The sequence below is a fragment of the Rhinolophus hipposideros genome, assembly GCF_964194185.1.
Source record: "Rhinolophus hipposideros genome assembly, chromosome: 2".
Lineage (NCBI taxonomy): Eukaryota > Metazoa > Chordata > Mammalia > Chiroptera > Rhinolophidae > Rhinolophus > Rhinolophus hipposideros.
Genome location: NC_138048.1, coordinates 59,171,902 through 59,316,080, shown reverse-complemented (window position 1 = coordinate 59,316,080; position 144,179 = coordinate 59,171,902). Strand labels below are relative to the sequence as shown.

The following is a 144,179-nucleotide window of genomic DNA, read 5'->3' as shown; positions in this document are numbered from 1 at the left end:
AGCATCTTCTGTAGCTCACAGAGGTGAACACACCTCGCATCCTGCCCATTTACAAACCTTCCAGCCTGATGCTCTTCCTGTACCTCTGTTGCACCGAGCCAGAGCAAGGTAGGTTCTTCCACATTGCCTAGCTCTCTGCTCATGCAGGTCCACAGAGGAGTCTGGACAAGCCACCAAAACTCCCTGCCACCACTGGACAAGAGGAAAGCCAGCCTGCACCTCCAGTGGGCCCAAAGCATTCCATCTCTGCAAATTCATCTAGCCAGACACACCAGCCTTAAACCTCAACTTCAGTTCTTAGGCCCCCTCTAGGGCAGAGACTCTAATGGTGGGCTATAGAACGGTGGGGATGTCAGGAAACAATCTGGGGTGTGAATGGGAGAGTTTCTGTTTCCCACGCCAGATAATAATAAACACAGGGTCATCTGACAGCGAAACATAAGTCAAATTGCCTAGGCCACAGCTATGCCTGAGGGAATGGGCCCAGCAAATGCATTCCCCCAACAGGGTGGCCTCATGCACCGAGGAAGCGGAAGGTGTTGGGGGACAGGTGCTAGTGCATGCTTCCCCTCAGTCATCACCTCTCCTGAATGGAGACAGCCCTACTGTCACCTGGAAGATCCACATCCAAAGATCTGCCTTATCTGCCCCTTCCTCACCATCCCCAGAATCTAGGACAACTATAGAGTCTACTACGGGGCATTTTCACAAAGGATGGCAGTACCATGTGTGCTAGTAGTGGTTCCACAGCTCACACAGTGCTGCAGAACACACAAGAATATATTCTCCAAGCCCCAAACCAAGAAACATACACACACAGCACCATCATCTTGCAATGAATTCAACAGGTCTTCCCAGGAAATAAATTTAGGCAACACTGAGACCCACAGCTTTCAATCGACAGATAGACAGAAGCACAGAGGTCACACATTTGTTTGTGTATCTCTACCACACCCCAGCCCACCCATGCCTGCCCCCAGGTCTTCATGTTGCACCTTTAAACCTATTTTATGAAGTCATATAATTTAAATTCTATAAATTATTCTAAAAGTCATATAATTCTAAAAGTCGTATAATTTCAAATTCTAGACCAGCACTGTTCAATAGAAATTTCTGTGAACATGTTCTGTACCTGCACAGTTCGATACAGTAACCACTAGCCCCATATGGCTACTAAGCACTTGATATTTGGCTGGTGAAACTGAGGAAGTGAATTTTTAATTTTAATTAATTTAAATTTCAATAGTCACATATGGCTAGTGACTAACATATTGGATAATGCTGCTCTGAATAATTTCAGCTAAGCAGATTCTAGCTTTACCAGAGTGAAAACTGAGCCTTTCAGAATTTTGAGAGCATGCTCTCCAGGGGCAAAGGGAAAGGTACCAGGAAACGTGCTGTTTTCATTGCTCAGGCTTCCCCTTGGTCATTGTCTCCCCTGAATGGAAACACACAGCCCAATGGTCACCTGGAAGATCCCGCAACTGGATGAAGACACTGTGAATAGTGATTGAAGATGTATTGGGGGGGAGGGGAGAGACACTGCCTGTTCCAAAGGATACCAGGACAGGATGGCCGGAAGCAGCTGAAGATAAGCTTGAGAATGAGGCAAGGGCAAGACTGGACTTAATGGGGCATGGGGGGTCCTAATGGGGTGGAATATGGGCTATGGAAATGAAGCAAGGGGAGGGATAGAGGTGGAGATGGAGGAAGTGCAGGGAGAAGATCCCTTCCTGTGGGTTTAGTACCCTTCTCCCCTACCCCAATCACTGTAAATTTTAATGGAAGGACCTTTAAGCATCTCCTAGAACAAACCTCTCATTCTGCAGAGTAGTAAACTGAGGTCCAGAGAGGTAACTGCGTTGTACAGCGTCATCTATAGAATCTGTACCAGAATCAGGACCAGAATCCGATGGCTTCCCTACTTTTACCCCCATGCACCCTCCGCGCACTCCCAACCAGCTCCACTAAAAGAAAGCAGAGCCTCGGAAGGAGAGCTGCAGGTAGACAACGAGCAGGCAGAGGGAGGCCCAGAAGAGGCACCAGCGAAGAGAGAAAAAGTTGTAGCCCGAGCCCTCCTGGGCCCTTGTCTTGGAGGCCCCAGAGGTGTAGGTCGTCGCCTCGTCCTCCAGCAGCTTCTCGCTGGGCTTCCAGTGCACGATGCCCTCCTGGCAGGCCTCACAGAACTCGCCGCGGTGCGGTCCGCTGTCCGGGCGGCTGGCCACGTGGATGCGGTACTGGCCGCCATCCTCCCCGTAGCACTGCTCGCGCAGGCTGGTGATGAGGTTGTCCACCAGGCTTTCAATGTTCTCCTCCAGCATGCTCGACTCGTCCAGCCGCGCGGTGCCGCACTCATAGCACAGCTGCTTGAAGACTCGCATGCGCACAGAGCCCATTCTGTGGGCGCGGTCCAGGTGCATGTGGAAGAGGATGACCACGTGGGCTGACTGCCAGGTGTGCCAGCACCAGGAGCAGTGAAACCTGCAGGGTTAGGGGAGAGGGATGGAGAAGGTGGGCCTCCTTCCCAGCGCAGCCTGCCCTGGAGGAATCCTAAAAGGAAGGGCCCTCTATGCTTGGGCAAGTAGGTAGAAGCAGTGCTTACTGCCCCCTGGGTTTTTTAGTGCTCCAGCTGGTCAGCTTCACCTCCTCCTGGTAAGCTCCCATGGGGCCTGGAGCAGCATCCTCAGGAGCCTGGCACAGGAGTTGTCTGGTTGCCGGCTGTGCTCTCCAGTCTGCCTCCTACGGGGCCCTCCTGTGGTCGCAGCTCTCCACAAACCTAATGCACTCAGGACATGCACTGGAACGCTAAACAGTGGTCACTCCCCCAATTTGGTCTGATTTCTCCTCTGCAAAATACAGGGAGATGATATCCCTGTAAGGGACACTTCTGCTCAGTAAGGGTACTTCTGCGCAGACCTCCCATGACTCTGGTAAGGGGTCTGGCCAGCATATCACGCACGCTCAGGCATCCTGCCTGCTCTGGGGAGAAGAGAAGATGTTTCTCACTATGCCAGGCACAGACCACCAAGAATTCACCCGATGGATGAGTGATGGGCCAGCAGGGGGAAGACTACAGAGTTTGGCTCCTGCACCTTCAGAAAAATCACTCTCTTGTCCCTTGACAAATCATCCCCAGAGCCCACTCCACCCTGCAGTCGAGCCTGAAAAGGTGGACCCTGCTCTGCCTCTCCCTCCACACATGCACATGTACGTCTTACCATACACACAGGCCACCTTGTCTAACCTGGGCCCCCTACAGTCCCAGTCTCAGGGGACATGGAGGGAAGTGGACTGGGACTCATCTAGCCTAGCGCCCCTCCCTCAGCACCCACCCAGTGCTTGTACACCTTCAATAATAAGGCACTCATTACCTACAGGGTAGTTCCTTCCATTCCTGAGATGAACCTCTTACAAGCCTCTGTTATAGAGGTTTTACAGGCAATCAAGTACTCACTGGGCTGAGTCTGCCCTCACTATTGACTCTCTCTGGCCCTGAAAGATCCCTGATGATGAACTCAGTTCAATCCAACAGACACTACCAAGCACAAAACAGCCCAGGTTGTGGGGGAGAGATGAGGCCACGCCTGCCCCTGAACCCTGGAGCCCACAGACAACATGAGCACAGATCAGCACCCAGGAAAACCCAAGGTAGCGTTGGCAGGAAGAGCAGCCTGACTGGTCCTGAGCCAGAAGAACCCTCACACTGCTGACCAGAGCTGCAGGCATCAGGTTTCACATGTCCTGAGCTTAGAGGTAGAGTGAGCCTAGGCACAGAGTAAGCACAGAGCAACTGTTCTCCAGCCCTGCTTGTGGCCAGCTGGGAGCCACAGGTCACTAGCCAGCATAGGGCCAGCTGAGCCCTAAGGCAAGAGAAACCGTGAGTACGAGGAGCTCAGCCCCTATACTCCCAGGCCCTTGTGCCTAAGTTTCCAGCTTGTAGCACTCCTCCACCAGGCAACTCAAGAACTTCATGTTTTCAGCCTCCTCCTTCCACACTTTTTAAAATTAAGTCAATCCAGGGTTGTTTCCTCCCCCTCAATCCAGACCTCAGATCTTAAATGCCAAAATACCAGACCTCGCAGGAGGGGATCTTAAGGATCATCAACTTTTATTTTACTGAGACAAAATAGAAGCACTGATGGAAAGTGAGCTCTCCGTATATACAGTTAGTCAGAGACAAAGCCAGGACCCAGCAGGTAACAGGTTTCTAACAGGTATCTCTTGAATTGAGTTGAATTGAAATAAACCAACCTACCTCTGCCTCTCTGTCTTTTGTCCCAAAGAAAGGTTCACTCTAACATGTACAGGTCTTGAGGCAAGAATACAAATGGACGCTCCCCACCCATAGCCTGCCTCTTCTGTTCCTATCTTCAGCACCTTGCTGCGCCATGAGGGGCTTCACATACAAGTATGTGTGAACAACCCAGTCTGTGTGTCCACACCCCCAGAACAGAGCCACTTGTTGGCTTCCCCAGGTAGCCAGCCTAGGGATACTGTCTGATCTTGAAGTAATGGACCCAGAGAAGAGGATTGCATGGACCCTGGAGATAAGCTTGAGGCAGCTTGGGCAGGGAATTCTGTGGTCCCAATCCCAAATCATGGTCTAGAAGAGGGAGAGACATGTGGGCTTCTGATGGACGTTCCTCTTGGCCTTAGGACTCCTTGCACTATGGGAGACATGCAGCTCCTATAAAGTATGGGACACTGGGCCCTATAGACCTAAGGGAAATACTACCCAAAGTTAAATCTTTTTGTCAGAGACCCACAGATAGTAGAGCTGGAAGGAGCTTGACTTATCATCTAAAGACAATACCCTGGTTTTGCAAATGTGAAAACCGAGACCCAGAGAGGGAAAAGGACTTGCCCAAGTGCACAGAATTAGTTAGCTATAGAGCCAGTTTCTAGAACATAGCAGGCAGACAGTAAATGTTTTTGTATTCAAATCAAATCGGTTTGAGTTGACTGGACAGACCGAGGACCAGCGCACAGGCCCTGGTCCTTAGGCTCAGGCTTTCCCTAGTAGACCTCATGGCATGCACCCTTTAGTTCCCGCCACTCTTTAAAAGATTGTGAAACTAAGAAAACATTTATAATGTCAGAGATTACAGGGGCATTGAAGATATTACAGCTCTTCATTTATCATGGAAAACCAAGACCCAAGGAAAAAAAGACAACTTGCTAAGGTCGCCCAGGGAATCAGCGGTACAGCTGGGATTAGAAAGTTCTTCTCTGCCCCCTACCCGGAGCTGACACCAGGATGGAGCTCCCCAAATCTCTCTGCCTCCCCTTGAAGGTGCCCAGGGCTGTGCTCCAGGGGCTGCCTGCAGAGCCCTTCCTCCCCAGACCTCTCACCTGCCTGAGGCGTGCTGCTCCAGGTACTGCTTCCAGCCAGGGGCCAGCTCATGGAGCTTGAGGTTTGGATCTATGATGAGTTCCCAGCTGTCAGCTGGCTTTGCCACCTCCATCTTCTCATAAAACACTTTTTTCCACTCGCAAGTGGTCAGGCTGGTAGACATGGCCCTATTGGCAACAGTGGAAGTTTGAGCCCCACCTGAGCGAGAACACAGAAGGAGCCCAGGTAGGTGCAGAGCAGTTCAGTCTCTGCAGTCTGGAAATTCTTGATAGGACCAGGAGCAAACAGGACCCAGAAACCTCCTTTTTCACCCTGGAGTCTGTTACCATGGCAGCTGGGCAGGGTGCCAAGAGCTAGCCAGGGCTGAGGATGAAGGAAGTCCCAAGGTAGAGTTCCTGGGCCCTGAGCTGGGCTTGGGAGGCAGGGCTGGGTAGTGACACTAAGTGAAGTGAGCAGGGTGGGAGGCTCAGCCTGTCCTCTAGGGACCTTTATGGGCCTCCAAGAGACAAAGACGATTCAGTGGCCCTGCTTCACCCTATTGCTTTTCCAGGCATTCTCCACATCCTGTGCCATGGTAACTGTGTTACCCTAGGGAGCCAAAGAGAAGCAGGGAGGGGGAGATGCAGAGCCTGCTGCTCACACTCCGCCTGATATGCTGGAACCATTGTTTACCACGTGCCAGGCACTAGCTGCTACACCTGTGCTGGTCACGGTGGGGATTAGATCCCCCTTCATCCAGATCAGGAGGAAACTGAGGTTTACACAGCTCTAGGTGGCTCATTCCAGACTTGGATGTAGGCCTTCCAAAACCAAGAGCAGTTGTTCATTTATTGTAGTACTGTTGAGCTCCTAACACATAAGGACAGAGAGCAGTAAGTGGTCCTTTTGCTCTGGGAGCTCTCAGGCCAGTTAGTGAGATAGAATGTCATTTAACCTGCTGTGAAAAGCATAGTAGTAATATTTTCGATTCATAGAGTCATAGAATTGTTAAAACTCATATTTGGTTTCTGGTCCCAGGCCACACTAAAGCAGCTGCTGGAGGAACAAGTTCGTTCTGTGTTGTAGGGTCTTGCAGCCTCAGCTGCTGCTGAAAGAGGCCAGGCAATAGGGTATCCACAGTTTGAGATGCTCAATTTAAATACGTTAGGTACGATGAGGGAATTGGACTCCAAATTTGCATAATCCAAATGAAAGCACGGTCACCAGAGTGAAGGAGGCGGCCTCCCCAGGGAAAAGCCCAGGCGATTGGGCAGCTTACTCCAATTCATCTCCACTATCTATGTGGCCATAGAATCCAGTCAGTTCCCTCAGTGCACTTTGGTCCTCTCACTTGCACAGGGGACGCTGTGCTAGATAGCAGCTAAAGCCTCCTCCAGCTAAGATCATTGTATGGGTCTTTAACCTGGAACTTGATCCCTAGGCATGGGGAAGCGCAGAGAGAGGAAGAGTGTGTAGAACTGCAAAGGGTTGCTGGGAACCAGAAGGGCGGTTTCCAGTGTGGAGTTCCAGATTTGGTGCTCGTCTCCAAGTGGTTTTGGCATGGGCTGAGGTCAGGGACAACACTTGGATTTCCTCTGGGAATGGGGACGTGTCCTACCCTAGCTTAGTGCTAAACTCCTAAGAAAGGACAAAACTATGTCTTAGAGACTTTGACCAAGAGTTTTAGAAGGGACCTTTTATTTTTAAAAATCTGATTTCTTCACCGAATCCTCTATCTGTTAGCCTAACTCTTGACATTGAATTTAGAACATCTAAAGTTCAGAAATGAGAAATGACTTGGCCAAGGCCTCAGGACTGGGCTGCTTATGCCCCACTGGGGGAGCTTTCAGCAGTCAGCTACCAGCACAGATCAGATGAGGGGACCCATGAGTTCCCAGGAATGGAATGAATTGAGGAGCTTATGGCCCAGCCTAGAGGTATATTACAGGAGTGAATCTCTAAGAAATAGTGTTCCATTGCACTCAGAACAAATTGTAAAGAAAGAAAAAAGATAGAAGGTGAGAATTATCAGGGTTTATCTGTTCTTTTTTTGCCCAAATGATGCAATTCCCTTACGTTTAGTATCAGGTTTAATTTAGAGTGGGAGCTCTCTAAGCAGAGACCAATATATTTCAATTTACACAGCCCTATTTTCTCTCAAGAAAAGAAAAAACACCTGCTTGTGATGCAATCAATGAGTACAGTTACTACTTCAATTTGCTGCAAATGTCACTAGGTTTCTCCAGAAGCCAAATTTAGAGCTCACTAAGATATAAATATGTACAGCTGTAGCCACAATCACATGCTGGCAGTTTCATTATACATTGCTGCTATATTTTTAATCTAAGTAATATTTATTAAAATAAAGGAATGTGTATTTCTTTATGAAATAAAATACTATGCCCCTGCATTTTGCAAACAAAATTGACAAAGGGGCGGGGGATAAAAGAACCAGTCCCTCCTCCAATTTGGAATGTGGGTTAATAAATGCTTTTGTAAAATGTTCGTTACTTAAATGTTACTGATTAGAATAATACAGTGCATGTCAATGTGGAGTCTAAAGTATAAAAGTAATGAAGTATTAGGGGGTGAGTGGATATCACTTAGGTTTTGAAAACTATGTGTACCCTTACCCCAGGGATGTCAACACCTGGTCTTCAGGGAAGTTATACAGTGTTGTCTCCACCCACCCCAGGCCTGTGAAGAACCAGTCATTGTTACTGATGGGAATTTATTGTCCCACAGGCATCTTGGAGCTAAAAAAGAAAGAGAAGAAGGAGAAAGAGGAGAAAGAGGAGGAAGGGTAAGGTTAAGTAAAACTGGGTTAGTGTTTCAGAATATTTCTTAACGAAGAAAACAATCCCAGGGAAATGCAAACTATGTCCTGTCTTCCCTTATCTCCATAATTTAAAGAATTAAGGAAGGTGCTACCGTGCAAATCCTAGGTACCTGGGGAATCTTTGTCAAGAGCAGTTTGAAAGGCTTCTCATCCTCAGGATGCAGTGCTGGAAGGCAGCGTGGTCCAAGCTCCAGGCTTTGGGTGGGGTATGACCACTGAGTCTGGGTATCTTCACATGGTCAAGATAGTTCACAGGTCTCAGTGTGTGTTGTGAGACAACTTTCAGGGAACATTTCATGCTGCTCTTTCATCAGTTGGCAGCAACCAGAGCAACTGCAGGCAGGCAAGATTTTATTCCTGCTGGTATTCAAGGGACCACAACATATGGGTTATGCTTCAAGCACCCCAAAGTCTTTATTAGGGGTTGCAACATCTACTGTCACTTTTTCAGGGCCTTATTATCTTAGGCAGAGATTTGGTGAAGGATTGTCACACTATTTGTGGGAAATACATAAGTAAAAAGAATGGGGTGGGAGCAGGGAGCACTCCCGGCAAGGAAAAAATAAAAAGGATGGGATTGAGTAAGTGAGTTAGTGGTTCAGGAAGGAAGAACATAAAATTTCCTGTTGAAATGAAACAGTCAAGCTCGGAGGGTCCGGAGATACTTTCACCAGATTGCAGCCTATGCAGACTTCTGTCTAAGAGATTGAGGACTCCATCAGAGTTCCTTAGCTATACCCAGAGAATCTGCCAGTTTCTGATGAGCCCAGGCTCAGCACAAATACACAAGCATGACTCCTCTCAGAGACAATCCCAGGCATTATGGCAGAGCAAAAAGGAAGCATGGGGATGCTTATACCAGCTCTTCAAGCCTCCATTCTGAAATGACATGTGTCACTTTCCCTCACATTCCGTAGGCCAAAGCAAGTCACACAGCCAACCCTGCAATGGGGCAGGGAAATATATCTTGCTGGGGGCAGAGGACACATTAGGGAGTGGCACCAAATATTTGGAAGAATAATAAAGTCCGTCAGACCACCCACCTGAACAATGATCACCCTCCTTGCACAATGGAGCTACAAGGGTTCTATGGTGCAGTGTAGTCAGAAATTGAATTTTAATTCCTACTCTTTTGTAAACTTCTCTGTGACCTTAGTGAAAAAGACACCCATGGAGGAAGAGACCACATGTCCTAGATTCTACAGAAGATCTGTGTTTCAAGGCTATTGCCCTTATTTCTCTAAGAGTACATGTACTTAGTCCATGGGAAACTGGGGTCAGTATATATGTTATGAACCTTAATCTAAACACTTGGGAATCCAGTTCTCAAGTCCTAGAAAAATAGATTTACTAAATTCTCTTGCATAGTTGGGCAGAAAGACATATTTGCAAAAAAAAAAAAAAGATAATTAACAAAATAAAAGCATGCACTTCAACACTGCAGCTTCTAACCTCCACAAAGACTGTTCCAGAGGACACCATCATTGAGGTTGACAGTGAAGCTGCTACTCTGTCTAGTTCCAGAATTTGGAGGACAGGATTATAAGGACCAACCTTTCTGCTAAACATAGTTTTAAAAATTCTGCTTAAAATATTATTTATAAAAACATTAATGATATGACAAGAGGGTAAAGCACCATTAGGCCAAAATCTACATGAAGGTAGATGGGCAGAGTGCTGAAGTTGCTTTTACTCTGAAGGCAGTTGCCAAATGCAATGAAATAGAGCTGTCATATTTATCCCGTCATAGGACCCAGGACTATAGAAGACACAGCTCAGAATCTACCCAAGGCAGGGAGCATAATGTGCAATCTTATGACAAGCGCTGTAACTATGAAGAGCCCTGCACTTTATGTGTGATGGTGAACAGGAAGTGCCAACTGCAGCCACCATGCTCAGAGAACTGCAAGGATGATTGCTTTGACAATGAGGAGGGAAGAGTATTGATTAGCTTCAGAACAAGATAAATATATATCTTTCAATGATATTGGAATAATTGCTAAATGAATAGGAACAGAGCATATATAACTTTCATATTAAGAGAAGAAGAAACAGTGTAATTATTAGAAAACATATAATCCAAAAGAAAACAAGAAGGAGAGAAAGATGATTGAAACACAGTGAGACAAATAGAAAACAAAAAAATCAGATCATGGATATAGATCCAAACATATTAGCAAATTCATTAACTGTAAAATATATGTCCAGTTAAAAGACAAAGATTGTCCCATTAAGTTAAAAAAACGAAACAAAATCAAATTACAACCTCAGTAGAATGTTGTTAGACACCCACCTAATTGACAAGGATGACAATGCCTGATCATGCCAAAGACTGAGTAAATGAAGCAACATGAACTGTCATGAGTTGGTGAAAATTTATATAAATATTTTTTGGGGAAATTTGTCATTGTCTTGCAAGGTTGAATATGCAAGAACCCTATGATCCTAGGTATATATCTTAGAGAAATTCTTCCACATTTTCACCAGATTACATGAATGATAATGTTCGTAACATCATTGATTACAATGACCCAAATTACATTCCTTTTCATTCCATTTCTATCACATTCTATTTCTCTTCATTCAATTCTTTAACTTTCCATTCCATTCCATTCTTTTTCATTTTTTTCCCACAAATGTCTATTAGCATTATATGTATACACGCACTCTGGAATACTACAGAGCAACAAAAATTATTTCTACGCACATTAACATGATAGAATCTTACAATGTTGAACAAAAGAAGTAAATACACACACACACAAACACACACATACAAGTTAACAAATATAAAACTTAAACTATATTAAGCACATTCTTCCATGAGCACATTAAAATTACAACTAAATTATAGAAAAATCAACCTGAAAAACCATCTGAAGTCTAGCCAGACAGAAGTTCTATAACTGAAAATATAAAGAAGCCGTCGCGACTGGTAGGAAGGGCAGAGATGCAGAATGGGCCCCACACCTGCGTGTGGTGGTTGAGAATGAGAAGAACTATCTCGGCCGCTTTGGTTCCCCACCAGAGAACTGGTGTTCAGAAGAGGAGCCCCCACAACATTTGGCTTTCAAAAACAGTGGGGATTCTGACCATTTGGGTGGGCTGGAGGGCTGTGGGGAAACCCAGACATCCTCTTAAATGGCCCACGTATAGACTCACTCGCTCACAGGCACTTACCTTGGGCTTCTGTGGAGGGACAGTGACTTGGGGGAGCCTCAGAGACATACAGGGGGGCAGGCTGAGGAGTGTGGCTTAGGGGGGAAGACTGGAGGACAGGCGGCATTTTCCCGGCAAAGGATCCACCTTCTGTGTAGCCAACAGGTGGGCACCATCTTTCCTGTGTTGAGCCCGCCCCTTCCGGGCAAATTTGAATCTGATTGGCCTAGTGAGCTCCGCTGCTCTGCCCTGCTAACTCACTAGGACACCACCCCATCCAACTCATGCACTGCTGGAGGCAATTTCTCCTCAAGCAGCCAGTTCCACCCAGTCAGCCGCCTGCATTTCACTCTGGCAGGCCCCAGACAGGCAGCGACTGACCTCGTTGTGCTCTGAGACTTTCACTGAGTCCCTACAGGCTCAGCACTGGCATCAAAAGAGAGTCTACATTAGCCTGGTGACCACACTCTTTCCACTCTAGTGGCTCCCTGAGACTGTGCCTCACGCAACCTATATACCACACAAGGCTTTATCAGTGGCTGAACTTTAAGATAGCTGGCAGGTGGCATTAGGCCGCTGGGTGTTCTGGCTTCTTGCAGTTACCCCAGGCCCAGTATTGGTGGCAGATGTCCTCAGTTCTCCACATGGCCTCTCCCATGAACCTCTAGGTTTAACACAGGCAGTGAACAACCACAGATTGCTTTGTAGATCCTGCTAGGTAAGCCCCTGGCCAGTCTCAGGCAGCGGCTGACCTGGGCCTGCACCAGAGTCCCCACCAGGAAAGATAAAGAACTTCCCAGACAAGAAAAAGCTAAAGGAGTTCATCACCACCAAACCAGTATTACATGGAATGTTAGAGGGTCTTCTTTAAGATGGAAAAAAAAATCAAAATTATGAATAATAAAATGGCAATAGCTACATATTTATGAACAATTACTTTCAATGTAAATGAATTAAATGCTCCTATCAAAAGATATAGGAGAGATGAATGCATAAAAAAATAAAACCCTTACACATGCTGCCTACAAGAGACTCACTTCAGATTGAAAGACACACACAGACAGAAAGTAAAGGGATGGAAAAAAATATTTCATGCAAAATGGAAATGAAAAATATCTGAAGTAGCAATACTTATACCAGACAAAATAGACCTTAAAACAAAGGCTATAAGAAGAGACAATGAAGGACTTGGTGACCCCACTTAAGGATACTTAGCTGAAGAAACCCAAAATGTTACTTTGAGGGGACATGTGCACCTATATGGAGGCAGCCTGGGTGTTTGTGATGGATGAATGGATAAAAAGTAGGTGGTACATAAATACAATGGAATATTGTTTGGTCAAGGGAGAGAATATGTTCTTGCCATCTATGGCAGCATGGATGGGCCTGGAAGGTGTTGTGCTAAGGGGAGTATATCAGACAGAGAAAGACAGATGCAATGGGATTTTGTTTATATGTGGAAGCTAAGAACAAAATTAACAAACAAAACAGAAACAAACTCATAGATACAGAGAACATTTTGATGGTTGCCAGATGGGAGGCCAGATTGGGGGGGGGTGTGGGTGAAAGAAGGGGAAGGGGTTAATAAGCACAAATTGGTTGTTACAAAGTAGTTATGGTGATGTAGGGTGTAGCATAAGGGATATAGTCAATCATATTGTAATAACTGTGTGTGGTATCAGATGGCTACTAGATTTGTTGGGGTGATAGAAGGGAGGGTGAAAAAGGTGAAGGGATTAATAAGCACAAGTTGATAGTTACAAAGTAGTCATGAGGATGTAAAGTACAGCACAGGGAATATAGTCAATGATATGGTAATAACTAGGTATAGTGCCAGGTGGGTACCAGACTAGTCAGGGGGATCACTTCTTAAATTATATAAATGTCTAACCATTATGCTGTACACCTGAAATTAATATCAAATAATATTGAATGTCAACTGTAATTGATAAATTTAAAAAGGGAGACAAGGAGAAGGGGAATAAGTGGTTCAAATTTCCAGGTATAAAATAAATAAGTCATGGGGATGTAATATACAGCATAGGGAATATAGTCAATAAAATTGTGATAACATAGTACAGTGTCAGATGGTTGCTGGACTTCTCATGGCGATCACTTCTTTAGATATATAAATGTTGAATAACTATGGTGTATCCCTGAAGCTAATATAGTGTTGTATGTTAGCTATATTTTTAATAAAAATCTAAAAAATAAAGACACTAGTTTCTCTGTGGGGAGGGGGAGAGATGCTTGTGATAAGGGATTATTACATATTATGGATGGGAGGGCTTCTAGGGGTTTGGTAAAGTGTTTTCCTAAGCTGGGTGCTTGTTATGCAAATTTTCAGTGTATAATTATTCTTACACATTGTATGTACTCTTCTGTGTATATGCTATATTTTGCAATTTAAAACCAAATGGATATCTCCCCCGTCTGGGACAGACTCCCTTTCTCCCTTGCTCAAATGGCCCCAAAGTACCAGCATCTAGCAATGGTTCTTCTGAACATTTTCATTGAGATGGTCATAAAATTTAAAACTGAAAGAGACCGATAGAAATCATTATCTCTCTAACCTGAAAAAGGCATTAGTCAGATGGGCAGAGAGAGTCAAAGAAGGAAATCATAAGAGACAGTGCCTGGGAAATAGTATGCTCTTAGGAAATGTGCCAGGAACTTGAACACACCTCTTCTGTAGGACTTGCAATATTATCATTGCATTCCAATCCACAAGATTGTCTTACTCATCTTTGTGTTTTCTCCAGTGACTAACAAAACCTCAAACACACAGTAGGTGCTCGGTAAAATCTTATTTAATGAACGAATAGTGGCGAGAGTTTACTGTGTATATCCTTTACAATTCATGTTAAATGTAAATTCCAATAACACAGGAACCATATAATATGTCTCCACAAGTTCCATAGCATACGAATCTGCATACTGTAGAAGTACAATAGAAGTTGTCGCTTCCATTCAGTTCACAGCAACAAAGACTCATTTACTATCCAGGACATACCATGGGGGACACAAAAAATACAATCTGCCCCCACAGGCAGGCAAACACCCCTCAAATGGTGGGATTGAAAGGGCACATTAACACTCATAGCTTCTTGGAATTAGGTTTACCATCATAGTTTCTGAAGATTATTTTTCTTGGCACTATCTCTTACCACAGTGCCAGTTATCTGAAAGAGGGGGAAAACCCTGAATCCACCCAAACCACCCTTCAAGGATCATATCTAATTTTTAAATAGAATTTTTACTTCACTCAGACCTATCAAACACATCATTTTAAGAAGTATCAGAGATCATAATCTGCAGACCAATCCTATGCTAAGGGTGATGCTATGTGTAAACCCCTTAAGTAGATGAGCTTGAAAAGACACATTTTTGTTTTTAATCATAAGGTCATATTGATAGTTTCCAATAGTGTTTTAACATTACTTTGTTTCAAAACTATTTTTATGCCAACTGTAATTTCAGCCCTTTCTTCTTATACAACAATGCTATAAATTGATTAAACGAATATAATTGTTGTCTGTCAATAAAAATGACATTGAAAATGACAACACTGCTATTAACTCTGACGGTAAAAACACTAGATAATTAATAATCAGATTTATTGTTATTTTTTTTGTATGTCCCAGTCATTACATACACTCAAATCACTTTATCTCAAGTTATGAGCAATAAGTTATTCATGCTCTGGTGACTTAATTACTTATAAGATATATTGTATGCTTTAGTTTCATTGATTCACTCAACCTTCAATAAATATTTATTGAGTACTTGATATGTGTCTGGTTCTTTCTAGGTGCTGGACATAAGACAGTGCAAAACAGACAAAAATCCTCACCATCACAATGCTACATTCTCCTGGGGTGATAAACGATAAAATAAATACTGTGGTAGATGCTAATAGAAAGTACATTTTAAAATATCAACAGGAAACGGTGACAGAGAATGTGTGGCTGGAGGGGGGTGCGGAAGGGTTGGAAAGAAAAGGCCTCAGATGAAAGTGACATTTGAGAAAAACATGAAAGAGAGGAGGAAGGGAGTTTATACAAACAAGAGGAAAAGCATTCCAGTCAGGGCAATAGCAAGTGCAAAGTCTCTGAGGCTGCTGGGTCCAATTACCACACACGCGGTGGCTTAAAACAACAGAAACGTATTCTCTCACAGTTCTGGAGGCCAGAAGTCTGAAATTAGTAGCACTGAGCTAACCCCGTGGTGTTGGCAGGGCCACACTCCCTCCGGAAGCCCTAGAGAAGATTCCATGCCTTGGCTTGTGGCCACATCCCTCTCATTTTCAAGGCCAGCGTCTTGGAATCTCTCTGCTCTGTCTCCACATCGACTTTCTCCTCTGTGTGTAGTAGAAGTTCCCTCTGCTTCCTTCTTGAATATGTGATTGCCTTTAGGACCAATTGGGCAATTCAGGAAAATCTCCCCTTCTCAAGACTTTTAACTTAATCACATCTGCAAAGATCTCTTTTTGCTATATAAGGTGACATTCCAGGTTCCAGGCATCTAGGATGTGACTATTTGCGGGGGGCATTTTTCAGCCTACCACAGCCCTTCAGTGGGAGTGTAACTTATGTGTCCCAGGAACAGTGAGAAAGCCAGTGTAGCTGGTGCTGAGCAAGCCAGTTAGGGGAGGGGGAGGAGAAGAAAAACTGTCCACAAGGTGAGAGCCAGAACTCACAGGGCCTGCTAGCTCATTTTGTATGTTGGTAAGAAGGTATGCAACAGCAGAGTAGCATTATGTAAGTTAAGTTTTAATTGAATCACTCCAGTGCCACATTACAAATAGACTGCAGGAAACACGTGCGGGTGCAGGGGGAAAAAATAGGATGCTATTTCAGTATCAGAGAAGATTGTATTTTGGCTAGGGTGACAACGTGATATGGTCAGACTCTGGTGATGTGGCCAAATTCTACATATTTTTTAACAAGATGTACCAAAAGATTGAATGTGGAGAGAGAGAAAGAGAGAGAGAGAGATCAAGGATGACCTCTAGGTGTTTGACCTGAGCACTTGAGTGGCCATTACCGAGGAAAGAAGAATGAGAAGCAGGTTTGTGGAAAAATCAGGAGCACTGTTTGAAGATGTTAAAATTTGAGAAACCAAGCTGATATGTCAAATTGGTATTTAAATGTAGTTTAATTGTTTAATTTGTTGTGCTTTAAAGGTGTCAGAATTTTTATCTGTAGCTTTTGCATGGCGATAGCTTTCAGTTGCTGGTTCTATTTTAGTAGCAGCATTTAGGTACTGGAGGGTAGGGGAAGGTGCTTAGAAAATACAAGCAGCCTAATCCCCATGGTGATGTCTGAGACTCTGTCACACTCCTTGTCTATAATGCCTTAACACACGCTTATATGTTCAAGGCTTATCTACCTGAGTCCTTGGTGGATAAACCCCACCTGGTTTTCACTGTATATCATGAACAAAGACTTACACTATTGTTACTGAGAATCTTTCGGATGTAGCACACAGAACTCTTGGTTTTAAATTTGGGGCAAACTACCATTGACTCAATATTACAGACCGAAGAAAATATAAGATGTGTGTTCTTAAAACACTCTTTTTTAGATGTATCCAACTCAGCCTCAAATTTACTAAATCCTTTGTTTATCTTGTGTTAATATTACTTTTACGTTTATCTTTTATACTTTGCAATACTAACAAGCTTTTCCTCTGAGCACACAATGTATTTGAATAGATATGTGTACCACAGGTATTTAAAATAACTTCCAGGAGGGGTGATGCGCAAATAAAACCTTGAAGAATCATGAAATGACAGCTAAACAAAGAAGCGGGGGTAAATGTATGCTAAGCAGGGGAAACCATCAGCAAAGACTTGGAAGATGAAATAATGGAGACTCATTCTTGAAACTCCCTATCATTTAACACAGGGGTTCCAAACTTTTTCAATGGTTTTCACCAAGGGCCATATGCGGTAAAATACACAAACAGCCAGGCCACTCACTGGAGGTGAAGTACGTGTTGCCTCACCTGGTTTATTTAAGTAAACTAAATATATTTTTGGAATTTGCTGAGGGCCAATTAACAATGGATAGCGGGCTGCAGTTGGCCCTCGGGCTGCAGTTTGGACACCCCCGATTTAACACATCTCCATCAGAGAAAATTGTTAACAGTTAAGGCGTTAGAGATATGTGGGACCAGGAATGTGAAGGATTTTTAAATGTTATGCAAAGAGTTAAGATTTTATCTTAGAAGGAATGTGGAATCACTGAATTTTTTTAAGCCTGAACTAAATGATCAGATTTGCATATCAATAATGGGCCTTTTTATTTTATTTTATTTTATTTTTTTTAATTAATTTATTTATTTATTAGTTTCAGGTGTACAAAACAAGGTAATACTTAGACGTTCATCATTTATATCCCTCATACTGTGAACCCCCCTCCCCCCATCCACTATCCCTCCGACCTCACACTGAACCATCACATTATATATATAAAATTACAGAAGCTAAACATTAATGAATAATGGGCCTTTTTAGGAATGCTCTCTTTCCCTTTCCCCTTGAATTGGCTGGTGCTTAGCAATGGCTGGGCTGTTCCCAGGACACTCTAGCCTTGGGTTCTGATCCATCTAGCATCTTGCAAATCCAGACCCCTCTGTAGGAGGTATGGGAAGAACCTTTATAATCCAAAGAACTCCACAGAGATCTCTGTTGTACACTGCCAATTAAGTACTGGATTAAGTATTATGAGAAAATAGAGAAATAGTTTACAATAGTTACATTGGAAAGTAATTGATACTCAGAACTTAAATACTAAATGTTTCTAAACTGTCAATAAATGTTTTATATTGTCAATAAAGCTTCTGCGGGGCATGTTCACCAATGGAGTTTGATGAAATGGATCCACTGAGGCTTCTCAGTCTGCATTAGTGTATCAGCATTTGTCAAATGAACACAGAGACCCATGGGATAGCTCTATCAAATTGCCTTACCATCTCCTACGTGGTTTTTAGAAGATGACACAGGAGGCTAGGAAAACCTTAACATGGATTTATGCCGGTAGATGGGGGAGAAAATAATTTATACTAGAGAGTAAATTCTGTGATGATGAAGTAGACACGACAGGTGCAAGAGACATAAGAGTTACTTAATCTATGTCGCTCCCTGCAAAGCAATTAAGCAAAATCCAAGAGGGCGAGGAAACCCTAAGATTTAGTCTAGAATGGTTTCAATGTCCATGGGGACCTATCAGTGGAAACTGGTCAGAGCACAACACCAAAGCCATGGGTAGTTGCAGTTTCCACCCGGGAGAGTCTAGGTTGTTCTTTCAAGAGACTTTATATGATGCAAGAAATAGCAGAAGCTGCAATCCAGTTCTTGAGGCACCAGGAACTGGGCAAGGAAACAGCAGATTATTTCTTAAAAACTTGTCGGGGGGGAAAATCATAATAAACCTCAATTATAATAAAAGGTAATAGTGATAGAGTACTTACTTTGCATCACGAGTGATTCTAAGTACTTTGCATACATTAATTCATTTACGCACACAGGAACGCTATGAGATCAATACTGTAATTTTTATCCCCATTTTACATATAAGGAAACTGAGGTACAAAAAGGTGAAATAATTTACTGGTGGTGACGTAGTTCATAAGTGACAGTTCCAGGATTTGGACCCAAACAGCCTGGGATCACCAACTACGTGAATTTGTCCACCAAGCTTTTTCTTAGACCCAGTTTTAAAAGTATAAACTCATTGTAAAGTTTGAAACCATACAAAATATATTAATGAATGAATGAAAGTTCCACTTTCTAGTCTACACTCTACCTCTCTCTGACCTTCATTTTTTTTTCTTTTGCTAAGTTTTTGGTAAAAATTTAGAATTTATTTGATTATAAAATGCACTTGATTAAAAATGGATCATACTGTTATATATCATAGTCTCTACCATTATTTAAAATGTTATTTTGCATAGGTATCTTTCCAGTTTGGTACATGATGATTAATGAGATACAGTCTTGTTTGTGAGTTGTGTGAGCTCCTGAGCGCCCCCTGCTGAGGTCAGCATGAGCCCCAACAAGAGCAACATCCCATGGGATCTGCAGGTGCTTACTGTACCTTGTGACTTCACTACAATACTGCCATGGTGTGAAAATCACTGTCAAAAGCAGGAGGAAACTTTACTCAAAGTTGACAAATTGGTTAATTTGTAATGTGAGGCAATGCTTTGGCAACCACGATTCTCTCTAAATGTGATTCCAGTAAAAGAAAACTTCTGCAAATATTTCTGAGTTTTTGACTTGAGGGGTTCCTGGAAGTCTAGGAAATATTCTCTGGCAATGTCAAGGGTCTACTCCGTTGACATAAAGCTCTTTATAGAGAGACAGAAGACCTAGGTTCTTGTGTCAAACTTGCAATAACCTGGATCAATCTCTTTCATTTCTCGAGCATCGATTTTCTATTTGCAAATTTCAAAAGTGCTGATGTCCACAGCCCTGTTCACTGCTGAGATGGTCGTGTCTAAAGGAACCATGAAAAGCACAGTGGACTCACTGACTCTAATACTAATAGCCATCCATTAGACTAGCTGTTTCTACTCACCTCTATCCCTATTTTGGTTTACTTTTGTTTCCAGTGGCCCACAGCTTCTTCCAACTTTGTTGTACTTACAGATCCAAGGGAATGGAAACACTGTCCACTGTGGAGTCTAGTTTTTAGTCCATTAGTAAACATTTATTTAAGACCCTCTTAGGGCAGAGTGTCGGGGGAGGCTCTGAGGCTATTGGGATGATGAAAACACAGGCCCTGCCCTCCTGGACTCAATCTGGGGAGCATAGTGTTGCCTTTGTTTAGAGCCTTGAAACAATCGCACCTTCACCGAAGGACATCCTATCCGTGAACCCTCCGCTCTCTCTCACTGGAATAAAGTCCTGCCCCCTTCTTCTCTGACCCACAAGTTTTTTAGAGGTAAAATTTCCTTAAATTTACAGACAAATGGAATTTTCCCAGTTTCCTTTTTATTATTGATTTTTAACTTACTTGCGTTGTCTTGAGAAAATGTGGTCAGTAGGATTCCAATCATTTGACATTTTCTGAGGCTACAGTTGTTCTTTCTTTATTATGCTTCTCTGTAGTTTTTAAACATTTATACCAAATCTATTTAGAGAGATAGTATACTACTATAATTGAAGCCTCAGACTCCAGAGCCAGATCAGAATTTTAATCTTAGCTGTGCCAGTTACAGGCTTCATAAAATTATACAGATGAAGAACAGATTAGTGGTGGCCAGGGGTTAGGAATGAAGGGAGGAGAGGAGAATGACTATGAAGGGATAGCTTGAAGGAGCTTTATGGTGAGGGGACAGTTGTATCTCTTGATTGTGGTGGTGGCTCCATGAATCTACACACACACACACACACACACACACACACACACAAACACACACAAGTACATGTGAAACTGGTAAAATCTGAGTAATCTGTGGATTATACCAACTGTGTCAATTTCCTGGCTTTGATATTGTGATATAGTTATGTAAGATGTTACCAGTGGGGAAAATTGGGAGAAGGGTACACGGGATCTCTCTGTACCATTTTTGGGATTTTCTATGAATCTATAATTTAAAACTCAAAAGCTTTTTGAAAAGATCCTGGACCATTGTGAGTGTTCAATAAATGTTATTTAGTATTAATATTATCTTTGTCATGGCTTATTTTCAAGTTTTCCTGCATTTAACATATATTAATTTTGAAATTAAATAGATGGCTCTAAATGTTATTTTTTTATTTTTCAATTACAGTTGACATTCAATATTATTGTATATTAGTTTCAGGTGTACAGCATAGTGGTTAGACATTTATATAATTCACAAAATGATCCCCCCGGTAAGTCTAGTACCCACCTGGCACTATACATAGTTATTACCATGTTATTGACTATATTCTCTATGCTGTACTTTACATCCCTGTGACTATTTTGTAACTACCAATTTGTTCTTCTTAAATCTCTTCATCTTTTTCACCCAGCCCCCCACTGTCAAAAGCAACCACTCCTTTCTGGCAACCATCAGTTTGTTCTCTGTAGCTATGAGTCTGTTTCTGTTTTGTTTGTTCATTTATTTTGTTCTTTAGATTCCATATGTAAGTAAAATCATATGATATTTGTCTTTCTCTGTTTAACTTATTTCACCTAGCATAATACCCTCTAGGTCCATCCATATTGTCGTATAAATGCTATTTTTTTAAAAAAAATATGCCTCAACAAAGTTACAGATTGTTAAACATATAGGAATTTAGAGCCGTCTGTGAACTGTTAAATAGGTTAGTTTTTGACAACGAGTGTCATTTTGTATGCCTCTTTTGAATTGTGACAATATCAGGAGGCATGTATAAGGAAACCCCAAATCCTAGGTCTGTGAATGATGGTCAAGTAGAAGCAGTAAACTCTGGAAACAATACCGTGTTTCCCCGAAAATAAGACCTATCCGGACGATCAGCTCTAATGTGTCTTTTGGAGCAAAAATTAATATAAGTCCCAGTATTATATTATATTACATTATATTATATTATATTATATTATATTATATTATATTATATTATTATATTATTTCTATTAATTATATTACATTACATTACATTATAGTATATAAGACCCAGTCTTATATACTATAATAAAATAAGACTGGGTCTTATATACTATAATGTAATGTAATGTAATATAATATAATACTGGGTCTTATATTAATTTATATTAATTATTAATTTATTATAATTAATTAATACAATATATTAATTTTTGCTTCAAAAGACGCATTAGAGCTGATTTTCTGGCTAGGTCTGATTTTGGGGGAAACAGGGTAGGTGATTAATTGCCTCAGCAATTAAAACTCTGTGGTCTTGATGAGTGATTTCTATTCCCAGGGCACTCCCAGTGAAAGCAATTGCCCTTCTGTCTCCTAGTTACTTAGGCTGAAAACACCAGTTTCACGGTTTCCAGAGGGGCTTTGGAAATCATCCTGTGCAGCCTTTTAATTTATAGTCAGAAACTGAGGGCCAGGGAGAAGAAGCTTCTTGACCAAGGCCAGTGATCTTGAATCAAGGACAGCTGTTTTTCCTGGATCTAACTGTGGTGAAGCCCAGGCCAGCTGGAATTGAATAATGCCACTCCCGCCCCACAAGTACCGAGGGTCATTGACTACAATCAGGAGAGGAAAGCTTAGGGGGCACCCCTCAGACTCTCAGCATTGGAGGGTGCCCAGGGTGTAGCCAGTCCATACCTGGCACCAGGTATCCAGAGCTCAGGGCAACACTGTGACAGTAAAGGTGAGCAGCATGACATGCCCTGGTGGCTTCCTCTCTATATTCAGAATGTGAATTTTGACCCAAGGAGAATTCCAGTTCTGAAATCCTAAACTGTCTTCATAGACTGCGTTGTACAGTTGAAAAGCCGTGTACTAGGGTGCATGTAAATGGGGGTACCTTTTTGTTAATTCATCCATCAACCCACAATAGGGGCTTAGGTGCTAGCTAAGCCCCTATTGCAGGTCAGAAGGTAAATGTTCCATTCTCAGCCCTGCCACTTACTAGCCATGTGCTCTTAGGCTCTCCTGTCTGAACTTCAGTTTTCTCATTTGCCAAGGGAGATTTTTACTTCCTTAACTGGCAAGATTGTGGTTAAGATTAATTGAGCTCTTGGAAATGAAAGCCACCAGTGATCTGTAACGTTAGTTATACTTATTATCAGTGTTGTATCACAAGCCCTTGCCTCCAGGGTTCTATTAGGGATTGGCCTATTTCGCCTGAGAATTGAGATATGACCCCTCTTCCCAAGGAGAAGTGCAAACCTGAAACTTGAAGGAATGACTTTCAGAGTGGAAATTTACACACCCAAGTAGGTCTCTGGAGGAGAGAGATTTTGGGGCCAGAGGACCTCACATCACATCCTATAAGGCCACCAGCCAATTCTGTTGGATGGCTTAGCTGAGATGAAGAAGAAGGTTATAGGAAGGGAACAGGCACAAATGCGTAAGAGGCCAACCAAAAAACAGCACTGACCTTGTTTATACCTTCCTAGTTCCCTGGAACCAGAAAAAGCAGCTCCTGTAGCCTGCACTGCTTGGCCTACGCTGCCATCTTGTGACTATTTACTAGACTGCATAGCAGAACTGGCTCTTATAAACTAGGAGTCAAAATAGCTGTAAAACCAACTGGCACCTTAATCACACACTCACTCTCTCATTCCATCATTCAACAAACCTGTGCAGATGATCATGATTTTCCAGGCTGAGCAAATTCATGGGTGGCTGGTCTTGAAGAAGTTCCTGGGGTGGGGTGGTGGGGGTAGAGCAGAAGGAGGAAAAGGACATGCTAAGCTGAGGGGGTGGTATACACGAAGACATTGAAGTCTGGTATGTCTGGGAAACAATCCATTTCTCCATGTGACTGAAAGATGGGTAGTACCAGGTAGAAACAGCGGGAGAGGAGGAATAGTCCCACTATCAGGAAATGATGTGCGTGAAACCCCAAGCCAGGGTTGTGCTGGGAGCAAAAGAGATGGACCCAACTGCCCCAGGAATGCAGCTCAATTCAGGGGTCCAGGAGCCATCCAATCCTACACAAAATGGCCCCAGACTTGTGTGATCATGCCCTTCTCTCTTGAGATTCATAGCAGACCTGTACTCCTGACCTCTTCCCGTGTTCAAAGCCAGTTTCTAAATAAGATGGACCTCAGAGATTCTCAAGCTTGAAACGGACCTGAGAGTCATTTAGTCCAACTCTCCCCCTAAGTCAACATCGCTGCCAATTTATCGTGTATCTTCTGCTTAATCACCTCAGGGATGAGCTCAGGCTCCCACCCAAAGCCCATTCTACCCTTAGACATCTGTTCGAAAATCCTTTATTCTATCCAGCTGAGTTCTGCCTTTTTATAATTCCTACCCATTGGTCCAAGTTTTGCTCCCCTTGGGTCACACCAAAGAAATGAGTAGATATATGAATAAGGCAATCTGGAAATAGAAAATCATGGCAGTGTAAGGCAGTGATTTTAGTAAAAACACTGGCTTAGGTATGTTGAGAGCTGTGCCTTAGTCCTTATTAGAATGCCTTTGCTTAATGTCACTTGGCCTTTTTTTTTTTTTAATGTGTGATAAAGGGGTTGGATTAGATGAGAAATTCTCACCTCTGGCTGCACCTGAGTGTTACCTGGGAAACAGACAGTAGTAAATTTAAATGCTCCCTATGGCAGAGAACTGCTGGATTAAATCATCACTGGAGTAAGTACAAACACTCTATGACTTTTCAAAATATGAGTAACTATAATCATCTCCAGTTCTTGTTAAGAGGCTTTCATCAAAACTGTAATGGTCTGGTATATACATTATTTGGTGCTTTATGATCCACAGAAACCCACGTGAATCTAGACTTTTCTCCGTTCTGCGTAACCAAAGTGTTGCTCACTGAACATAGTTACTTTGTCCCCTAGCACTCTGCTGAGGTGAGACCCATCCATGATATGAAAGACACAGCTGGTTAGAGGGGAAAGAGGAAAATTACTGCAAACCTTAGTCATGTGCCCTGGCCTCTTTGCATCTCGTTCTCCTCGTCTGAGAGCCAAGCAAAGCCCCCCTGAGTGTGTAGTTGTGAAAGTGATTCAGACCAGAGGTGCAAAGCCCAGTGCCCAGCCTCCAAATCTTAATTCCCTTCACCTTTGGCAGCAGGGAGAAAGTACAAAATGGAGGTGAGGATGGTGCCACTTCTGAGAGCATATCACCAGCCACCTCTCACAGATAACTATTGTCATGAGTTGAATTCTGTCCCCACAGATTCATATGTTGAAGTCCTGATCCCCACACCTCAGAATGTGACCTGATTTAGAAATCGGTCGTTGCAGATATAATTAGTTAAGATGAGGTCCTGAGGGAGGACCCTACTCCAGTTTCGTTGGCATCCTTATACAAAGGGGAAATTCAGACACAGAGATGTGCACACAGGGAGAACACCGTGTGAAGTTGAAGATGAAGATCAAGGTGATGCTTCTACTAGGTGCTGAGGATTGCCAGCAGACCATCGGGAGCTCGGGAGAAGACTGGAAAGAAGATTCTCCCTCACAGCCCTCAGGAGAAACCAACCCTGCTTGACACCTCGATCTGACTTCTAGCCTCTAGAACTGTGAGATAATACATGTCTGTTGTCTGAGCCACTGTTCCTGGCGCTCTGTAATAGCAGCCTGAGAAAACTAAACCACCTCCAGAGATGGCTCCTACTGGTGACATCAAGTACGGCTCTGTCCTGACAGAAGGAGGCACTGCAGTCCCACCGAAAGGAGGGCAGATGCTTGAAAGCCCTGAGAATGCTTCTGCATACCCCCCTCAAAGCCCCTGAAGCCTCCGGAATGTCATTTATTCTCTATATGTTATGACTCTTTGTGTTTCTTTCTGCTTTTACTTCCATATTTGTCCACTTTGTTTCCCCAGCTTGACTGCACATGCCTTGAAAGCTGGGGCAATGTTACAAGCCAAACTGGGAGTCAGGAGACCTGTCCGGTAAAAATTCTTGGTGTGACATTTTAAGCATGTTCTTTTTTCTTTCTGGCCTGGTTTCTTCACCTATACAATAGGACCATAATCACTAAGGCCTCTCAAGTCATGATGTTCTGTGATTCTGACTCTAAGCATGCCTGTTATTTAACCAACCTGCCTGCTTGATATGCAAAAGGCAGGGAGACACCCAGGGAACACATCTCTTAGATGTGCTGAGAAGCCAGTCACTGGGGCTGAATGAGTCAGACACATTTAATAAGAGGCTAGACCCTGGAGCTCAGGGGGTACTCTAGGGGGCTCTAAGCCATTCCTAGATTTCAAGGCTTTGGTGCCTGTCTTTCCAGAAAACCACTTCCTTAGTAATCACTTAGGCTTTCTCCTCCTTTGTTGAAAGTATGTGGCCTCAGATACTGTTTCACTTGTGCCCACACAAAGCTGGGCTCCTGCATACCTTTGAGAAGCTGTCTGTCATTGCTTTGGGGCTTGAAGGAACATTGTCTTTCCAAGGGGTTATAGTAGTTTGGGTAGACCACTTTTTGTGTCTTACCTCAGAAGGATCACAGCATGCCACAGCCTCCACTATTGAGGAACCTGGACCCTCTTTAAGAGTAGCTAAGAATATTCCAAATGCAGACACCCCAGAGACCTGGGCACCTGTGTAAACTGTGCTCTTTGGTTCCAGGAAACAGACCAGACCAAGTATGGAGGGTGGTGTTGGAGTAGAGGCAGGGACCTTATTATGAAGTAGTTATAAGAAGGATGAAATCTTCTAGGAGTCTAAGACCAGCATCCCCCAATCAATGACAAGCTTCCTAGAACCTGATACTAGAAGTTCATTCTATTAGGGTGGTGCAAAAGTAATTACGGTTAAAAAGGTTTAAAAGAATTGCAAAAGCCACAATTATTTTTGCACCAACCTAATAGTTCCAAGCCCCCTCCTCTGGGGCCCTCATTCCAGTGCCCTGCTCTTAACGTGACCCAGCTACTCTCCAAAGGTCAGTTTCTTTCTGCTTCTTTTCCCTATTCTAATTCTCTTAGTGTTTTCCAAAGATACCTCTGGAAGAACACAAAACAATTTCTAGAAGGCTTGTGAATGAACATTTTTATTTTGAATGCTATTTATATTTGAGGAAAATGTATCTAAAATGTACGTTGGTTTAAAGAAAAATAGTACATAAACATTCAAGGTATGATGTTTTGTGAAGCAAAATCATGAAAGAGGATCACAAATGACTGAAATCTGAGAAACACTGGGCTGGCTGGTTGTCTCCATATTTCACTACAAATTCCCAGGACACATAATCTTAGTGGCCCAACTCATTAGCATGCCCTATTTAGGCAGCACTTCCCAGGCCATACTTAATAGAATGCAGGCCTGCCTGTGGTTGGTTGCCCTTAGATCCAGTGTCCATCTTTAGACAAATCAGTGGTCAGGGAAGTAGGTCACATGATATGGACTATGGCTGCCCAAGTTCAAACTCCAGCAGGGGCTGAGGATAAAGTAGTTTCTTTTGGAAACCTGTGTGTTGGCAGGTGCACTTTGATGTGTTTTTATGGGCTCCTGGTTCAATTGTAACTCCTGGGGCACTGCTATCCTGGAGTCTCTGAGGGAGACGTGTTGTTTCCAGTGCCATGTAACCGCTACTCCGAGGGGTGCTTGTGAGAACTGGTCATTGACACAAAAGTGTTTTAAAAATCATAAGCACTTCACAAATGCAAGATATTATTACCACTGCTTAATAAAATTACTACTATGGGTGACACAGAGAGAAATGGGAACGCAGATTTCAAAGGGAATAGCTCATTTTTCCCAAGGAAAGAAAATGATTAAAGTTCTACCAATGACCGGTTGTGTAAACTCAGATTAGTTGGCCACTTCTTAGCTGTGTAACCTTGGACAAGTCCCTGCCTCAGTTTCCTTATTTCTAGAATAGGAACATTTATATCTGTTCTTCCTTCCCCCGGGGTTAGGGTAAGGAGCAGGAGCTTGCTGCCATGCCACTCTCTGCCCCAGGCAAGTTTCCTCATGTCTCCTGCCTCAGTCCTTTCATGGATAGATGACAGATTGGATGTAGGTGATCCTTATCATCCCCCATCCCTTCTACCTTCTAAGCAGCTCTGCTTGATTCTAACCGCCCCCTCTTCTTTGGGTCTACCCTCCAACTACCACCCTGATACTGGGAAAACTTTCCTCTAAAAATCCCACATATAGACAAGAAGCTCAGGTACCTCCTCCTTTATAAGTTATGTATTTGTGAAAAGTTGCATTCATGTCATGCTTTCGTAATAAAAATTCTATATTCCCTTTGCCCTAGCTTATCTGTTTAGAGATGTTTGCTTTTTACTTGTTATTGATCGTCAATTGGCTACAGTACTCTCCCTTTGATCTCCCCTTTTGTTTGAACTCGAACACCACCCACACCGTCTGCCTTGGCTCCCTAGTCTCTTTATTAAACAGTAATGATATATAAACAAACTTGGAGTCCCTCAGGGAGCAAAGGAACCCTGGGGCCAGCCTCCCTCGGGCCTGTGAATTATCATTCCTGAAGCCATCTGTTTTTTAAGTTCTTCTGCCAAGTTTCTATGGGAGCAGAGGGATCATTTTCTCCCTTTTCAAAGAGCAGGGTGAGCTGAGGCCTCGAGCTGGCAAGTCCTTTAAAGTCATTTTCAAAGGAAACCTGAGCTGGAAAGCCATGCGGCCAGCAGAGGGTGGTGTGACTTTCTGAGGCTCTCTCTGGGGCTTTGGGTGGTCAGCTCCTGTAAGCTTCCCAGCACGTGCTCAGAGCCCGCAGCAAAGGGACTGTCAAGGGATACCGCCTACCAGTGGCCTGGGGTCCAGGGGAGGCTCTGCTTCATGTCCCTGTCCCACCTCCACCCAGGAATCGGAAGGAGGGGGGAGTATGGACTTTTTCCTCTGGGCCGAGGGCCAGGACCACACTGTCCTCACTGTTCTTAGGTCTCATCAATCAAACTTGATCCTTGGAGTTTTTTGAGGTAAAAAACTGAGGGCCAAAGTAAGCTAGATTGAACTTAGGTCTGAATCATGGGATCATAAGCGATCTAGTTAATCCAACCCCCTCACAGGCAGGTTGGGAAGGGGACCCAAAGGGTAAATGATTGTCCCCAGTCACACAGGAGGAGGTGGCTGACCTCCACCACAGAGTTCTTTGGACAAAGAACATTCCCGCAGGGAGGGAGATTTGCTTGGCTAGCAGCCATTTGTGAAGCTTCCGAATCTGTGGATGTCTGTCAACCACCCAGCAGATACTGAAAAGACAGCAAAGGCACCAAGGCAAGAAATGTCTGACTGTGGCCAGATGCCTTCATCCTGACCCCTGGAATCCAGCAGAGAAAAATTGTTGATGAAGCCAGGAGGCAAATGATGAACCTTTTCATCAGAAAATGGGCAAATTCTCCAAGGCCCAGAGGAAGAAAAAACTCCCATGCATTTGTGTCAGACAGGATAGAACTCAAGTCATTAAAAGCTCAGCCTAGAGCTCTGAGTGAAAAAAAAAAAAAAAAAAAAACAGAAAGAGGGAACCAGCCAGAAATAGAGGTGAGAGATCCATCCCAAATCCTCCACCGGAGCTCCATATGACCAGAGTATGGAGTTTGCAGTCCATCCTGGTGCTGGGAGCCAAAGATGGGCCCCTCCCCAGCTACCAGGAGCAAGCCTCGGCCTTGGCCTTTCCGAGACTCCCCCAGCCAGCAGCTACTGCCCTCCATGAGCACTTCCCACTAGGTTAAGAGCAGAGGAAACCAGAGCCATTCAAGTCCCAATTCCAACACAAGGAAGGACCCCCAGAACAAGCTGACTTGACTTTTCAACATTTTATTCTTGTATTTGTACAGCTATATTTTACAACGCAGTAATGCAGTTTAGACACAGCCAAACCCTGTCTCCGGAGTAGTTATAACACAAGCATGACGCAGAATGTGATGGATGAGACAAACATTCCCAAAGAGAGCTTAGTTAGTGACAACTTCAAGTCCCTGTGTCTGCCTACACTTCAGAAAGGGATGGCACACTCGTCCATCATTGAAAACTTCCATGAAAAAGGCACCGTAGGACACGTTGTATAGGTATATACAAACCGGAAACTAGAACAAAACTACACATTTTTCCTTCCGCAACTTTTTTTGTTCTTTTTTTTTTAATACACACTTTATAAATTGTAAACCTTCACTTGCAAAAAAATACAAATACACTGAGGCATTTTAGACAAAATATTTTCTTACTTATACAGATGCAATACTTAAAATATTCTCTTAAGTGCTCTTTCTCAATAAAGATTCTCAGATCCGTGTCTGCCTGCAGATACAAAATCGAGCCTTTAACACAGTTTTATATTTTTAATATATCTTTTTTAGGTTTATATATATTTATTTTATATATATATATATATTTATATATTTACAACTCTGCCATATATTCCTTCACCTTTGGTTAAAAAAATTAAAGCCCTCTCTTTGATAACATACTGAAGTCTCTTCTTTTAAAAGAAAGCACATTTACATACAAAAGAAACATCTGTTCCCACAAGACATGTACATTCCTCATTTTGCAGACTAAGTCAAGTCAGAACTTTTGCATACTCCCCCACTTTGATATATAAAATGATTTTGCTTTTTGCTGACATGGTTCGCCTTACACATAGGAGAAGCAATATTATTTTCTTAATGTTTTACGGCAGTGGGGGAAGGGGAGCTGCCTTGGCTCCCATTCCCCACACCCCTCCCCCCACCCCCCCCCATGCCCAGCTATGATTTGCACTAGTGGATGAAAGAGGCACTACATCATGGGATGAACATTGTAAAGTGTTACAGTATCCTTTGGGTAGATTCTGAGAAGGGGCTCGAATAGACAGCATCAACATTCCATGCTTCAGCAGGCTTTGGGAAGCTCCGGGGGCAGGTCAGTGGCGGACACACGGTATTGCACCTTGGTGTTGGTGATGGCGCCATGCTTCTGGCGCAAGTGAAGACGCAGCTGGCTTTTGTGACGGAAATGCAGGTTACACTTCTCGCACTGAAGGAAAACCAGAGGCAAACTGTTAAAGGTCATCAACCCAAGAAACGTGTCACTATTCAGAGACCCAGAGAAGGACATTCCCCCTTTGAGTAATTGGGCAGCTCTTCCTTCTGGATGGCCAGGCTAGGAGCCCATCCGAATCCTAGCTCCTACAAAGGGACCAGCATGCTTTGTACAAATGTCCCTCCCAGGCTCTCCATAGTGTTGCTCATGCTTTTCCCCTGCTTGAGCTGTATTTCCGGCCTTAACTCCACAAGTTCAAGTCTCATCCAAAAATGCAGTTCAGATGCAAACTCTGATTATCAAGGCTTTTTTGAATCTCTTCGGGATGATGATAATCCCTGTTTCCTTTGAACCTCTGAAAGAGTTCTAGCCTTGTCTTATCAGGTGGGGAATGCTTTCAGGGCACCGACCACTGCTTAATAAATTTTATCATCTTTCTAGTATCGAGTAGAATATACCTCTGAGGCAATTATGCATTAAATCTAAACACATTTGGACAAATGGACTAGAACAATCTGAATTCATGAAAATTCTCGAGTCTAAGATACACTTTTAAAAATGGAGTTATAGTCCCTCTTAGAATGTACACCTTAGATAAGCTAATAAGGCATTTGCAAGTAGAGCTGTTTTCTCACTTTAATTCAATAAATGGATGGTAATAGTTTTAGTGGAAAAGTTACTGAAAAGTAAAATGGATAATGGGGTAATCTATATACAATCCTGAAACAGAAAAAGGACAATTAGGTAAAAAACTAAGAATATCCAAATAAAGTATGGACTTTAGTTTATAATAACATGTCAGCGTGGGTTCATTCGCTGTGAAAAATGTATTCGCTGTGAAAAATGTATTCTACTAACGTAAGATGTTTAAAACAAGAAACTAGGTGCATATGGGAACTCTCTACCGCCTTTGCAACTTTAATATAAATTTAAAACTATTCTCAAATAAAAGGTGTAATAAAATACGTTCAAACAGAGAATATGTTTTAAAGTAAAAATTGAAATAAATTTACAAAAATTAAAATTAGAATGGATGGGACGTGACTAGAAAGAACCCGGTCTCAGGAGACATAGGGCCCATGCCACCCACTGCTGTATGTCCTAAGTGCGTCATTTCTCTCTGGGCCTTGGCTTTCCCTTCGTAAGCGACTGAGCTGATATACTCTGCAGATCACTCTTAACTCTGACATCTTGTGCATCTGGTCTTCTAGAGAATAATTATAATAGCACATATTTATTGCACCCTTACTATGTGCCAAGCACCACTCTGAACATTTTTGCAAATTTGTTAACTTAATACAACAACTCCATGAGGTAGGTCCTATTATCCGGCTCCTTTTACAGGTGAGTAAATTAAGGTACTGAGAGGATACTAAGGTGCCCAAGAACAAACAGGAAGTAACAAGATATTCACTCAAGGACTGACAAACAAGCAAATGAACATAACTACATTTTATAGGTGAACATTTGTGATCTGGGTTAATAACCACTCATTTATTCATTGTTGTGCCCATCATTACCAGCATCATCCCTAACGTGGTTTCCACATTATAAGCAAGGGGGACTCTCTTTTCAAATTAAATGGAAACTGGGAAGGTAAATGAGGCTCCAGTCTCAGTCCAGTTCTGCCCTGCGGTACCACAGAACCTCAGTGACTGAAGGAGCACAATTTAAATGCTGTTTATCTATAGCATCCTCACCATTTTATAGAGAAAGAAAACTGGGCCCAATGAGAGGGTCAGGGCTTGACCACGGCCCCCAAAAGGGCCAGTATCAAAGTCAGAATAAGAAGTCAGATAACTCCGTTGCCTGGCCAATATCTTCCACTCTACCACAGAGATCAGCAAGCTATTTCTTTAAAGAACCAGACAGTAAAATTTTAACCTTTGTAAAATATTTTATATTCTCTGACACAACTAAACTCTGTTATTATAATGTGAAAGCACCCACAGAAAATACATAAAGAAGCATGGCTGTCTTCCAATAAAACTCTTAATTTAAATTTTATATAATTTGTACATACCACAAAATATTATTCTTTTGGGGTTTTTTTTAGATATTTAAAAATATAAAAACCATTGTTAGCTTACGGGATGATGAAAAGTTAGCCCACCAGCCTTAGTTTGCCAAGTCCCTGCTCTAGAACACTATAATTCCACCCACTGCTCATGGCCTCTTGCTGCTGGCCACCTGCTCTTTCTTGAAATGACCTCTTCTTTTTTTTTTTTTTTTTTCTCTATATCACCACATTCTTCAGATTCTCCTCCTACTCCTATGACTGTTCCTTCTCAAACTCCTTAGCTCCTCTTAAGTAGACATCAAGCCCAGTATAGGAGTATGTTGCAAGCACTCAATAAGTATTTGTGGAATGACTAAATGACTCCACAATCTATGTATGCATAGTCCAGACCTCCTTCCTAAGGCCCAGATCACCTAGCCCAATATCCCCATTTTAAAGATGAGCAAACTGAGACCCAGGCCAAGGTCAAGCAGGGTGTCTTTGAAAATCAGGCCCAAATCCAGGTCTTATGACAATTACTTTAGTGAACATCCCACTGTGTGCTTGAAATTGGAGCAAACAGTTCTGCTGCCCCACTCTCCCACCTCCCTGCCCCTCCCAGGCCAGCCAGTAGCCACAAAGGTTTCCGTACATGGTAAGGTTTCTCTCCTGTGTGGATTCGCAGGTGGCTTTTCAGAGTCTGAAGGTGCCGGAAACGAGTGCCACAGATTTCACATGGATAGGGCTTCTCGCCAGTGTGGATGAGCACGTGGGCACGGAGGTGGGCCACCTGAATGGAAGAGCAAAGTGTGAAAGGCTCTGTCTGGGTGAACTGCAGACTCCCTGTCAGCCACTCATCAGCATGCCAAGGTTGAGGGATCCTTTCCTCAAGCACCCTGCTCACCTGTACAAATCTGGCTCCACAGGTTTCGCATTTGTAGGGCTTCTCTCCAGAATGGATTCGAGTGTGTGTTTTCAGGTTGGCTGGCCGGTTGAACTGGGCCCCACAGATGTTACAACGATAGGGTTTCTCACCTATTACAGAGAGAAAGTGGAAACGTAAAGCCATATTTAATGGAGGTCACCACAGACCCTGGCCCTGGGATTTCAAAGCAAGCTGCCCTTCCCGGAGCCACTTCGACTTTCTTTCCCTTGGAAGATGTCAAAGAGAGGATCCAGGGCCCTGCCTCCTTGCCTTCCCCCCACCCCGCCCCACATACAGACATCAGCACTCTTTGATCGCAGTCAAGAAGCATGGGGGAGTAGAAACAATGCCAAGCGTAGAACAGGGAGAGAGCAGGGTCTGTGGGACTTAGACAAGTCACCCTCCTTCTCTGGGCCTCAGTTTCCCTCTTTAGAACCTGAGGGGCAAATTTAGATGACCTGGGAAAGCTCTTTTAGCTCTTTGCTTAGATAAGACTGATTGAATAGTCAACCCACTCACACGGGAGATATAATCAGGCTGCTCTGATTTCTCTTTTTTAGAACAAACATGCTTTTCCGCTTGTGGCAACTACAGCTGGATTCCATTTGCAACAGAGGTGGGGCCTGAGTTGGAGTAGACGCTCAGACAGAGGAAACCAATAGAAGGGCTGTGCCTTCCCTCATGGAAAGTTTCTGGGATAAAAGACCCATTTAAAATACCAAGAGAGAGTCAACTTTGGACAACAATCAGGTTATTAGAAGCTACCTGGTAAAGGAATGTGAGTTGATAAGGAATAAGCCCTTAGAGGAAATCAAGAGGCTTTTAGTTTTTTTCTGGCTTTACAAAAACCAAAATCTACCTTGCCTCTCTCAGCCTTAGTTTCTCCCCCTCTACAGTGGGATTAACACTTCTGACACCAGCATAGGTAGAGAAGCAGGACAGAGCATCTCAGGAAAAGACAAAGGATACAGGGAGTGCACAAGTCACTCAGCAATACATGACAGGGCGAGGCCCCTCATTCAGGCCAGGATGAAGCCTGTTCCCTGCCTCACCCCACCAGGTGGCAAGGCCCCACGTTACTTTCCCTGGGATCCTCTCCCCTTTCTGATCCTGGTAACCCTGGTGAGTTCAGGTGAGGTGAGGCAGGGCCATACCCGTATGGACGGTCTTGTGGCTGGCGAGGTTGCCCTTGTAGCGGAAGGAGGCCTGGCAGCGGTCACACTTGTAGGGTTTGTCACTGTGGGTCTGCAGCGTGTGCCTCTTGAGTGAGGCCTCTTCAGAGAAGCGGCAGTCACACTCATTGCAGAAGAAGGCCCCATTCTCTGTCAGAGGGTGGGAGGGGACACCAGCATCAGCACAAGGAAGGGAGGTGGGGCTCCAAGGCCCCTCTCCTCTGTGGCTACCCCCAGTGCCCCTGCCCGCCCAACATTCCCAGAAACCCAGGACACAGGGCCTATGGGGATTTTATTTTCTCAGCATTTAGAGTCTCAGTCATGAAGGAGAAAGGAAACAGATTTGAATATTAAGGTGCAGAAGGGAAGCTCAAACCAACAGGTACCCCTATGGCCTGCACTAGGTTGAGGAAAGCTCAGCAGGCCTCTTCCTTCTCTGGAGAGCACTGAGAACTGACGCTTCTTATCAGTTCATAGTTTTATTTGCATTCATACATAGGGGCCTTGGCAAGACCCTTCATGTCCCTGAGCCTCTGTCTGTGTCTCTATCTCCAAAATCAGGATAATAAACCCCTATCCTACCTACTTCACAGGACAGGATCTAACACAAAGCATTATAGGAATGTAAGATATAAATCAAATTCAATGATACTTTGAAGTCACTGAAGGCGGATTAATGACAAACATGGTCACCCTTGCCCCGATCTGGATTTCATGTCTCCCAAACACTTCTGCAAGATTGGTAGACCAAAGACGATGGTGGGAGTAGAAACAGAGACCCAGAGAGAAGGAACCAGAGTGCAGAACAAAGGCAATGGCCAGGGGGACAGTCAGAGACAGCCCCTACCCTCCCAACTACAGCTCTACAACCCTCTGCCAAACCTCTGTGTAAATAACTACTTTTTTTTTTTGTTTACATATGTCATAGTGGCTCAACCTAATTCAGTATTACTGGGCTTTATTACTACAGCCAGAGCTGTGGGAAGATGAAAACTTTTTCATCTCATAAACATCAGGGATGCCAATCACAGACTTTCCAGAAACTGCAATTTAATTATTCAGTTCAATAATCTAATTCAGCAAACATTCACTGAGGACCCCCTTTGTTCTAGAGACTCACCAGGACCTATGGGAAATGCAGGAATGGATCAGTTCCTATGCTTCTTCTTACAGAATGGACAGCCTAGCAGGGTGAACTAACATTTGCACAGATCCCGCATCAGACTTTTGGGTCCAGAGGGGCTGAGAAAGCTCTGGAAGTTACAGCCAGCCCCACAAGCTACCTCTGCTGGAATGAAGCTGAAAATTCTATTCAGTCATTCTCTTTTACCCCAGATTAACTCTAATATCCCATCCCCGGCTTTGGTCCGCCTAAGCAGTCAAAAATGGGGCAATTGGCTGGTGATTTTAAGTGCCAATGGACTTCCAATCGGGAGCTTCTCCCAATCGGTAATAACAGTGTAAGTAAAATGGAAGCACAAACCCCATGGAGCAGAGATGGAGGCCTGGCCACGGGATGGAGGGGAAGGAACTCACCACAGCTGGAATCCGAGTACTCAGACTGGGTCTCTCCCATCTCCTCTGGGAACGTGGGGCCCGCGGTGTGGAGGCACATCTCCGCGTGCTGCGGGGACTGAGAGCCACAGGATGTGCATTTGGGGGGATGTAGGTAGAGCGGCGAATGGCTCTCACTGCTGCTGCGAGGTGAGCCTGTCAGGGACCTGTGGGCAGGAGGGAAGCCTCAGCATCTGGAGCAGAGAGGAGCAGTCTGCCAGCCTCTGTGCCATCCCCTCCTTCCTGTGCTCAGGGAGCCCATTTGCCCTTCTGGGGCTGGGGCTGCAGAGTAATCCTCAAATCTACCCCCAACAGCACACACATAGAGATCACCGATGGGGTCAAACTGGCCCAAACCCCATCCCAGATCCAGTTTCTTCCATGCAGTATTGCACTCTGAAGCCTTCCTCAGTGCAAGGCAAGTATGAGGATCCCCCTATCATACTAGGACAATGGGAGCTGCCTTTGGGATTCAGGGAATGCTTTTCTACCATAGAAAGGAATTCTCTCTCTTGCTATGAAAAAACATACTGAAGCGTATTTAATATCCTTCCTTGCTTAGGTCAATTCAATCATTAGGCACTTAACCCACGCCTCTAATGAGCTCAGCATTTCAGGCAAAAAAAAAAAAAAAGAACACAGCCCCTGCGTCCATCAAAAGAAATGACCTCAGCACACTGCCCAGGTAACCCCTGACCCCAGGTCTGGAATGCCTCTGAAATCACCTGTTGACGATGTTATTGAGCCGGCTGGCCTGTGGGATGGTAGAGTCCTCCCCGTTGGCGCTGAGCTTAGTTGGAGACTGGAGGTCAAGGTTCTCAGGCTCCATGGGTGGCTGGCAGGCTGATGGAGCAGTGTAGGCTCGAGGGGAAAGGCGGCCCAGCTCGGCCTGCTCAGGCCCCTCTGGTTTGGCATTCTGGTTGAGGCTGTTGAGCACAATGAACTTGTATTTCTTCCAGTTGCAGGCTTTGGGGTCGGTGGGACTCTTGGCTGGAGGGGAGCCAGAGGTCTGGAGGATGCAGGCATTCTTGCTGCTGCAGGACTCCGTGGGCGAGTTGGGCTGGCAGTCGGACTTCTGGGGGCTCTGTGGACTCACCAGACCCTTCCGGTTTAGAGGCGCATTGGGGGGCTCAAAATGCAGGGCAATCTCATCCTCCGAGGAGGGCCTCTCTTCTTCCTTGCCAGCCTTGTCACAGGTGAAGTATGGGACATTCCGGGCCGAGGGGGCAGCAGGCTTGGGGCCCTCGGCCACACTGTAGTGCATGTCACTCCGTGTGTCCTCTGGTGCTGCCTCCTTGGGTGAGTAGATGTTGTTGTGGCACATACTGGGGGATATCTCCATGGTCGGCCGGCTGTACTCCCCAGGCATTGGCCTGGCACTGTCGCAGGAAAGAGCCCGCTCCTTAGGGAAGGGGTTGGCAACAGGCATCCGGGCATCCCGCAGCTCCTCATCGGAGAAGAGAAAGCTGCTGACGGGGAGGTGGCTGTACACGGGGTACGAGGCTGGTGGTGTGGAGAGGCCGCTGTACAGGCTGGGGGCGAAGGCCCTGCTCTCACACCCAGGGGCGTTCCTCAGCGGCAGGTTGTTCTCCACCACCTCACGCCCCCGATAGGCCATGATGTCTTGGGGCATGAGCATCCGACTGTTCAGGAACTCTTCACGGGGAGGCTTGATGGCGGGAACCATCTCTGCTTCACTGCAGGAAAGAAAAGAGAAGACACCGGCGGCCTCCAAATTAGAATGATGAAACAGACCACCTTCTAAGGGTCACTGATCTATGCAACCACAGTTGTGCTTGGGCCAGCTAGACACAGGAGACACGGTTCTGGAGCAGGGAAACACTTGCCGTTACAAGGCATTTATGTTAGATGTCTAGCAATCTAGCCCACAGTTGGGAAACAAGGCCCAGAAAAGGAAGAGAGTTATCCACACAGGCTGTGCCTGTTTAGACATGATCTTGTACATTTAAGTCATACATACACATTTATATGTATATATATAAAACACATTTATATGTATATATGTGTAATGTATATATACACACACATACTTATATGTATATACAAATTCAAACATACATATATACATACATATATATGTATACATATGTGTGTGTGTGTGTGTGTGTGTGTGTGTGTGTTTGAATCTGTAATTCTTTGGATTATTATAGAATGTAAAGCTTTCACAGCCCTTATCTCATTTCACTCACACAAAATCCTCCATGGATGGGAAGTCAGGTATTATGGACTCCATTTTATACAAATGGAAACTGAGGCTCAGGGAGGGAAGAATGTATACAATGTTGCTGCCAGACGTTCAGAACGTCACAGACAAACTGATACCCTGTCAAAGAAAGGACTCGCCCTAAATGCTGACTGTAGTGGTGGGGAAGGGTACTTTGGAGAACAGGCAGCATTGCTAGTGCAGGAAGCCCTGACTCTGAAGCAGCCTGACCTGGTTTCCAGCTAGAAAGCACTCATAAATGATGACGGTGATGATCTAGCCACCATTATCACCCACAGGAGACAAGGAGCTCTAGCTGCATGTACTTGAAGGGACATTACCTGGGTGAAAAACAGGCCAACTCAACGTGATCACATTTAACAGAGCTAGGACCAATGAGTGAAGGTTAAGGGGGCCATTTTAACTTGCCATAAAAAGGAGCTATCTAACTGTCCAAGGTAGACTGCATGGCTCCGGGAACACTGACATACTCACTCCTGGAGGTGTTCAAACAGAGAATGGAGAACCTTTTGTTTAAGAAGGGATGCAATCACCTCAGAGCAGCGAGTCAGATGGTTTTAAAGAAGTCAAGCCCTGAGTTTCTGTTCCACTTAGCAAAGCTCTTCACTTCTTTGGCTCTCAGATTCCTCAACTTTGAATGATGGTCATGTCTTACCAGTCCTTGAGTAGGGGGTTAGCCCCAGTAACTCAATTTAAGACAATATATGTCCCCTCTAGTGGGAGCTGGGCGACATAAACGATGAGTAAAGCAGCCCACAGTTTGGTAGAGGAACTAAGGCACATATGTAAATAGTTAAAATAGAAGTCTAAAGGAGAACTAAAACATATATGCAAATAGATGAAATACAAGGAAGGTCTAAAGGACAGGCAAAAGGCTTTGGAACACAGAGGATGAGCTGAGGAAAGAGCTGAGTGATAATTGTAACATCTATAGAGGAGCTGGCATCAAGCTTGGCCTTGCAGAATGGGTTGGAGGAAAGGGCATATCAAGTGAATGGAAGAAAGCAAGAGGTGGGGAGGCACAACACATATCTGGAGAGCAGTAAGGAGTCCAGTTGGCCTGGAGTGCAAGAGTTAAAAAGGGCGGAAGTGTGCAAAAACACCGGAAATGCAGGTTGTGACACATTATAGAGGATTATTTTTTTCTGTATGCATGCATTATCGAGGGTTTCTGATTCCTTCCACCTCCAAGACTTCCATTAGGGTGGCGGCTCACCTGGCCTTGATAAATTTCCGGCAAGTGTCCACAACATGTTCCATCTGCAGGTACATAGCTGTAGCCATCACGGCCATGATGTTGCCCTCCCGCAGATTGAGGCGAGATGTGTACATGAAGTCTAGGAGGATGCAGAACCCCTCCGGGTTGATCTCCGGATCCAAATTGATCACATTAAGGTTGCATTTCAACTGGTCTGTGAAGATGCTGTAGAATAAGCCACTGCAAAACGAACAAATGTCTCACTACAGCTGACATATAGACTGTGTCATCAATTACAGTCAACATCATGTACAGGCCCTCTTCTCTGGGCCTCGTTCCAGAACTTCCATGGCAATTAATAACAGCTGTCACTTACAAAGAGCTTACTAAACGCCAGTGAGTCATTAAGCACTTTACATACATTATCCTGTGTTCTTTACAACCTTGCAAGGTAGATTCCGTCATTCTTCCCCTTTACAAATGGGGGAACTAAGATCAGAGAGGTTAAGTGATTTTCTCAAAGTCCCAGAATCTTTTTTTCTCTTTTAGTTTTAACTGTACAGATGACCAGAGTTAAATTTAGCACTCATTTGCAGTAACTATTTTAGTCTCTATCTTTGGGATAAGCATTTCCCTTGTTGTTTCCTCACATTATCCTTATTTTAAAAATCCTATTGTATTTTCTTTTTAGAACCACGTTGCGTATTGATGACAAATAAATAAAATGATGCCTACATCTACATTCTACTGATTTTCTCTAAAAGCCCATAGATTATCACAAGGTCAATATCCCTAGAAGACCCAAGTCCAACTTCATGTCCTGCCTCCATGTTGTCTGGCAAAGGAAAGAGCAGTCAGTTAGAAGCTAGAATTCTGGGTTGGTTGTCATCTCAATTCTACTCTTTCTAAGCATGTTACCAGAAGGGAGCCCCACTTCAACCAATAAGTAACTATGCAACATAGGGTAAGATACTTAACTTCTCTGGACCTTGGTTTCTTTATCTGCAAAGTACGAACAACAGTGTCTACCTTAGGGTTGTGGCAAGAATGAAAATGTAAAGGATATACAATGATGCCTGGCACATACTCAGCAATTGGTTAGCATGAGCTATTAATTTTGGATGTCTATAAACCTTTGTTTTTTCCACTACTAAAAAACAGGTGCTGTTGTAGATGTTGAATAAGTTCTCTACTAGCAATAGAGATCCCTAACTCTATATTGGCTCATCTATGAGTGTCTTCATTTTATCATCTATAAAATGGACATAATCATGCCATCCATAATGCAGGCCACTGTGAATATCCAGGGAGATGATGTAATATAAAATTTCTTTGAACACTTAAAATCCTTCACAAACATGAAGAAATAATAGCAGGCTCGTTTTCATTAACTTTCATATATTCTGAAACACCCATGGAAATATAGCCACAGTATAAAATAAAATACAGTTACAGAACAAAAGAGCAAACGATTTCAAATTAACTTCCTTAAAATATCTTAAAACTCTTTCACTTTTTAACTTTTCACTGGTGAACCGAAGTTATTCTCACTGTTTGTCCCAAAATATCCTTTCTTGAGATAGTGTATGATGTCTTCTCCCTCTATTCCCACAGAACAGAAACTCTTTCTTCTCTAGACGTGCATGCATTCATTCACTTTCTAGGATCCTATTCCACCAGGACATATGCTGGAGGTCTGGAGACAAATGAGACGTGATCCCAAATGCAGCAAAAGGCCCACACGTTCCGCCTCGCTCACTGCCAGCACCATCCCTCCCCTTGTATTTATCTATCTTCCCCTTCCAGACCCCTCACCTGCAGGCCATGAGGACTGTCTTATGGGCTCTAAACTGCTCACGGCTCACCACTATGACAACATCAGTCAAGATGTCACGGCTCCGGAGGCGATTAAGATTGAGAAGAACATCACTGGCATGGCGGGTGAATTGGATACAGCTGTCAGCCGGTGAGGCCATTTTGTCTTCACCTGAAAAAAGGAGTGAAAATCCTGTTAGTCCTCCAGAACCTGTTTCCTGCTTACCAGGAGTGCGAGAGCAGGTAGTTCAGCCTGTTACCATATAGCATGTAAACTGAGGTCCCTTGTGTTTGGTCTTTAAACGATTCGTGGCCCATCTCTGGACATTATTATTCACATCAATAAAATGGGGAGAATAAATTTTATCCAGCAAGTTGGAATAGAAAGTCCTTTAGGGGAAAAGAGAGGGGAATGAATATTTGTTGAGTTTTTTCCTCACATACCAAATACTCTGCCAGCATTGAGGGGCAGTGAGTGTGTGACAGGGTAGAGAAACCAGGCTTTGAAGGTTAGCATGCTAGCTGTGACTTGGAGCAGACTGTTTAATGTTTCTGGGCTTTGGTTTCCCAAAATGGGAGTCGTAATACCTATGTGGTTGTAACAATTAAATATGTCTCCCTGATCCATAGTATAGCTCCGAAATCATAGCTTTTCTCATCAGTACCTTGTTTCATTTTCCCAGCCACCATCTGTCTCTCCTATATTAGGCTTTAGAACTATCTCAGTGTACCTCAGGCACCTAGCATATTGTTGGTGCATACTGTGTTTTCCCAAAAATAAGACCTAGCCGGACCATCAGCTCTAAATGCCTCTTTTGGAGCAGAGATTAATATAAGACCTGATATGATATGATATGATATGATATGATATGATATGATATGATATGATATTGAGTCTTATATGATATTAAAATAAGACTGGATCTTATATTAATGTTTGCTCCAAGAGACGCATTAGAGCTGATGGTCCAGCTAGGTCTTATTTTCGGGGAAAGATGGTAGTAGGTGGCTACATTAATTTGAACTAAGAAATGAGCAAGAGAATGAATGATCACACAACAATGTTAAGATAGTCTAATGCAATGGTAAAAGGTGAGGGGCTGGGAGTGATGGAGAAAACAACCGCTATCCTTCATCTCATCTAATGAAAAGTGGCAAAGTTCACACAAACATTTGCATTGGCAAATTCAAAAGAAACATTTTGTCCACAAAATTTTAAAGCATATAATTCAATTTACTTACCCAATGCCTTGGTTCACAGTCCAAAATTTTGCTTAAAACCTGCAGGGAAGAGAAGAAAAGCAAACAGAAATTGATTTAATGAATTTAAGATTGTCCACTATAGTCTTATTTTAGGACACACGTGTTTAGTTTTACTTTGATAGCTGCAGGCTGCCAGCTGGTGCGGTTTTACCACAAGCTAGAAAACATTTTTCCAGCTCGGCTCTTAGGAAAACAACAGGCACCCAAAGCCATGCAATAATGCTTATACCCTGAGTACTGGGAATACATTACATACATTAATTACATGTACATATACACATTTATTTCCTTTCTCAAAGTGAAAAATGTGTAGCCCTTGTGTTTACGGAGAAAAAAATTTAAAGAAAACAAAAAATTCAATATTAATGAGGATGATCCTTCAGGGGCCTAAAAACTCCAAACTTTTCAAAACCTGCTAAAACATTATCTTTCAAGTCTTACAATGATTCCACAAGGCCAACAGGGTCAGTATCTTTATCCCAATTTCACTGGTGACAAAACTGAGACTGGGGTTCAAGTAGCTTGCTCAGGACAAACAGCCAGACAATACTTCCTGACTGTCTGAAACACAACTGAATACAGAAACTACAGAATACAACCTGAGATGGCATATCTATGCTTTTCTTAAGAATCTTTGCCTTCTGTTTCAAAGTTTCCTCTCCCTTCCCTCCTGGGTCTAAGACCAGATACAGTGCCACTAACTTCCAAGTTTGTGCTTCCCTGTGCTGGTGAAAGATTTAATTGTGTGGTCTAGCTGAGAACTGGCCAGGGAACACTCATGAAACATGTACCCTCTCCAAATTGGTTTCTCTAAAACAAAATAATTTAAAGTACAGGTGTAAGACTCTCACTTATGGTTGTATGTGGGCTGCCCAAAAAAAACAATGTCTGAACTCTCTTCCCCGCCCCCTTTTAAAAAATCATAGTCCTTTAGAGCTATTTTCCAGGTAAAGGGGCCTGAGGCCAGGGAGGTCATGTTAGGCTACATAGATGGTGAGTGGCCCGGCCCTAGGTCTTCTGGCTCAAATTCCTATCCCCTTTCCAAATCAGCCTACGTGCTGTAGAACATGCAAGACAGCACCCTGATGTGGGTGAATCTCATTTTTAAGTTCCTTCCCCCACACAAACACTTTGCCCCCATTCCAGGCTGCTGAGTCTTACCAAATGAGCACTCTAAAATGAGAGGTTTCCTTGAGTCTGTAACCAAACACTCTGACATTTCTCTGTGGTCCCAAGTGCCAGTCACTCAATCTCATCGGCTTCAAGGTTAGTGTGTGCATGTGAGTGAGTGGGAATAGGGGGCAGAAAATGGGGGAAGGGAGAGGACAGAAAAAGACGCAAGACCCTATTTACTCCTCTCCCCAACCTAACCCAAAATGGGCAAAAAAGATACGCTAAATTGGTGCTCACCAAAGTTCAGATTGTCTCCTTTAAAAAAGAATGCTGAAGACATGTGAGGCTTATTTATAAACCCTCTCCTCTTTCCCCCATGAAAAAGATCCTCAAACACTTCTGGAATACCTAAGGTTGTCCTTTAGCCAGCTTCAACTACCAGCTCGCCTGTGGATTTCCAGTCACACACTTTTGGAACCACAGGAAACCCAGATTTGCCATTTCACCTTGACAATTGGCAGTGACTCAGTCCAGATTTGGATTGAAACAAACAAAACAATTCCCTTTGGTCTGCTGTCAGCCAGGCTCTGGGATGGGCACTTTTCACCCTAAACCTCCGCCTGGATCGGCCAAAAGCAAAAGTGCATATGCTAAGACCAGTGTCCTTATTAAGTCCACTCCTTCCTAGGCGACCTCTGTCTTAAGGAGGCCCCACAAATAGTGAGTATGTGGGTTCTGGTGGATGTGGGCAATGGACCTACTTCTAGATGCCACAGTTGTGGAGGCCCTGCTAGCATTTGTTTTTGTTTTGTTTTGTTTTGTTTTGTTTGTTTTGTTTTTACTAACCACTCAGCTCTTTCCAGTTCATTATTGCATCTGATCCTCATAGCCCTGATTTACTGGGAAGGACACTGAGGCTCTAGGGGATAACCCTTGCCCAACATCTCAAAACTAATCCCCAGCGAGCCCTGGACAAACCTGTCTGCTAGCTTCAGCCAACTCACCAATGGCACACACAAAACTCATTCCACAAAAACCACCAAGAGAGCAGAGCTGTCCAGGAGAAACTAACAAATGCAAGGGCACCTGACCCAACCCCGCCCCCGGCGCAGTAACGAAGTGAAAGTTAAACGTTGACTTCTCCACCATCCCCCTCACACACAGTTTCTCTTCTTTGGTGCTTTCCCTGTGGATTTTCAATTAGGCACCTTGAGGAGAAAGCAGATCCTTTAAAGGATTCCGAGAAGAAAAACAGAGGGACCTCCACAGAGAGAGAGAGAGAGAGAGAGAGAGAGAGAGAGAGAGAGAGAGAGAGAGAGGAGGGAAGGGGGGAGGAGGGGGGATGGGAAAGAGGGGGGAGGGAGGGAGGGGGGAGGGAGAGAGAGCGATTAGAGAAGGGCAAGAGGCGAGGTTCAGAGCGAGAGCAAGCCAGTACAAAGACCCCATCCTTTTCCTCCCTCCTCCATCCGGCGGGCACTAGGCAGCCCATTATCTCGCTCGCACACACGGGCCGCTTCCAGCCCTGCGCGCCGGAGCAAGCTGGCTCAGATTTGCCCACCCTCACGGTTCCGTACCTGTCTGCCAGGGACCGCCCCCCCGGGGGCGTAGTGCTCGCACCGCGGCCCATCGGCCTCCAAGCCCCGTAAGGTTCGGCGGAGGCCCTATGGTATGACGGTGGCAGCCCTTAACTTGGCAGCATTCAGATAAAACTTTTCGTGCACCTCGGTAGCTAACATTGTGTGTGCCTCTCTTTCTTTTTTCTTTCTTTCTTGGTTTTTTTTTTCCTGTTACGCCGTCAAGGCAGTGGGCAGTGAGGGGAATGGCACGGCCCTCTCATTCCCGGAACGTAGTCGATCTCAGCGGATTTCACAGAACGCTCTGCCTATCGCCGGCTCCAACGAGAAGTAACTTTCCAGGAAGCTGCCGGCCTCCGACGGCCGCCAAGATCGCTGCCTGCGCCGCGCGGGCGGCCGGGGATTCACCGGAGGGCGGGGGGTGGGGGGCACCGGGGGAGGCTCGCTGGGAATGGGCGCACTTTCCCCTAAATCCCTCGGCCACACCGTATCCAGGGGCTCTTGGAGCTCACGCGGCCCAACCCTTCCCTTCAACAACTTTATAAAGGGGGAGAGGCAGACGACTTAGTAGCAGAACCGGTCTAGAACCCAGGATTTGGAGTCCAACCCGAGGCTCATTTCGTGACTTCAAGTTGCCCGATTCCGGTTCGTTTGCCTGTGGCGTCATTTCTTTCTTCTTGGCCCCCAACCCCCCGTTTTTAAGAGGGTGGTTAGGCGAGGCATCCAGGTAAAAAAGATTAGAGTCCCTAGCTAGGGCTAAGGGTCTCCATCCAGCGCACCCCAGCCGAGCTGGAGGAAAAACTAAACCCAAAGGCCCTTTCCGCCTACGTTGAAAAGTAGGGGAACCCAGCTCGGCTGGGTTTCCGCCCTGCATCTTCAGAACAGGAGTTGCCAGTCCAAACCTGGGCCGGTTTCGGGACTTCCGAATTCGATTTTCTCCAAAACCTTAGACACAGGATTCAGCAGAGGCCGGGGCGCCGACCCCACGGCGCGCACGGTCGCGCTCCAAGGTTGCCTCGCTTTCTCGTGGCCTGCCTGGGAATTGTAACCTCTGGGAGCCATCTCCTATTTGGTCTCAGTAGCGGGCTCAGAGAGGCGCTATCAGGGACCGGGGATGGGGGGCGAAAGGGGGACGGGTGCGAAGGCCGTAGCCTCTAAGGTCTCAGCCGGGCCCTAAAACTGGCGGTAGCTACACCATGCGCTGCGCATCACATAGGCGGCGGAGGCGGGCTCAAGGTCCGTTCATAAAGACTGGGCCACTTCAGCCGCATACAGTCCGACTCTGAGACTCTCTCATCCCTTCGCATAGTGGAATACACATGAAATTTAATATGGGATGGGGTGAGAATCCAGGAAGGGAAGCAAAACTCAAATAAATGCACTTATTGGAAATTAGGAGTCCCGTAGTTCTGGGAGCTAAAAATCTAATCATGTTTTACCGCTGCCTGACACTGGAGGGAGCCCTCTATCAAGGCTTGAAACCACAACCCCTAGTCGCCCCGCCCCTCCTTCCCATTGACCTAGTTTAGGCAGTCTCAGGATATGGAGAACTCCTTCTGTCCTGCCCCCCCCACCCCACCTCCGCCCAATCCCGGCCGGCCGTTGGATTATTGGTAATCTAATAACTCCAATATCTCGCTGAAAAGTCCAAAAGAGAATGTGGAAGTGCAAAGTATTTAGGGGAAGGGACCAGAAATTTTAATAAGGCTGGAGCTGCTGCACTGAACCCCGCATAAGGGCTCCTACCAGAGCACTCCCTTTCTCCGCAGCATCTCAACTAAGGATCTGCTCCGATCCAGCCACAGTGATCCGGTGGTAGGGAGTGGAGTCAAACCGCTGAGTTGTTTTTCTTGGGAGGGGGGGGTGACACTCTTCTCTGGGGAACGGGAGGGTGGGGAGTCGACAATAGATGAAAGCGAATTTTTTTTTTTTTAACGCGGTGGCCTCGGCAGTCGTTTTGGGTGACCGAGGTGTTCGAGTACATTACGTCCTTACTTTCATTTATATCACGTTTCCTGCCAACAGCGCTCTTGCAAGCCTGCAAGCTTCTAGGAAATGCAATAAAATAGAAGGATGTGTTTTATCACCAAGATCCGAAGAGGAGCTGCTGAAGGGACGCTCTCCATGCGCCCAGCTCGCGACAGCCTTCCAGAAAGGGCAGGCAGACAATGCCAACAAACCACGTCCCGGAGCAAAGATATCTCGGCCATCCTGGCTGGACCCGGCTCTGCTTTTGTAAAAAGGCTGGCGGGGGAGGGGAGCGGCATGATCTCCCCAAGCAAACAATGCCTTTAAAAATCCGATCTGGACAGAAGTCAGCCAAGGTCTTTATTCACGTTAATGAAGATGGAAGGCACTAACTGTCCTTGGAAAGCGATGAGTCAAACTTGACCGCTCTTCAAACACATCCCCAGATTCGTTTCCAGCCCGAACAGAGGCGCATTTCTCCGACGCGGCCTCCAACAGCTCCCGCAGTGGGAGAGGCTGAACTCGATTCCGGCGGACCAGGGTGGTGGAGACTACAGCGTCTCCCGCGGGTGTACGCGCTGGCGGTCGCTAGGGGCCGCCAGCAGGCGGACGAGCGTTTGCCATCTTAAGTTTTGAGTTCTGAGAAAGAAAACTTTGCTATGAAGCTGTGATGGTACATTCTATGAGGATTATACTCTACCTGTTCATATGATCCACCTACATACCTGATTTCTCTCCAAATCACTAAGCAAAATTTGGAAGGAAGCGGAGGGCAGTGAGTTTAGTATCCAAATGTGAGCGTGAGGTGCAGCAAGGTGCATCTCTGCATGTCAAGGGACAGGGCCTGAATCATCCCCTAAGAGAAGCGCCCCCCCCAAGATCTGAGTCCCCTACCCCTCAGAACAACAGTAGGCTTTTCATGTCTGTTACTGAAAATCTTAGGCGATATTTTCTAAACAAATTCCTCCAAGACAGTTGGAGAACAGTTTCCAACTATAGTGACCTAAGAAGTTGAAATCATGGTTCTCTCTGTTATCCCTTTCTTTTAGATACAGCAAACATCAAAGGAGCGAAGATAAACTTGCCTTTGACTTTCAGTCATTGACTTGGAACCGAAAAGCTGAAAATCTGGTCCCGACTAGGTCACTAACTCACGATTAACAACAGCCCCCTCGCCCCCGCCCCACTCAGGCCTGTTTCCTCAACTGTGAAGGGCTGTATGTCCTACAGCCCCCATGGCATCCCTCCACTGCTGACTTCCCCTCGGGAGAGACCACAGCGACAAGGAGATAGTGTGAATCAAAACGGGTGATTTTATGGTTCTCTTAGTGGAGGCCGATGTTCACCGCTAAGCAACGTGGACCGGACAAGCATACTGAGGCTTTCTAATTTTCATCCATCTCACCAAAACTTTGGAGGTCAGATGTTATCCTCATTGTAGGGTGCCCTCCTTGTCAGTCCTAGTACCTGGTCGGGATATTTGGGGTCCCGAAGGTGACGCGGTCGGCTCACCGCGGAAGGCGGGGCACTCGGTCAAGACCTACCACTAGGTGGCAGACTCAGTCCATCCTAAAATCACCGCGAGGCCACAACCTTCCACACCCCGCTACTACCCACAACCTGTTTTTTTTTCTTTTTTCCTTTTCCGTCTGTTAAGGGGTGGGGGTTGCCTCCATAGGCAAAGATGGAAAACATTTAATTGACTGGCTGTAATTCCGTTCTTCCCGATGCTCACGCCTCTAGCAACCACAACACATAATTTGGAGTTGAATTCATGTATCGATGTTCGTTTTTCCCAGCCCGAAATGCTGAATGTATTGGGAAGGGAAAGGGTGCTCTTGTCTTTACAAAAGTAGAATGGCACTGACGGTATTTAGCAGAGCTCCCTGTCGAACACTGGTCGTCCAGCAAAGAGAGTCGAGAATAAACTCCTGATCCCCATGGAGAAAAGGGGGTCCCACCCAGGCTTACTGAGCTCGGCAAAACCGGAGTGGGGGGAGAAAGGACGAGTACGGTCTTTCCGTGGGGCTGCTGATCTCGGACCAGGAGAAGGGGAGGGTCGAGAGGAGCCACTCTCGGCCTCCAGTGGGGCGAGGAGAAACCGGCCAGCTTTGCCACAACACAGCACCCTCACTTGCATCACTGCGGCGGCATTCCCACTTGTTGCGCAGTGCAGGAAACCGGCACGCGCCGCACTATTTTGACTCCCACAGGGCTACAAACCCAGCTACAGAGCAGCTTACCATTGCCCCACGCCATCCCCAAACCTCCCTCCTCTCCTTTCCATGTATACCACCATCACCGCCAGCAAAAACTACAAGACTTCCAGTCACTATGGTTTTTTACACCAAAATACTCCTCTTCATCTCAATGTTAGACAGGCAAAATTCAGGTGCTCTGAGACACCAAGTCCAAGAAAGGGAACTACCTCCACCTGGAGAATTCACCTACTTAAAGCCAACTAGGCAACCTTTCTCTCTCTCTCTCTCTCTCTCTCTCTCTCTCTCTCTCTCTCTCTCTCTCTCTCTCTGTCTCTCTCTGTCTCTCTGTCTCTCTCTCTCTCTCTCTCTCTCTCTCTCTCTCTCTCTCTCTCTCTCTCTCTCTGTCTCGTCGTATTATGACACTCTCACTTCTTTGCCTATTATGATATCATCCTAACTGGAAAGCAACTTTATTACTTCCTACTGGAAAGATCAACTGAAAATTTCTTGAAAAAGTTAGTTTTTATCTCCCCTTCCTAAAGAAAAAAATTCTTAAGGTCGTTTCACAATATTTTTCAAATATTTGACTTTTGCACATAGAGTTTCACCCACCGAGGGGTGGCGCTGCCGCACCATCTCCTCTGACTCTCTTAACTTTTTCTCAACAAATGGGCTGTTGAGTGTGGCTACCCAGCAGGGGAGAGAGGGAAGGAAGGATTTTGACATCTAGTCATGGCTACCATTTACTCAACCAATAACTGGAACTTTTCAAGGTCCAGCAAACAACAGTTCGAGAATTTAGAGTCCCACCCCTGTCCACTAAACCCAGAATGAATTGGACAGTCTTTTCAAGAAAGCATGGGGTAAAAACCTTTCAAAACTGAGCACAGAGAAAAAGGCCAATTGGAGAATTCCAGCTTCCTCTGGCTGCCTTCTCCTTCAAGTTGCTCAGCTTTCACAAACAGCTTCTAGTCTTATTGTCACTGTCTACAGACCCTTGAAAACCATCCAATGCTTGGGCCTGCAGTATTGGAAAGCCTTCCAAATAGCTGGATATTGGAAACTTCTATTTATAAGTGGGGGGAGGGGATTATTTCCAATCTACAGGTTTTTATTTTGGCCTGAAGACTCAACTGCAGACATTTTAGCAAGGGAATGCCCATCTCCTGGTGCTCCTTCCGTTTCCCCTCCCCCAGAGACAAATAGCTCTTCTTCTTTTTTTTTTTTAAAAAGTATATATTTTAAGCGAGAATGTGATTTCACCTCTTTGAGCTCATGTTTGCTACCTCCAGGAATAGCGTGTGGACTAGGGCCAGATGAACTTCAACTTGGGCTGCAGATTTACGAGGTTCTGTTCCAGTGCCAAAGACTCTTGGTAGTAAATAGTGAGCAAAATAGATACCTGTCTCCTGACGAATCTTGCCAGTCCCCCTCTTTTTAAAAGTTATTTATTAAAACCACATACACCTTGCAAAGAAAAAGGGAAACTGGCAGTCTTTCTAGAGGAAGCCGGTGGCATCCCTTAGAGCCACAAACTGTATTTCTAAACAGCCCTTTCCCTGGTTCCCTCTCTCCTGCCCCACTTTTTTTTTTCCGGACAGTAAAAAAATGCATCTACTGACACTCACTTTACTTAAAAAAATAGAAAAAGTAAAGCAATACAAGATTTTCTCCTGGAAACTATAAACTGATTGAAAACTAAATAAATAAAAGATTAAATCAGTTTCCGGGGAGGGCGTGGGGGGGCGGGGGCGGGAATGACCAGCTCTATGAGACAGTCAGTAACCACTCTAGACTTTCAGCACCCTGGTTGGGATCATTCCCCCTTCTCAGTTGTCAGGCTTCCCCCACCAATCTTAACCACTGAGAGAAGGGAATACAACATTTTTAAAAGGGGTCTTTTTTTATTCTTTTTTTTTTTTTGGTCTGTTGTGTTGTGTTTTTGTTTTCCATGGGGAAGCTTTAAAACTCATAATTGCAACACTAGTTCCATTTTCGCCAGAGTTCCAACAACACTGCATCATACAGACAACGCAATCCACAGTTCTCAAGACATTCACCACGGTTACTACATCCGGCAGTGGGGTGGCCCCTCGCTCCCGCTGCCCTCGAGCGCAGCCGATTTCAGAGGCTCCAACTCCCTAACCGCTCCCATCCCCGGCCGCCGCCGCCGCCGCCTTCCCCCAGTCCTGCTCCCCCGAGGAGAGCCACAGGTTGCAAATCCAACCAACCTCGCAATCCGTTTTTGCAAAATCACTCACAAAGATCTCCCCTTCGCGCCCGTGCCCCCTCCTCCCGCGCCGGATCGCCCGGCCAGTACCACAAAGTGCCCTTCTCTCCTCCCGGGTTTTGCACGTAGGAACGCGGGCTGGGACTGTTTGTTTTCCCCTAGCCCAGTGCAAGGACCTTGGGAATATGAAGACTGACGTCGGCCACTTTTCGGCCTGCAATTGTCATCTTACAAAGCTTGCACCATGGAAAAAATAAAATAAAATGTAAGAAAGAGGGGTCACAGCCATTGGGAGCTAACACAGAATCACGCAGCATCCAAAATACAAACACCGCGACCGCCAAGAAATCCCGCCACCTTCCCGCTCAGCTGGGCTGTCCTGTGAAGGTTCCGGGAGTCCCCGCATGCTGAACAGCACCGCAGGTGCAAACGCGCACCCCTTTGCCACCCACTCCCCAAATCACTGTCCCGCCATCACCTGCTACCCTTAGGATGGGGAGAGGGAGCGTGCGGGGGTTCTCCACTCCCTCGACTGCAACCGAGAAAGAATAATTTTCAAAGTATTCAACATCCCCGCCCCCAGGCAAGCTAAATCTCCCACAAAACGCAGGGGAAAGGGACACCAAAACACTCTCATCTCGTTAGGAAGAGCACGGCACTGAAAGGAAAAGAGTAGAAACTATACTTCATCTGGGTTTATGGAAAAAAAAAAAAAAAAAAAAAACAACAGCGAGGAGTTCGCTTGCATTTTTCCTCCCAAATCTCGGCTCGGAGGCTGGGAATCTAAAGGACCGAGGCCGGTGGAAGGCAGCCAGCGAGGCAAGCGAGCAGGCAGCCTCCCTGATCGCCTCCCGGAGTTACCAAGACGGACGGGAGAGGGGAAGGAAGGAGAGGCGAGGGAAAGGTGGAGGGAGGGAGGAAAGGGGAGGCTGGAGCAAGGGAGCAAAAAAGGCAGTTTGCAAGCTAGAAAAGAGGGGAAAAAACACAGCCGCACGAATCCAGCGAAATCACAAGCCGTACGCAAGCAGGCAGCAGAAAGAGCGAGAGCGAGAGCGCGAGCGCGCGTCCTCTACGCGGTTTAGGGCCAGACAGCCCCCAGACTTGCGCGAATCACCCCCCAAACACTGTCTCGTCCTTTCTGCTCCGGCCGCCCCCTAACTCCCCTTCTTCCTCTCCTCCACCTCTTTTTCAAAAACCAAAACAACACAAGGGAGGGTGGCAAAAGCCTCCCCAAACCGGCCGATTCACTCAAAGACAACAAGAATAAAATAATAAATAACATAAAAAAATCTATATCCTAGAGTGGGAGAGACGTGGGGCTAATCTTCGGCATTTATTTTTAACACCTGACAGCTAGAATAAATAAATATATACATTTATATCAATAGATACACATAGGAAACTTGGAGCCAAAGCATTTGGCAAGAGCGGAAAAAAAGAATTAAAAGGTAAAATAATGATCATGAGCAGCGGCGGCGGCAGCGGCACCAGCGGCAACAGCAGCGGCGGCGGCAGCGGCAGCAGCGGCAGCAGCAACAGCAATAATCACCTGGTGTCCGGCCTTTCCTAGAAACTTCTTGCATCACCACTTCTAAGAACCCCAGTTCTAAGAATCAACAGAGCTCAATTCTCGGAATTTGAGCTGCGGACTTTACCACTGCTACATGGCAGGGGAGGACTCGGTGTCAGCTCTCGGGGACTTTTGCCTCCTCCGGTTCATAAAAAGCCCTCAAAGCCACAATATTTTTCCATTTTCCGGCATATTGCGAAGTTCTCACAAGCTGTGTGTCTTGGATTTGGAGGTTCTCGTCCGAGGCTCGAGGGGCCAGGCGGTGGCCCTCCCTCCCCAGGCTCTGGACGATGGTACGGCCTGCTCCGCCACCGTCACGTGGGCTCCCCTTCTGTGACGTCGGCGTCTTAGCTGTAGCAAAGCTCGGCCTCTGGAATTCTGAGAACTAATTTGCTATTCGGTGACATAAGAGGGGGAGTGAGCTTTGCTTTCCCGGGGTCTGGGGCTAAATCCTCCTCTCTTACCCATAAACTCGTCTCCTCGAGCTAAATTACACAAAAGGGAGCGAGAGGTTCGAGCCGTTGGAAAAAGTCTGTTATATATTGTAGGTTTAGAGGCGAGTAAGAGGAAAAAAACAATAAACACCACAGCTCTTTCCAGCTAGAATATTAGGCACCACGAGAAAAATACTTGCCAAGCAGTTTTCGGTGGGTTCATTTGCTTTATTTTTATTTGGGACAGTTTTGTTTTGTTTTTTTTCCTTGTTGATGTGGTGGCTTGGGGTTTTTGGTTGTTGTATTTTGATGATTTTTGGATTTTTGCTTCTGATTTTTGCGTTTTGCAAGTTTGTGGTGTTACGTAAATCTTAGGATCCCGCATCCTTGGATTGTGGTGTGTGAGTGTGTGCGTGTGTGTGCGTGTGTGTGTGTGTTTCCCTATCTAATCTCTCAGGCGTTTTAAAGAAGATGTGCTATTTTTAATACTGATGCTATTGAAAGAAGCTGAAATGTTGGTCGTATGTAGCAATCCCAACCCCCACTATTTTTTTTTTGGGGGGGGGTGCAATTTTCTTTTTCCCCTTGGACTTTTACTGAGAGGAGGGTCTCCTGCACTTGAGAGACGTGTTCAAAGGAGTTGTTTTGGTTTGTGTTGTTTCTTTCCAGGACAGCAAGTGGTGGGGTTGACTCTTTCCGTTATTGTAGACTTAGGAAATTTCGTGCTGCAAGAAACGTGTGTGTATTTGGATATGTGTACGCGTGTGTGCTACAAAATTTTGTGATCTAACTACTTGTTTGTGTTTTGCTTTTCCCTAAAGTCTTGACCACCCCACCCCACCCCGGCTTGTTTCAAGGTCGTCGTAAAAAAAAAATCTTTTCTGTCTGTGTTTTAAGCCATCAGCCGGAGGGAATTCTAAAGGCCTGCCGTGCCAGTATCACAGATACTGCGTGTATTCAGAACAGACTGTGCTACAACCACAACGCGCGGCACGCAGCACAGTCCTCTAAGCTTTTGAGCTGAGTTGGGAGGAGGAGGAGAAAGGGGAAATCTTTCTTTCTTCCTTTCTTTTTAAAGGCAAATGCAGTGCAGAATCATTTCACTGTGGACTTTGGTTTGTTTATTCAGAACTGCCAGTTTCCCTATTTAAATGTTGGTTGGGGTTTTTTCCCCTCCTACTCATCCCTGAATGAGGGAGACTCTTGTTTCTTTTATGTTTCTCTCTTAAAAGAAGGGTGTGAGGGGAAAATAATATTTCAGATTCCTCAAGAATTAACCCAAAATGTTTGGACCAGAAGCAGCTTTCAAAGGTCAGGCTGTTCTGAGCCTTGGCTATGAGAGTCCTTCAGGCGACTCATTAAATTACAGATGAGTTCTTAAAGGTTCCACAAAATTTCTGTACATGTTAATTTCCAATAAAGATATCTCCCAAAATAATCTCCTCCAAACCCCGAATTTGGGTTTATAATGGAGAAATGAGCAGAGTTATGAAAGATAGCTGACTGTTTCCTGGAATATTTGGGATCTCTTTCCCAAAAGAAGTCCATAAGAAGTTCATATTTATTGCTGAAAATGCTGTGGTTGATAAAGTACCCCCCCCCTTTAAAGGCTGTATTTGGGGGGTAGGATTAGAACCAGGGATTTATTATTTTACACAAGGACCGGAGCTTAGGAAATATGCATAAATATCTGTCCCTGTGAAATCTGAATATTTTAATACTTATTTACAAATGGATTACTGCAGCCTCTGCCAAAAAGCCTGTCTTGGAGGATTTTTGAAAAATATACATAGGCCTAATCCTGTCACTGTTGTTGAAATGAACATTTTACCTCCAAAGATGTTCGATATTGTCAAGTGCAGATTCATTCTGCCAGAGGCTATTTGCTTTTTTATTGTCTCCTTCTCCCTTATTTTCAAAGAGTTTTCAATGAATCAAAATGACTCCCTGATTTTGCTGAAGTGATTTTGTGTGTGTGTGTGTGTGTGTGTGTGTGTTTATATGTGTGATTTTTTTTCTGTCTTTTATGAAAAACAAGAACTTTAGGGTTTCTCAGATGTATCTATATGGTTTGGAATGTGGATTGTACGGCTCTGCCCTATTATTGATCCTACAATGACATTTTATCAGTCTTGGTCACTTTTCTTGTCAAAGTTGCCTTCCTGCTTCTCTGGACCCTCCTCCCATCCTGCCTTAAACACACACAGCTCGTCCCTCCGGCTTTCCCTTTGCCACTCCAATCTTAGCCCCATGGGGGCGCTGCAGAGCAAAGGGAAATCTGCTCCCTCTGGCAGTAGACCCAACCAGAGTGGGGGCTGGGAAGGAATTCACCCTTCTTGTTCCTCAGCCCTCCTTAATTCTCTGCAGGGAGTCCTTGGAGGGAGAATCCACCAGGCCTGGTTTACAGATCATTAACCCCCACCAACAAGGACCTCCGACCTCAATGCATTATTTCTGGGACCAAGTGCCCGAGTCCCACATTTGTACTATCCCCCCCCCCCCACGCCCGAATCAAAGTGTTTACATTGAAAGAAATTGATCAAGACAGGAGAGCATAAAAGAAAAAAAGAAAAATATTGAAAATATTCTAAAGATAGGGATTTACTTTTAGGTAGGTAAGGAAAATTGTGCATCCAACCTCTCAATCTCTTTTCAGTTCCTAGGAAAGTAACTTTATCAAATTTTATAGCAATTGAATTTCTTCTAGAAATGTCCTTCCTTCTCTCATTTTTGATCTCTCCCCATTAGTAGCCAGTTGGCATCACTATGTGAGCTTCCCTCACTCAAGCAGTGCCGTTATAGGATTAAAGAAAGGATTGACTTGAATATATTCAAATTCTTTTAAATCATCCTGAAGAAGCTCTAAAGAGAGATTCCGTGTTTGCAGTCTCATGTGTGATTCTTGTAGGCTTGGAGGGACTGTATCAGCCAGTCCCATGATTTAATGGTTACTGGCTAATAATACGTAGAATAGAGGACAGGCCAGTCCCTTTGCTAGGTTGACTGGACATAGTAATAGGTTCCTAATTACTGCTGCTGAGAAAATTTAAGCTTTGTTTCGAAATAAAATAGCCTGTTCCTAGTATTACATCTATTTAAGGAAAGAAACAGATTTTGCATCCAGTTCCACTTACAAAACTTCCCCACAATTCAGTCATAGCTGAAAAGAAACCTATCCTTGAAATAAACACTGTCTGGTCCTCCTTCTAAGGGGACTCCAAACAGGAAATTGGTTTCACCTGTCAGGAACTTCTGCTACCTTAGCAGACCTTTAAACTATCACATCACAAAAGTATTGATTTTAGAACTGGAACAAACCTTGCTGATCAATCATTTAACTACTCTAGGCTTCCTTCTTTCAAGAAGACAGGCTGGCCCTCGCTTGAGACATGCATGACCCCAGGAACACAATTGAAAATGTATCTTCGTGGTTTGATGGTCCTGTAGCATTGTAGAGAATCAGGATGACATAACTACCTGGGATTGGAGGGGGTATCTTGTGTTCTGGCAGAACTGAGGAAAGCAAGGCTCCTTTGGGCTCTGTGCAAACTGTACATTGGTTCTCAGAACAAACTCCAAATCAGGATGAGTATTGAGTTTTGATGGTCATTTGGGTTTGGTTATAATTGTCACCTCTGCTGTCTTAATCGGCACTATTTTTGATGAGTATAAGAGATGTTATCTACATGATATGTAAAATTTTACCTATTGGTTTTATTTCAAATCCTTCTTTTAGAGCTGTTGTAAACAAGCTCATTATATTATCCTTGGACAAAGAAAGGAGTTCTTTAATATATTTTGGAGAAATTGAGCAGAAAGTTTTGAGACATTAAAAAAGATGATTTCCAGCCAGTACCTTCTGAAAAACCGTCAGCGTTTAATTTTGATCCCTGTGCTGCCAGCTTTCAGCCTGTATTATTCTAAGACTTTTTTTTCTTTAGAAACCTTTTCAGCCTTGCTCAAGAGTGCTCCCCCAAAACACTGATTTCCACACCTTTCTCACATATTTAAAATGAAAATATCAGGAGCTTAAAATAGAGACATAATGGGGGAGCATGTAATCATTTGTTTATTGCATTCAATCACTGTTTTGAATAGCAGGGTTTTCACTTCTTATGAAACCTTAGCATGAGGGAAAGCAGCAGCTGGACTCTTAAGGGGATGAGGGGAGGAAAGCATTTGAGTGTTTGTAAACTCAGGGTGGCAGGCCCACCCTCCGGCCTGGCTGTTCTACTTAGCTGTCTTTACTATCTAAGGCTAGAAGTGGAAAAACTTGATTTGCGTGTTGTGCCTGCGTTTTTTTTTTTCTTTCTTCTCCACACCGCCCTCTGTACACCTGACCATGCCTAAGCCTATCTGAAGCAGGCTGGATGGCAGGGAGTGCTGGAGAGCGGAAGAATGTGCAGGGGAAGGGAGGGCTTGGTACTTTTCCATTCACATCTCCACAGTGGCTTTTCTTGTTTATTTCAAACTCCACCCGCAGAAACCTTTCAGCTGCCTGAAATTCGAGTCATGAAACTGTTCCCTGAGGTCAGACTACAGATGCTTGCTGCATGTTTTCTACATGTCGGTGTCTATGTAACACATGTACATATACAGACACACAGAAATGTGTAACTCCACTGGGGCACAGTGTGAGGTAGGAAAACAACAACAACAACAACACAAACTGGACAGGTTGCCAAAAAACCTTGGTTTCTAATTACAGTTCTGCCTGGAAGTCCTTATGGGACCTGGAGCAAAACCACTTGTCAGGACTCAGTTTCTTCAACTGTGTGAGGGAATAACCCAGATGATTTGAATGGTGTCTGTTTGTTTAAAATTCTATACCTTTTTATCTAAATACGTATTTACATAACTTTAAAGTGGGAAGGGGGAGAAGCAAAGGAGCGGTGTGTTTTTGTGTACCCGGGGTGGGGGAAGGGGTTAAAATTTAAACTTCTAAGTAAAGAAGGCAGTTCCAGAATCCTCACCTCTATCAATTTTTAACCAATTGTAGACCAAAGTCTGGGATTATGCTAAGTGGGTTCAAAAGCCAATTGAAGATTTTAAATGTTAAGAGTTGGAGGAGGCAGTTTCTAAGACCTTGTACCTTTGATCTCCAGCATTCAGAATCAGATATGACAGTTCCCAAGTGTCTTTTCTGTACTGGAATTCTTTTCCTTTCCTTTGTTTGTTTTTGGAAACTGTCCCAGTCAATGATAGAAAGGAGATGACACTTGTAAACTGTGCAGTCTTTAAGCCACTGGGCCCATGCGCATGTGAAAAATATGTCATAACATTCAGAGAGAGAGAGAGAGAGGGGGGGGGGGGAACCTAGAGAGAAATTCCTGGTAAGAAACTTAGAGGTAACCCAGCATCACTGCATTAAAAGCAATTATTTGAAGTCAGAGGAAATAACAGATGAGTTTGCCCTTAGGTGGGGGGAAACAAGAAAAAAAATAACGAAATTTTGATTTACCAGAACAAACTTAAAGGCAGTGAAAAGATACTTTCCATCAATATATCCTATAATTATTTGATTTCTAGTCTTTAAAAAGAAAGGTCTAAAATTTCTCCGGCCTGATTGTCTAGACAAAATAAGGCCTCTAACAGAACTCAGCATCCTCAGGAAATAATAACGTAGCCCCTACGTACTAGCAGTCACCTCCCCCACACTACCATCCGTCCGCTGGCTTAGGCCTTCTGCAATATTGATGCCCATGGACAAGGAGATGTGGAGCCAATTACACTGTCTCAATGGAAAACTATTGAGAATTATAATATGCTGGAACTGGGAGGGTCCCTAACAATGATCCAATCCAATGCTACTGATGGTATAGATTTGGAAACTGAGGCCCAGACAGCGTGCGTTTGCCACACCAACTGAATCACTGACAGAAGCAGATCCAGAACTTTGATGCTGTGGTTCTAAACCCAGGCTATGTTTTTCCATGGCTTGTCATGGAAAGAGGGTATGGGGAGGGCAGCCGTGCAAAAGAGCCATTTGCTGTGTCCTTTTATTCAGAGAAGGACTCATATTTGGACTTCTGATGTGATCTCCGCTTGAGGTTCTCCATCAATCTTTGTGGTACACTGACAGGATGGAAAGGAGAAGACCATCAGACACAGTTCTGTGTGTAGGTCCCAGTGCAGGACCCAGTGTAGGAACACCCACAGGCCCCTAAGGTACTGTGATTTAATACTGTGAATAAATCTAAAATTATTTCATAAATGGTACAATTGTATTGTGGTTGTGTATATGTTGCTATTAACACTTTACAGTATTACATTTAAAATACTGTTTGGCCCAGAAGCAATAATGCTGCAGTAGCAGTGAGCACATCTACCTAACACAGATTGTCATTTCCGAACCATTCTCCAGTAAAGGGAAGCAAGGTTTCTTGGAGAAATGGCAGATTCTAGATCTAGGACTGGGGCAGGAAATACACAAAATTGGAATGGAATATCTTGGAGCACCATAAAGTAAAGAATTGCTAAAAAACAAACAAAAACTATGTCAACGAGGGACATTTCAAAGAGACCCAGGAGCCACCTGAAGAGCTCCTGATGGCCAAGTTGGAACATTTTGAGCAGCAAAATAGAGTAATATTGGATTATAACCCAAGGTATAAAATAAACACAGATGAATCCACACTGATATAAACTATTGAATATATTAATAAATGGGAGAAAAGACACAAATCTCTCTTGCAGAAGAATTCAAAATAGTTAATGAAGATATACTACTCTAAAGGAAGGGCAGTATAACTCCCCACTCCTTAAGCGTGAGCTGTGTGTAGTGACTTCCAAAGAGTACAGTGTGGAAAGAGAGTAAGAGAGTAATTTGACATAGAGAAACCTGGTAATCAAGGTCAACATCAACAATGATAAACCACGTTGATTGTATGTACCTTTCATTTGAGGTGATGAAAATGGCTCTACCTCTGTGGTGTTCCCATACCCCAGTCTATTTATGAGATAATAAAGGGGCATCCTACAGAATACTTGATCAATACTCCTCAACACCATCAAAGTCATCAAAAATAAGGAAAGTCTGAGAAACTGCCAGACCCAAGAGGAGCCTAAGGAGATATGAGCTTAATGTAATGTAGTAACCCAGATGGAATCATAGAACAGAAAAAGATGTAAGGTAAACCTAAGCAAATCTAAGTAAATGATGGACTTCAGTTAATAATATTGTGTCAATATTGTTTTGTTAATTGTTACAAATGTACCACAGTAATGTAAAATGCTAATAATAGGGAAATTGAGTACGCATTGTTCTCCATATTAGCTTCTCAATTTTTCCATATATATTTTGGGGGTGGGATTGTAGTGGGGACATATCTTTATTTTGCTTTTTCATTAGCAGAAACATCCAAAAAGCAAGCCAGGCCTCTCTTGAAATCTGAGGTCTTAATTCTGACCCAACTATGCCTTTAAAGTGGAGTCAGGGAAATGAGGGAACCTGCATGTATTCTTTTAGTTTACTAAATTGAAAGCAATTTAGCTAATTTCTTTATGCCATTTTCTGGATAAAGAACTATCAGGAGGACACTAGGGAGGCACTAAAAGCCAATGTCATCGTGGTGTTAGATGACTCAAGCCACTTCTTCAACCTGCTTATTCCATATTTCTTTGTGGAAACCCTCCATGGAAATAAGACCCTGACAGATCTTACCATCAGTCCACAGGTGACATATAGAACTTGAGGATTCATCATTGAGCTTGGGGGAAGCCCCAAGAGCTTCCTAGAATATCTGCTATATCATTGTACAACTTCAATAGAACTGTGGATCGTATCAGAGTTGTAACTTTGGGAGTCTGGAGAATAGCTGACTGGACCTCAAAGCTATGAGTTTGTCTTTATTATCTGAATATGACCCCATAATCTAAACTGGAAACGTCAAAAGAGGGAAATGGTTTACAAAGACTACCCTACAAATTGGTGGTAGAGCTGATTCCCATGAACTAGTCCACCCTGAATAATTTATTTTGCTGAGTATTCACCTGGGTAAACTGAGGACTGCTATTTCATTGATATACTGTATATTATTTTAGAAGTGCCTTATTAATTTCTAACCAATTGGCAGTTGTCAGTGGTGTTGCACTTGAGTTTTAAGTCTCTTTCTTCTTTCCCTTCACCTTTTCCCACTTCTATCAGATTCTCTGCCAAAAGCTGTTAAGATCTTTGAACAACACATATTTACCATGGAGGCTGACATTTAAATAATTCTAGGTTAAATGCAATGAGACTGAAATCTATCATACTCCATTTAGGTTAGCATGACTCAACAATCTACTTTGTCACATGTTTCAAGAATCACAAAAGTAGTCATGTCCTTTGACCTAGTAATTCTACTTCTAGGAATCTATCTTTAAGGTACAGTTCAACCTATAGGGAAAAAAAATCTTTGAATGAATCCAAACATTTATATCTAACAACAGCAATTTTGAACAACCCACATGTCTCATCATGATTGGGTTGGTGGAAAGAGTGTTCAATGGAGAATGTTTAAGTAGATCATAATACAACTGTATTTTAAAAGTTAGAACTAAAAAATACTATAGTAACAGGTAAAGTGAAAAGAAGTAGGATATATATATATACACAGAGGGTGCCAAAAAATGTATATACATTTTAAGAAAGGAAAAAAAAACGTATTAAAATTGTAATACTCAATATATACTGATAACAAAAGATGAATATAAGTCACATTTGACAATTACAGAGGTGCTCGAAGTGGTTACCACCAGCATCCAGACTCTTCTGATTACGGCGAACTACTGCTTGAGCAACGCTGACCAAAGTGCCCACTTGTATTGCTGTGCATGCCGTTTCAATTTCTTCACACAGTCCTATGGGTCTCAAACTTATGAATATGTGCAATTGTTAGGCATGCTGGAGGTTCTGTTGCATACTCACACCTCCATTGTTGTTGTACTTCCACAGTGTTCTTTAATTTCAAATACCACTTCAAAATGGTCTTGGCGCTCTTTGGACACTCCTGCTTCAGCCATTTTCTTTGACTGTCCTACCAGTTACAAATGAATGCTAGCATTCATTTGATTAATGCCATCTTTTGAGCAAATGTCATGCTACACATTGCTACCATAATTCAATTCAGCTTCGAAAAGTAATAGATAGATAATATCTCTTAAAAAGTGTATACATTTTTTTGGCACCCCCAGTATAAATACATATAATATATATATACAGTATTCATAACTATTTAACAATACTCTTCATAGAAAGACTGGATATATAGAATAGTACACAATTAACAAAAATATTTACAATGGCTATCTTAGGGTAGCAGGATTATGAATGATTTTTTTTTTATCTTCCAAAATGTGTAGTTTATATATTAGTTTGCTATCTATCATCTATCTATCTATCTATCTATCTATCTATCTATCTATCTATCTATCTATCTATCTATCTGTTTATCATCTATCTATCTCACAAGCACACACCCAAGACAGTGAAAAGCCCGATGTGAAGTCTTTTAAGCACAAACAATTAGTCCTCTAATTTCTAGTTTTGAATGTTTGACCTAATGTTGAAGCCGCCACATCTTTAGGGCTTATAGCAAAAGTGAGAACTGCCTACTCACTTTTAGAGTAGACCTTTCACTCTGGGAGACATTTTTCTCCACACCGACAAAACACCACCCTTTCTGAGCACATTGACCATAATGAAATTAAACAGATCCTGTACATCTTTGATCTATCTCCACCCCGTTGATCTTTAGCGTGCTTATCGTGTTTGTTGGTGTTTCACAGCATTTGCAAATGTCAAAGGGTTTCCTGGTAACTTTGCTGTCTCTGTGAGGCCACCCAGGAGCTATCCTGGTAGATGGACCTTCTTTGGGGTCCTTATGGGATTACAGATTTGTTTTTTATTCTTATAACATGTTTGAATAGTGAGTGCTAAGGAAAACAGGTTAAAAATAAACTATATCATTTTTTTTTTCCTTCAGAGAATCACAGACTGTTAGGAGCTTTGGGAGGAATAATTATTTGAATTACTGATTCTCAAAAAAGGGCATAAGGGTAAACATCAAAATCTAGCCGGTGAGGGTGAGGACTGTGGTTCTGATAAGTTCTCTTCCCTTAAGCCACTGATGCAATTCTTTCTGCTCAGTTAACTCGATTCACTCATTATTTCATTCAAACAACACACAGTTCATTGGCAACCTTTTTTGGGGTAGATATTGTACTAAATGCTGGGGAAACAAATATGAATACAATAAGGGACTCTGATCCAGGGGTTCACACAGTCAAACAAAGGCCCAGAAAGGTGCTGAAACTTGCTTTAGGTGATGCAAAAGTCCTGAGCTAGGATTAGGCCCCAAATGTCCTAATTCTGAGCCCCCCAAATCTCTATGGCTTCTTCTCACATGCTGTGACCTACATCCTACTCTAACATCAGTACGAGGCATTGATTTCCTCCCTGAGCAGGTTCAGCCTCTGAGTTTTCATCCAGTATTGATTAGGACAGGATATAACCCAGCCACATCAATGTACCATCCAGTAATACCCAATACCCAATGCAAGAAGATCCACAAGAGCCTGGAGCACAAACAGAGCCCCGGCTTTCTCTAGCATCTCGAGGTTGGTTCAGCCTGCAGGCCAGAGCTTTGCCTGGACCCTGATTTTATATCTTCTGTATCTGACACAGCCTACCATGATCAAACAGATCACCCAGCATCATATTATTCCAAAGCACATAGCCTCAAGTAATATCCACAGCCTGGACTCCAGAATTCAACACTATCCGTAGTAGGAATTGACATTTAACAGATTCTGATGCCTACTCAGCTAAGCCCAAGTCCACCCCAACCCTCTGCGCATACCAGACCTTTGGGTAATACACTGACAGGTGATATCTCCAGGTGCCCGCCCTGTATCTAGACCAGTTTCCACAGCACCCTGGTCACCAAGGTCCTAACTGCCTCAGGGTTGGACCTACATGCCAGGAGATAAAACCATTTCCTTTCTATGGCCTGGCAAGGATAAGTTCAATAGAATGGCACATGTATGATACCACTACACAAGATTTCAGCAATCTTATAGTAAGTTGGAAGTTCAGAAACTTTCAATGTCTAAACATCAAGTTGCCATTAACAACCTTGGCCTTTGGAAGCACCGGCACTAAAAGGCCAGCAAAATGCTCAAAAGAAAATGGGATGGGAAAAGATTAATAACAATACTAATGGCCATAATTTGCGAAGGTACTTGTATATTGAGAAGACTTGATGATGGTGGTCGTGAATCAATAAATCAAGCACTTTAAGCCCTCCGACTTCTTTCCAGTCTTGTCTCCTGCCACAATTCCCTACACTAGGCTCTTAGCATACTCCAAAAACCCCTGTACTTACCTCTACTCTACACCCATGCTTTGTTGCTACCTTTCTTTGGTAGGCTAGAAGCTCCTCAAGACAAGAGACTTGGTTTTTGTGTTCTTAGACTTGTGTCCAGCACAACCATGTGCTGTTGATTAAATTAAAGTAGGTAGAACTGAAAGAGAATTTGATGTAAAATCTGGTGATCTAGGTTCCAGTTTAAATTCCACAACTGACTAACTTCTGTGGGTCTCAGTTTCTGGTTCTCCAAATGGTAATGTTTGTTAAGGGAATATATTCACAGGATTCTCATGAGAATCAAGTACAATTGAAGGGAAAGTACTTTGAAAATCATCATGCACAGTTCAATGTGGTGGTTGAATGTTAAATGAATGGACAACCTAATGAGCAAAGTCTCACAGTCAAGTCATCAGGTTGTTCCAGAACAGATTACAGATTCTCAGACTCAGATTATATCTGGGGAACAGTGTATTTGAAGTGCCCTGTCTTGACTTTGTAATCATCCTTAACTATGGTTATTTCACTTCCCAAAATATTTTAACCATTTAAGTACGGGAAGACATAAATTACTGCTAAGGATTCATACTGATCCAAAGAAAATGAAAAAGATCATCAGAAAGTCTTTTTGTTCTTGAAATGCAGAATTGGAAATGAACCATTTCCCAGTAGTGGGAACTGAAATCCAGTATTAGATCCTCCTTTTTGGTACCTTCTTCCTCTTTCTCCTCTTTCTACCTTAGCCCCTCCCCACCCTTCTCCTGCACCCAAATGAAAACAAAAATCACTTGTTTTGAGCTAACTTCAGTCTTAGAAAAAGGTATAAACAAATTACCAATATATCAGGCCTGTTTTCCAGGATCATAAGGTAGATTTCTATAAATTTTGTAAGCAATTGAGTTAATGGGTAAGTTACTAAAACAAGGAAATGGAATAACTTTCTAGCAAAGGTCTGAATGACAGGGAGCCCTGGGCCAGCTCTGTCTTGCTAAGAAAATCCCCGGATCTATCCCTCCTGTGTCTGCCACAAATATCAAGTGGATCTCCCGAATATCGAGATCCATATGAAAAGGGATTGGGAGCAAGCTGGCTTTCATAGGGAGAAGGAAAGAAAATATGAGCATTGGCGTAGGAGAGGAGTAAGGATTTCACTCTAGTAAGGGAACCAGGCAATAATTAAGCAGATGAAGCAACAGACCTTTGTTAAAGATAAAGAAATCTACTCAAGAGCCCATATCCTACTTCCTGCAATCTACAACAATAGATACCTAAGTGGAACAAAATACCCATTGGACTCAGCAGGAATGGGTGCACAACAGTCTCCAAAGGGCTCAGGGACAGTGGGTGATGATGGCAAGAGAGAACTCCTAGAACTGGCAGCCTGTCTGCTCATACTTGCAGTTTTGCCAGCACCGAACCCATGATCAACAACTCATTTATTTTGGTATTCCTAGAGGTGGGAGGATGAGAATAGTGTATGTATATGGCATGAAACAAAACAAAACAAAACAAAAAAAAAACAACCTTCACCAATGTGGGTGAGCTGGGATGATGTCCAAGCTATATAGGGGCAGCTATCTCCCCCATATTGTTCCTTTTTTAACACTTTCCACCCTGCCTTTTCCTCTCACCCAACCGTATCTGTTGAAGCCACATTCCTGCACAAAGCTAAATGTGTCTAGGAGAGCAAAGCAAAGGAATGTTATACCAAGGTACTTTCCTTCTCAACTCCAAAACCTGGGAAGATTCAGTAAGAAAATGGAGAAGTGTTATAAGAGTCTAGGGATTAGGAACTGAAAAGTTTGGAGAAACAATATATTCAACTATATTTCCTCATTTTATCACCCATTTGGTTGGATTTTTCAGCATGGAATAATTATATATTGATATTTTCAGTTTTACCAATATGTAGCCAGAAAATTTATGAATTGAGCACCTACTATGTGCGAAGCTCTGTACTAGATTTTCCATATATATAGAATAATTGTAGACCCGTTCTTAGAGGAGCTTATAGTCTAGTTGAGAAGACATTATACTAGTAAATCCACAGGTGAGTATTTATCATAAATTATGATGACTGAAATATAGGAAACGGGTAAGGTGCTGTGAGATGGGGGAAAGACATAATTTACCTAGTATATTGATTATCTCTTTTGTAAAGTAAACTTTAAGCTAAGATCTGAAAAAGATGGGTTAGCCCTACCAAGAGTGAGGGTGAAAGTATGCGGGGGAGAGGGAATATAGGTCAAACAACCCTGAAGGAGGTAAAACCATGGCATGTTCAGGGACCTACCTGAAGGAGGCCAATGTAGCACAAGCAGAGGGTAATAGAAGATGACTTTGAGGGGAGAATCAGGAGCTAGAACATGCAGGCTTTTGTAGACCATGGCCAGAAATTCAGAGTTTATTCTAAGTGTATTGAGAAGTCATTTAAGGTTTTTAGGCAGGGTGATGATATGATCTGATTTATATTTTAAAAGCACCCCAGCTATTGTATGAAAGATGAATTGGAAAGGGTCAGGAGTAGATTCCTGAGGAGGCTCTTTTCAGAGTTCTGGTGAGAGATGAAGATAGCTTGGACTAGGGAGGTGGAAGTAGTGATGGTGAGGTGTGGAAAGATCTGAGACATTGAAGGTAGAATGGATAAGATGGAAAGAAAGGTTGGATTGAGCAAGGATGGCTGGTGAAGCTGAGATGGGTATTAAGAATAAATCCCAAGTTAATAGTTTGGGCAACCAGTGGATATATTTGCATTTATTGAGTTAGAAAGAAACACTGTGGAAGAGAAACTTGCAGGGGGGCAATTGCTGGCGATCAAGAACTCAGTTTTGAACTCGGTGTGTTTGAGATATCTCAAGTAGATGTAGGCAGTTGGCTAGACAAGACCTGAACTCAAAAGAGATGTCTGGTTTGAAGACATAAATTTGAAATTTATCAAACTACAGGTAGTATTTGAAGGTAGGAGAAAGGATTGGTTTTCATGTTAGATCTGATGTTAACAATTAGAATTTAAAAAACCAGGAAAGGTGTAATGGTCCTTGGAAATATTCCAGTACAGACTAATTTCTCAATTGATAGCAAAATTGGGAGCTAAAGAAGTGAAGCCATTGTTAGAAGTGGAGTTTGCGGGAGACTCGCTTCCTTTCCGGATCAGCACTTTTTTGTTTTACATTGTTTTGTCAACATTTAACGTTAAAATAGTTGAGACTGAGAAATCTTCCATATGGGATATAATTCTATAGATGTCGCTCATGGTGTCACCTCCCTTCTTTCATATTCTTACCTGCTGTGTGTAAACCACCACACCCTCATGACAAACCTGCTCCCCTCTTCCTTTAATCAACATGGAACCTTCTCTCCTGGTTCTCTATTTAATGAAAAAGAAGGTGCAGTCACACCTCAAATAAACTTACCTGGGATATTTGCTATCGAGGCGTCCAAGTCTTAGAGTGTGACTGAGCTACTGACGGGACATTCCCGCGCAGCTCCACCCTACTCAGCTCAGCATCCCTGGTCCTCTGCAGTTATACAGTAACTGGACTCTTTCTACTCTTGAATGTGAGTGCCCGATGTTTTTCTCCTTGATATCTTCATCCAGCCCTGACACCTAAGCTAAGGAAATTAGCCATCTAACACATGTTTTGAATGAGAGGGACCCAATAAAACGAACACTTTCACTGTACCTTTTATGTACCTTTCGTTATCTGTCTATGTCTATCTGTCTTTGTCTATCTGTCTATCTTTCCCAAGTAAATACATTTACTGAGCACATACTATATGTTTGGTATGTCACTAAAGGTTGCAATTGTGTTCAGTCTTTAAAATAACAGCTGTCAAATAGAGGTTGTTATTAGCTATTATTGTCCAGTGTATACGTTTGCATACGTTCCATCCAATTCAACAAGTATTTGAGGTGCATCAACCATGTAGACAGAGGTAAAAGAGGAAGCCTCTGTCACTCAGGCCTCTACGGACACTGCAGGAGAGAGAGATCAACAAACACACAAGCAATGGCCAGGGCTATCACTGAGCTACAACTGATATACTTTAGTTGCATACGGGAACATGATTGTTTCAAACTAAGAGATCTGAGAAAGTTTCTTGGAGGGGTGGAGTTTGAACATAATAATGAAATAATGTAAAATAATGGACATATCCTTGAAATAGACATCAACATAAAAAGCATTGCTTTGAAATAATGAGAGCTAACATACAGACCATACTTAGTATATACTGTTCTAAATACCTTATGATGTGAACTTATTTAATCCTTACAACCACCTTATAAAATGGATGGTATTGCCATCCTCACTTTATAGACAGAAAGCTGAAGCACAGAAAAGGTAAGTAACGTATCTAAGGTCAAACAACTAACAAACAAGCCGAGTTGGGATTTGAACCCTAGCGATTTAAGTCTTTGCTCTTAGCCATTTGTGCTCTACTGCACTATGAATGAAGGGTAGCACTTCAACAGGTAGGTTTCGGAGAGGGGCATGGGGAAGCAAGGTATTTAAGACAGAGACGAGAGCTAAAACAATGGCACAGAGATTAGGTATACACCTAATAATGCTTTATTTTGTCTAGAAAGCTGTCTCGTTTGCAAAGAACTTTCCCAACCATTCGTTAATGTGCTTCTCACGGTGACCCTGTGGAGCATGCCATGATCATTATTCCAACGAGAAAGACTAGGAAATTGGGACCCAGAATGGGAAGGCACCAGCTGGGCTAGTTAGCTGCAGTGTGCAGTTCAAAACCTGGTTGTTTAACTTCTTTACTCTGAGGAAGGCCCTGTGCTAGCCTTTTTATATATGTGTTCTAATTTCATTCCCGCAATACCCTGAGAGGTAGGTGGTGTTGCATTTCAAAAGAGGAAACAATTCAATTCTGCCACTGCATGACTTTTTTTTTTTTTTTTTTTGAGAACCATAGTGATTCCCTTATGAGGCATGTTGGTTTTCAGTTTCATGCTCTCTGGTCCCATTCTTTGGACCCACTCTTTGGTCCCTGGGAACCCCTGAGGATGGAGCATTACCTGTTCATTACCACATGCAGCTTCTCTGAGAATGGAAATTCCCAATTAATTTCTTTGCCAAAATTCTCCAGTGATTACTACATTTGGCCAACATTTCCTGTGTGGTGGAAGTCAACATTTAAATATGAAACCTAGCTTCAGTTTTTTAAAATTAATTGTATTATTAGGAGTTCATTGGCTTTGTGAATCCATGAGGGAAAGGCTGGGACACTTACGACTGGCCAGCAATTCGATGCAATTGCTGAAATGTTTGATGCAATATGGAACTAGCTGGCAGTCCCATCTCCAGCTCAGTGAGTACCCGCTGTGTAGGGCATAGTTCTAGGCCCTCTAGGGGGAATATAAAAATCAGTGGCTAGAGAACGAGAATGGCTCTACCATGGATCCAGTAAGAAGTGTGTGCAATGTTAAAGAAAGGCAAACAGGCAAGAGCTGGGAAAAATTCATAGCCAACCCCATGGCTTCAGGCAGCAAAGGGCTGTATTCCCAAGCAACGGCTTTGTTTGTGCATGTTCAGTCCGGGAACTAGGTACGGACGACTGTGTTCAGTCCTGTTGCCTTCCGGATTTGATTAAAGCTCTTAAGAGAGTCATGACCTCAGCCTGGAATGGCAACATTCAAAGAGACAACAGAAAAGAGAGATAAGATGACTAAAAGCTTTTAGTGCAAGAGGAGGGAGAATGGATAGAGTGAAAATTGGGAAGTTTCCACTTTCAAGGCCAAGGTTATAATGAAGGGCCTTGGTGTTTAATGCTGTTGTCAAGCTTTGCAGTAGGGTCTCCCCTGCAAGCTGAATGATTCCTCTCTGTGCCTCTTGCTTTGGTTTGCTACCTCACAGGTATTCTTTTGCGATCGATGCAGTAAAACACAGTGAGTGGCTCGTTAACATAAAGTGTAGAAAGTAGACTGTCTGATATACTGTCCGGCTCTCACAGTCATCTGGTGAAAAAATAGGACTAGATAGTTAGACTCATGTAACAGAACCTTAGAGATCATCTGGCCCAACACCTGAATGTGGTAGGTGAGAAGAGAGATGGTAGTCAGTGCTTTGCCGAAGTGTGCTTGGGGAGTTAGAGCCTGAGGGAACATTGAGGGTGTGGGAAGGAATGAGATACAAAAAAATGCTATGACCCTGCTGCTCTGCTGAGCCCCTTACAACCTAATCTTATTTTAATTTTATTTTTTATTAAATGTATTGGGGGGGTACCATTGGTTAATAACATTATATAAATCCCAGGTGTACAACTTTATAATATGACGTCTATATACTCTATTGTGGGCTTACCATCCTGGAGTCCAGTCTGCTTCTGTCACCCTATATTTGACCCCCTTTATCCTTTTCATCTTATTTCATACAACATGACAGGCAGGTCTCTTCATTCTGTACGTCAAGAGCCAGAGGCTCTAAATGGAATTAGTCTCTCTGAGATCAAAGAACTAAGAAGTAGATGGGTGGGGAGGGTGTCAAACCCTGGTTGAGTTCAACCCCAAAGCCCATGCTCTTGACCTAATACCTTCTCATGAAGTTTTCTGCTTCCTTGCAAAGACCCAGTTTTCAGGGTTTCCACAGCACCTACAGAAAATGGTGGTGGCTAGGGAGGGGGTTGTTTTTATTTTTTAAAAGTCTATCTGTGAATCACTGTGTAATCCTCCTTCATGTGGCCCAATTTTGCAGTCTCAAATGGTTCAGTGCACCGGATGACCCACACCTCTTTTGCCCTTAGCACTTGGCAACTGGTGCTCCACACCATAGGGAAAATGGTCCTCCTTTGCCTCCAAGTCCAAGGAGTTCTTACCTACAGAATAAATTGTCTACATATGTTTCTTATGGTTCTCTGAAGCCAAGGCAAAGAGATATGCCTCTGTTTTCTTTCCACCCGCACCCAGGAGGTGCTCAGAAAACTTTCTGCTGCATAACATTTTAAAGAGTGTGTTTTGTCAGTCTCCTATACACTGTTACAGGAGGCTTTTTAATTTGACTTCATGTTTGACACAGGCTTTTTAATTTAATTTAATTTTATTTTATTTGGCATTTCTCCGGCCTATGGGCCCAGTAGCCATTCATCTGTACATCTATCACATATCCAAATGAATTTATATCCATTACTACCAAACACCACACTCATTACCCTACATGTTATACATAGTCATAGAGATATCTGCATACTTTCAGTGAGCACTGATGAAGTCCCATTATGGAGCAGGCAACAGGGGAGTTGCCACATAAGTGTCACCACAATCTAGGCGGGGATTGCTAATTAACGAAAAAGTCATGTCATTTCTTACACTACTGCTTTTATTTTATTTTTTTCTGATGGTTAAAAAAAAACAGCTATATTATTCTTATGATCTTACAAAATATTTAGCACAAAATCCTGGTTTCTCGTAAATTGTTATTGTATATTGCCATGAGAAACCATTCGTAGAACAAGGCAGTGGCCTAAAGAAGGGTTTGGATTCACAGGTGGCACACGGACCTTCCTTTTCACTTTTGGAATTATGTTTAATAGTTCAGAGTCTATTATCTGCCTGGGCCTCTGGTGTTAAAGTCATGTACTATTCACTTGCCCAAATTCTAGTGACTGGGGCAGCACTGTCGGCTGCTGAATTAGTTGCCTTAAGGTCGCTGAAAAGGCAGCTTGTGGAAAGAGCACAGACTCTTAAAACAAAGCTGGCTTCTTCTGACTCTGACACCAAGGACCTGTGTGACTCTGGGCAAGTTACTTAACCTCTCTGAGTCTTTGTTTTCTTATCTCTAAAGAAAGGGCTAATACTATCCAGTTCACAAATGTATATAAGGATGAAAGCGGAGAAGTAATCCCCAGAACCTGGTGCATGGGGAATAAACAACACCTCATTTGAACACTTAGCCATGTCCTCAGGAGAGTACATCTTCCAACACCTCCTTTATCCCTCCTATATTCAAAAGCCCAGGTGAAAGATTACTGGATTAGTCACTAGTTTGAAACCCCTTCTTCTCCTTTCCTTGTCACTGAGGTAGATAACCTATATGTGAGTCTGAGTTATTATCTCAGCGACACTCACATGCCCTTCATTAATCCCCACTGCATTCGTCCAGCTTTCAGAATGTGAGGCACTTTCCCGTCCATTACTCATTTGATCTTTACAACAGCCCTATGAGAACAACAAGCCAGTGTTGTTATCCTTCTCTGACAGATGAGCAAGCAGAGGGTTAGAGGGGTTAAGTAGTTAGTGCAGGGTCACACTTCCGGATTCAGGTCTTTGACTCTGAATTCCAGCCTTGAGCTTCCTATTATGCCAAGCAGCCACGGGATTTTTTGCTATGTACTAAAAGATAGACAATAGGTATTCTGGAAGACATAAAACAGAACGTAAAGGCTAATAGAGAACAAGTCAGTTATTCTGGTCCTCCCCACCCCTGCTGGACCCCACTTGGCCTTTGCCCAGTGGCCCTCTCTCCCAAGCACTCTTTTCTCAGGTCTGGTCACTCAGATCCTCAGGTTCAGATCATAGCTCAAACCTGGGCTTCTCGGCCACCCCACTCATTTCTTCAGCTACCACTTACTGAATGCCAGGCACTGTGCTTCACTGCCCTTTGGAGTTTTCTTCTAGCAGAGAGAATATACTGGAAAGTAAATATGTACAGTCGTTTTTATGATAATAAATGTTAAACAGGGGAAAAGGCAGAGAAAGGGGGCAGGATATATGTGAGGGGGAAAGATGCAAGGTGAGATATGGTGCTAGGGAAGTCATCACTGAGCAGGTTACATTATAGACTGAGAAGAGGTGAAGGAGAGAGCTATTTGGATTTCCTGGGGTCAGAGAACCAGGCAGAGGGAACTGCAAGCACCAAGGCCCTAAACCAAAGTGTACCTGGCATGTCTGAGGAACAGTGAGAGGCTGGTGTAGTTAGAACAGAGTGGAGGAGGGAAGAGCAGTGGGAGAGGAAGACAGAGAGGAAAGGGGAGTACGTTGTATACACACCCTTGGGCATTGGAAGAACTTTCTATTACTCTGGATGAGATGGAAAGCCACTGAGAGTTTGGACAGAATCTAAAATTTATTTTCATATAATCCCTCTGCTTGCTCTGTTGAGATGGGCAAAGTGGGAACAGAGGGACTATTTAGGAAGTTGTTGTGCTAATCCTGGAGAGAGATGATGGGGGCTTGGACTCAGAAATGGTGAGGAGTGTTTGAATTCTGTATATATTTTTAAGGCAGCGCCTGGTAGTTTGGATGTGGGTTGTGGAGAAAAACAGAAGTCAAGTATTGCTCTAAGTTCTTAGGTCTGAGCAACCGTAACAAAAGGGATTGTTATTTGCCAGAAAAGGAAAGGCTGCAGGTGAAACAGATTTAAAGACGTTGGGAGCACATCGGGAACTTGAATTTGGATGTGTTCAGTTTGAGACACCGATAGACAAACGGTGATGACTGAGCAGGCAGCTGGCTTTCGGAGTCCGGAGTTCCAGAGAGAACTCTAAGCTGGAGATCGAAATTTAAAAGTTGTCAGTGTTAAGATTTTATTGAAACTGGGAAACAGATCTCCAGGGAAGTGAGCATGGACTGAGAAGTGGTCCAAGGGCCGAGCCTTGGGATTCTCCCTGTTAGAGGTGTGGAGAAGAGGAGGCCCAGCCGCATGAATGCGGGGTAGGGGGGAGATAGGAGGAAACCTTGGTTCGCCTTTCTGAGAAGTGCTAGCAAAACTTGTCCATCCCCTTCAACTCTGGGTTTGTAGTTCCTCGATAGAGGCAGACTAGAGGCATCTTTAGAGTGAGAATGAAGTCACTTCTCCACTCCCTACAGGGCTTAGCATCTAGGAGCCTTCAGTAATAACTCAGCTGGTTGTCTTACAGATGTATCACAAAGTGAGTGAGTATAAAAGACTCAAGACATCATGTGGCTTTGTGATTTCCTAACGGTGTTTTCTGGAGTGAGACAAGGAGTTATTTTCTTTCATGTTTGGAAATGCTATGAAGCTGTGACCCTCCTTTCTGAGAAGAGCTAATAAAATCAGCAGTGTCCCGTCAGCCCCTTGCTTCTAAGAAATATTTGTGATTTTCATCACACCCCAGACATTTCAGAAGGCTCCAGTGCTTTATCTAGTCAAGAACATCCACAGGGCAGAGGGGCCAAGGAGAAACACACTGTATTCTGAGAACGTTGGCCTCCTTTCAGACTGATTTGAGACGAGAAGATGCCATCTGCCACATTCTTTCCTCTTAAGACCCACTGAAGGCCCAGAATCTGAGACAGGATTGTAGAGGTCATCTAGTCCAACAACCTCCTAGAAAGATGAGGAGCTCGGGCCTAGAAGGGCCCCAGTATATTGTTAAAAATCACATACCAAGTGTTCAAGCCACGACGGAAAACCAGATTTCCACGTGAAACTTTCTGCTCAGGTTCACATTCAACTAAAACTCAATTAGTATTTACCATAATACATATGCCAGGAAACATGCCAGGTACATTGACATGTTATCACTCTTAATACTTAACACAACCTCTAAGACAGATACTATTATTCTTCTTTAACATATGAGAACATTATGTCCAGCCAGGAAAGTGCAATGTCCAGGGTCCTATGGCTGGTATGTTGGAAGCGGAAGACTGGAGCCCATAGCTATTTGACTCTGAGTCCAGTGCTCATTCCAGCCCACCTACTGCTTTTCTCAGCAGGACTCATCTCACAGGGTTATTCATTCCCACAGTACGAACCACTGCCCTAAGACCCTGCTCTCCTACCAATAGGTGAGGCCTCTCCAGTGTGGTGCGCTAGAGAGTGACAATTTTGAGCTCAGAGTGTAGACTCTGGGTTTGAAACATGACTTTACCACTTACTAGCTATGTAACTTTGGGCCATGTAACTTCCCTAAGCCTAAGATTCCCTCATCTATATTATAGGAACAATAATATACTTACCCCCGGGGAGTTAGGATTAAGTAATAAAATATGTATAAATCACTTAGCACAATGTCTGACATGTATAGCAGATGTTCAATAAATGTTAAATGTAATAGTCAATGGCTGACTTTTTAAAAACCCTGAAGCTGTTTTGGAACATACTATCCAATGCTTCAAAATTCTTGTTTTGAAATATGTCCAGGTGAGAAATTCAATACCAAAATCCAGAACTGACATGTTTTTAGGAGTTTCAGTAAACGCTTTCTGTGTCAATCAGGATTCTACTAGGAAGAGAACCACCATAAGTGATATGGAATAATTGGAATTAGATCTCACACAATTAATATAAGACCAAAAGTATGTAGTGATAAAGTCCCAAAAACCCCTTCAAAATATCAATGAAAAAAGTGTTAATGGTAAATAAGAATGTATACATGCAGAAAAGACACTGGAAAGAAACTCACCAAAGTGTTCCCAGTGGATATTTCTGAATGATGGGATAATGAGAAGTTGAATTTTTACTCTCATTTACAGGCTTTCTAATTTTGTACACTAAACATGTATTCAAATTAGAAATTATTTAATTGTTCATATTTATTGTTCATTTATTTCTTACTTTATCTAATGCCCTTTTTTCTCTAAAAATTTAAGATAATATATTGGAAGTGGTTAGAATTTTAAAGCTAATTATGAGGAAGAGACAACGTGGAAGAAAGAGAATGTATATAGGAGAACCGCATAGATAGTCATTTGATTTAAGTTTAGTAAATTTAAACCTCTAGATTCTGAGAGTCATGAACAGAAGATGTTATCTTACCCAAGTGAGAGTTTAAAGAAAGAAATATCCCGTCTGGTGGTGCTGTAGAATAGGTACTCAACTAGCGCTGCAGGGCGCCCAGGCTGGAATCTAGGCCCATCTCACACTCCCAGGGTCTCCCTTTTCTTTTTTCCAAAGTGAGAGCCCTCGCATGAGGACTTTCTTTTTGTGTCTATGTGTTTTATTTGCCGAGCCTAAGGTCATTGGTGGAGGGAAGGATGGGGATGGTGGGCTAAGGGATAAGCTGGCTGATCACAGTGAGACCTCTAACTCCCATGGGGAAAGAGGGGTTGCTCCTCTTACCCATTGTCATCCTGGCAATCCTGGTGAGAAAGAGGCAAACCAAAGACAAGAAGCTTGGGGATGTTTTTGGCATTTTTGGTTAAGCATGTTCAGATTGGAATCTGATATTCTAGACAGCATCAAAGAGTGTATGGCTTAGAAGTCTCAAAAGCCATGTAGTCCAATTCCCCATTTGATAAATGGGGGCATTGAAACTCACAGTCAAATAACTTGTCTAAGACCACACAGAGCCTGGAGAGAAGCAGGGATTTCACACTCCTGGCTGAGTGCACTGGCCACCACACCTGATCTCTCCAAGATTCCCCCCCCTGGATGATTTCATGAAGCTGATAATGATCAAGAGAGGAGGAGAGAGGAGAGAATGGGTGCTTTAATCTTATCCCCATTTGGTAGGAACAGGAAGATTTCTTCCACAGGCAGGCACACTAAATTGGTTAGTTTTTTTTTCAAGACCCTGGTCTGCCTAGAGCAGCAGACCCAGCTTCTGATGAATAGTCTTCTCTTCCCACTGGTCCTGATGTGGTCCAGGTGGTGAACAAACAGTCTAAACTGCTGGACAAAGCTCTTGGGTGGTGCCACTCAGCTTGATGTGTGCTCTATGTTTCATTTGTCTCACTGATAACAGATAGGTGCCTATCTAAAGTTGCTTCCTGGATCTCAACAGAAACCTAATACCTGGTTATTGCTCCCAGAAAACCTTCCTACCAATAAACGTGCACATAGCCACTCAGATAAGACAAGTAATGACCCAAGAAAAGTCAAAACAGGGTGTGGTTTGGATATCAGGATTTTATTACTGGCATTAGTCAGGTAACCACAGGCCAGTGAATTTTCAAAGCAATTTAAACATTTTAAAATTCTTTTTAAAAATAATGCTTTGATACTTTCCTTTGATACCCAGACACTGTGCAGAGAAAGAAGGATGAGGACATGACCATTTCAAAGCTCCATTTTTTTCCTTAATCACCTTAGTAACTCCATGAACCTAACTCTAAAGTCTAAAGACAATCTTAAAAGAGCATCGCGTAGGAAGAGGCAGCAAGATGTAGACAGACACAGACTAAGCCTAAAGTCAGACAAGTGACTACATTTCAGTGCTTCTGTCTATTCAGCGTATAACTCTGGGAAAAACATTTCACTTTCTGGTCCTGGTTTACTCCATGAAAAGCTGGGATAATATTCATACTTGAACTTTCAAACTCTGCTGTATTTTTCAGAGGATCAACACAGTGGATAGAAAAACATTTGAATATTATTCATTTTAGGTTAGTATTAGTCCTCAGTAGCATTAGCCTTCTCCACAAAATGAAATTGGTCTCCAGGTATCATATGCTAGTATTTCTGAATGGATAGGGAAAGAAGATAGAAGGAACAAAAAATAAATAAATAAATAAAAGTAAATATTTTCCTGGAAAGCTCTGTTGTTTAATCCTCTTCTTGGAGTGAAACATCCCAGCTACACTGTATGGAACAGCACGTGGGCTTCTGTTTGACGTCATCATTCACCCAATGGCCAGTATCATTTCTCTTTTTTCACCAACAGATTCAAAACTCCTATGTTTGGGCTTCTCCGGTGACCATGTTAAACATTTAAATTCCCTGCTTCAACATGTACCATAACCTAAACAATCCAAAGGAAGACAGAAGTGAAGGAAGAGGAAAAGGGCAGAAAGAGAGAGATACCATTGTTTTCATGGAAGGAGAGTGGTTAATGAAACTTACATTTTAGTGTAGAGCCAAATAGTTTTCTCCAAACAGAGAAGGTCACAGTAACCCCAGACAGGAACAGACAGGAGCAGAAACATGAGCCCTGCTCTCCGACTAGTAGTGTTACCACCCACCTGTTATTCCTAAAAGAAACATTGGAGTGAGCCAGGCCTTGACACCTTGCCCTACGTTAGCAAGCATGGACCTGGCCTTTCAGGTACAATCCTTCCAGGGATGGGCCTCTCTCCGCAGTTTTGGGTTCTACCTGAAGCCAGGGTATGTCCTGTAAAGATTCCCAACCCTTCTTGATCCATAGACCAAGCTCCCATGCCTACCAGTATTGGACAGTGTTGCTCCTTAATCCAGCCAGCAAATCAAAACAAAACCAAGGTGAGTTGTGGGAATCAGAAAACTGAAGGGAAGAGGGCCATAGTGCCTTCTAAAGAGCCCAAGTAGAGAGTTAGGGCAGGAATCCTCTTTCATAGCACCTTCCCATGCCATTCTTTAACTCCTGAGTCACTGTCTAAGCCCCACAGTTTGAACCAAGACTCAACCACCTTACCAGATCTGGACGAATGCTGCAAATGCTGTCTCTTGCACAATTATGGCAGTATGACACGGTGTTCTTCCTGTTGCATATCAGTTCTTCCCGTGCACCTCTTTTCAAGCGGTCAAGTCTCAGCTGGATTAGGAAAGATAAGCCAGGTATAAGACAAAGCCAGCTATCATTAGCCAGTGTTGAGCTTTGAGCAGTGCATGCGTAGTCATACTATTTGGTTGATTAGTGCAGGTTCGGTTGGGAAATACTACATTTTAAGGAAGTGCAAAATTTAACTTGTGAGTCGAAGTAGGCATCGTGCCAAGTGGAGAAAGACTGGATAAAAAATCCTTTGAGCCATGGGCACAGAGCTGGGCACAAACTAAGCTGAGTCCAGGGATTCTCAGAAGATTCAGAGAGAAGTAGGCAGACAGGTAATTGTCAAGAACCAACAACAAATACCAAGAACTTAATTTTGCCCCCTTTTGTTTGCCACGTCCAGGACTGGGCATATCAGTTATCTCTACTGAACGTTTTTTTTTCATAATTCTGCCATCCATATTTAATTGAAATGCATTACCCAGAGACCTGTGGCTTAGAATCCTGGAATATTGGTATCTTTTGTATTAAAAGGGTCAGTTAGCTCATGTGTAGATTTGGCTCCCCTTTCTTTTTGAACTCATTTTAAAAATATATATATAAAAATGAACCCATCACCCACATTTTCAGAGTTGGCCTGGTAAGAATAGATAGAATGAGAGATCATAAAATTGTTGGGCTCAGAAGGCCTTTAAAGATTACTCTATATCTGAATCTCCAATGTAACACACCGAAGAAAGTTTCCATCAAATTCCTTCTTAGATATCTCCAAGGCTGGGGTCTCTCTGCCTATTCCATGATTGGTTAGATTTAGAAGTTGGATGATTTAGACTTGAACTCATTTATTGTTTCAAATATAGGAAGTCTTTCATCACAGCAAAATAGCACTTACCAAAGATACTTGGGGCTATGTGTGGTTGATGACTTCAATGGATGCAAATAGGGCTCAGGGCCACAGATTATACCCTAAATCCTAACACATATGTAAGTCCATGGTCAGCAGAGTGGACAAATTGTATGCTGCACATACTACACATCTATTGCCAGGACTAGAGAAATATTTGCGAATGACAATCAGTCTTAGGTACTGATGATGGGATGCGTGTGGAAATCTTTCTTTGGTCACAGGGAAAGGAACTTGATCTGATTTACTTTGATTTTAGCTTTTAAGAGAACATGTGAAAATCAGGTCGATATCACACCTTTTCAGACACAAAATGGACAGTTAAACTCTCCGACCACTTTAGTAAGTTTTATAGGTTTTCTTTTTCTTGAAACTATGCCTAAATCAGAAAATTATAGATTTGTGTACCTAATACAATTTTAGAACTGAAAGATTCCCAGGAAATCTTATCTGATTTCCTCATCTTATAATTAGGAAACTGAGGCCCACAGAGAGGAAGCAACTGACCCAAGGTCACAGAGCCCTTCTGAGATGGAGTGAGGACTAAATCATAGGTCTCCTTACTCCTAACAGAGTGTTTTACTCTTCATTATCAATGATCATATGATGAGTATGTACAGAGAGTGACGGTCTTTCTAGTGTGCGTTGGAACAGGAGCTACAGAAAATTGTATGGAATAGAGAAATAAGCCAGCCTCTCCCGGCTCCCCAGGGAGCAACCTCATGGACTGAGGATTGCAAACATGCCTTTTAAAATCTCAGTACACAACAAATAAACACATGACAAACACCATCTAATTGTATCTACATGCAAATATATCAAAACGATACCCACCATAAGAACTGAAAATTATAGAGCATCTACTATATTCCAGGCACTTCACATACCCTATTAGCTCTAATCCTCCAATAACTCTAAAGGTTATTATGATTGTTTTCCAGGTGAGTAAACTGAGGCTCAGAAGACACATGTCCTGTGTGGCAGAGTCCAGATTTGGAACCCAGTCTTCCTGGCTCCGAAGCCTGCTGTTTTCACCATAGCCATCACTTTCTCTAAATGATCTCCAACCAACTCCTGTGTCCCACCTACCAACAAGCCCTAAACATTTTATATGACTGGTGCTGGTGTGGAATAAACTCGAGATTTATTTTTTTTCTTGACTAGTCAACTTAGTGATCCTATCAGTCAATTTGAGAAGTATCTCCCCCATTTATTGGTGTATTCTTCGTATTTAATGCATCTTGCAGAAAACAAGGCAAAGTAAGACCCTAGCATCTGGTGGTAAGTTGCATGTTTGATATGGAAACATAAATAAATAAATAGAAATAATAACATTTTGAAAATATTTATTTATTACTCATAATTTTTAAAACAGTTGTTTGTACTAAAACAGGTTTATGTTAAAAACCATCAGCAACATTTAAAATCACCTTTTTTTGCAGTAGAACTGGGTTCAGAATCTGGTTATAAATTCTTTGCATAAATATAGTTTTTTCTTTTAATGTATGTATTTTAAAGATGTATATTTTGATGTTTTAGACAAAAAAGAAATACATGGATTAAATCAGTATTTGCCTTAATAAAGAGATATTTGCTTTCTAAGTTCGAATAACATACATATATATCCAAAATAGATCATGGATTTTGTTAGGTGCATTGGTCTGGTAAAGTGAAAGAAAATGTGACTATGTAATTTTAGCAGAATCATTTGTTTCTGCTCTTAAAGTCTTGGTGGAAGTCCACGAACATGGAACGTCATGATCTGCTTGGAGTTCTGCTGCAGAGGATAATTGTATGGCAGATTAGAGAAGTCAGTCCTGGAACTGATGGGAGAACTGTCATTTTATGAATGCAGTTGTTATAAGATGCAAGATTTATACTCCTATTTCATACCCAAGTGAAATGTAAGCATCCTCTCTTCTAAAATTGACTGAGGATTTTTCAGTTCAAATATACAATTAGAGTCAATGATTGAAGCACACTGAAAATAGCCAACTTTAGTGAGTGCTTCCTGTAAGCCAGGCGTTGTTCTATGCATTTACAGATATTAACTCTTTGGTCTTCACAAACTTAGTGAAAGAGGAATTGTTATTCTCTTTACTTTTATATATGCTCAAGTTTCCAGAGCTGCTACACCAGAGAGCCTTTGTTCAGTGTGAGGCAGTGAAACCAAGAGCTTAGAGTCTCCCACCACCATGCTGCACTACCTCTCTGGACCTCTGGCCAGTGAACAGGTCCTCCACTCCTCAGACGGTAATCCAAGCAGCAAGGATGAAGTCTACTGTGGTAAGTGTTTGAACAGAATCTTTGTGGTTTCTACCACCTCAATGCCACCATCTTCCTTGCCAGACAGAGCTTCCTATTTTGATGGGTGAGTCATCCAATTATTCTTCATGATCTTCCCCTGAATTTCCTCTTTAAGGGTAGGCTTCTTCATGTTCAGCATCAGGCTTACCTTACTGGTCACCTCTGAATGTTTTGTTGGCCATTCTCTGAGCTTGAATTATTTTCATTCTGATAATGTCTGCTCTTTCTTAGACTCAGAAAACACAAGTCAATTCTTCTCTCACCAAAATGTAAGCTCCCAAAGATCAGGACTCATGTCTGATTTATTCTTTATTCCTATACCATCTGTCCAGCACATAGCAGTCTTTTAACAAATATTGAAAGAATGAATGAATGATGAGTAAATGTTGAAAGTACGAATGAATTTCTAGACTCAGCAGTCCTCCAGACATCTGTTCTAGTATTGATTCCTTCAGTCATTTACTGAGAAAATATTCATTGAGTGGCCATTACCTGAAAAGGAATATGAGGTTCTATGCATGGGAATATTCATGCTTGAAAACTCACACTTTCTTCATTTATGCATTTGTTCATTTACTCGATTAGTAAGCATTATGGAGTACTTCCTATGCTAAGAAAATGTAGTAAGTGGAGTAATGGATGTTATAAACCATGGACTAGGACTGGAAATCTCTGGTTTTCAAGTTGACTTCACAACTTAATAGCTATGTACTTGGGCAAATTTTCTCAACCTCTCTGGGACACTGGTTCCTCATTTGCGAAATGAGAAAAATACCAGTATCAATACCCTTAGCTATAAGGATTAAAAGAGATCATATATGTTAAGTACTCAATAAATTTTAGCAATTAGCTGATATTATTCTCTTGGTAAGAGAGACAAAGAGGAATCAGACATAATCATTCTTCTTCAGGAACCAATAAAATTGAATATAAATTGTTCAAATACGAGGTGCAAATAAAAATGCTAGGGGTACTCAGATTAAGTATAGATGATTTGTAACAGGGAAAAATCAAAAAAGGTTTCCTTCCTGGAGAAGATTGCATTTAAGCAAGATTGGACATGTAGACTTGTAGGATAAAAGCATTCCAAGGGTGGAAATAGCTGCATAGATAAATGGAGATATTAAAGAACAAGTCCATATTTTGGACTGTGGAGTCACTGAGCAATTAATTTGACAGGACTGCAAAAGACACAAAGAGGATAGAGAGAGACAATCCTAGAGAATAGTGTTGGAAATATCTTGGAGAGGACCTTGAAAACCAGTCAAGGAGTTTGTGTTCCATTCTATGTAGACCAATTGTGTGTTTGTGGATTTACGTGCATCGTTTACTGGTTTTATTTTTATTTCAATTTGTGGATGGGTATACGAGGTTGGACAATTAAGATCACGAATTCATCCTAGAAAAAGTGCTACGTACCTCATTGCTGAATATCATTACAGTCACCTTCAAAGTGCTCCCCTTGGGAAGCTATGCACCAACACCAGTGCCGAGTCCACCCTTCAAAGCAATTTTGGAACTCTTTTTCTGGAATGGCCATCAGAGCTGTCATCATATTATTCTTGATGTCCTGAGGGTCATCAAATGTCTTCCTTTCAATATTTCCTTTGTCTTCAAGTAAAGAAAGAAGTCATTGGGGGCCAGATCAGGTGAATAGGGACGGTGTTCCAATACAGTGATTTGTTTACTGGCTAAAAACTCCCTCACAGACAGTGCCGTGAGCTGGTGCATTGTCATGATGCAACAGCCATGAATTGTTGGCGAAAAGTTCAGGTCATCTAACTATTTCGTGTAGCCTTTCAGCACTTCCAAATAGTAAACATGGTTAACTATTTGTGCAGTTGGCACAAATTCCTAATGAATAATCCCTCGGATATCAAAAAATGTTAGCAACAATGGTGCAACAATTTCATGAACTTAATTGTCAGACCTCATTAACATCTGTATTCAAAACTTTTAGATTTTAAGTTATTTATTCCTTTCTGTTTGGAAAATTTGATCACCTCCCAATACGCTTTAATATCCATGTCACCTGAATGGTTCAGTAGCCCTTGTGAAGCAGGCCATTTAGGGAGATGAGGAAACTCACATGGGCATGCAATAACCTGCTTGTGGCAAGAACTGCTACTTGGATGGATTGGGATGCGAATGTCCAAGCTCCTAATTCCAAGATTTTCTGTTTTCTGAGGTGGGAAGATGCAAAGATACTGCAGGAGGAAAACCAAGGCCATACTGCCTGACGGGCGGAGAAAGGAACTTTTGATAACAGGGTCCTCTAGACAGGGGTTGCTTTTGCCCCCGCTGTGATTTGCAGCAGTAAGTGCTCTACAAAATGAAATCAGCTATAAATATTTCCCTGATTTCCTGGCATGGCCTGGTGGGTACCTCTTCTCTGCCCTCCAGGTTTCTTAAAGGGCTTCAAAAGAAATTATTGTTGATGGAACTCTGGGGTTATTTATAATCGAAATCCAGTCTCTCATTCCTCCTGTTTTCCATGGAAGAATTGGGCTCTTAATCTGAACCTTGGGGAATCAGAGGCCCAGTTTGCTTTATTTAGCTTTCAGGACCCTGGATTTTTATTTTTATTTTTATTTTAACAAAGAGCTCAAAGTTCCACTAAAGATAAATGTATATTATGTCCCAAAGTCATGACCAATTTAAGTAAGTCACCTCTTCTTGTCCAAATCCTATGCTCATATTTTCTGAAGTTGTCCATTCTTCCTATTCCTTGCCTTAAGCAGTTGTATAAAAGGGCAATTTGCTGAGAACCAGTTTTTAAATATACCCCAGAGGCAATTTACTTAAGTGGCACACACACACACACACACACACACACACACACACACACACGCACACACAATAATTTAAGTGCATTTATCTGACAATTTATCCAGAAGTTTGTGAGGTCCACGGAGGAGGTTTTATGATTATGTGTGATTATGTGTTCTGCATTCTCTAGACGTAAACACTTGTCCTTGTACATAGTAAGTGTTCAGTTATTTGTTGGTTAATGAATTACTTGGTAAGTGTACATATGTCTCTCTACGTGAAGAAGTGCAGAGCAACAAATTGCAGTCAATTACACTGGATTTCTTTAACTTAAATTTTCTTATGCTTTTCTGCCTGTTTCCCGTCCCTTCTCACACACATACACACACACATTCACTAGTTAGCTTTTAACATTTTCCTATGTTCTATTGTCCTAGATACCTTGATCGCAAGCCACTCAGTCTTTTGAAATGTTTTATTTGACAGAGGAGGTATAAAGTAATCTCAAATACACCATGTATACTTCTAAAAACTTGCCTTTTTTCACCTAACAGTTCTATGACCTCAGTCAAGTTACTTAGATGCTTAGGGCTTTAGTTTCCTGATCTATTATTTGGAGATAATTATCTTGATAATTAAACAAGATGATGGAGAATAAAGTGTATTTAGCTCAGTCTCTGGCACATAGCATGTACTCCATAAATCTTTGTTAAGATGACAACAGTGATTTTTTTTTTCTGTCTAGGTGAAAGGATTGGCATGATGATATATATGCATTTATACACTATAAGACAACTTCTTTTTTGGGTAAGAGGTCAGATTTTAAAAATCAAATAAAATATAATCATGTCCATATTATCTATAGATTACCCATTTAATCAAAGTATTTAAGAAGGTTTATAATAAAATAGTGTAAACAATATCATTATTAACATTTGGATTCAGAAAAGCATGAGTCATTTACTGTATTGAAACCAAAGTTATATAGTTCTTTACAGAATACCTGATGCTTTGTCAAACATTATTTATTCTAAACCTTAATTTTCACAACTCTTGTTATGGAGGAGTTATTACTTATCCTGTCTGAGGAGGAGTGAAGTGACATGCCCTAGTCTCATTGTTTAGTATGTGGTTATTCAGAAATATACAAAAATCCTGGCTCACAGTGCCGTCTCCCCCAGTAGAAGAGGTAGAAATCAATTACCTCTTGGTATTCACTTAAACCACTGGGTTCCCGTTTTCAAGGTCCGGGCTGTGCTGAAGTGGCAATAATCAGCCGCTCTGGCACTAGATCTGATATAAATCCTGGTCCTATTACTTTCTAGTTGTGTGACTTGGGGTAAGTAAGACAATGAGCTGAGTTTCAGTCGGCTAGTCTGTAAGGTTGAAATAATGACACTTCACCAATTTTTGTGAAAATTAAATGAGATGGTGGGTATATCTATGTGGTTCCTAAATGCCAACTAGTTTGCAATATCAGGGACTTTACATTTTGTGTCTAAACAATCCTCCCTCCTTCCCTCTCCCTCCCACTGCCTCCATTATATTGAAACCCTGAGGAAATAAAGGTCATTATTCATCTTGATTCCATTCTACATTTTATGTGTAGCAACAAACAAGAAAAAAAATGGTTTAAGTCAGGGAAGTGTTAAATCCACTAGCAACTCTTAGTCATCATGTGCACTGTAGGGGAACAGGTTGGATCAAAAGATTTCCAGCAGGGCTGTCACTGGAATGATCAGACTAAGTCCAGCTGATTGTAAGACTGTCTCAGTGATGGAGCAAAGAGAGAATAGAGAAAAGGAGAAGAAGCAAGGCAGAGACAAGAGGAGGGTCAGGAGGGAAGGCAAAGAAAGAGGAGGAGGCAAAGGAGAAGGAGCGAAAGAAGGAGGAAAGATGAAAGAGGGAAGAGAAATGACTCTTGGATGACAATTCACAGTTTACAATTGACCTGAACAAAATAATATCCCATCTTGATCCTCATAATCACCTGTGATCACTTACACTTTGCAGAAGAGGAAACTAAAGCCCAGGAAACTGAAGTGACTGCCAAAGGCCATGTGAATTGATTTTTTCTCAGGGGTCTTTCTTTTGCCAAATTCCTTTCTACAGTGGTTAGAGGTGTTTTTTTTTTGGTATGTATGTGTGGTCTTCCCCACTATTCTGTGTGAGTGCCTTAAGGATAAGATCTGGATTACATTCAAGGCTATTCTTCCCATAAAATCTGAGGTTCAACACCTTGCACATAATAGGTGCTCAGTAGATATGTTCTTGGATGAATGAACAAATCCCCCAGAATAGCACCTAAAATCAGATGCCATAAAGCTAGATTTCCCCTTCTCTCGTTTTGTTGTATTGGTGATGAACAGGACTCTGGTGACACTGTTTGCCTAGACATGCTTAACCATCTTTCTAGGAATCAGCTTAAGGACCGAGGTAATGGCATTTAGTCATTTATTAAGCAGTTTGCATGGAATCCTCTATGCTTTGAGAAATTCTCCCACTGGTTATTTCACACCAGGAGGTGGTAAAGCAGGAATTATTTGTGACTCATATTTTGCAGAAGAGGAGATTGAGGTCTGGGGAAGTTAAGTGGCTCACATGAACCCACCCAGTGTGGAGTGGTTGAGCCCAGGTTTGAAATCTTCCATCAAGGCATGGAGCACTGTTTCCGGATCTCTTTCTCTGTGTACATATCTCTGATATCCCCTGACAGCTCAGCCAGCTAAATGGGAATACAGCCTGTCCATGCCCAAGCCATCTGATAATGATAACACTCATAGAATCAATGTAATATGATGGCCTTACACTGTAAAGAAAGATCTTCACGTCAGTAGAGTCGTTGCCATAGAGGACACAGTTACGTAGCACCTCTGTGTGTCAAATTGTTTGTTTCCCAGATAAGGAAAGCACTGGTCACGTGTACATGCTCTACAACTTGGTAGAAATAGGTGATAGGAGAGGACTTCTGGGTCTTCAAGTGTCCTGAACTGTTTTCACTTGAATGCTCAGCCTGCCTTGCCACAATACCCTGAAATTTGCCATTTTTGGTAATGATCTCAGAGGTGCTTTTAATGCATTTTTTTGGTCATTGTTTTTATATCTGAGAAAAAAAATAAATTTTCTTAATTTGAATTGTTCTTTCAAAGAGAGTACACATTACCCAATAAAATAAAACAGTGAACAAAAAGTAGCCCTCTCTGAATATTGATTTAATAAATATTTATTGAATACCCAATATATTCCACCCACACTTCTAAGCACCACAGATACAAGAATGAATGAATACAAAAGACAAAATCTCTGAAGCCAGAAAGCTTATATTCTATCGGGTAGAAACATACACGAAACATGCATAAAAAATAGAATAGGGGGTGCTAAATGATATACAGAAGACTATATTTAAGGAAGGAGGACAAAAAGCAATGGGGATAGAGGGTTACTATTTGGTATGAGTGAGATTTGAACCAAGGTCTGAAGAAAGGAGGGCATGGTGTTGCCATCTGGGGGAAGAGAGTTCCAGATGGAGGAACATTATTTGAATAGGTCTTGTGCTTGGGTGTCCTGGGAAAAGCAAGGAGGGCAGTGTGGCTGGAGCACAGTTCATGGGAAACAGTAGGAGACGAGGTCTGCGAGGCAGCAGGGGAGCCTGCTGAGCTTTGTAGGGTCTGGATGGGACTGTGGCTCTGACTCTGAGTGAGACAGGAAGTCATTGGAGCATTTATCTGAGCAGAGATGTCACATGATCTGATTTAGGTTTCCAATGGATCACCCTGGCTGCTAGGTGGGGAGTAGGCTTGGGGGATAGGCAGAGAAGGGAAGTGTGTGTGGTAAGGAGAAGGGAGATGGATTAAAAGGTTATTCCAAGAGTTTAAGCCTAAAGTGTTTGTGGCTTGGACCATGATAGTCTATACTGTTTGCTCCAAAGAAAGAGAACTGTCTGGGACAAATTTAGGGATAACTTCTTAAAGGCTTGAATTAAGGGAGAGTTCAGGAAAACGTAAACTCAATTTGAAGTTAGGTGACCGTTTCTACCTCTCTAGAGTAATGTAAATAACTTTTATAAGTATATAGACAATTATTCTTTCCAACTGTTAAAAATAAAGTAACATCCCATATCATTAATCTTGGTTAATATATGACTTGAATCATTAAATAGGTTGTGTGCCGAATAATTTAGCCAATTGTTGAGGATAGAGAAGCAAAAGAAAATAATTCTCAAGGCTCTATAGAAGTTAATGGTAGAGTATATTTTAATCAGGAAAGTTGATGTTCTCTCAGAAACACGAATATTGTTATCTTAACATATGAAAGAGGCACAGGTTGCTAGACATGGAAGAGATCCCACTTTGTAGATGTTGAAACTGAGGCTCAGAAGGGAGATAAAGTGTCCACATTACACAAATTTTCTAAGTTTGGACCAGAACATGATCCTCCATCCAGCATGCTGCCACCTCCACCAAGAGCTCTCCTTATAAATATGCTTTGTTGCTAATAGGTTAAAGGGGTTCAAGTATATCATCTCCAGCCACTCCTACTAAGGACCACTCTTTCAGCACCTACTAAGAACTTGCTTCCATCCATGCCATCCTGACAGCACCATCTTGTTTCTTTGTCTCCTCTCTCTCTGTCTCACACTCTATCCTCACACAGCCCCATGGGAATTCTAGTTCTTCTGCTCTGACTGCTTTTTCTATAGGAATCTGCTTGCCTGGCTGGTATCTTCTCACTCTAGAAAGAGGGAGAAGCTAAACAGATAATACCTGGATGTTCTGATGGGTCAGGGGAACTTCCAAACTGGAACATTTTTATTTCTTTACAAAGAGAAGTTACATTTTTAAGCCTTGGAATTTCAATATGTGACTTTGTTCCCATTGCTTTATATGTACTCATGCACGAATTTTCTGAGGAAGAAACACAGTGTGACTCTGAATGTCAAAAAATGCATAGGATTATTTTTATTATGTTTATGGCAACACAACTTTTGGGGAAAAAAATTGGAAACAAGGATCAGCTAGCTTGGAAAGGTATAGAAAACTAGATCCAGCTCTAGGACTCAGTAACTTTGTCACCTTTGTCAAGGCCATTTCTCCCCAGGGCCTGTATTTTCTGACCTATAAAATAAAGGGATTCCGGTTGTCATATTTACTTAGTGTTTGTGGGCTTGTGTTTTGATCAAATATATATTTTAACAAAATAATTTTATTTGAAAAATAGTTCTAAAACATACATTTATACTTGATGTGCAAAACAAAAAATAAAATGAAAATAAAGGGAAGAAGAGATTGGGGCTTTGCTTCTACTGTGTTCCCCCGAAAATAAGAACTAACTGGAAAATAAGCCCTGGCATGATTTTTCAAAATGACATCCCCTGAACATAAACCCTAATGCAGCTTTTGGAGCAAAAATTAATATAAGACGTGATCTTATTTTTAGGGAAACATGATAAGAGCTGGGGGATCTCAAAGGCTTGTTCCTAATACTTCACCATGCCCATGCCAGACATTTCCTTTACGTCTCCAGTCCATTTATGCAATCCCTTCCTCACCCCATGATCCCAACATCCACCTTCATAGTCTTAAATTCTGCTACTCCCATTTAGACTACAAGTATTTACTGAGAGCTACTCTTGTGCTCATCGCTATACCAGATACTGTGAAGCAATAAAAAAGAAATGCAAGACATCATTTATTCTCTTAAGGAAAAGTAATGCGAAGAGAGGTCAGTCTGTTTGCATTAGTGAAAAGTTTGCATTATAGATTTTTTTAAAGGAATGAAGTTTTAGTGTCTTTATGCACCCTTAGTGATTCACAATAAGTCCAGAAAGTACTGCTTAGGAAAGAACTTAGAGGAATGCATTAATTAATCCACCGAAATGCTTTGAAATGAACAAATCAAGGGCTTCTTTGTAAATAGGGGGATCAGAGACTCAGAAAACAATTGATTCTCTTAAATATTTGAAGCATTTTTGTCATAGTTTTACAATATTAATTTGTTCTATTACAGAAGAAAACAATAACAGTCTAGAGATTTTCTGAGGGATCACAGTTTCAGAACGAATGGAATCTAAAATCTGAATGAAAACTACAATCCCCCTCTGCCTGAAAATCTTTGTTGCTCATTTCGACTTGTCAAAATTCTAACCATCTTTGAAGGTTGAGTTCAAATATTGCCTCATTCATCATCTTCATCATCCCCGCCTTTAAATCTGTGCGGTTGACCATCTGCACTGCCTTAGAGCACTCATGACCTCTACCTTGCCTCACAGCAACACAAGTACATTTCGTCTTTTGTCTGGGTTGGGATCCCTGGAGCAGGGACCATGCCTAATTCACTCATTCACACTGTGCCTTTTTAAGTAGCAGCGTTTTGCATAATGTCAGAGTGGTGGTCTGATTGCCATTTTGTGATGGATGACTATCATTTGAGATACAATTTCAGTTGTTTTAAGAAAATATAATAGTAATAGCTGAAACATGTTAGCAATTTCTTTCTTGTTTACATTTAAACACACACAAACAAACACAAACAAACACACAAGGAAACTAAATTATAGTAAGGTAGCTCTAAAAGATTTGGAAGCCAGACTCCTCCTATCTTGTTGCTCGGCTATCTCTAAAATGATGTTCTATTTACGTGGATGAAATGGATTCCCTACCACGTCTGTACTTCAGACTGTTGGAAGGAAAAAAAGGGAAAGTGGAGGTCCCAACTTCCACTTAAGGCACAACTGGGTAGTTGTGTGCATTGCTTCCACTCACATCCTATTAAGAACTTCATCTATGTTCCCACCTAGTCAGTGGTGTGCTGGAGCTCACTCCTACGGCATGTGAGAACCTACTGTGTGCATTTCCTCTCAACTCCATGTTCAGTGAGTCATGCTGGTAACTGGAAATCAGCCATGGGAGAATTAATACGACAGAAATTGGCAAATGTTACAAATTAGGGCCTTTTTTTCCTTCCACAAGAGTTTATTTTTAAACATTTACTTGTAATCTGCTGTAGCTAGCTGCTAGAGAAGCTGAAAAAATGTAGGATTTTGTTTGTTTGTTGTTGAAGTTTCTTTTTCTTTCTGGACAGCCAGGTATCTAGCTAACAATTCTGTGTATAAGAGCAAGGAGTGGTATTTCTATAGAAGAAGCTAAGAATGGATATTTGCAAATTAGAAGGTTCTATAAACATGAAATAATCATTTGCAAATTAGAAGGTTCTATAAACATGACATAATCTGGAAACAAAAAAAAAAAAGGAAAATTGTAAAACCTGCTTTTAAATAGAAAGAATAGATCTGTCCATAAGTATGTGTATGTGAAGGCTTATTACAGCCATCTTCCCAGCTGTGAAAGGCCATGCTAGAGAGAATTAAGCTTCTTTGTGTGGGCTGAAGATATAGACCTCTGGGTAGAAGTTACAAGAGCCAAATTCTGCTCCATTTTGACGATTAACACTGTCTACAAATGCAGCACTGTTTCCTATCACTGCAAGTGTTCAGGCAAGAGTTGAATGATCACTTACAGGTTTTCCACAGGGGAGATTTCATTACGACCTGATGTTACCCTAGCCATCTCCAAACCTCTGTTTATCCTCAGTCTCAAGGATACTTTTCCTGACATCTCAGATTCTTAGAGCTGCCAGTACTTTCCTTTATTCCACTTACCACAGTTGTAATTATTAGTATAATAGCTTGGTCTCCTCAACTAGATTATAAAAGCAGCAACTGTGTGATTTTACTCATCATTGCGTCTCTTGCAAAGTATATGGCCACAGCAGGCACTCATTAAATTTGTGCCGAATGGAGGATGGGTGCTATGAGATATCATGTGTGAAAGTGCCTTATAAACTGCTCACGATAATTATTCTTTAAAAATAAGATATTGAGATATAAAACAGAACAGAAAGCAGATGAAGGAAGTGGCTGTAAATACTACCAGACATCCAGAGGGAACTGAATTTGATTTTAAGCTTCTTGGAAACTAAGTACAAAAAGAGAACACGTTGGGTTACTGAATTTTCTTTTTCTTATGGGACAACACTTGTGAAGTCATCCGAAGAAGCCAAGTTTTTCTAGTGATTTATTAAAATGAGATGATTGTTTCCTCCCAGTTAATGTTTAAGCGTGATCAAATCTCTCCTAACTTAAAAAAAGAAGACAAAGAAAGGCAAGCAGAAAACCCTCCCTCTACGGACACTCAGTAGTTATCTCACCTACCTAAATTCTTTCATACACAGTCTGTACTACCTCTACTTCCTCACCTGCCATTCCTGACGCAGCTCACTGCAGTCTTGCTTCTGCTCTCACCGTTCTACTGGAGCTGCTGTCATGAAGGCAAGAGTAAATTTGTCCTGGTGGTAGCTCTGCTTCAGTGTTTATTGTAGTAGACATTTCTTGATTATTTGAAAGTCTTGCCCTTGCTAGCTCATGTCCGTTGGCTCTGCGACATTGAACTGTGCTGGTTCTCTTCCTAGCTTCCTGGATACTCTTTTTCAGTGTCTTTTAAGGACTGCTTGAGCTCTGTTCCTCTATTAAATATTGGCATTTCTTTAAAATTTTTTTCTTTGATCCTTTACTTTTCTTGCTCTATGTACTCTCTCTCAGAAATTTTACCCACTCTAATGGCTTTAATTGATTGCTGGATACTGACTCCCAGTTTTAGGTTTTTAGACTGGATTATTCACCCAAGTTTCAAACCCACATATTTAACTTCCTTGTGTGATACCTCATATGCGCCTCAGAGTCAGCATACCCCAAATTGAGCCAATAATTTGTCTTCCTCTTAACCTTTCATTCCTCATGTTCCCCATCATAATGAAGAGCTCTACTTTCCACCTAGTTTCTCAAGATAGAAATCATGTCATCATCTTTAATGCCTCTCTCTCTCCAACTCCTTGTACCCCAACAATCAACCACCAAGTCCTATCAACTCTACGTTCTAAATTCTCTCAAATCAGTCCACTGATCACTGTCACCAAGGTCCCTACCTTTGTGTAGGCCTCTGGATTACTGCCACAGCTCTTAACCAGCTATGTCGTGGGCTTGCTCTTCTTCTAATCGATTTTCCACAAAGAAGCCAAATTGGTCTTTCTGAAGCAACACTCTGAACTTGGACTTGCCCTGCTTAAAACTTGTCAATGGCTGTCCGTGGTCTTCAGGATAAAGGCCTAACTCCATAATGAAGCTTAAGGGGCCCTGCCTGATCTGACTCCTGTTTACTCTCCAGCCTTATCTCCTTCTTATTCCCAAACCCCACTCTTAACCCCACACTCCTGCCAGCTGAACTGTATCTGTTATCCGTGGCACCTGGCTCTCTCTTGCCTCAGGGTCATTGCATATGCTATACTCCTCCTCTACTCATCCCTCCACACTCCTCCTGGATTATTGCAATCATTTTTCACTCTCATCTTAGAGTAACCTCATTCAATCATTTATTGAATAAATATTTACTAAACAAACTACTGTGTGCCAGGCACCATATAGGCACTTATAATACAACAGCCAGCAAGGCATACATGGTCTCTGACTCCATGGTTCTAGGCTAACAGGTTGTCCTTGACTTTCTAAAACTATGTCACAACTCCCATGTCCTTACTCCACATGGCACTGTCTCCAGTGTATTTTAATAGCTTTTAAACCAGGGTACAAATAAGGTCAACGAACTTTTCCCATAAAGGGACAGATTACAAATAATAAATATTGTTGTCTTTGTAGGACATACGGTCTCTGTCAGCACTATTCAACTCTGCAGTTGTAAAAAACAATGCAGCCATTGACAGTGCATAAATGAAGAGTCATGGCTGTGTTCCAATAATACTTTATTCACAAAAACAGATGGTGAGCTATATTGGGCTCATTGGACATAGTTTGCTGACCCTTGGTCTAAACAGCTAAACTAGTATATTCTTATTTACCTTTATATTCATAGTGCGAACACGGTGCTTGGCACAGAGAGCTTCTTGATACAAATTCGTTGGAAAAAATTTGGATGGACCTGTTTACTCTTTCTCTTCTGTGGCCATATCTGCTTGGTCATTATATGCTCCACATTCACTCTATGTAGTCAATGACCCCCCGCCCCTTCAACCCTACCCCCACCCCAATCCAGTGGGATGGTTTTGTTTGCTCTGTTGATTGAAACATTTGCGTTAAGCAAATACCATATCAGAGGCCTTGGTTCCTCTGGTGGTAGTGGTCAAGTTTTCAATCCTTTTTCACTACTCTCCAGCCATCCCCCACAGCATAGTCTTTTGTTTTCTTTCCAGGGATGATAGTTCAATGTTGGCTTATCCAGATGCATTTCATATAAATCATGATTCCCTTTACTCATTTTATGTGTGTATAGATGTACTCAATCTTTCGTTCCATAAATATTTATTTTAACCTACCTTAAAAACTTTTTGGGGAAGGTAGGATATTAGGGGGAAAAACCCTCAATTAAATCAATGCACAAAGCACTTAATACATGCAGGGCATAGGAGAAGTTTCAGCATGCAGTGAAGACAGAGATAACCCAGATAAAGTACTGTTACTAAGAGGCTTATAATGCAGAAAGAAGATAAAAAGGTGAATAAACAATTCCAATATAATGTAGAGAGTGCTAAGCCCTTTGAGGAAGGAATCAGCAAAGTGCTCTGGGACTTTCATAGAAAATAAAATTTATCTTCAGACAAAGAGATCAAAGAAGATTCTGAAAGAGAAGTATTGGACCTGGACACGGAAAAGTAGGTATTTGGAATTCTGATATGGCACTAAAGGGCCTTCAAGACAGAGGAAAATATAGACATACCCACAAGTTACTAGAAAGCAAGTTTTAATGAAGCTACATCTAGGGACTGGCTGATAAAAGTGCAGCCAAATCCCTTCCAGAAGGTGCCAAGTCCATTCTGGTCTGGAATGCATTGATAATTGGGACATTATGCTCAGACACTGCAAATTGACATTCTGTCGTTATCCCTCTTGGAATAGAAACCTTGATCCTTTAAAGTAATTAGCATCAATTTGGAGCATGTGTGCAAAAATAAAACACAAGTGTCCAAAAACAGATACATTAAGTTCAATGGTTATGAAGCAAATGTTCTTATTAGCTCCGCCTATGTAAACAAAATCGGAAGCAATTAGCATTTAAAAATAGAAGAGACCAGGAGAGTTCCCAGTTCCCAGTGGAAAATTATTATTTATATAAATGATAACTTGCACTCACCCTTCCTGATCTCAGTCATGTTATTTCAATGGCTAAAGGATAAGTTTTCTTTCTTGGGGGTTAGGAGGGAAGACCGTGATTCTGTGCATGTTGTCCTGGTTGAAACTAGGACGTGTGTGTCCTCTAGCAAACAAACAGGTAGGGCTGTCTCTTCATTGTGCCTCACCCCATCCTCTGCATGGGTGAAAAGAGGGTTTGCTATGGCAGCAAACCTGCCCCCAGAAACCCACTTATAGGAAGAAGTGTTGGCCTTTGCCAATGGGACACCTGCCTGTTGGAGAAAGCCGCAGTGGCCCCACCCAGAAGAGTGGCAGTTCTTATGAACTCACCAGAATACACTTTGAAGTGTCTCTTGTGCTCTGTAGACCACGGAATGTCTCCTATAAGGATGGAGCCTACTTCTGGCATCAAGTGTCGGAATGGGGAGACAAACCAGCCAGGGAGCTCCTGAGGAACTGAGGTGGGGATGAGGGAATGTTTGGTGTAATAAAGAGCACTGGCATCTGGCTCAGAAGGACTCTGAGTCCTAGCTGTGTCACTAACTTGCTATGCGAACTTGGCCAAGCAACCTGATGCTTCTGGGTCTCATTTTCCCAAGCTTAAATTTAGGGGCTGAACTGGGTCATCTTCTTGCTTCATTTTGTACTTTTTTTTTTTTTATCCTTTTAAAGATGTAACTCAAGTCTTTTCTCTGCCCCTTTCCATCTACTTGCCTGCAAAGATGTGGTGAATGGCAGATAAAGGGGGGGGGGTGGAAGACACAACTATTTTTCTATTCCTCATTTATAAAATGTATGAAAATATCCTCCATACTGTATTCTTTCCCCAAAATAGGCGACTTTAGAAACATGGGACTGACATGGAAGACACAGAAGGTCCAGATGGCAGGGTCATGGCCGAACCCACCAGATCTCTACCCGTCTGGGAAACAAACAAAGTTGATGGTACCTTGGAATAATTAAGAGCTAAAAGAGAAGGGATGTGCTCAAAGTGGCATGTTAAAGACGACTATGCCTCAACATCATGGTTCTAAATCCTCTTTCCATCATGTTTTTCTTCCTCAGGCTTTAGTACATCTAACCTGGAATCAGGGCTTACGGATTATGACCATATGTTGACTTTAAAGAAGCGTATCAGTAGTTTTGTGGAGGTGGGAAGTGGATTAAATCTTTGACCAGTAGTTTTTGTTAAAGCTTTGTTCATTTTGTCATACTTTCCTCCCCAAGTTATTTGTTTTTTGTTTTGTTTTTTCCTTGCATCAATACCAATCCCCCTGAGTACCTTGCATATACAGTAGTTCCCCTTATCTGCAGTTTTGCTTTCTACAGTTTCAGTTACCTGTGGTTAAGTTCAGTTCAAAAATATTAAATGGAGAACTCCAGAAATACGCAATTCATAAGTTTTTAATCACTTGCCATTCTGAGTAGCGTGATGAAATCTCCTGCTGTCCTGCTCAGTCCTGTCCAGGGTGGGAATCGTCCCTTTGTCCAGAATCTCCATGCTGCATACACCACCTGCCCATTTGTCACTTAGGAGCCCTCTCAGTTATCAGATTGACTGTTGTGGTATCACAGGGCTTGTGTTCAAGTAACACTTATTTTACTTACTAATGGCCCCAAAGCACTAGTAATGTTGGCAATTTGAATATGCCAAAGAGAAGCTGTAAAGTACTTCTTTTCAGTGAAAAGGTGAAAGGTCTCAACTTAATAAAGGAAGAAAAGAAAATTGTAAGCTGAGGTCTAAGATCTATGGTAAGAACAAATATATCTGTGAAATTGCTTAATTTAATTTATAAATTAAACTTAGTCATACGCATATATATATATATATATATATATATATATATATATATATATATACAATCATTCTGTGGTTTCAGGTATCCAGTGGAGGCCTTGGATACCTGTAGAGAAGGGGATACAACTGTATATAAATGTTTTCTTTCTTTTTTTTTGCAAAAATTAAGGGCTCCAATGTCTCTTCATATATCTTCCCATACACCGGTCCATCTACCGTGTTTCCCCTAAAATAAGACCTAGCCAATCAGCTCTAATTCGTCTTTTGGAGGAAAAATTAATACAAGACCCAGTATTTATTATATTATATTATATTATATTATATTATATTATATTATATTATACCCATTCTTATATTATAGTAAAATAAGACCAGGTCTTATATTAATTTTGTTCCAAAAAACGCATTAGAGCTGATTATCTGGCGAGGTCTTATTTTGGGGGAAATGGTATATTCCAACACCTCATCCATGCTTTCATTAGCAATTACCTCAAGCTTTTCTAATTTCCCTGTGTACAGGTCCATCTCTGTTGTTAAGTCATAAGCTCTTTGAGAACTGGAAACATCTTTGTATCCCCCTTTCAAAGCCCTGAAATGCTGTTGAATTCCGTTAATTGAATAAATTAACAAACGATACACTTCATCTGTATCCAGATTGTGCCCTTGAAGACTCAGAGTGATGACAAGCTTAGCAGTAGCCTCCATTTTAACTTTTATGAGGAATCAGGAAAGGCCATAGAATGGGCAGATCTGTGTTGGCTACATCGGATCTCCTGCCTTACATCTTTCTGGCTGTAAACTCATAGCCCTCATTCATGACAACTCATGGGTGGCCAGCCTACCCAGAGGGACCTTGCCCAGACTAAGGAAATGGGGGAAAAGAGCCAGAAGCCAACTTTTAACCTTTAGTTTGCCAATCTCAGCATGAGGGCATCCCAGAGCCAACTCCCCACTGGCTTGGCCAGCAGCCTAGTATGTTTTCTGTGCACCAGCATTGGTCAACCTGGTCCTTGTGAGAGGATCCTGGTGAGGGTCAGGCGCCAGGGGTGGTACCTGAAACAATTTTGGATGGAATGGGAGACCGTGGCCTTTTTGCTAAGAGGTTTGGAGGAGGAGAAGGAGGGAGAAATAATACAAAGAGTCATCTGACTTCTGTCCAACAGTGCAGGCAGGAGAGCAAAGGGGAGGTTTCGCCCATGCTGGTGAAAGACGAGATGGCATGGGGACTGGGGGGGAAAGGAAGTCCTTATGGACCAGAGAGAGGAAAAGTCTGGACTGAGGGTGTAGGAATGAGAGATAGACGTTAAGAAAGATGGAGAACAAATAAACATAGGAAGCAAGGGAAAGAGGAAAGAAAGGAGAAAGGGAAGGAAGGAAGGAAGGAAGGAAGGAAAGAAGGAAGGAAAGATGAGTTAAAATGAGAAAAATAAAAAAAGGCACAGACATCCGGAGAAAAAATCAGAACTAGAGTGAGCATGAGAGAAAAATTTGGAGAGAGCAAAGAGAAATAAGGGAAGCAACGAAGGAGTGTGGATACACTCATAAGACATGAACAACTTAAAGCCTGCCTGACTTTCTCAGCCCAGGAAACTTTCTTTTGTGAACCTGACACAGGGAAGTTCTGTACACTGAGGAAAATGTGCTGACTCCTGCCCAGGGCCTGTCAGAGGATAGAAACAGATCAATTAACCTGGGTGGGGTTCTCCTGTGCCAGGTCCGGCACTGCCAGTTCTCGGCGCCCGGGCAGGCCAGGCCAGGCCAGGCCAAGGACTCTCACATGGTCATTAAGTTATTAAAGGGCCATCAGCTGCAGGGCAGAATTAGCCGTTTACTCTGAGAAAACCCTCTTCCTGTGCCAACGTCACCTCCACTAGCCCAGGCCCCACTTTCTGGCAGGCCCAGCTCTGGACCCAGTTAAATGGCGCCCCTCAGCCAGAGGAAACTGGCCTTTGGGAATCTGAACAGGCTTCAAGGACCCTCCAGGGGCCAGCACAGCATGATATATCCAATTGATGGAATGATCCTGGGACATATTTGTGGGTGGAGCAGGAGGTATCTAGAGCAGAATGTTCCCATAGATCTTGGACCACTGGGTGTTCTTTATAGGGAGAAAGATTTCAGGGTCAGGAAGGATTTTGAAATCAAAGCTAGACAGAAGCTGGATTCATTTATTCATAAACTCATTTTTTTTCCCAACAAGTTTTGAACGTCTACAGCGAGTGGGACACTGTGCTAGAGACTGAGGATACAGATAAGCAAACACATTTGCTGTCCTCAGGGTAGAGTGGTGGTGACTCTGCTTCCTCTACCAACACAACAGAAGGTGTGCACAGAGTGTGTCAGGAGCTCCAAGGGCAATGCGACTGATTCTGTTTCTAGGACAAGCAAGGTTTCTTGGAAGGGCACGTTTGAACACAGCCTTCACAGTTCAGTAGGGTCCATCAGGCTGAGGAAGCAGAAGGATCCTAGACCAAGAGAAGCACAGGGAAAAGCCGAAAGGTATGGGAGTGCAGTAGCTCATCTGGAGGATGAATAGTGGGGGCAGGCAGTCTGGCAGAGATGAGGACTGGATGGAGGTGGGTCCAGATAAGGACAGGCACAAATGAGGGCCTAGAGACATCCAACATTTTTGTCAGAAAGGAGCTTAGAGATGATGGAAATCACCTTTGTTGTGATTTTTGTTTTGTATGTGAGTATGTGTGTAAACTAGACTTTATTGAAGAGTGCCTGGAGTTGGACATCATAGCAGCTCAAAGAATTTTGAACTAAATAAGTTATTCCTCTTCTCTTAAAATACCCATTGGATGTTTTCACTGACTGCTTTACCATGTGTGGTGGCCCCCGCCTTATGCCTTCCTGCTCAGTGGTTTTCCTTTGTCTTCCTTCCCATCCTAAGTCCTCAGGCTTCCCTCCGGACAGCCCCAGACTCAGTAAATTCGCTGTTAGGTCCCCTGTAGGTAATGGTAGGTCATCAGAGACAAAAAGCGCCTTCTGTTTACCCAGATCCTCAGTCCTTGGAAGGCAGAGACTAGTTTGTATTTTAAAAGTTCTAATAGCACAAAAAAGTAAAAATTAATCTTAGGCAGTCCTTTTAAAATATTACATAACTACTAACGTTTCCTCATTCAGTCTGTTAGCGTTTATCAGTCAGGATATTTTCCTAAGTTAAATCAAATATATCTCTCCCTACATAGATGTACGTGTACATGCACATGCATATTTATAGAAAAGAAATGATGCTTTACATATTGATCTGTTTTTATTTAAAAATATATTGTAAAAGAAATTCCAATTCTATATCTCATACGCAGTGTAGTCTGTAGACTAGATATAAGTTTTCAACTATTTTTCTATTGATAGACACTTGTGATGATTTAACCTGTATACTTTTACAAATGGCACTGCTGCAGACGTCCTTGCACATGGACTGTTATGGACTCTTCCTGTTATCTCTATAGGATGGATTCCTGGAGGTTAGGCTAAATAAAAAATATGCACATTTTAAATTTTATTGGAAATTACATCATTCGTTTTAAAAAGGCTGGTTTACACTCCAACAGACAATTGCACGGGAGTGCCTCTTCCACACTTGCCCTCCTGCACTGGGACTGCCTCATCATTTGTCAGATGAAGAAAGGGCATAGAGAGAATTAGCAATTGTCTAATAACACACACCTCAGTGTTGGCAATGCTGGTAGCAGGATTTCAGATCTGTTGTCACTCTATAATGAGATAATGCATGTAAAATATTAAGAACAGTGCCTAGCACAATGTAAGTGAAGCATTTAACAACTGGTTCAGTGTGGAAGATGAATTGGAGAGGAGGGAGAAGAGGCCAGGAGCTCCCGGGAGCTCCTCCCAGTCTGGGCTAGCGCCTCTTCTCCTTTACTCCTAGGACTCTGTGCCACAGCTTCACAACATATGTTTAATTAGTTGATTCATTTTCTACCATAATACTGTCCCTGCAGGACAAAAAAGTGAGAAGGTATGTTCTCTGACATCAGAACTGGTGACCTGTAGGCTAGGAGGCTGTAGTCACCCTCAAATTCCCAAAAGCAATTTGAAGGGTTGAACTTCCGAGTTTGAGATTTTCTCATCCTATTAGTTGTTTAATGCCTGAAACTTACCAAAGAGAAAGATATAGCTATTACATCATAAAGTATTGTGTGATTTTTTTTTCTTTCGTATAAGTCTCCTCTGCTTAATTGGGATACAAACTCTTTAAAGAAGCGATCGTATCTTAAACTTCTTTTATCATCTCTTCCACCATGACAACTAGTGTGTTGAAGAGCACGGAGGAGACACTCAAACATATAAAAAGTGGGAAAAAGTAATGGGTCTGGTTTTTGGCGCGATTTAAGGAAACCAGTCCCTTTGCTTTCCAGTTGTGCTTCATAGGTGTTGATTGATTAAATTATGTGACTATCTAAAAGTCAGTATCACATTTGCAAAGTGATGAACGCACTATCAGAACAACCCTCAAAACGGTGCTCACTTCTCTGCTGCCCTTGTTCACCAGGGCGCACCCCACAGTCTTCAGGTACAAGTTGTAGATCTGGGTGGGCCAGAGAGGAACCTCTGGGGAAATGGGATTGTAGAAGGTAACAGCCACTGGAAGAATCTGGCCCCAAAGCTAAGGACTACTCAATCAATATGCATGACTTTCAGAATTCCTATTTTAATCGATGAAACGGAAATGAAATTCCAATGTCGCTTTTAGTTAAAAAAAAAAATTCAAGTGGTATATGATATTCATGCATACATTTCCTCTGAAATTCTTTTTAAGAATTGAAGAAAATAACCATGTAACGTACTGGAAAGAACACTAGCCTAGGCATCCAGAGATTTAATTTCATGCCCTAAATTTATCACCTGGTACAAGCTATGTGATCAAAAGAAGTCGCTTTCCCCATCTTACCTCATTTCACTCACATATGGAATGAGAGGGTTGGTGTTATGTAAGCTCTCCTTCAGCCTCAATAATAAATGAGTCCATAATTCCCTGATTAGTGTTGAGGCCCCAGCCATCCATCCATCCTTTCCACAAATATTTATTCAGTTCCTATTTCTGCTATGTCCATGTAATTTGAGCCCTTCTGCTTTGGGCTGATAGGTAGCTCGCGTCATCACCCTTCAAAGCACTCACACTCAACATAGTGTGTACATTCTGACCTCTCCTCCTCCTTCATCCACTTCACATTCAACCAGTGCCCAATGTTTATTCTTTCTCTGTGTCTATCTCTGGTCCATCTTATCCCTTCCATGCTCATCCCACTATTCTTTCTCCAGCCTCAGCAGTTCTCAGTTGAGCTGTTGCCCAACCTTCCTAAATAGTCTCCCAACATCAATAATGTTCCTTTCCAAACCATTATGCAAGCTATGCCCAGAGTTATCTCCAATCTTTCATTTTAATCAACATTTTTTGAAAGTTTGTTGAATGGAGACTCTGTGCCTAGACCCTTAAGGAGCTCACAGTCCAGAGAGGAAGGCAGACAAAATCGAAGCATACGTACAATACTATGTGGGATTGCGATGGCGGAGAGCACTCAGTGTTATATTTCTTCCTTTCCTCTCATAAATGCTTGCTCCTTAGTTGTTCCCTCTAACATACACCTCATAGCACTTTCTTCATGCTTCTAACATCTCACTCATGACATCCTTTTAGCAACCATTTTCTACTTTTCTCTCTCCTTGACCAGACTGTGAGCTTCCTGATGGCAGAGATATGATCAACTTCAGCCATCCTTCTAACAGAAACACTGGGTGGCTCCCTTTTGCCCTCAGGGGGAGGTCCAAACCTTTACATTGGGCATTTAAAGCCCTTAAGAGTTTGGGTCTATTTTTCCAATTAACTCTGCTAATCAGCTCATATTCAGTCCCATCCCAATCTCAAACCTTCTTCCTCTCACCTCTATGTCACCTCTAGGATCCTGTTATTTAGGTATACAAATGCTTGAACACACTCAGTACACACACACTTGCTGCTTTGGGTAAGTCATGCCGTCTTCTGAGAATACCATATACACTTTTTCCCCCTGCTCCCCTGCCTGCGGGGACTTTCCAGGAGGGTCTTATCCTTTCTTCGAGGTCTAGTTTAAATTATATTCTTTCCAAGAACGTTGCAGAGAATCAGATCCATCTATTCAGAATTAATTTTCGCCTGCTCCCAAATCCTTCTTAGAGCAAATATACGGCCTATCTTTTGCAGAGATTTTGTGACTTTTTTTGTCTACTTCCTATAGTATGAGCTCCTGGGAGGAAGTGCCCATGTCACCTGGGTTTTTGGATCCTCCATAACACAGAGCCTAGTGCCTGGCACTTAGACTCACGCTGCACTGAGCCATTATCATGTGCCAAGTACTACCCAGGCTTTTGACATCCTCAGACCAGGAAACTGGGATCAGAGAGAGGCTAATTAACCTGCCCAATGCAGCAACAGGTATGTGATACAATTTAGATGTGAACACAGGTACCTCTTAACCAGGTTACATCGTTTCCCTACACAAGGGGCCACAATAAATGCTAAGTGGTTTTGTAGCCATTTGGAGAAGAGATTGAAGGTATACTTAACAAGTATTTTCTGATTACCCAGGGAGATTTCAAAAAGGTTTTTTGAGTGAGTTGGCATCTGATCTAGCTCTTGAAGATTGAAAAGGAATTTGACAAGGAAAAGAGGAAAGGTTGTTCTCATAAGAGAATAAAATTTGTGCTAAAATGTTCCCGGATGAAGCAAATACAGGGAGTTTTGGGGAAGAAAATGGGAGCTATTTATTGACTCACTCCCCCAGCCAAGTTGTAAGTAATCAAGGGAAGGAACCATCTTGGTCTTGCTCGGAGCTGTATGTCTATTGCCCATGCAGAGTCTAATACAGAGCACACATTAAATAAACATTTTGTGTCGATTAATCTACTCAATAAATACTATCTAAGCCTTCTTTGTGTTCACATGGTTTTTGTGAAGCCTTTAACAGCCCAAACCAAAACTTTCAGACCCTGAAAACGAAACCTCCAGTCCCTAGAAAGTTTCACTGACCAACTCAGTTTCACTGACTGGCTGAGTAAAAAACAAACATTAAACCAACAGAACAAGCTACGAAAAATCAAATAAGAAAAAAGAAATCTTTCAGTTCCAAGAAACTTAGGTATTTTCAGTAATGTGCCTCCTGCAAGGAAACCTGAGGGCTGGGGTGGTGTCAGTTTCGTTTCCAGTAGAGACCTTTGACCGTCTGTCTCCTGAGGAGAGAGGAAAAGCCCCTCTGCCCAGTAGCTGTGCATGGAGCCTGGGTCTGAGGACATAAAGGGAAATGAGGCAGAATCAAGGAGGTTCTTCTGATGTCTATTAGGTTGTTTCACGCCTCCTCATTTGTATTAGACTAAGCTATAAGCAGCTCTGTGTCAGTGAGCACCTTTAGATCACAGCATTTGTTGAATCAGTGAGTCAGAAAACGGCTCAAAGCAGAGCTACTGAGTGGGGAATTTAGCACAATGAAGTCGAAAAGGCATTCAACTTGGGGCGGGAGAACCAGCTGGTTCCTTCTCCACCATGTATTAGCCTGCACACTTCTGAGCGGGCCCGTCTTTTCTCTGGGTCTCAGTTTCCCTTTTCAGTTCTGACATATTTGGCAGATCCTCATTATGGTAGGAGGGGAAAAATGCATGCAAAACATCTATAGTTGTTTTAAAAGAAGACATTCATGGAAAGCTCTCTACGTGCATGGGGATCTGGGAATTGGAGATTTTTCCTCTTTATTTTAACCCCCATCTTCCCCACTTTGGCACAGTTAATGTTTTGGGCTGGATACTTTTCTGTTATAGAGGATTGTTTTGTGCATTGTATGATGTTTTCCACCATGTCTGATTTGTACCCACTAGATGCCAGTAGCACCCACTTCCCTCTCCCCAGTTGGGACAATCCAAAATGTCTCTAAATATCGCCAATTGTTCCCTGGGGGGCAAAATTGCCCCCTGTTGAGAATTGTAGTCCCTGAGTTGTATTCCCAACAGAAACTGACAGATTCTTTAGAATAATATAGCTAAGGATGGACTTGGGAGGGTGTGGAAACCAGGCAGAGGTGCCCTCCAATCCTAAGAACCTGAGGATGGGGCATCCCAGGGAGCTCAGGGAAGTTAGAAGTGTTTGGGGTCTGGAGGCAGGAAACTGGCATCAGTGTCCCTGCATTATCACTGGCTGGCTGTGTGACCCTCATCATTCTGCTTAACCTCTCTGAGCCTCAGTGTCCCCATGAATCCTAAGGAAGTAATACTTTCCCTCCATAAATCTTCCTCCTATCCTTCCACCTCCACACACACCACCAAAAGGTAATCACTAAAAGTAACACATGTGAAAGCTCTTTGAGCTAAAAAGCACAAGACAAATACATGTTATCTCTGTAAAGCATTACTCTTTTTTTCTGAGAGAGCACAGAAAAGGAACTTTATTCCTAGATAGTTTTTCTGTCAAGAGCAGTAATGGTGACATTGAAGGTACCACCTCAGCAGTAATGAAAACAAATAATAGAGAACATTCTCAGAGAACACTGCCACAGTGCCAGCTCTAAGACTTGATTTCTATTGGGCTGTGAGTTAGCATGTTTCCGGTAAAAATGAAAGGCCTCCTCAAAGACGGCATCGCGGTATTAGGCAAAGGCAAGAATGTGCCACCTGGCTGTTCACCTACTGGTAGTAACTTGGCCCTATGCGGACTCTTCAACAAGGCTGTCAATCTGGAAGGTGCCTAGGTGACTCATGTCTTCCACAACTGAGGACTTCAGAACGAAGAGAGGCTTCTCAGAGTGGGAGTCAAGGAGCTCTGGTTACATTCAGGCCTGGAGTGGGCGGCCCTCCCAAAGACGCTGGCCAAGCCCAATAAGGCTCTGTCCAGGGTTTGAACTGCACTCTCCAGTTATGGGAAAGTTCATTCACCCCTAGAGTAACATCCTAGCAAGCAGACTCGGTACCAGGTCAACAGGCTGATGACTGTCTAGGAAGCCTAATTAACTCAGAAACAATCTAAACTTTCAGATAAGAGACCACCAGGGTCCAAGGGACACATTCAAATTAGAAGGAATAATATAAATCACACCTGTAAATACTTTGGTTTGTGGACCGTTTTTTCATCCTTTGAGGGTGGTAAGGAATTGTGGTTAAAGCCTTCACTTCTGAGCTCTGGGTGTATATCCTGGCTCTGCTCCTTGCTAGCTGTGTGACCCTGGGCACTCAGTGGGTGCTAGATAAATGTCAGCTGTACTATTCGGTGTGCTACTCGATGCTGACAGCGGCCTCTGAGGCCAGTGGTGAAACCATCTTCACGTTGATTTAGATGTGGAATCTAAAGTTCAGATAAGTGTATCCTCACATAGCACCCTCACACCCCTTCGCCCTTCTCTTCTTCTAAGTCACTCTTCCTTCTAGCTCTGTTATTTAAATGCCATCGATGCCGCAAGTCTCTTCAAATGTTAGTTCCTCTATAAATTCTGCTTTCAGGACGGAATTAATCTCAGCTTTTTCCAAGCTCTGTAGCATTTTGTTGGTATTTCTATTACGCGGTGTCACTCGCCTAGGCCATAGTAGGCAAGAAAAAGGACCAAGATAAGGACATAACACACTACAGGCTGTGGTAAAGACCAGAGAGAGAAGTACAGGAGAAGATCTCAGAAGGATCAAAGGAAGCAGAGTTTCCTGCCTGAAGCACTCATTCCCTGTTTCTCCTATCTCACAGTCATAAGGTGTCATGGAAACTTTTAACGTCCTCAGACTTTCTGGTTCCAGTCAAAGCTAACTGCATACACGCTGTCTCCCTTCTGAGACGGAGTATTTTAGGGGGCGGAACCCTTCGGATTCACCTTCACAACCCTCATAGCACATGGCGAAAGGTTGCAAGAGCTGACAAATGCGTATGGCACCGAACTGAGAAAAGCTGGCTGACTGACAGTGGGCGATGGTGCTGAATGACGGCGGAGATGATAATGATAACAGGGAGGTTAATTGAACCGAAACCCAGCCGTCACGAAGGGTGATATACGCACGACGTTTCACTATGACTGAGTGAACAACAAGAGATTCACGAATCAGACCTAGAAACGTAGCCCACTCATGGGCAAACTGAAAAGAAACTGGTAAATGGAAAAGGCATATGGGGGAGCTTATCAGCTTGAGCCTGAGCTGTACATTATGTAGCAGTGGTATAGGACGTACTGTTTCCCCTGATTGTTTTAAAAAAATGTGACTTTTTAAATCATTGAAAAAATCTATTATATTGTTCATTAAGGAAGATCTAGAAGATAGGTGAAGGTATAGATATGAGAAGCCATCCCATCCTAGCAAGTTGAGTTCCCTTGTGCTACCTGTCTGAGTTTGTGTCCTCGAGATCATACTGATTCTGTATATTGCACAATGTATTTTATTTATGTTTAAATAAAGAACAGATGCATAAGGTACAAAGTTCCAAAAGCACAGAAGGGCAGGCAGTGAAAAGTCAGTTTCTCTCCCTCTTTTGCCTCCCATCACCAGCTTTCGCCCAAGTCTTTCATATGATCTTGGAGCGGGGTCCTGTGCCTACCACCATACGTTGTTTGAGTGTGTTAATAGCCCTTAACCCTTCCAGGTTCTCAGGAACCAAAAAATGTCTCTAAGAATGAAACATGTCCCTAATGTAACATCTCTGTGCTGATAAAAGATACAATTATACTACCTCTATCCCAGTTACACAACCGGAATTACACAGTGCAACTCTTCTCTACAGAGAATTCTCAACTGACAAAGGTAGTTGGAGGCACCCACTCAACCAAGATGCAATCCCTTAACAAGCCTCTGTCCCAATGAAGTCCCTGAGAGGTTCCCAGCACCACAGAGTGGTTCAGAAAGCTCAGAACTTGAAATCAGAGTGTGCATGAGTCTGTGTTACAGTGACTAAGACATCCACCCCAGGCCCATGACCCTAAGGGCAGGCCCCTCCTTCTCCCAAGATCAGACCTGGCAAGGACTTCCTCACCTTGTTTTGCCCTAGGGTGCTGGGCTGGGAGGCTGGAAGAGTGGGTGGGGGAACTCCAGTTCTAATAAAGCAGTTTAAAGAAAGTAATTTCCATAAAATCTGGCTCAAAATAGAGAAAGCCATTCTATACTTACCCAAACTTGGTCCTCTTCAGACTCACCTCCTTTCCCCCTGCGCCCCCCGCACCCCCATACACACACACATACACATACACAAGTGGAGGACTGGAATCCAGGATTTTCCTTGAGATCTAGTGCTGTGGGCAGCTCATGGGCTTACACTGTCACAAATCCTCCCACTCTGAGCATGCGCTGCTTACTGCCTCATTGTGGATCTTCTCTTCTACAGGCAGTTTCAAGAGTTTTTCGGGAATCTGCTACAGTTTGGAAGTTTATTTGCCAGTGAAGTGAATTTCCCTCTCGGTTCTCCTTCCTCTCCTCCCAGTACCCATCTGATAAAGTTACAGAAGGCATCTGGGATTCACAACACCCCCCACCAGCCCCTCACTGAATAACACGTCGTCTGGCAACAGGAGGCGTTTGATTACATTTGGATGGCACGCCTGCATCAACTCCAGTTGTCCCTGAATTGAAACTGGTGGGCCTCACGTGCCGTAGCCAACAGTTTGTCTTCACCCACTCCCCTCTCTGAAGTGAACCTTTGTCTGGGAAAACAAGAAACCTACGTGCCATCCTGGGTGAGAGACTAACAGGAGCTGTGTCCCAGCATTGCATTTCATCCCAGGCATGGCAGGCAGAGCAACACCAAGCCATGCTTCAAGCATCTCTGGAGAGACCCTCTGAACTAGAGGACACAAACGTTCTCTCTGGAGTACTGTAGCCTCTGTGTTCATTTCAGTTCATGGGCATGGAGTTCTTACTGGGTTCAGCGTAAGGCCCCAAACTGCTGTCTCCTTTAGCAGGCCTCCATAATCTCCCTCCACCTGTTCTCACTTATTTGGTCTGTTAGTCAGTGCTGCAGGCAGAATAATGGCTCCCCAAAGATGTTCACATCCTAATCCCCAGAACCTGTGAATAGAGTATTATGTCACAGGAAAGGGAAATTAAGATTGCAAATGTAATTAAGCTTGTTAATCAGCTGACCTTAAAAAAAATACGGTGATTAAGTGATTATCTATCTAGGTTACCGTGGTGGTCCCAGCGTAATCACAAGGGTCTTTACATAGGGAAAGGAGAGGCAGATGAGTCAGACTCAGAGTGGTAACATTGAGAGAAAGACTAGACCTGTTATTGATGGCTTTGAAGATGGAGGAAGAGCATGAACCAAGGAATGTAGGCAGTCTCTACAATCTGGAAAAAGAAAAAAAAATTCAAAACAAAACAGATTCTTCCCTAGAGCTTCCTTGATTTTAATCCAGTGGGACTAAACTTCTCCCCTCCAGAACTGTAACATTTGTGTTGTTACAGCAGCAATAAGAAAACAAAACAGACACCGGGGACTTGCCGTGTTCTAGCCATGGTACCAGTGCTGAGGGAACATTCCCACAGCATGTGATTTGTACCTTATATCCATCATCAGAGTCCAGCAGGGAAATGCAAGCCAGTGTAAGTGTCTAACACAGGGACTCTAATGCAAGTCAATGGTTACACAGGTGAATGAAGTTGAGAAGCCAATTTAGGCATTATCAATAGCAGAGGTTGCTACTACTCGGCTGGGCTAGAGGCACAAAGAGAGGACGTCTTGTATCGGTGTCCAAAGGCCACTTAGTGGAAGCTGGACCATGGTGGGCCTGTCTAGTAGGAACTGGGGCCATGAGGGGACAGAGACCTGCTATAGAAGGTGCCTGAGGCACCCTTGTTTCTCCCTTATCTACTACCCACCAATCTTCTCCCAGTGCCTCCCATTGGCTGCTCCCAACTGGAAGCCGGCTGGATGAGAGCCTGAGGCAGGAGACAGCTCTTTTGCAGTACAGAGCGGAGCTGGGGAAAAGCAATGACTGGATCAATGCATTTGAGGAAGTGTAGGCCTGAGACTGGCAAACACCTCCTTTCTGCATTGATCACAATGACTTTTGAAATGTTATTTATTTATTGAGCCAAATTCTTTACCTTACATGGTTCTAAGACCCTCCATACTCGGGCCCTCCCCGGACTTCTCGTCTTCATCCATCAAGTCTCCCCCTCATTCATAGCATCCCCACAACACTGGCCTTTGCTGTGTTCTCAACATGCCAGGCAAGTCCCATTTTGGGACCTTGCACTTGATCTTACAGCCTCTACTGGACTCTCCACCCCTTGTCGGTCCCCTAACTGATCATTTTTCATAATTCCAGTTTCAGCTCAGCTAACCCCTTCCCCCACCTAAAACAGGCCCTTTCACCAAAAGTCACCATCACCCCCCGTTTTATTGTCCTCAGAGCACCTGTTATTACATGAAATTACCTTGGTTGTGCGTTTACTTATTTATCGTAACCTTCAGGAACCGTAAGTTCCTTGAGGGCAGGGATCCTGTCTTGTCACTCACTGTATCCTTACATCAGAGCTGGCTAGATGTCTACGAAAATCTGTTTTTCCTTCCTGGAAACAAAGTGAGGTTCATTTCATACTTCTTTGTGGTTAGGTGTGTCAGAGTTCTAGCTAATGGAGCATGAATGGAAATGTATGGCACTGCTTCCAGGCCGGGCCATGCACACCTCCCATGCGTACTCCTGCATGTTTTTCCCCTTTTGCCAGATGATGACAAGGCCCGAGGGGATGGTAGAGGCACAGATGAAAGGAACCTGGGCTCTTGAATGACTAGGTGAAGGAGTGTTGCCCCAGCGACATACATATCTATCTAAGACTGTTATGTGAATGAGAAATAAATGTGTTTTGTATTAAGTCATATCAGCCTACCCTCACTAAAACAATTCCCAATGCTTGGTCCACAATTGGCCCTCAACAATTATTGAATGATTGAATATTAAATTCTCAATAATCATGTGTTTACTGACGGAATATCTTTTGCTTACCCTCATTTCCCACCAAACGAGACTCCATGGAGTGGAAAGCGTTATTAATCTCTGTGCTCCGGATGCCTCCCGTTGTACCTAAACCTTCCTGGATTAAATGGGTATGTGTTACACTGAGTTTCCGGGCAGCGAGGGCGACAGTGGTTGACAAAGCACAGACTAGAAGCATGAGTCTAAAGGAGCTCTGCGTTTCTGTAACCACCACTGTTTGTGCAGCAATTTAGAGTTTACGTGGGGCTCTTCACTTGGTCCTTATAACAACTCTGAAAGGAAATTACTGTTACGCTTCCCGTTTTACAGATGATGACTCTGAGCTCACAGAGGTCAATTATTTTGCTCAAGGTCTTACTTTTTCAAGCACTACAGTAGGAATTAAATGATTGTTCAACAATATTGGTGGAGTGCCTATAATGTGCTAGGCCCTGACTGAAGTCTCTGTGCCTACTAGGGGCTCAGGAAATACAGGAACCTAAAGTTCTGAAGAAGCTGGAATTGCCTCCCGGAAGATAAAAGGGAGGCCTCAGTTCTAGCCGAAGGCTGAGGACAAAGAGGATTGACTGTGTCATGAAGCTTATGTGTTCAGCTGTGACCTTGCTGCTGCTGCTGGAGTCGCTCAGTGCAAGTTTCTGGGTGGTCTGCCAGCTTGCCTGGAGGCAGCAACATCACAGCCACCCTCAGCAGCTCTCCTACTTGCCCAGGCTAACAGCCCTGGCCTTCTCAGTCTGCCCTTTTCCATACATTCTTTCCTCCTTCCCATGCCAAGATCTCACTAGATGATTTAGAGTAGGTTCCAGGCCATTTAGCTCAGTCAGAGATCTGGGTGAAAGTTCCCTCCCACCCATCTCAGGCCTCAGATAACCCATCAGGGTGTGACAGCCTGCACAAAGGAGGGGGAAGAACCACCATGGAGATTTCCAGACACAGGATTGGAGCAGAAGTTTCTGCAGCTGCCGTATTTATCCACTCTATTCTGGCTGTACAAAGCGAGTCAGCAATGGGTTGGTTGGAAATTTTAGGACAAAAAGCTGAAGAGAACTGATGTAACTGGTCTAAATAGAAACAGAAAAGGTCCCCCGAAGGGTCACCTGCAGGCTGGGTTATTTGCCAAGGCAGAGAGGACAAGCACTTGTGTCTGAAGGGGCAGGTGGATGGAGAGAGAAAGAGGGAGGTTAGGTCTTTGGCAGGGCTTAGCCTTTCCCAGCCTGACAACACACCTCTCCGAGCTCGGGTGCCTCTCTCTGTAAATAAATCTCGGCTGCTCTTACAGTGCAGGATGTCCCACATACCGTACATCTGAGGTGGGGTGAAATACAAATATGCCTTTTCATAATAGCTTTACACCTGGGGCAGCAGAGGACCGGTTTATTACCTTGGTAAACAAAAGTTAGAATTCAAGCAAAGTACAAACTTTGCCCAAGGCACTTCTGACAGTGCACCTTGTGTTTGTGAAATGAACTCGATATATATATATATATATATATATATATATATATATATATATATATATATATATATATATATATATATGATGTGAAGCAATGGAAGGCTGGGCTTTTTCTTTTCTTTTCTCTCTCTCTTGTCTAATTTCCAAGGTTTAAAAGGTTGGGGTTGGAGGGTGGCGTGGAGAGGGAATTTGCTTTGGCTCTGGTTTTTTTGAGCATTTTGAAATCATGCTGTTTGGTGTTAAAAAAAAATATGTGAGCTAATTTATATTGTTTTCCAGAGAGTGCACTTCTTGCGGCTCTCAGGGTGACAATTAGAGTTTGTGTGTGGGAGACAGGGTAAACCAGTTTTGGAAACACATAAAGGAAGAAGAATTTGCATTGAACTTAAATATTTAAAAAAAATAAGAAATATTTATCCAGTGCCTATTTTGTGCCAAGAGCTGAGCCACGAATTTCACAAGTATTATTTCATTTAATCTTTACAACCACACGGAGAAGGAATTATTGATCGAAATGTCCATTTTACAAGTAAGGAAACTACAGTTGCTGAAGAGATTCAAGCCCCAGTTTTCAAATTTCACATTCAGGGTTTTCTATACTGTCCTCCAACTTCTATGGCGTCACAGACCATCTCCTGTCAAGTCACATTGCTTGCCTTCCCTGTGTGCCCTATTATCCTGCCTCATTTTCTGGCTGCACTTGGGGACAGGACAGATCTCCATGCTTTGATGCATTTCTGCTTAGAGGATTTCCCTACTCTTTAGAGGCCACCTGGCCATCGGGGCCACCCTCACCAACCAGCACTTCCATGCATTCAAGTGCAAAGGATTCGAAACATGTGGATTAGATTCCCCCTGAAAGCACACAGAAGCTTAAAAGCAAAGCAGCAACGGTGAAATGAGAACACATCTCATGTTCATTTGGCTCCACAGAATGCCTCGGCCTTCTCCCATCTCCAGCCTGAATAAATCAGATAAGTGTTAGCAAAAGCACCTGAATTCTAGGGGGTTCTTTTCCAAACCAAGCCTTTGAACCTGAAGAACTTTGCCCAACTCTGTTTGCATATTCTCTCCTCAAACGTTCAGCTGGAACTTGCCTGATTCGAAGCTCCAGTCAGTGAAACTTGGACTCGTTTATCCACAGATTAATTCCCAAGCTTCCTAAAGTGAGAGTGAACTCATTAGGCTTACTTTTGAAAGAAGTCTATATTAGTGTGTCATCTTGTGCTGGTCTTCACAGATGAAGGATTCCTTGCAGGAACATATTAAACTGAGCCTAGAGAGGGGTGGTGTTGTGAAAGCATTGTCAACTCAGCAGTTTCAGGGTACCCGAGCTGTGGCTGCTCATGCTTAGCAGGATTTCGACAAAAACCACAGTCTCCCTCCTCCAATTTCCCTACCAAGCCCCAACCCCTAATATTAATGCATCTTTCTTTGTAGCTCCTTAAGGAATGCCTTTGGCTTTATTTATTGCAATTTTGTTTTGTTTTGTTTTGTTTTTTTCAACTATTGCAACACAAATAATTATTGTAAGGAAACACATTTTGGTTGCAAATGGATTAAACATAGTCCCTTGAAGCCCTTGAGTGAAAAGAAATGGGGATCTTTGGGCTCTGAGACAAAGCTTGGTCCAGAATTCTTGCTTTGGAGACTGCTCAGAAAACCCAGGCGAGCCAAAGAGAGGAATGTTAGCCCTCAAATAAACTTTAAAGAGCATCTAACCCAATGCCTTTCTCTTATAGAAGAGGAAACCAAGGCTCAGAGCGGAATAAGCAAGGCCAAGGCTTACACAGTCAGCCAGTGACAGGCCTCCCAACTCCCTGGGCTCATGGCTGTCACCATTCTATCTTTCAGACTGAGAGAAAGAATTAAATAAAGACAGAAGCCTGGTCCCAAATCCTGGCCTGGATCCACTTATCCTGGCTTTTCCTCACTGCTTGTCAAGACATGTTCATAGATTGAGTTCATGGAAAGATGTTTACCCTGAGAAAGAAGAGATGAGAAACCTGGAATACCTCTGACACATGGCTTAGAAACCTTATTCAAGTTTAAGAGGTTTAGTGTGCCCTAACATGATTATGCTTAGAGACCAGAGAAGTAATGCTTAAAAAGAAATCTATATTCCTTTCCTACTTCCAGTTTAATTCTCTTTTTGATTTTCTTCCTGGTGATTCTAAGTTTGCATGGGTCCCTGTTACTGGGAAGTGTAGTCATCCCATGACTGTGTCCTAATTTGAAATAACCGATAGAAGGTTAGACTATTAGGAGTAGAAGAAAGTTTACTGTGGACCACATTTTTTGGTTCATAGAGGAGTATAATGGAGCTGAGAGTGGGTAAGTGACTTATCCCAGTTACTCAGCACATCAATGGCCTCAACCATCAATTCTTCCAACCATGTAGAAGAAGGGTCCTTCCATCTGACAATTACAAAGTAGCTCTCTTTGCAATACTTTTATGAATAATTAATGGCCGTGCCCAACTCAAGGGAGGTGAATACTTATTGCAGCCTAAGTCTGACTAATCCATAGACATTTCTATGAGGCATGGATTGTGAGTTATCCTTCCTATCTTATATTTCATGGAAAGACCAGTACACAGAAAACAAGGGAAATTGCCAAGATTGCATGATGAATCAGCAAAGGTTCTGAGGCAACATGTTATTGGACGAGGAATCAGAGGACATAAATTCCCATCTTTACACTATCTCTAACCATGTGTGAGTACTTGGGGAACTCACTAACTTCCTTTTTTGAGTCTCAGTTTCCCCATCCATGTTAGGGCTTTGTGGGTGACCTTGAAGAACCTTTCAGCTCTATGGCTCATGGCTCTAGAAAGCAAGACTCAGAACTAGTTCATACCTAAAACATCATTGTATGAAGCCAGAAATTGAGCTTTATGCAAAAAAATAATAAGTTCAGTTTTATTTTTTTCCATGACTTTTCTTCCCCTCAAGTTGTTTGTGCCTGTTATAACTTGTCGGCCTGCAAAGGCAAGCATGTAACACAACAAATAAACTAATAACAGACAAGTAGCAATAGGAAAACTCAGAAATATATTTTTATCGTTTTCACTTTTGAAGTATATAAGGAAAATAAGATAATATTTATTGAATACTTATCACAGGTTATCTACACCATCTTATTTAAGATCTTTAAACAATCAGTGTTGTCATGCCCTTTATTCAAAAGAAGGCACTGAGGGTCAGAGATGAAATAATTTGCTTAGTAAACACAGCTGTAAAGCAGTAAAGCCCAGATTTGAAGCCAGCCTTCCTGACTCCAAAGCCCAAGTTTTCCACAGTTCCAAGTTGCATACATAAAATACAGCCCTATTGTTTATCAGCAAAATTGTTTTTCCTTAAGAAAGGGAAGTGAAATATATCGGCATTTTATTGGGCTCCATGAAGAATAGCACCCTGACTTCCGTGGGCTTCAACATTTGAACCTCTTTGAAAAGAGGCAAAGAGTGTGAGGTAATAGTCTGACTTTCCCTAACAATTTTGGAGAGAAGGTATACCGATGTCTAGAAATATTCCAATAGAAACGTTTATTAAAATATCCATGACATTAAAGGCCAGGTGGCTGTTTCTTTGTTTAGGATTCATGTTACTTTAAACACGCATCAGGCTTTTGTCCTTTCCCCTTCATAGTTATTCAGTCCTGTAGTCCTCCTGGAGACATATGGCAAGATTAGAGTGGACTTGAAGAAAGTGTTTTTGATTCAAAGTCTCCCTTAAGAGGAGAGTCTGTGTAGTGTCTCCCCAAAGTGGCCCATACACCGTCTCCTAACCTATAGAGTAACTGGTCCCAGATCCCACAAGTTCATTCGTTCAACTTTTATTGAGAGTCAGATGCTTCCAGCACAGTGCAAAGCTAGTGTTACCAAGACAAACACAACTTAGCCTTGACCTGACCTTGGACACCTAACTCAGGCCAGGCCTAGACCCAGGAGCAACCATGGGAGGCTGCATTGTCCTGTGCCTGCTTCCAAGATCTAAAGATAAAAGTCAAGCGATAGGGCAACGGGCCCTGAATTTTCTGTTTTGGCTTCCAACAGAATGGAAATTGCTGTGCCTTTTTTATGCCCCAGTCATTGCCAGAAAACCAGAGAATGTTAAAGTTTGAAATGACCGGAGATTTGGCTACCACTTCACTTCAAATCCCTGGAGTTGAGGTTACTGAGGTTAGGGTGTAGAAAGGTTTTCCAAGGTCACCCATAAGGCATGGGGCAAGACTGGGACTAAAACCCAAGTTCACTGTGCCTTTCACTGCGGCTGTCTAATTGCCTTGGTAGTGGGAAAGACATTAGCCTAGAAGGAAAAGAAATCAGTCTTTGTTTAATGAAAAATTGCACCCAGTGGATAGACATCTTTGCACTTCCTCAAACTACAGAGGCTCATGATTACGCTGGACCGATTCTGTGGCCTAGTAACAAAAACACCTTATGCTGCAATCACAGTACATCCTGAACTCACCCGACATTTACATGCTCTGCACGTTATATTCCCTGGGTCTGGAGTAGCCTCCCCTTCACTCCTCGTGGCAAGTGCTTATTCTTTCAGACCCAATTCCATTCTTTCTTCCATAGAAATATAGGTAAGTGGAAACTACATCTTCCAGACCCCCACGTCCCTGCGTAGCGGCATTGGCCATGAGAGATATTTTGCACAAGATTTGGAATATGGAAGTGAAGCTACTATGTTTTAATATTTAGAGGTTGGTGCGGGACACCATGTGTTACGCATGTTTTCCCCGATCTGCTGGCTCACCTGTTTACGGGGACAGCAGCTGAGCCCGCAGCTCCTCTAGTTCCCACCCGATCTCCTTTTGCAGCTCCTCTGAATCCTGGACCAGCATGGAGAGCTCCAGGGGGAATTCCAGATTGTCCTGCAGGTCACTAACATCTCATCAGAGGCAGTGAGAGGCAGAAACAGGCTCCAGTTTGTCCTTGCAGGTTGTAGTCCATCACTGCCTTTCCTATTTCACGCCTGTTTTCTTTCCCAACTGCCTGCCCTACTGACTCGAAGGCTAAAACTGACTCCAAGTCTAAACTGAGGCAATAGCCTCACATCAACTGATTAGCCAATTCCTGCAATTGTGAGGAACGAGCCCTCATAATGACTCTGATACTCTATCCTATGTAGTGGTTCTGCTTCTCTGATAGGACCCTAACTGATCGGGAGTCCTCTGTAAATCCCCAGGATTAATCATTTCTGGCTGTGTACTTCTATTAAAGCGTGCAGCACAGGCTGTGCTGTACTTTAATGATTGACATGCATGCTTACTTTGGGCTAGGTAGTATTCTGAGCACTCATTTAATCCTTGCAACAACCTAATGAAGTAAGTGATGTTATTATCATTTTCATTTAATAGATGCGGCAGCTGGGGACTGGAACAGTTAAATGATTTGCCGTGTTTTAACAAATAGGTAGGGAAAGGCCCAGGATTCAAACCCGGCCTCCAGGCCCAAGGCACTCGGACCCTCCTTGCACTGGGTTCTTCAAGGAACAGGTCTCATCCATTACCAAATCCTGGCCCTAGAATGAAGGAACGAATGAGGGACCCATCGACTTCACCTGAGGAGAAAATCAGTTTTCTACAAAGTTGATGGAGGGCTGATAAAAATGGAAGCTTTGGGACTTAGGGTCCTACGGCCCCTTGAATGCCATCTTTCCCAGACTGGAAGGTGAGATTATAAACGTCCAGACGCACGGTCTTGATAGTGGAAAAGAGACGTGCTTACACACCAAGTCTGCGTCACCTGACAGCCGTCAGCATGCTCACCACAGGGAAAGTCAATACTGACAATAGTGACCACAGATGAGCCTGCTTTTCTCACCAACACAAGCAGACACCCAACCCTGGGTGGAGCCCTCTCAACCTGTGAGTTTCCCTGAGTGGAGGGCTGAGGGCTGGAGGGCAGAATTCCCACACAGGTTCCAGGCATACAATTAGTGTTTGACGCTTGACTTTCTTATACTGTGTTTCCCCCCAAATAAGGCCAGGTTTTATATTAATTTTTACTCCAAAAGACGCATTAGGGCTTGTGTTCAAGGAATGTCATCCTGAAAAATTGTGCTAGGGCTTATTTTCTGATTAGGTCTTATTTTCGGGGAAACATGGTATGTACATAACAATGCAATATGACCCCAAAACTATCCTTTTGTATGTCACAAACATAAACTGGGACTCAGATTGAATTTTTAATGTGGTTGTTAATTTCTAGATATCAAACTAGAATAAAAATTCAAGTTTGGATTTCAAACCAGAGTATTTTGGGCAGTAGAGTCTGTTGGTTCAGTATGAAATTGGGTGTTCCTTATTCTCCTATCCAGAAGGAATAAAGGAAAATTTCTGGCCTCTATCTTACGTGTGACACACAGACAATTTAAAAAAGAAGAAAGGAAGAAAACTAAGAAAATGGAAAATAAATTAAAATATGTATGAAAAGAAATGGGAGGAAACAAAAATCAATTGCAAAAAGAGTTAGTTTAAATGTCTTTATTGCTCTTCTAGGACACAGAGGGAGGCAGGGAAAGGTGTAGAAACTCTGCAACTTCAAGTGTCCCAGTCTTCACATGTTTCCCAGAAGCTAAACCATGAGAAGTGTTTGTAATATTTGAATTCAGGGCCAGACTTGTGGGAGGACCTCTGAATTGATCTAGTCCAACCTTTCATTTCAAAGATGAGGAAACTGAGACTTCGAGAGATACCTCCTCCAATTCTCCAGGGATGCTAGGCAACTGGAGGGAAGACCCTGAGCAAATGTGTCCTGACTAGAAGCAGGAAAGTCAGCTGAGACCCAGTGCCCCATCCCAGCGTAGCACCTGCCCTCCTTGCACCTGTTACCGGAAGCCCCACAGCACCTCATGCGCCTCTGTGGGATATTAAAGCGAAGGATTCGGAGTGTGCCAACCTGTGGCCTTGCTGGTAATAAAATTCAGTTGCCCAGCCTGTGGCGTGTTCTTACCTTCCTGGAATTTTAGTCCAAGCTCAGAAACCCTTTTCATTCTTCCCACCTCTTCTGAGACCTGCCACATCCCCAAATCTCCTGACAGAAACTTCACAAAAGCTCCATTTTCATTTCAAATCCTAAGGGGAAAAGGAGACCAGAGGTTGGGGACAGAGTCACAAAGGAGATTTATGTCTCTCTCCCTTATAAACCTTTCCAGCAAAGAACGTTTCCCCTAGAATAAAACACTACTTGAGCAGAGGACCCATGGAGACATTCTAGTTCAGCACACTCATTAATTGGGTGAAACTGAGGCAGAGAGTGGGGGGCCTAAGGGCCCACATAGAGTGAGGTGAGCTGGGGCTGGCGGAGGGATCCTGGTCCCTGGGCTCTGCTACTCCTGCCAGGTGCATCTGGCCCAATGTATGCATGTGTATGTGTGTGCACACGATTGCGCGTGTGCCCACATGTGTGCACATATGCATTTTGTGCCAGGAACCTCCAGGATTGCATTGAGAAGTTGTCCTCTGTATCATGAAGGGATGGGGAATGGAGGAGAAGAGAAGTGGATATGTTTACAGGGAGTCAAAAAGATTTGCGTATCTTTACCTGAGTCAATAGTGAAAAGAGTCCACCTCACGGTTTTGCCTACTACCTTCTACTTTTCAGTTAGCAATTATTAGCTGAAAAGTAGTATATGTTTATTACAGAAAATTTGGAAGTTAAAACAAATATAAAAGAACTGAAACTACCCAAATTCCATCATCTAGAAACAATCTTTGTCAATGTTTTGGTTTACATTCTTCAAAGTCTTTTTTTTTTTTAAATGTAATTATATGGCATGCTCTATTTGGTAATCTAATAACTATATGATCTAATACAACTTTTTATAATACTAAATACTTTTCCATGGGATGTTTGTAATGGCTGCCTACTTATGCCATCCTATCGGGATACACATTCAACATATTTCTTACTGTTGGACATTTTGTTAACTTCTCTTTTTTTCCATCACAAATCGTAGTGGGATAATGTCTCTGGATCTCTGGTTATTCCCGTACAAAATTCTTAAAATAGAATTGGTGGAACTAAGACAACGACATTTAAAAAAATTGATACATGTATTTCCAAGTCATGTTTCAGAAAACTTGGGTTTGTTTGTCCTTTCAGCCACAGTGTAGTATATGAGCACTTGTTTCTCTATGACCTTTTCTTTATAATTTTCTGGAATTCCATGGAACTTTGGAAGTTATTTTAATTACTGGAATGTAGGCATTCTCTATTTTCCATTTGGTGTTTACAAAAATTATAAAACTAAGCAACATTACAAAATAAGAGACTGACCTAGTTCTATTTTATATTGTTTGAATTTCGGTCTTAATAAACATGAGTTTTCTCAGGATTATAAATATATACAGGCAACTTAGCATTCTTTTATATAAATACTTCTATAAAATGTCCTAATGTGCATGCTTGACCTTTGTGCATACAAAGGTGTGTACAAAATACCTTTAAAGCATTGTAATGATCCAAAGTGTAGCTATCCTGTGGTTTGGTGAGCCAAATCTCTATTTTTGAGTATTTGAGTTGTTTTCAATTTGATTGCAGTGAACAGGTAGAGTATGAAGACTTTCCTAGTTCCAGCTGCATGTTAGTGTGTCACATTGAACTGTACTCTATGTGTTACTGGGAACAAAAACAGCCTCTGTTATTGCTTCTGGATGCCAAACAGTTTTATTTTTATATTAATTAATACTTTATTTTTTCTCACATCCTCAATTCTCCATTTTCCAGTTTATTGTGATCATCCAAAAAGAAATGAAAAACTGAAGGATTGAAAATACAGTTATACGTTTACATTTACATTAAAATTTTTTTAATATACAACTAACATATGCCATATGTAGGAAGTTATGGAATAACAATAAAAAAGAAGACAATTACAGGAACTTGTAATATCATACAGAAATAGTACTGTTGATATAACAATGCTAATATCTTTCCAGTCTTTTCACTATGGAAATATATACATATTATTCATACTGCTTTGTAATCCACTATGCTATATTGTGAACAAATTACCATGCCAATATGCCAATAACTATCTACTTTTAAATAGCTTCCTAGTATGTGCCAGGCACAGTAAGATGCAATTAAAGCAAAACATGACCTGGTACCCAGTGAGCTTACAGGCCAAAGTGGGGAGAGTGGAAAAGAACACAGGCTCCCTGAGCCCAGGTCTAGCATCCTTTCTCTTAATTTATTTTTATTATTAGATGAAGCTTGACTTGATGCCTTAACATTGTTTTTGTTTGTTTGTTTGTTTTGTTTTATAAGCTCAGCTATTTTTAATCATAGTTTTCTTAAACGTGTCTTTAGGTCAAAGTGTTCTGCTTTGATCCATAAACACTCAAGAGTCTTCCTGATATTGCCTCTTATATTCCGCGAGCCCCTGTATGGCATGACAGAGCACGGTTACCAGAAGCTGTGAATGTAAATCTTTCCCATAGCAGGTGCTGCCAGTGGTAGTACAAGTAAAAATGGATCCTGGCTTTGGGGAATACAGGGCTTCCTTGTGCTACAACATCCCCTAGCAAGAGAGGAACTCTCCCACTTTCACAGAGGGCTTTCTGCTCTTTCATACCTACCGAGAGCCATCGAGTGAGGTGGGTGGAGCTCTCCAGAAGGGGAAGCTGAGGCTCAGGAAAAGGAAGTGATATGACTGAGACCCAGCCTCGTAGAGACAGAGCAGGATGAAGCCCAGGCCTCATCGTGGCAGTGCAGTGCTCTTTCTGCTCTTCCCTACCTCCAGTACAGGCATGGCTGACTTGGCAGAAGAAACTGAATGGCTCAAAGACAGGACATTACTGTCTGCTATACACACACACACACACACACCCTGAAACACACAAGTGAGCATACTCATAAAAACAGGCAATCTCAGGCATACTATAAATGCTCCCATCCTGAAAGGATCTGCCTTGTCTTGTCCTTGCACCATTGCTGGAACCTGATTTATACTTAACTAAACTGTTATTTGGACCAGACCAGCCACAGCAAGAGACCATCGCCATACAAGCCCGGATTCCTTCCAATGGGAGTTTCCAGCCCTACGTAATACACACCCCAGGGGCATGCTCTCTCCCTCAAGGTGGGGTCAAGAGACTTTCTATGACCCAGAAGATGAGTCACCCGTTAAATATTCTCATTTAACAGGTGGGGAAACAGAATCCATGAAATGAAGACTGTCAGCCATGGTCACCAGGGTACTTCTGCCTCTCACCTAGTCCCTGATGCAGAGTAGCTCACCAGAGAGGAGATTGTGCGCAGAGAAAGAAAAACACAGATTCGGAGCCGATCGTAAGCTTCCTAAAAGAGCTGCCGGCAAATGTTTTGGGTATGTTTGCTGACAACCTCCTTGGGGGAGCCCCAGCCTCTGTTAAGCAGGTGGGTATAATGTGTGTTTTGAGGGCATGCCTGCTTCCTTTGAGGTGTTCCTTCTGTGATCTTCCCTCTGGTCTAGGCCAGATGCTGTCTTCTCTTGACCAGGCATAGAGTCCTACTTTACGAGGTCTCCCTGTTATTCAACAGTGCAGTTTCTTTGAAGAAAAATGTGAACAGAGTAGGGTGGAGAGGAAGTTGGCAGATAAGGACAAATATCCACACTGGCATAGTCTACTGCCTGTTCTTAGAAAGGGTGGTAGAGCCTTTTGCACTGGCCCTGGCCTGTTTCTTTCCGTATGTATAATGCAGAGTCAAACATCACACTCTTCATTTTATAGGTGTAATCGTGGGAGACCAGTTAGAAGACCATTGCAGAAACCCAGATGGGATCCAATGAGGACTTAAAAGTGGCATTTGGGTCAGGAAGTAGACACAGACTGAAGAAAGACTTCAGAGGAAGAATCAACCAGTCTTAGGGATTGCATAGTGAGGAAAGGAAAGTGAGACAAAGGAGCTTTGGGTGACTTCTGGGTTATTATCCTAAGCATCTAGGTAGGTGACCATGACATAACAGAGCTGACACAGAAGAAGAAGTTTGGGGTAAATATGCTGAGCTTAATTGTCTATATGGTGAGGGTACATGTCTGGAGAACATTCTCATGAACATGACAAGAAGGCAAAATTTTCAAAAGAGAGATCCTCTGACTCCACCCTAAAAATTCAGAGATATTGCTACGACCACCACTGGCCACTGCTGCCCTAATAAGGAGGGATCTGGGAATGGATATTGGGAAAAAGTGGTCTGTGTTTATGGAATTCATTAGGAATAAAGGAAGGATCCTGAGTAGGAGCAAAGAGGCTTCCCTGATTCCTTTACAGTCTACTATTTTTATGCAGTTTAGTAGATAGTACCAGTGACACATTAGAATTATCGTAATGGAATGACTTGAGCTAGAAAACCTGAATTTGGCATTATCAAATATTAGGTTTGTCATCTGGGGCAAAACACTTAGTTCTCCCGATCCTCCTCCCCTCTCTAGTTGTCTTGTGAAAATGCTGTGCAAATCATAACAGATTGTTCATTGGTAAATTATCAGCTTATATATCATACCAATGAGCAACTCATTTTGTAACTGAAATGAAATGCTTACCAATTTGAGAAGCTAAAGCTTTGAAGAGGAAGTACTAACAGATTGGAAAAACCCAGTGAATTTTTAGACCAAATGATAGGAAACCCTCAGAGCTCCAGCACCCTGTAGCAGTCTTTAGGGAAAGGAAGACACAAGAATGGAAGTCAGGGGAAGGCCCAACAGCCTCCTCCACTGTGCCCGCCGCAACCATCACCAGCAATGGCGATGTCTGCATGTGACATAAATACGTACCCTGTCATGGGTGCTGTGTTTTCTGCCGTGGTAAAGCTGTATGCCATTCTGGGCATCCCCGGGTCTCATAAAAGTTTAGTTTGTCACCTTCGTGGGTACCAGCTGCTTAGTATCACTCAACAAGTAATCACTTCAGCATCAACTCTTGAGGCTACACAAGGGCTTTGGACATGGACTTCCATTTAATAAAAAACAAGCTCTTCAAACCACCCAGACCCTAAGCTCTATATGATTCCCTTTACGTCTTTATCCTCCTCTGTCCCTTCCCCTTCCCCTGTAACCATTAATCTGTTGTCTATGAGTTCGGTTTTTTTTGTTCTATTTATTTATTTTTTTGTTGCTTTTCGTTTTACATCCCACATATGAGTGATACCATACAGTTCTTGTCCTTTTCCATATGATTTATTTAACAGAGCACAATACTTTTCAAGATCCATCCATATTGTCACAAATAAAAAGAACAAGCTCCTTTAACTTTCCAGGTACTGTGCATAACAATGGAGATAGAATGCTGCCCTAAACAGGCACGGACGGCCTCTGCCCTCATGAAGCTTTGACTCGACCAGAATTCAGAGTTGGAAGAAATTTTAGAGATTGTCTGGTAGATATAATGGGGAAAAAAAATCATGGAATGACAAATTGAAGTTAGAATTCAGAGTGACAATTCAGAGTCAGTCACTCACAACCTATACAACGTTGGACAAGTGTATGTCACTGCAAAATGAGAATGATGATAAAAATAAGAACTACCTTCCTTACAGAATTCTGTGAAGAAAAAAAGAGGATGTGCGTTTTAATTGGCAAAGTACCGGATAAATAAAAATTATTATCAGGGAGATGTGTTATTTCAAAAAAGAAAAAGAAGGATGGAATATAGTCGTCGTGGATATGTATATCTTGAAAAAACACTAAATGCGTATTAAGTTCTTTCCTGATTTTTCTACCCGCTCTTGTCTCTATCCATGCTGGTATCCGGTCAACTGGCAATGAATCAGTCAAGATGTGCAATATAAACTGAAATTGCTTTGAAAAAAGAGGGTATGTATTTTCTGTTGGTACATATATTACTAAAAAACAAAAAACTCCAAGAAAAATAAAACACATGTTCATTGGAGGTTGTTGCTTTCATTCTTTCTTTCATTAACAGAATACCTGCTTTTTAAAGGTTCTACAGTTCAGTCTTCAGTTGAGCCTAGAATTCTGATGTGAAAAACCTGCAATGACCAAAGAGTAGAAGGTGTGTGGAGATATTAGAGTTGAGAGAACAAACATTAACATTTGTGTTTACTAAAATTTGGAGTCAAAGGGTAATAAATTCCTCATATGGATAAGGAAGAGTGGTTGTTTCATACAAAAAACAAACATACAAACAAACACCAAAAACAAATACAGACATAAATGTTTATAATAATTTTCTTCCATGTACCTGAAAAAATGAAATGCACATCTTTCCAATAAATAGCTATGCCTTGTTTAGAATATCATAAATGACAACATGAATTTCAGTAATTTTAGAGACACATTAGTAAAGCATATTTTTCAATCTTATGTTCTGGTCTGGGATTTGAGAAAATAAAATCTACAGTTTTTGTTTTGTTTTGTTTTGATTTTTAAAGGGCAAGTGGCATTTCCTGAGTACCTACTATGTGCCAGGCACTATATGGTACTTTTTTTTTTCATATGATACATTTTCTACATAAACTATCTCATTATCTCATTAATCATCACCACCATGCTCTCTCACATCCAGGGTCTTTGGACAAAGGAATCCATACGCTCAGAACAATTTTTGGATTCCTTTTCCCCCCTCAACATTTGCCCTGTCTCAATCTACTCTTCACCTGGATAACTCTTCCCCTTCAAGATTCAGCCTAGGCCCAAATCTGCCTAAAGTTTCCTGATCCATGTTTCCTCAGTATCCAATACTTTCTGTATCATACATTATCACAGGGTATAGCATTAGACTGCAGCCTGTTTTCTTCATTAAAGGGTGAGCTTAATGAGGACAGAGGCCACGTCTCTTCACTGTAATGAGTGTGTCAGGCAGGGAGTCACGCGGGGTCTCTGGTCCCGGTCCCCACATAAGAATGCATGATATGGTGAGGCCAAAAAGGAACACCCACGGAGCCATAAGTAGGGGAGTCATATCACTATAGTCTCACTGTCGACTCGGTTGGGGACACAGGAGGCAGGAGCCACAGAATCCGCAATCCACACTCCGCCACAGTCCGCTGTGCTAACTGCAATCCGCTCCTGCTCACTCAGCCACCATCTTCTTGCTAGCACCCATTTTCTGCTAGTGTAGCCACGGCAGTTATATTAGTGGCCAATGGCTCACTGGTTACAGCTGACGGCCAACTAGCTACAGCCGATGGCCATCCAATCACAGTTGATGGCCATTTACTACCTGAGCCAGCACCTTTCCACGTGAGGCCGAGAGCCTGGAAACTGCACTCCTGGCTCTGTCCCCACAGAGTGCATAAGGCATTTCTTAGCACATATGAGTAGAATACCCCCCAAATGTTGGTTGAAGGAAAAAATGAACGAGTCATTGAGTGAACTCAGTAATATTAGTCCCCAATTTTCAGATAAGAAAAATGAGGCTCCGAGAGGCTTAGTAAGTGGTCACACTATAGCAATGTTTGATCTAGTAGGTCTAGGATTTGAAACAAGTTGTCTGACTTGTTCTCTCAGTTGTGATCAGTAGGGGTGGGAGAACACTGAAGTCCTGCGGCCCATCTTCTCCATCCTCACTTTGTCAGTCTATAGTAAGAAAGCATTACTGAAAAAAAGAGGCCTCAGAGCACCTAAGGCCAACTGACGGTGCAGGGGCTTATGGGATTAGTAGGCTGGCTTCCACACCACTGAGGGTGGGCAGGAGGGGACAACTAAACTGGGCCCTATAACCTTTCTTCAACCAAAGGCACTGTGCCTTTATGCACTTTATATATTGGGGGTCCAGAAAAGGTTTGTTTGGGGGGTGGGAAGAGAGGAGGTCCCACTGCTTAGGAAAAGGGGGTGACTTCTGAATTCCCTCCAGCTGAAATGTTATGTGTTCTTCCCTGATTCTAGACCAAACTCTCACTCCCATCCACGGACTGCATAAGGAAGCATAACAAGGGGCAGTTGAGGGAAGAAGAGCTAACAGGGTGACCAATAGCAGTGATGCTGCACATTTCATGTTCATTCCAGAAGACTCTTCTGACCATTTATGTGAAGAGAGGAATATTTTTACCCAGCCCTTGGATCGCCTCCAGGTCTGGGGTGGAAAGTGGCAGCTGTTTAACAGCCCACTGTAACACTGCACAGCAGTTAGGGCAGAAGGTAAAGAAGGCTGCATGCCACTGAAACTGCCGAGGTGGAACTGAGGTCAGGAGAATACCAAGTCTCCAAGATGTCTTCAGCCTCTTGCTCCTACTGGGTGTCCTCTACTACTGATGGCCATCTTGGAGAGCATGGGCTGGTTTTGTAAAAATGGTTTCTTAAAGCCGTGGTGCAGCACAGATACTGGTGCTCAGGGACAGGGAGAGAGAATGTCAGTGCAGAGAACACCACCCTCACTGTGCTTTGGGATGGTGTGTCTGGTGGCAATATGGAGGGCGGGTCTAGAGGAGATCTCTGGGTGGGGACCAGGTACCAGATGACAGTGCTTGTCTAGGCGATAGATCATACATATTTGCCTCAGTCAGGAGGTGACAAGGATGGATTTTTTTCTCAGGGGACCAGGTACTTCCTAGAGATACACCTTCTTGCTCAGACCTCCCTTTTGTTGACACAGCTGGCCTCTCCCTTGTCTTTCTGGTTGTTCTCTGGGCTTGCCAGTTCCTTCGGTTGAGGGAAAGACAGCATTTTTTTCTCATGCCATATTTACACTTGGGCATGAAATAAGACTGAATGACTAGCATTTCAGGAACCTCAGGCTGTGGATTAGGAATCACAACTTCCATGTGGGCTTAATATTCACATCAAGAAGCAGGACCTTAAGAGAATTTGGATTTATTTTAAAAAGTAGCATGGTATCTCTCTCTTCCCACACTTAGGGGATTATGTGGAAGTGATGATGGAATTCCAGTGCAGAGGGACCTTAGAGATAGAATTTGGGTCAAGAAAATTGCGTTGGCTCCACCTTTAAAATACATATCCAGAAACTAATCACTTTTAACCCTCTGCAACTATCCCATCCTGATTGTTGCAATCGCCTCCTACTTGGTTTTCTGGCTTCTACCCGTATGATTCTTAGTATATGCTGAATTCAGAAGTCAAAATTACCCTTCCAAAGTGTGCACTAGGTCATTTCACTCCTCTGCTGAAATCCCTGCCTTGGTGCCCCATTTTTCTCAGTGGGAAATCCCAAGTCCTCAAAATAGTCCTCAAGGTCCTATAAGACCTGACTCTACACAGCCTCTCTGACCTTGTCTCCTACACCCATCCCAGCCCCAACCCAGTCATGCTGCTCCAGCCAGGCTGGCCTCCTGATTTTCCCTAGAATATAGTCCTGGTTAGGCCTCTGCTCTTGGCTGGTGTGCTCTTCCAGCACATATCTGCTTGGTTAACTTACTGCTCTCCTTCAAGGCTGCTCAAATCTCACCTTCTCAGTCTGGCTCACCTTGATCATTGATACCTCCGCCTACACCACCTTAAACCTGGGGCTTCTGTTCCCCCTTCTGCTGCTCTACTTTCCCCCCATAAGACTTAACACCTCCCAACACAACAGACACTTGTCATATGTCCTGTATTGATTCGTACTTGTCTCTGCCTGCTAGGATGTTAGCTCTACAAGTGCAGAGACCTTCTGCTCCTCTTCACTGAGGTGTGCTTGCCTCATGGTGAACCTGGCTGGACAGAAGAGAATGTAATTAAAGAGAACGCAAATTATTGTTCTTTTTTTTAAACATTTTATTCTGAAGTGATTTCAAACTTACAGAAGAATTGCAAAAATAGTACAAAGGGTTCACACATACACATCACGGAAGTACTCATGTGTTAACATTTTACCACCATGTTTCCTTTGAGAATGTTTAATATTAGCATTAATAGTGATGATGGTACCAAAATTCATCTGGTGAAATTCTAAGCCCCAAATGATGTTTGACTTATTTATATTTTGGGCTTGTTTGTTTTGTTTTGAAATCCTAACCTCCTAGGTGGGACCTTTGGGAGGTCATGAGAGAGAAATTCTCATGAATGGGATTAGTGACTTTATAAAAGAGGCCCCAGAAAGATCCCTTGCCCTTCTACCATGTGAAGACACCACAAGAAGGCTCCAGCTATGAACCAGGAGCTGGGCCCTCACCGGAATGCGACCATGCTGGTGCCTTGACCCTTGGACTTCCCAGCTACCTGAACTGAAAAATAAATGTCTGTTTTATAAGCTATCCAATCTGTGGTATTTTGTCATAGCAGCCCAAACAGACTACACGCATGTGTACAACCCTCTAGATTTGCAAAAAGTTTTTTTCTTTCATGCATTAGCCTAATGGTGACTCGCCACATTTCCCAGATAGGGCAGGCGAAGATTATTGTACCATGAACAGATGAGAAGAGAGAGGCTCAAGTCATGCCCAAGGTCACACCATTGGAAAGAGCAAGAGCAGAGCTGGGCGTGAAGCTGAGGATTTCTACCACACTGCTGAGCACTATCTCTTCTACCCAGTGCTGCCCGTTTGCAACCCATTTCCCTTTCTTCTGCTCTTACCGTGGTGGCTTCCTGGGTCAAGTACGACTCTCTGACAAAGTGAAGATGGCAGCTGCCTCATCCAGGCTGGGATGCCCCCTGAACAGCTGTGAACACTACAAAGTGTGTGAGTCACCCACATTCTGATCCTCTCCACTGCACGTGTTCCCTTCACTCAGGCCCTCTGCCCTATGCCCACAGTGCCAATGTGGGAGATGGGCTGCCAGCCTGGGGCTGACCACAGGGTCCTCAGGCGCCCTCCAGCCTGGTGACTGAGATGCCATCTGGCAGCCACCACAGCTGCAGGGCCTCCAGCCTGGCCCAGGAAACCAGAGGACAGGAACATGGTGCAGGCAGAGGAAAGACTTCCAGAGTCTGGTCCTGGCTCTGTTGCTGCCTGAATGGGACAAGTTACTTCTTCTCTCCAGGTCTCAGCTTCTTTTGCTGTAAAATGGGAAAAGTAAATCGTTCTGAGCTTGATCATGATTTCTTGATCCATATTTGTCTCAGTCCACGATTCCTTTATAGTCAAGGAAGACATTTCAGGCCCTGATCCCCAAACTGGAAAACTATCAGTCACAAGATCCATCAGTAGAGATAAAGGAAGGTCAAGAAATGTCCAAAGGGAAGGAATCTGATGTAGAAGCTATTGTTAGGATTAGGTAAATTAAATGAGTGAATATAGGTAAAGCATGTGGTCAGTGGTTAAAAAACATTTGCAATAAGAGTGGTGAGGAGAGCAGCTGCCCTTGAGTCTCCCTCTAGGCCTGCTACTCTGCCCCAGACCAGGCCCCCGATTTCTGACTTCTGAAATTCTGCAATAGCCTCCAGCTGGTCTCTGGTCACCAATGGCTCCCCTCTGCAACCCAATCTGCTCACTGCTGGTAGAGGAATTTCCCCCAAACACAGTTGTGCCATGGGTCCCTCTCTCGCTCAGTGGTTCCTGCAGACTCCTGAGTTAGATTCGAATGACTCACCCTGGCAGTCAAGTCCCTCAACAAACAAAGCTCCATCCCAACTTTCTCATTGCATTCCTACTACACCCCACATGGGTCCATGGGTGCAGTGCTTTGGTAAACCAACTTTTCACTGCCCTCAGACAGGCATTAGCTGTCCACGCGGTGAGAGCAATAAGATAGTATAATAGTTAAGAGATCAGGTTTTTAAGGCCAGAAAACCTAAGTTTGAGTAGCTGTGTTGCCTTGGGTAAGTTGCATAACCTCTCTGAGCTTCAGTTTTCTCATCTATAAATGACGATTTAATAACGGCACCTTCTGTAGAGATGTTTGTGACCACAAAAGAAGTATGGAAAACAATTAAGGTACAGTGAATACTTAATAAATGTTTCTCATTATTTAGTCTTTAAACTGATTATGTCCTCCCTGCCCCATAGCCATGCTCTTTGTCAGTTAACATCTCTTTGCCTGCCTGATGAAACCCTCTCTGGTCCTCTCCTTCACTCACCTTCTGAAACACTTCCTTCTTTCCCTGTCCCAAGGTGGTCACTTGATTGGGCTTATTTTCCTCCCACTGAGGAGTCCTTGAGGGCAGGGAAGAACCCATCTGTCAGGTTCAGTGATCTCTGTATCTCAGGATCCAGGACAGTGTCCAGCATCTAGTAGGTCTCAATCAGAATGCACTGGGTGAAAGAATAAAGGAATGCAATCGTGGAAGTCTCTATAATGAATGAAGAAATGAATAAGTGAAGTTTGGGGAAGCCAGCATTTTGATGACTTGGGTATATGATGGAACTTTCCAAAATGAGGGACACAAGCTGGCTGAGCATAGGCTCTGAGTTAGGAATGCTCACCTGTGATCACTGTCCCAGGGATAAAGTCACCCAAGAGTCCAGGTTGGAGTGACAGGAGCCTGTTGTGCTGGAACAGGTGCAGGTGTGATGGACAAGCCCTGGATGGGGCAGGGGTCAGATAGGAAGTGGAGGGGGAACTGTCAGAGAGGGGCTCTAGTCTAGCTAATCTCTAACTTACCAAGGTACCTGGGAGGAATCATCTATTCTGACTCCGAAGGGAACATTTGGGTTAGATCCGTGGTTCTTAGAGTTCATCCCCAGAACAGCAACCCAGTGGCCCCATGGGAGCTTATTAGAAGTACACAATATCAGCCCCACCCCCAAATACTAAATCAGCAATTCTGGGGAGGGGCCTAGCCATATGTGTTTTCTCTAGCCCTCCAGGAGATCTGAGGCCCGCTCAAGTTTGAGAAACAGTGGGCTAGATCATCCGGGCTTTCGAAGTTGTTCGGTTTTTTTGTTTGTAATTACAGTGGACTCTTCTATTTTTCACCCAGTGAAATCTCAGACAGATGCTCATATGTAGAGTGGATAAGAGCAGAGCATCTTTGGTTGATGGAGGGGCCAAACCATTCATTCTGACTCTCCCTCATTGTGCGCACTCTGCCAAAAAGAACCCCTAGTCTATCAGGCCTCCAGGCAACCCAAGAGCTTAGGATTTGGGGCTTGCCAATCCCAGTGATGCTGCTGGGCTGTGCCTCCTGATAGAGTACCTCTTGTCTCCCTGCTCAGAGCTCCCAGCAGACACTGCTGTGTATTAAGGATGCCTGAATGGAGTGGGCCTCAGGCTTAGGGAGGGTGGCACAGAGGCCCGGGGGAGCCCTGGGCCAGGAAGGTGGCTGAGGCTCAGTGGTGCTGACCACATAGGCGTCTATCCTAAGGCTGCCCCGCCAGCTGCTGAGCCACAGTTGAGCACATGAGGCAGGAGTTGCCTTATGTTTTGGGGAGACAGCCGTCATACTTCATTTTCACACTGGCTGCTTTAGGAGACAACATGGCACCACTCAGATTTTTATATCTTCCCTTTTACGAAGCTCAGGAGATCCTGAGAGCAGTCAAGAAGCCTGCAGAAATCCTCATCTGGACCCACAGACTCACTCTCTCTGCTTTTCTCTCCTGCTATGTGGACTGATGAGTCACTTGAATTTCTTTTTCATTTCATTTTCTGAGATGAAGATGATGGTGAGGAGCAGTCTGCGGGTGGAGAGGAGGTGCTGGGGAAACCCATGGTTAGAGAACTTCACAGAAAAGGCCACAGTGCTGGAGAAGCAGAAGGGAGAATGCTTTCGGGACTGGTGTAAAGGGTAGATGATGGCTGGGACGTACTTTGAGTCAGACAACCAGAGAAAGGCCAGAGATTACTTCCCTTATCTGAGGTGGCACCAAAGGATGTACCCTTTGCCCAACAGCAGAGACCACAACAACAGCAGAAGTTGGGCAGTGGGAGGGTAGAGAGAAGAAAAGTAAGTGCCGGGACTCCCCAGTTGATGTGGAAGTGGCCATGTTTCTGATTCCGTACCAGGATGTTTGTACCTAGGCAGCTGGGCAGAAGGAAATTGCTGTTGTCTGGGGCGCTGCCCCAGTTACGTAATAGTGTCGTTCTTAGGAGAGGAAGTACCGGGCCATGGGCAGGCATGACATCCTCCCAACACAGGGAGACCTCACCTCTTAGTCCAGACACTATGGAATGAGACTCATGTCCCTTCTCATCTCTGGGAATAGAGGATACTGTAATAATAACATCAACTTAATTCAGAAAAAGCACATAAAGCAGACATTAACACCTCTCATTTGTCTAATGTTCCCCGTTACAAAGTACTTCGTATCCATCCATGATCTCATCTGATCCTCCAATCAAGTCTGGGTACAAATGGTCATCCTTGTGAGGATACTGAGACTCAGAGAGGTTTAACTGTTCTCTCAAAATCACACAGCAAGTTGGTGGTGGCATAGGTTTCCGGATTCCCTGTTCATTGCTTTCTCCTAGATCCTGTTGGTTCCCCATCTGTGAAATGCAAAGACCTTTCAAGAGAGAGATTATTCCTGAAATTGTACCATTATTGTTTTTTTGGTGCTCTAAATGCTTGCAACCTTAACAAACTCTATTACATCTCCCTCACTCTTGGAACTCAGCCCTTTCCCTCTGTACTTCCTTGGGACAAGCTGGCAGGAGACTTGGCTGTGACTTTTGCCCTATTCATCCCTGAGCCCAGACAGAATTCCTCAGGATCCATGGGGCTCACTCCATTTTCTAGTTCTCAATTAGAGTCAGTGGGAAACATTGCTTCCCTGTGGATTCCAAACAGCTTGCCTCCATGACTTCAAGGACTCCAATACTGAAACTGTGTGACTTTATAACCTAGAAAGGAAAAACTCTAAGGCATTCTCAAGGATGGTGGAATCATTGCATGTGGTGGAAATCACTGAGTTAAGATCCAATTGAAAACTGTGTAGGCTCAGGTGTTGGGCATCCCTGAAGATGGGGGCCTCTTTCCACCTGCTCATGTGGTGGCAGGGCCCTCCCCTGTCTCTGAATTCCCCATTCACCACATTTTTCAAGTAGGGGTGGTAACAGCTGCCTATGAAATGCTTTGTGACCAGGCAGCAGGCATTGTACTGTAGCCAAGTATTATGGAACAGATGAGCTTTGCCTGAACCCATCTCTTAAAGCATCCAAGTGTGGAATATTTAGAAAAACACAAAATGCCATTGCTGGAAGGGGTATTTTAGCAGTTATGCAGCCAAACCATCTACTGTGTAAGTCTATGTTCTATCTGTCACTTTCAAGGAAGAATGGTCCAGCTGCTGCTTGAATGCTTCCAATGACAGTAAGCTCACTATTCCAGAAGGTAGCCCATTTCTCTGTTGTACATCTCTATCAGGAAGCTAGGCCTTATAATGAATAGGAAGTCAGTTGCTTTTAATTTTCACCCTTTTCCTCTAGGGACTCTCCAAAGTAAATCTAGTTTCCACCCCCATTTCCACTCTTTTTTATATGGGATGTAATTGAAGGTGGCTTCAATGGCCTTTCCTTCAGGGAACCTGTGGTTGCTACTGACCAAGCAAAGATGCCATGGTCAGGAAAGATGAAAAAGGGGGCATTGAGGTGTTGGGTTCTGCTTTCGTCTCTTCCAGTCTTTAATGCCTAAGAACAAGCCCTCTCTATACATCCTCACGTCTTTGCCTCCAAGAGGTGCATGGCAGCCAGTCCATTTTATTATGCAACTTATCAATTAGAGTGCTGTTTATTATACCTCCACACAAGGACACAAATACTGATAAGAAAGTAAAAAAGGACTGAAGGATTAATTGACTGAGCAAAGGATGAAATGTTTCTATGATGCTTTCAGCACTGAGGCGGAAAAGAAAGATGCTTGCTCTGTTGTGTGCACCTGTGGCCCTTGGAAGGGATATTTATCACAGATGGACTGGGCTTCTGCTTAGTCATCTAGGGATTAGAAGCCACTACTTCCTCCCTGCCATGCGCAATCCTCAAGACGGCAGGCTTATACAAAGCGGCATTTCAAAAACACCAAAAAAGAGGTTGTTTATTCTGTGTCCATGGTAATGAGTTTCTGATAGGTCAAATGTCTGATATTCTAGGATTCAGCTTGTGTTTGAAGAGCAAAGTGGGGAAAGATTAAGGGAGTTGAGTCCAAAAGCCTGAGTTTGGATATGGACTCTGTCACTCTTTGGTTACATAATTATTGGACAAGTCATTTTATTCTCCTATAAGTCTCAGTTTCTGAATCAGTAACATGGAAAAAGAAAAATTCCTAAACTGTGGTGTGTAAGTGTGTGTTATGTGTGTTGTGTGTGTGTCGCATATGTGTTGTGCATGTTATTTTCAGGATGAAATGAGCTAAAGTTTCTCCTCTGAACTGCATTAATTATTGTCAACTTTAGAATGGTCTGCCCAAAAGTCCTTCTCCAGTCATCCAAGATCTCAAGTGCTAGTTTGTAAAGTGACAGCCTTTTATTGCATGGTTTGTTTTTTCTTTTTTCTTTTTTTTTTGAAAGTTAGATTATATAAGTACAAGTTTGAGTCTTTATCAACGAATCAATATATACTAAAGAGTATAACTAAAGTACTTTTATAAATATTGGGAAATGGAACTCTTATCTTCCATTTTAGTTTAAACTCTTTGTAATATATTACAGACTCACACCCATGTAGCTTTGTAATTTGCACCTCAGGCCACAAGAAAAACATCAAGTTAAATTCTAAAACAAATCATACCCAAACCTAGGACCTTTGTTTTTGTTTTTGTTTTTCCATCCATCCATCCATTAATTAATTTATTCAGTGACCATATTTACGATGTCTCTGTTATTTACTCTGAAGGATCCAATGTAGTCTCTTATCTAAGGAGCTCACAGTATATGTGGGATATGAGAGACGTGCACACATAACAGCAATATATGGCGGGATGGAGAAAGTACTACGTGATATTTACAAACAAGCTGCTGTGGAAACACAAGGAAAGATCAACTAATTCCATCTCCCTACTAGTAGGAAGAGAGGGAGGGTTCAGTGAAGGCTTCACTGGTTCAAACAAGTCAAAATAATAAAAATAAACCCCACATATAGTGATAGAGTGTAGACATGTGGGGTTCTCGTGGCTAGGGTTCCTGGCCTCCCCACTTCCTAGCCGTGTGGCTTTGGGCAGTTCCCTGTCCCTCAGCTTTCATATAATAGCACCTATCTGCTAAAATCATTGTAAAGATGAAATGAGACAATGAAGGGCCTGGCAGGTAGTAAGATGTCAATAAATGTTAGTTGATATCATTATTATTTCACACGGGAGGCAGAAGCGAAGGTGAGCCTCATGAATGAGTAAAATTTCAAAAGCTAACAATAGAAAGCAAGGATGTTTCCAGCTCAGGGAACAGTCTGAGCAAAGGTTCAGGGGAAGAAAGTTTTCAGAGGAAGATGACCAGCCTTATGTGTTTGTACAGTGCAGTGTGTGGGCGATCCCGAGAACGGGCAGGTGATGGTTGGAGGTATGCCTAAAGAGGTGGGTCAGTAATCTCGGAAGGCTAAGGAATCAGATCTTGGTGAAGAAGAGGTTTCCAAAGAGTAGTACATGCTCCCGCGAGGGTGTGCAAATCATCCTGGACTCTTCATTCTTATTTACTTTTATTTACATAAAAGAAGTTAAACATTCTTATTATTTCCTATGTGCATATACACATATGTTCCTAGAAATTTCTATGTATTTCCTATCCCTTGTTGGATCTCTACGTCAAATGATTTCAGGTCATATCTCCAACTAGGGTTATTTTGAATATCCAGATGCCTTTCTCATTTAGCTAGTTTCTTGGATTTATAAATTATTTACTTAGATTTAACTAAATAAAACCTCACAGAGTAGACAAGTAGCTTTAAAATATTCCTACAAAGAACTTGTGGTTTGAGAGTAATACTTATAACAAACACAAGCAAACAACAAGAAAATGGCAGAGCTGACTTTTCTCCTATTCCTGCCTTTCCACTGGCCACATCTCAGGGATGAAAGCCAATTATGACCTAATCAGATATAGCAAGCAGTAGGCCAAAATGAAATTCAGAAAGAATGTTTAAAAGATGGGTTTACCTTCACTGCCATCAATGACGATCTTTGGCAAGAGTGCTGACTTTGTCTTGAGATGGCAGAAAAGGTAGGATGATGTTATGTTTCGATACATTTTGAAGAATTCTTGATTTGATATTTATCTCTTGGTTTATAATTTCTACTTTTGATTTATTTTCATAATGTTCATAATCTACTGACATAGTTTGGCACACACATATTATAAATCTATTTGGGTGCACAGGCGATCTCCTTTACGGGTGGGGCTACGTACTCAGAGAAATTTGGAAGCTGCTGTTGGGAGCCATGGGAGAGTTACTGGAGGTGCTTGAGCAGTGGAAGATATGATCAGAGCTGTGTTTGGGGTGATAAACTTCCTCACATTTCCTCAAGGCAAAAAAGTGCTGCACAAAGAATACAGTGTGGAAGAGAGTGATTAAAAAGCCTGGCTCTTCCTCTTCCCAAAATGTTGCTCTTTCTTCCTACTAAGGTAAACCACAGACCTCAAACCACCAGCAGAAGCTATGTAGGACACGTCCCTGAACCATGCTTTCTCGGGCTGCCTGCCCAGGAAGAAGACTCCCTAGAACATCCTGATTTCCTCTCCTCCATAGTTTTTCTTTACCAGAAGCCAATGCTAAGGCAGGCCTCAGCTTTGACTCACAATTGAGGTGACTGAACATGTCATGTGACAGGGTGTTCCAGGCTTTCCTACCTGAAGGATTCCAGAATGGTCAAAAACATGGGCTCTGGAGTTAGACAACTCATGTCTAGCTCTGTTGGGTATTCTAGGACTCACCTTAGCTAGTTTCTCATTTAATGCCATGGTTTCCTTATCTGGAAAGTAGAGATAACCATTGAAACTGTGTGGTGAGGAGTCAATTAGATAATGAGTGTAAAAGACAAAGTACCATTCCTGGCATAGAATAAATTCCCAAAGAATGTGAGTTTTTTTTGTTACATAGGAATGAATTGGAGCATGGTCAGCAAGGCCCCAGGAAAGAATCAGGAAAGGAGGCTTCCAGGAATACAGATTATTTAATCCCCTTAAAGCAATATCCAAAGAAAAGTATAGGTCTCTATGGAAGCCAGCAAGCTTAAGGACACCAGCTGGGGGAGGGGGGAGCTGAGATGGTTGCCTCTGAGTCACCCTCTCTCCTTGACTCATCTGTCACCTCTGTCATCTCTGGCTATTGCCACAGTTTCTCATGAGAAATTATGAAATAAATGGCCTGTGCAGTAATGCCTGGGTGAATAGGTGAACACTGGGCATGCGGCCAACTCTCCATGCACTTTAAACATCCTTAGGTTTAGTGGACTCTACATGGTTTTAATTTCCTCAAAGAAAGAAAATGTTGATAATCATGTCCAGGAGGACTTACAAATGCAAAAAAATAACATTCTGAGGCTAACCAGGCCGGGATTTACCCAAAGAAAAAAGATGTGGTGGGTGCCAGGAGTAAACTCAATTCATTTATAGCCACATCTTTTTGTTTCCAGATGTAATCAATAGCCTGGAACATGAGAACAGGTTAATTGTGGTAACAATTAAGGCATCACAACAAAGCTTTGCTCATTTTATACTGGGCTAGAGAGTTTCCAAAGTGCTTTCATATATGGCATCAGCGATGATGATGATAGTGATGATGAGCTGTTGCTGCTGCTGCTGATGATAAACTCTTTTACTTGATTATCATCTCCTTTCTCTTTCAATCTCCCAGCAGTTCCTGCAGAAGTATTATGATCCCCATTTTACATGTGACAAAACCGAGACCCAGAGACTTTGAGAAACCTGATCACAATCACACAGCTGGAAAGCAGTAGAGTCAGGTGAAAACCCAGGTCTTCAGACTAAAAGCAGAGTCTTCTCTCCACTTTGCCACTGTTATCTCCAATTTTGTTCATATGATCTTCATAAAATATCCCAGGTCCCTTTGGTCAAAGGGCAGTTTCCTTCTCTGTCAGACAGGCAGATCTGGACATTGCATTACCATCACTTTGTCAATTTCTCTGTGATGGCGTGCATTACACCATATGGTAATGCTCTTCTTCTGAGTGTGTCTCCCAGGACAGTGTGATCTCCTGAACAAGTGGGATGCGACCTCACTCATCTGAGTCTACCCAGCGCCTAGCTCAGAGCCTGGTATGTGGTAGATGCTTATTGACTGAATGAAAAAGAAATGAATCGCTTCAAACTAAATGTCGTCCGTACTCCTTTCTGCCTTTTCTATTTCTATCTGTCCTTCTAGCTTCAGCTTAGAACCCAAGATGTTATCCATCTTTTCTGAACCTCTATAAAATCATAGACTGTCAGCCATATTCTTAAAGCATATATATCTTATCTTTTCACCCTTCTGGGTTCTTGAGGGTGAAGGTTACAGCTGAGTGTCTAATGTGTCTCTTATGGGATCTAGGCCAGTTCTAAGCAGGGTGGGTGTATGGTGAATGCCTCTGCCCATGTTCACATGGTTGCCTGCACTTTGGCAAGAGCTGGTGGGACAGGTTGGTGGCAGAGCCGACGGTGTCTTGGCAAAGATTGAATTGGTGAGAGACACAGAGAGCAGATGGCCAGGAGCCCAGTCTTTACCCGACTTATCAGTATGTCCCTTTCACAATCACTGAAACTATGTCTCATGGACACTTTTGCAGATGGGGAATTCCTTGAAGCTAGACAATAGATCTCTGAAGTGATCAAGATTCGGGGCGAAAAGTTATCACTGCAACTTATTTGTATAAAGAAGCGTGAACCAGAGGTTCATTGCCAGGAAGGTGAGCAATTTTAAGGGACTCTGTGAACCAGTTGGATGTGAACAGGAACAAACCAGGAAACTGGGACACTGAGCTAGTCAGAGAGTCGGCTAACTAGTAAGTAGTTCACTTAAATGAGGGATTGAAATGTAATTAAAAATAAATAAATTTAAAAAGGTAACAACTAACAACTGTCACCAAGTTCCCATCTCTTTTGGCCCAACAATTCTACTGTTGGGGATTTATTCTAAGAACATAGTCCAAGGGTAGGAAAAGGGACAGCAGATAGTGGCCAAAGAGATACTACTGATTATAGAAATTAATTCGTGATAAAGCAAATGTCCCATAATGAATTGGGAATGCTAATATAAAGGACAATATATTCAACAACATACTGTTTTGAAGCCCTTTAGATAGGCCATCATAAAGGCTACATTGGAATTGTTCATTGTGTGACGCGTATGAAAAAGATTAGAACGCAAAATTATATTTGTTCTCCATGTCCCACTCTGAAAACCATGCATTTTTGGAAAAGACAGGAAAGAATGAAAATACATGATTTATAAAGATAGTAAGCTTGTGGGTGGCTTTTTATTTCCATAATCATGGTATTATGTTTTTGTAGACTATAAAAAATTTTATGTTAATCAGATACTTAAAAGAAACACACCTTAACAAAAGGTTTGTTGCACTCAGCAGTTGTTTCAGAAATACTAAACATTAAACGTGCTCCTTTTCATACCCTCATCTTCAAACATCAGTCCAGCTAGATTTTTTTCACTGGTAAGAAGTTTGAAATTCCATACTTGAAAGTCAGAAAACCTTTGGACAAATAGTTATAGATATGGATACGGATGGATATGGATATGGATATAATTCCCCTGGACAAAGAGTCCTCATGTATCAGATGGCACATGCAAAATTATGCCTATCTATAAAGAGTGGAAAGATTATGAATGTGTAGATTTAAATGCTCTTCAAAATGCACGAGCGCTTAAAAATCAATGGAGACCATGTTTAAGGCATCTGTGTGGGAAACAGTTTTGATCCTGTTTTCAAATGTTTCCCACACATCCAGACACTACCTGTCTTTCCCAGGTCTCCTTGTCACTTAGTTCTGGGAGTTAGCATGCCAAATGTCTTAGCAATTGGAAAACCCAGACATCTTTGAGCTCACAGAAGGTTATCAGTCTGTATTCTCAATAAGTATCAAAGTCGATAATAAGAAGGAATTCATCACAACAAAACCAAAAACACTCCTTCCCCATCTGTAGAGACCTGGATGTCTGTCTTTCAAGAGTCCTATTTCTCTAGCTCTCAGAAAAAAATTCCAGGTCTTTTCTGGGGACTCAACACCAAAGATTATCCCATTCATCCACTTGCCTCAGACAATAGCAACTAGAATTGTTAATAAAATTATTAGAGCAATATACTTACATTAAAAATGAACCAATACATTTTACATATCGCTTTTAAGTATTGTTGCAGATCACATTTGTAAAGAATAACCATCACAGAAAATGATTATACATCTCTATTACCTATATCACAATTTTCAGAGGCCTTTAAAATCTAAGGCCCACAGTATTTCTTAAGTTTTTCTAATTTTCTTTTAGTGCTGGAATATTATAATAACAACTGAATATAGCAGTATATTGCTCAATATATTTAAATTTCTCTTCTAATAGAGACCATACCTTGATCTATAATAGCCAGAAAATAGATTCCATAGTTATTTTGAGGATTGTTTATATATGAATCCTCTCTTTCACAGTTTCCTTCTGATTGTATTATACTTTATTAGAATATCACTTATGTTGCATATTTGACATAGTTTTCATTCAGAAAAAAACATCTTCTATGAACAAACAAAGAAAGTTTTAAAAGGGAAAAAGTCAAATTTTTGGATAATCTCGTGTTCAGCCCAGATCTGTTTGGTTGTAATAGTTTGCTAATAGTACTAACAGCAAGCAATAATTCATGCAAAATAACAGGGGATGTGGTAAATTTAAAATTAATTTTATTTTTCCCTAAATACCATAATTCAATGTTTCTTTGAGGATATTCTACTGTTTTGCTTATTTCTTCTAGTGTATTTGATGTCTTATTTCTAACTAATAAAATTGCTTTAAGAGAATTGCCCCTCATGTGTTCAAGAATGCTTGTCAGGTCAAATATAAAATATATGTTGCTTTATCTTTGGACAAATCCCCCTCCCCCCAAAAAGGAATGTAATCTTTGAATGGTTCCAAAGGACATAATGTTAATAAGCACACGTGTGGCTCATTTTGCAGTAACAAATTTAAAATGAACCATACCTAGCACAAAGACTTCTTCGGGATTTTT

General features: G+C 42.8%; 2 protein-coding genes and 1 long non-coding RNA gene across 4 annotated transcripts; 1 reads left to right on the top strand and 2 right to left on the bottom strand.

Annotated features, from left to right (window-relative positions):
* Nucleotides 1-1,967: 1,967 nt before the first annotated feature.
* RTP2 (receptor transporter protein 2) lies at nucleotides 1,968-5,516 on the bottom strand (the record flags this gene model as incomplete). The annotated part of the gene is made up of 2 exons (XM_081069360.1): nucleotides 1,968-2,481; nucleotides 5,353-5,516. 2 exons carry the CDS (start codon nucleotides 5,514-5,516, stop codon nucleotides 1,968-1,970), a joined length of 678 nt encoding a protein of 225 aa, XP_080925486.1.
* A 24,742-nt stretch (nucleotides 5,517-30,258) lies between these two features.
* On the bottom strand, nucleotides 30,259-53,809 carry BCL6 (BCL6 transcription repressor). 2 transcript variants are annotated; one of them, XM_081030265.1, is made up of 10 exons: nucleotides 53,692-53,809; nucleotides 43,036-43,074; nucleotides 41,794-41,965; nucleotides 39,997-40,218; nucleotides 37,261-38,232; nucleotides 36,518-36,702; nucleotides 34,964-35,131; nucleotides 33,789-33,919; nucleotides 33,537-33,674; nucleotides 30,259-30,879 (listed from the first exon to the last, which is right to left on the bottom strand). In XM_081030265.1, exons 3-10 carry the CDS (start codon nucleotides 41,952-41,954, stop codon nucleotides 30,736-30,738), a joined length of 2,121 nt encoding a protein of 706 aa, XP_080886391.1. In that variant the 5' UTR covers nucleotides 41,955-41,965; nucleotides 43,036-43,074; nucleotides 53,692-53,809; the 3' UTR covers nucleotides 30,259-30,735. The 2 variants fall into 2 exon arrangements, with proteins under 2 accessions (XP_080886391.1, XP_080886392.1); XM_081030266.1 differs by lacking the exon at nucleotides 53,692-53,809 and adding an exon at nucleotides 44,218-44,347 and having other exon boundaries at nucleotides 30,483-30,879.
* Nucleotides 53,810-54,186: 377 nt separating this feature from the next.
* Nucleotides 54,187-127,143, top strand: LOC308489391. The gene is made up of 5 exons (XR_013992091.1): nucleotides 54,187-54,359; nucleotides 81,719-82,058; nucleotides 82,896-83,063; nucleotides 124,419-124,649; nucleotides 126,511-127,143. It is a non-coding gene; the product is annotated as an uncharacterized lncRNA (long non-coding RNA).
* Nucleotides 127,144-144,179: the final 17,036 nt, after the last annotated feature.

Coding starts and splice junctions, on each gene's coding strand:
- BCL6 (XM_081030265.1), bottom strand. CDS start 41,954: ATGGCCTCACCGGCTGACAGCTGTATCCAATTCACCCGCCATGCCAGT. Junction 40,219..41,793: donor ACAGTCCTCATGGCCTGCAG/GTGAGGGGTCTG, acceptor TTCGTTTTGCAG/TGGCTTATTCTACAGCATCT. Junction 35,132..36,517: donor GTACTCGGATTCCAGCTGTG/GTGAGTTCCTTC, acceptor ACCCTCTGACAG/AGAATGGGGCCTTCTTCTGC.